The sequence below is a fragment of the Diadema antillarum genome, unplaced genomic scaffold, assembly GCF_040938485.1.
Source record: "Diadema antillarum isolate AM-2024a unplaced genomic scaffold, OU_Dant_1.0 seq00000243_RagTag, whole genome shotgun sequence".
Lineage (NCBI taxonomy): Eukaryota > Metazoa > Echinodermata > Echinoidea > Diadematoida > Diadematidae > Diadema > Diadema antillarum.
The window spans coordinates 1426175-1570353 of NW_027271287.1; the positions used below are offsets into that span (position 1 = coordinate 1426175).

At 38.0% G+C, this 144179-nt stretch overlaps 1 protein-coding gene and 1 long non-coding RNA gene across 2 annotated transcripts; both read right to left on the bottom strand.

The window, feature by feature from the left end:
* Positions 1 to 6159: 6159 nt before the first annotated feature.
* LOC139729470 (27 kDa primary mesenchyme-specific spicule protein-like) lies at positions 6160 to 7338 on the bottom strand. Its single transcript, XM_071640393.1, has one exon. It carries the CDS (start codon positions 7238 to 7240, stop codon positions 6521 to 6523), a length of 720 nt encoding a protein of 239 aa, XP_071496494.1. The 5' UTR covers positions 7241 to 7338; the 3' UTR covers positions 6160 to 6520.
* A 16760-nt stretch (positions 7339 to 24098) lies between these two features.
* Positions 24099 to 99252, bottom strand: LOC139729471 (uncharacterized). The gene is made up of 3 exons (XR_011710871.1): positions 98793 to 99252; positions 26771 to 26870; positions 24099 to 25467 (listed from the first exon to the last, which is right to left on the bottom strand). It is a non-coding gene; the product is annotated as an uncharacterized lncRNA (long non-coding RNA).
* Positions 99253 to 144179: the final 44927 nt, after the last annotated feature.

Below are 144179 nucleotides of genomic sequence, written 5' to 3' on the forward strand. Positions count from 1 at the left end.
TCAAAATGTATTTCGGAAAACAAGATTCCCTTTCTCATGCATTCCATTCCAAACTTTTCAAGGCGAGGAATTGAATTCCCTATTATATACAAACAAAAGTAGATAAAGCCAACCCAAATCCAGTCATCAAGATGATTGATATCCATTGTCGGTGAAACAATGCATCCCAAAAAATTTCAGGCAACTGCAGGGAGGGGGTGAACAACAGGTGACAACAGATACGGCCATTGTTTTAGAAAGTTTGCCCCCTCACTTGCGTCAGCAAAGTCGGGTTGACGCAGCCACCGTGACTGTTCACTTTTTTAGTCCCTGACTCACTCGGTATGGCCCATGATGACGGCGCGCGTTACCAGCATCCCTGGCACGTGACGATCTGGTTACCGGAGCTAGCTTCATTGAGGTCCCCTCACAGGCATTGTATGAGCTACTTTAATGTTCACGCACACCGTTATTTTTGTGAGATTATGGCAGTAAATTTACACAAATTCGATTATGCTCAATTCAGTTTACTAGTAATTTCATCTCTGCACTTTTTTTCAAGGAAATCGTACATTAAAATGACAACACGTATATCTGACAACAAAAAAGGAAAAGAAAAGCAGTATTACATTCATAGTATAATAATCACAACAATCTTTAATGTTTAAACGTAACGAAAATGTGATCAAAGTAATCGACGATACATTTTTTTTTCTAGGTAAAGAGGAAGGAAAAAAACAGAATGCAGGAGTCTGCCATCCTATGGTGATGGTAGCCTCAAGGAGTAATTAAGAAACATGATAATACACTAACATACAAAATGGGCAATTTCCCATTGAACTATCTTGTGCCAGGTTTGTGGCGTACACAAAGGGAAGCTAATGGAGAAAGAAAGAAAAAGAAAAAGCAACAAAGAAAAAGCAAATGAATGAATGGAGAGATAATTATCTATGATTGAGAATAGTTGACATTCCAGTAACCTCCTATTTATTTATCATATTAACATGTATTTTTTCATGGTATTCTTTTCAATTTGGGATGCATGCAACTATTTTCTTTCTAGAAGGAGACGCTTGTCTTACACGTGGTGCGTTCTACATGAATGTATCGATCTACTGGGTCATCTGCTTGTGGTTGTGTGAATGTGCTGCTAAATAATCAAGATTTGTGTTCCTGATGCTATCTATATAGCTGATCAAAGGGATGACTGTGCTGCTCATATGCCTTTGTTTATTATTTACTGCCATATAGCCTTGTTATCCATCTCAATATATCTAGAATCAGTATCATAAGCAAGTATCTACTTTGGTGACGAAATTTTGGATCTTTTATTTGCCATACAGTTGTTCAATGCATCAAATTCTTTGGTTTTTATAAATTCAGTTGAGCATAATTGTCGTGAACAGAAAAGTACTAAAATAGGATAAATTTCATTACTTGAGTACTCATAATCTATCACTGACCTAGTACCTCGTAAACACGCTATAATCAGAACGTGTAGTAAACGTTTGCATTTGATTATTTTGGAAATACTCTTTTAAAATCATTTTTCAAATTTTCAGAACACAGTATAAACAGTGGAACGTAATCATATTGAATCAAACTACCTCGCTGTTTAACTATCTTGTTGACGCGGTAGTTTGTTTGTTTGTTTCTTTCTTTTTCCTGACGTTTTGATAGGAAGGCGGGAACCGAAATCTTCAAAAAATATGAAAATGTGCAACATAAATGTTATGTGTATGGTCACTTCATTATCTACATGCATCTATTCAATTTTCACACTTTATTGTAGTATTTATATCAGTGAAACTCTGCAAATTATCTGTGAACGAAATGGGATAATCTCTTTTAAGTCAATGTTATATAACCGCAATGTTTGTATTCAATGCTTCAAATACTAAGTAATCATCTGATCATTGTCTTCAATTTAGTCGTCTTGGGAAGAAACACATGACTTGTAGAAAACAAAGTGAGAAAAAGGAGATATCCTGGCATTGATTTATTATTTTTGCCTCATCTACAGGTGAAATTTAGTAAGCGAGTACTGATACATATCTACATCTTCAGATTTTCAAGTAAAGTAATCATTTATTATAAAAAAGAAAAAAACCTGACCCTGCTATTTATGGCTACATATTAACTTTCACTCGCTACATCGAAACGTTCGTGCAGCTCTGCGGGTCCCATGTGACCTAACGGGATGCCGTGACGCACATCAGCCAGATGCTTCCCGAGACCTAATCATCCGATTCCTGTTGAGAAGGCGGGGCAGGTCAACAGGACTCAGTCTGGCGTGTGTTAAAGGGAGATGGGAACGGCCATGAAAAAGTTCCTACTGCATATTTTTTCTCTCTTTTTTTGCACATTAATTTCCACATTATTGAACGCGTTTGAAATCGCGCTAATTTTTGGTGACACTGTGAAATTTTCGTTTATATCGAATAGTAGTGAAACACATCCGAACGTGAATATGCAACAAATGCTTGCTATGTACAGTCTCTTTTTTACAGTCCCATCCATCATCCCCCCAAAAAAAAGACACACACACACACACACACACACACACACACACAGAGACAGACAGACAGACAGACAGAAGACAGAGACGGATACAGTGAAAGCGAGATATTTCTTTCCATATCTTTATATTGAAGTGAAATGACACCTGCTATTAAGGTGTTATTATCTAAACATTCAGCTTTATATAGTTGTTGGATTTTCTTTAATTATGCAACTGTATTTACATTTCTTTTGCGCCCTTGTCTTATAAGGCAATGTAAATTGCGCATATTTAGATACATGAAATTCCACATGCCTGTTACCAATGAATAGACATTACTTTTGCTTAAAACAAAGGCAACTTTCCTTCGTCGAAGCTGCGAGGGGTCGTGCAGTTGATCGGTTTTGCAAAAAAAAAAAAAAGAAGAATAGGCAGAGTAAAATACAACAATGTTATAAACTTGACAGCCATTATTAGTAATAAAAGAAAATGAAAACTGTGTCATTTACTTTTTGATAGAGGTTATATCATGATGTTATCAAGATTCGACTTTCCTGTTATTCATAATATATTTGTTTTTACAAAACATGCAGGGGAATGAAACTATCTCTGCTCTCCAAAGTGCGAACGGCTTTATTATCGTCCCAGTTTCCTTCGCAATGGGTCAAACGTTACCAGTGTCTGTAAGTGTTACGGCTTGCACCTGTTCGCAGGGGAGCTAGCCGCTAAATCCTTTTCGAAAACAAAGCAAACGAGTACTTTCCTCTTCTTTAATTAAACGTCTTTACGCTACAGTCATCTCTTTAACTCGAAGTGAGACAATAGCCCCAACTCTCATCCGGTACAATCGTACAATTCACAACATTATCTTTTTCTTCCGTTTAAAATATCTTCCTTTATTGCAATACTTTATTGATTTTTGTATAAATATGGAGCTCTATATGTATATGTATTTTCTTTTACTGTAATTGTATTTTTGTTGGAAATGAATATAAATGGAATAAAGTTAAATGAAATAGATGAAATGGAGTAGTTTTCCTAGCCACGAATGTCGTATTCATTCAGCAGGACTTTAATAATCAAATACACCAACACGACAGCTTACTTCGTGACCCGGAGTTATAAAAATTTAGATGGGACACAGGTATGATGACGGGTTTTTGTCGCCCTTTTGATTTAATTATGCCAAGAACTTTGTAAGGATAAATACGGAAACATGTACACGTCTTTGTATATATCTAGATATATACAGTCAACCACGCCTTTGTCGACATGTCACAAGTAAGAAATAAAAATGGCCGAGCCGAAGAAAAAAAAAAATACCCGGATGGATAGAAACATTCGATTGTTTAAGTCAAAAGTCACATAAATCGAAAGATTTCTCTCTAGATTATTTCATTGATATTAGGTTGAATGTGTATGCATGTATAAGAATTTTGACGTCCATTTTCAGCTCTTTTGACCGTCCAAAAATTTGGATCTCTCATGATAGCGATCTGAAAGATGTTCTATCGCTAAACAATGCAGTAAATATTCAAAAACTTCGAAATCGTTACTGCGCATATAATAGCAAAAGAAAAGAAGGAACTGTCGGTACAATAAGGATATCAGTATATCCTATATTTTCTTTCATAAAAATGTTATATTTATTGTACTTCATTTCATTATACTTTTTCTTATTGTTGTCTTTATAAAATGAATTGAAAAGAAACACATACCTTTAGCTTTCGGTATGAAATAGCAAACCTAAAACTACTTGTTTACGGAGTAAATTCTTTGAAATATTTTGCCCAATGATAAAAATATCTGAACGAAAGAACATAACGTTGAGGAACTCATTTAAAAAGCAAAGCTTGCATGTATGAAATTTTAGGTTAAAAAAACTAAACAACAAAGCTCTATAAAAGCAGATATTAGATAGAGTTGCTATGAATTGAAAATGAAAAACTTAATCAGGAAACAGTTGCGATATATGTCTGAATGTGCAATAAGAGGACAAAGGAAACTGTTAGCCGCGTAAGGAGAACACTGAGAGCGTGACATAGGGTGTCTTTTGATTTTAGGCAGATTCAATATTGTTTATCTTCATAAACAGTAATATCTTATTACAAATGATACGAGGATATCCACATCAAAGTTTTGATGAAAGAAAAAAGTATAGATCTAAAGGGACATGTTCAGATAGTGATGATGCAAGGCACATCATGGACATTATCTAAGGTTTGCCAGCATCGAAATCGCAGCCGCATGTACGTAGTAGTTGCAGAACTCTTTAGACATGTTAGATATCGGTATCGATATACCGCCTAGTATCGGTTTTAGAAACGAGTGTAGCCGATCAAGAATATATCGGCGTTCAAAGCGATCGTTCGCCGATCGGCGTACGTCGACAAAAGCTCATCGTTGCTCTCTGCTATGGAAAGTTTTGAAGAATCTTTTCGACTTAAAAAGCTGTTTTATTAGCCACATAGATGTTTAAAAATGGTATGTTCTTTCTTATCTTACTGAAAGTGTCAATTTTCAACTGCTAAGCTTTCCGGAATGGTCATCTTACTTCCTTTAAATGCGATTTTACTTAAATACGTCAAAAATATATCATCTATCTATCTATATCAATATGTACATGCACGTGTTTGTGTGTGTTTTGCTTCACTTTTTCCCAACTTCACCTTATGATATTATTGTTAGAATGTGCGATACGATTTCTGTTATAATCCTCAGAGTCTGCACTTATTCGTCGTGAAAACGCAGTTATCGATAGATTGTCCGGCTCATTATCGTGATCACTTGTTGTTGGTTTGTTTTTCCTTATGTCTGATTGTTTTTTTTTGTCAATTAAACTCGTAACGTGCAAGTGGGAGGGGTGGAAACATCATATGGAAGATGTAGTGTGTATTTTCTCTTCTTATGTCTTCTTGTTGAGAAATTTCAATGTCTAAACTGTCGTGTAAACTGTTGTGTATTCATTGTTGATTACATTATAAATGTGCCTGTGAGTGTCGTTGGTATTGGCAAATGTTGCCCACTGTTTTCCTTTGATCACGGTCACACTCACAAACCATTATCTTCTTCGTCGTCGCCGTTGTGTTCGACATTGCAGTCGATGTCAACATCCGCACCATAATCTCAGTCATCGTAGAACTGTGAAGTTATAATCAATCAAAGTATCAGTTTTATCGTTCAATCATCAGCAATTAACCCAAATATAAATCACTGAAAACATCATCAGCAGCACTGATACTACCATCTAACCATCACAAGTAGTCATATATATATGTATATATATATATATGTGTGTGTGTGTGTGTGTGTGTGTGTCTATGTGTGTGTTTGTGTGTGTGTGTGTGTGTGTGTGTGCATAAATTCACATGCATATATATGTATAATCTACAAACATATGAACAGATACTACGTATATGTAAATATATATACATATATGTATATATATGTATATATGTATATATATATGTATATATATGTATATATATATATGTATATATATATATATATATATATATATATATATATATATATTGTACATGCACATACACAAGCATGCATGCAAGCAAGACATAAGTGTAAACACCACAAAGTGAGAAACAAACTCATGTTATTACAATGAATTCTTTTTACTGGAAATTACATTATTTCAAAATGTCATATCATACATCCATTTTTTTTTCTTCAACGTGTATCATAAAAGTCCACTGTCTATTTGTCCCAATGAAAAAAAAAAAAACTTGTTTGAAAGTCACAAAGATATATGCACCTGTAGTTCAAACATAACTTCCGTCCAAACAAAGCGATTGTGAGAATTTGTTCATCATTACGGTACTCGTGATGTAGCTTGCAATGTCCCTGAATTTCTGGCTGAAACAATGCGTAATGTTACCGATGGCGAGTCCTTTTGACAGTTACATGTTGCGGCAAATCTTCTTGTAATTTATAACAGCATCAGTTGACAGATAATTCCGCCATCTTGGATTTGGCTACAAATATTTATTTCTCTGAAAGCTAGAAAGTTAGTTTTGTTCAGACGATCTACGGGCCTCCGACGTCCGTCCTGATGAGCAGTCCGTTGTCACCGAATTCGACGTGGTTCTGCATGATTGCGTGCGGTGCACTCAGGAGCATCCCTGGGGTCATGGCCGGGGTGTTTCCGTTGCCCTGGAGAGGTGGGTTAACCGGCATTGAGCACATGAAGTACATGGGCTCGTCGCAACGTCGTACGAACCACTGTCCCATGCGGTTCATGCCGGCGCAGTAGGAGTGCTGCTGGTCCAAAAGCTGGAGGTTAGGTTCACCAGGCGCCCAGTTGACGAACGACATCGGTTGTTGCGTCGTGCTGTATCCAGCCGGCCACTTCCAGCCCTCGTACCTCTCCAGTTGCTGGTTCCAGTAGTTACGCAAGCCAGTCCAGAACGGAATGTCAATAGCGTTTGGCGTTGACGACAAGCTCTTGAGGTGGGAGATGACGGCGTTTGATGACGGCAAGTCCGGGATCGTCATGACGCCACCGAGGACGGCGACGCCGCAAGGAGCATTCTGTTCGCACATGAGCTCGGCATCGGACCATTTCATGGCCCTCGGAATCATTTTGAAACATTGCTGACCGAGCAGGAACCATCCTCCTTTACATTTTGCCGAGTATGGTGTGTTGGGTGCGTTGGGTGCGTTGGGTGCAGTGGGTGCATTGGGTGCGTTTTGGACCTGACTGTGACACAGAGCAGGTAAAACCAGCAAAAACGCCAACAACTTCATGACTGTTTTTCGTGCCGATAACTTTCTGCTTGGCACAATAACGTGGGTCTGAACACGCCAAAAGTTTTGGAGACAGTCTCTTCAACGTGTGTTATCTATCCGAGCCACCCAGCTATGAATGGTCATAGCGTAAGTAGCGAAAGGGCGATGATTTTTGCACACGGCACCCAAAGCAAGTGATCCGCCCAGCGAGCAAAATATGGGCGTGGATATCCAAATGGGGGAAGTGCGCATTGAGTGACTAAACTTTGATGAAAGTGCGCACACGGAAACGAACCACGAGACAGGGGCTAACGCTAATCAAGACTGCGCAGCGTTCGTATGACAACAAATACGTAAATCCTCTAATTTTTAATGAGAAGAAAACAAGAAAACTTAAATCAAGACAATATTATGTGTTAGGTCACGAAATCTGACCTCCTTTATTAAGAGAGCAAAATAAAAAACAAAACAAGCAAACACGTGAACATCGCCTCAAATCATCACCAACATACGAGAAAAAAAAAGTTATTCGAAGACCTGAACGCACTCAGTCGATGAATAAGCAATAATCAGAGACATTATTGTATACCAGTATAAAAGAAATTACATTCTCTCGTGTAATGAATAGATGAATTAGTCATCTTTGTGTTCGCTCTTTTGGTGATCACGAAACATAGGACAAATTCTCGCCGATTAAGATTCTCGTCGCCATTGTGCCATAAGCAGCGTGTTCATAATTTTGCTTTGATTATTCAAATTTATGCATACATGATTATGACTCTCATTGATAGTCAACTGCAGCTTTATCTCTCGAAGGTGATCATTGTTACAGTGTGTCAAGGAGAACGCAACTGCGACGACAGTACGCAGATATTTTGAGAGGTCTGAGTCAGTTCACCAGGCTTCTGCAGAGTTGTTCACAATGCTTTTACATGTATTACATGGCGTCCATCCGAAATCTTTACTTTGATACGTAATAATTAATCATAGCCAGTGTTTGCCAAGCTCTGCAGTGAATGCTGCGGTTCAATGACTGATGCCACAGAAACATATTAACATGTACGACCGTGGGAGGAATAGCGATGCATCCTGAATTGTATGTACGTGTATGAGATATATATATATATATATATATATATATATATATATATATATATATATATATATATATCGTAGTTGTTCCGCGTATTGGCAGTACTAGAAATAGCAATAATAAAGTCACAACAGAGGAATGCAGGGAATGCATTAATAGCCAATCTTGATTTAATGAATTATCCGAATTTTCGAGGAACCTTCCTCTTCTTCAGGGATGTATTCGCACTGTCATCCCTGAAGAAGAGGAAGGTTCCTCGAAAATTCGGATAATTCATTAAATCAAGATTGGCTATTAATGCATTCCCTGCATTCCTCTGTTGTGACTTTATTATTGCTATATATATATATATATATATATATATATATATATATAATATATTACTGTGCCGTTGGTTCACGTGACAGAAAATTACGCCACTGACTCACTAATTAATGTGAAGCTAGGAGCATTCTTCAGGATTACGGGGAAACCAGCCATTTCCACACGTCTTTCACGAATGTGACACTCTCAACTTTAAATGAAGTGATGGACCCATACGCAATATACATTAAAGTGGCGTAATGTGCGTTTATAAACGAATGTCATGCTACGGCTTCTTATGGAAACAGTGTCCAAAACCACTCAAACATGAACACAGACTTGTGAATCTATACATCAACCAGAAGGCTAGATTTGACTTAATGCGCCAGGGGTTATGCGAACGAACTTCTGCATCCATCTTGGCACATTGGTATGGGGTATAGACCCGAATCTGTCGGGAGGTTCCTTTTGCTAGTCATTTTGGGGGATATATTCTTGTGGGGGTCCCAGTGCGGTGACTTCCTGCCGCTTTAATTGAATTTCCCCCGACTGAGGTAAACGGAACAATGACTCAGGCTTTCAGGGTTAAGAAATGGATTTAAGAATAGCAACGACATATAAATAGTTTTCATCATTTTTCTCTCCTCAAGAAGAGGCAAGGGAAGGTGCGCCGGCGGCATTTGCGATCCAATCTCCCCCGCATCGTCCCGCGTACGCGAACTAGGGTGTGCCCATAATTAGCTCGTTCACCAGTGAGCAGACTACGTAATCTTTCGCTTGGGATTGACATTCTTAACCGGGATATTTGGGTACAGATTTTAAACTGACACCCACTTTAAAGGCAGTAGTCTTCTGTTTGAAGCTTTCACTCATATTTACGGCGGTAAACAACAGGAGGTTTGTTTTGGTTCGTTTTTCAAATTTTATACCAGAATTGAACATTTTTCAGCATCCACCATTTTGGGAAATGGAAGCCAGTCGGGAAGAAAAAATCGATGATGCGTGTTATTGCATTTTGATTTCTGTTTCGTTTGTTTGTTTTGTTTTTTCACTCACTTAATTCGAGTTGCTGATAGTGCTTTCATAAATGAGACATGGAATTCGTGAAACATTAGTTTTCATCATGACGGTTAATATCAACCATAATTGTATACTGCCTTTTTTTAATGTGAGAATCTCTACTTAGATAATCTTGCCGAACTTAGTAGAACATCGCTATACCCGTGATTACGTAATCCTTTAAAGTTTAGGATGTGAATTCCCCTGGTAATTCTCCATTGTACCATTGACAAGTCAGGGGCACTCAAGGTACATGGGAGGTACAGGTCACGTAAAACTTTGGCCAGGTCATACGACAAGACTTACAAGGCAAGACACAAATTGACTGTTAAAGCCTCTTAGTTCGAGAAAATAAAAAAGTCTACGTGTAGTTGCAACTGTACATGTACTATACTTTTGTAATATTATTATCATTTGCATTTGTATCACCTTCTTGTACAAATCGATTATGCTACTTTGGAATTATTTTGCTTTATTTGGATATGGAAACCAATGAATTAAATGAAATAAATGAAATTATTTAGACATACAAATTCTGAGAAATAACAGACCTCAACTTTTAGAAAAACGGCTGGATTAATAAATTAATAGCCAAATAAATACAGTATAATGACCTAATTTATCAAGTTAAAGTGATAATGGAAATTAAAACAAAGAACAACAAGAAGTGTGACAAGACTATTAGTCACAATCGTAATGATGTGGTGTTACTCATCCAGGGAACCCTTTATAGTTTACCCTGCCATTATAGCTACACCCAGCTTCGCTAGGCACTTATTTACACACCTGGGAAAAGAGAGATACGGGAGTGATGCATGTCTTGCCCAATGCTCTTTGCAACGTGCGGCGTACTTCAAACATGATTTCCTTCATCTCCTGTATGATAATAAAAGGCGTGTTACGCAATACACCACTACCCACAGCTTGATAACGCACACACACAAACACACACACACATACACACACACACAAATAGTTGTGATTGTCTCTGTGTGTATCTAAAAACATATACCTATTGATATTGTAAATGCACATAGAAATCAAATCTTTGTCACCTCTTCAACGCACTTGTCACTCTTTATCCTCTGGTTATCTTTTTTTTAAAAAAATCTATTCAATTTATTTTCCCATTTCCAAGAGAAAAATTACATACAATCCCAAACACAACATGATTAACTGAAAGCAAAATATTCAAATATTTACATCTGTACTTCACTAGTTATGACAGGTAGCAAAATTTCAATCAAGTTGCTTAGATAAGGTTGAATAGGTCTAAATTAAACAACGTTGTCTAATATTCTTGGCTGAGCGATACAAGGCCACATACACGAAGTGAATCACGCAATGAATCATATTTACCTTTCAAAGAGTTCCAAAACTATTTCACATCGAATCGTTTTATCTCCAAAAAGGTCTTAAGAGGGGTATCTGTTCCCTTTTGTTAACACTTGATACTATGGATCAAGCGGTTTTGAGATCCGATGGCAATCTGTTAACGAAACTGAGCCAACTATACAACTCTTAAGATTAATAGATAACGCTAATGCTCCATCATCGCTTGGGCAAGCGCAGTCACACAGCAGGGAAGTTAGTACCATAATAATCATTATTATCATCTTTATTATGATTGTTATCATTATTACCATAATAATAATAATAATAATAATAATAATAATAATAATAATAATAATAACAATAATAATAATAATGATAATAACAATAATAATAATAATAATTATTATCATCATCATTATTATTATCATTGGTAGTTGTAGAAGTAGTAGTAGCAGTAGCAGTAGTAGTATAGGCGTAGCAGTAGTATCATCATTATCATTAACATTATTATTATTATTTTCATCATCATTGTCATTCTATTCAATTTAATGTATATACATATTACACAAAACAAACATTAAAATACCAGTAAATATTGGTCCATTTAATCTGCATGCTGTTGTTTTCTCATCTCTGTTTTTTTTTTTTTTTTTTGGTTCATGTTCCGACTCTCCTCTCTCCTGACGGGATTAAATTCCATCCATTGCCTATTAATATCATTGTACTACACTGTACTTCGTTTGTATCTGTTCTGTGTACAATAGTCCCGGACAGCAGTATACATGTCAGGAGTGTCTGGTATGAAATGTGTACGTATACAGTCGTTCAAAATGATGCGCAACTAGAGGACAGGAAATCACTTCAGCACAGATAAATCACGTGGCAGCCACCATCATAAGCGGTCTGTGACTCAATTATAAGCCCCATTTATGACGTTAAGAAACATTAAATCATATCCTTGACTATGATTACAGGAGTCAAGGCTTCTGCAGGTTCGAAAATATCGATGGCTTAAAAGTCACTTCAAGATTTCGTTTTTTTTTTTTCTGTTTTTTTATCCACACGCACGCACGTCGGCACGCTCGGTTAAAGGAGAACTCAAAGAAGCAAATTAAACCAATTAAGTCTGAATAGATTTGTTAGTCAACTTTTTAAACACGATGCAATAATTATGATGTATCTATATACATATGCTGTGTGTTTAGCTCCTTGGTGTTTCCAAATCATATCCAAAAAAAAAAAAAAAAAAAAAAAATAATCCAATCCAATCCAATCCAATCCAATCCAAAAACACTGCTTCTGTCAAACATGTACTGTAAGTACTTGTAAACCTGTGCTAAGTTTAAGTTGTGTGTGTGTGTGTGTGTGTGTGTGTGTGTGTGTGTGTGTGTGTTGTTGTTGTTGTTGTTTTCAACAGCGGCTATCGACCTTTGTTGTGAATGATAACAATTAAAAAAAACTAAAGAAGAAAACAAAAGTAAAAAAGACTATGAATTCATAATTTCATAATTATCAGTATTCCTCTTTCATTTCATTACACACAGATTATTTACTTATTCTGTTTTCTTTTTTTCCAGCGAATAATCACAGTCTGTCGCTTTAACGTAGTGTAATAACAGTCTTGTACATTTATTTATGTCTATTTACGAAGCTCCATGGGAAATTGTTGCATGAAAAAAAAAACGGCAATTATGTTAAATATTGTCCAACCACAATCAAATTCTGTTTCCATCAAACAGACTTGTATATCTGTTTTTCATTTGGTAAGATCTATGATTTATGAAAAATTACCAGAGGTTCATCTTTCTGCAAAGTGACTGCAGTCGTCGTTCCAGCGCAGTTTGTACTTTACAGCAGAGTCGTAAATAACGTAGTTGGATATAGCGCCATCTGTCGACTGAACGACGTGCTGTCCCTTTGTTCGGTATGTTTTATTTTCTAGGGAGTGCATCTTATGTCATTCTTACTGTGACACTAGCTCAGAGCCTGTCAACAAGGAACAGTGCATAGATTTTCCGTCTGTAGATTAGGCCTACTATCTCATCTATCACCTCTATTAATAGACAAGTTATTGATTGGTGAAGACACTACTGATTCTTCAATTCAATTCTATTCAATTCATATATTTCATTCTCATTTTTCTTCCAACAAAACATAGAGTAAATCAGAAAATCCATCATAAGCATATATACATTACAAAGTGCGAAGGATAAACAATAGTCAACAAACTAATTGAAATAAATTATGTATACCTACGGGAAAATACAAAGTTATGTTTTGAGGAGAAAAAAAAAAGAGAACTGAGAGGTCCACTAAAAAGCAGTGCTTGTAGATTGTGGACCACTCAATTGCATCATTCTTATGATGCAATGATAAAAAAAGAATCTTATACTTTGCTTCGGCCTTTGTGATGATTAATGTCATTGCAGTCTGAAGTTATGAGCCTTTATATTTCATTTATGTTATGTAGCTTTCTCTGTGTGTGTGTGTTTTTTTATTATTTATTTATTTATTTATTTTTTTTTGGGGGGGGGGGGAAGGGGGTTCAACGTGTCGTTCTCTATTTGAAATAGCGCCACCTGCCGACCTCTACGAACTAGTGCACTCAAGTTTCGTCCTCGCTAGAGGACGCTGGAGGGCGAGATTAAGTCGGCATCAGAGGAAAGCGCTTGCCACTGTAGGATTCCACTGTGGCACCCTGCTTTTTAGGGAGCTTTAGATCTGCGAAGCGAACGCTAAGACGACGCTAATTAGGCAAGAAAATGGTGTTCTCCACATGCGCAATACAACTGTTTCCATCGTCAACCTGGGAGGCTGCGTCGTCTTACCGTTCGCGCCGCAGATCTAAAGCCAGCTTATGATTCGATTTTAAGATTAAATTAATGAGAGCCTGTCTTCCCTATTTCAATGATAAGAGCTTAAAAATTGTACTTTAAAGGGGACATTATAGTGTGGTGCCCAGTCTCGTTGACTCACAAAAACAATACCTTGGTGAGAGGTCCAAACTCACTCGCTGGGAAGGGGGCAAGGACTGATTACCCCATGTGGTTTAACCCAAGCAGAATATAGGATGACAACTACACACTCAGCCACAGGTGACAACCAGGGGCATTGTGTCATGTATAACATGAAGCTCCACAGTCGCTCCATAATGTCATTCACACCGTATTTTAAAGGAATTATGAAGTTTGGGTTGAGACCTGGCTTTAAGTTTCTAACTTTTGTTCGATGAGATAATGAGAGACCCCTTCTGAAATAACTTTTGAGTATGTAATTCCGAGATGAATTCAACGTTTATTTGGTGAAAATTGGTTGTGAAATGGCTGAGATATAAAAAAAAAAAGCAATCCTAATGAAAGGTTGGACCCACCTTTTATAAGGATCGCTTTGTTATACTTTGTTTTTGGATGTCTCAGCCATTTCAAAACCCATTTTCATCACATGAACTTTGAATTCCTCTTAGAATGGTATGCTCCGTAACATTTCATAATGGTTTCTTAGTATCTCGCAAAAAAATATATAAGCTCAATCCTTATCTCCACCAATACTGTACCATCCTTTTAATGGCGAAAACGGCTGATGGTCACAACATCATCTTGGAATGGTCAGTCTCTTTCACTTACGTGTTATCTGCAAAGTCCAGTACGGTCTTGATGAAGAAAGCATGCCCACGAATAAAATGAAAAAAAAATCCTTTTGTCCGAATGCATTAATGTCTATAAATTAATGTAATTCCTCTCGTTCTCCTCCCGCCCCCATATTTCATTAAGGTGTGGTCAACAACTTCTGATCCTCAAAACATCTGCGCAATTATCCTTCCATTGCAATTGACTGATATAGTGTGCTATTTCATAACTACTTTCCTAAAAAATGAAGACTACTGTAGAATTTGTTACACTGCACGCTGAGGAAACAACAAACAGCAATAATAATAGTAATAACAACAAAAGCAAAAATCAACCCCAAATAATAAAGACAAAATGCATGTTAACTTTGACAAATCGTTCCCATAAAAGAAAATCTTCCAGCAGGGGTTCCATTTATATAGGTCACGTGATTTTCCATCGGGCCCAATGGGACTTCTTTTGGGACGTTTAAAAATTCAGAGTAAATATGTATTGGTCATTAGGGTCCCACCTGCGGGGAATACATATCGTGGTCATTATAGTGCACATCAGCTGCTGATATCATTGTGTACAATGACCATTACAAGCGTAAAAACGACCATTTGTATTCCTCAATTTGCATCCAAGACAGGGAAACACTTATACACGTCAGGAAGGGATATTTCAAGTTTACCAGGCAGAAATATCCATCCCTACTTAGCTGATTCAAGTAGGGTCCCTAATTGCAGGTGTTTTCCGAGAAGAGGAGAGAAAAAGATCCAAGGCGCATGATTGCACTCTATAATGACGCATCCACCTTCTTTCAGAGGTCCCACTGTGTCAATTGCGCTACACCGCGTGGGTGATCGGCGAACTGATTTCCCGCCCTCTCCGTCTATTGCTTGTGAAAGTCTCCACAACGTCGATCACTCCTGCGACGAAAAAAACAAAAAAAAAAAAAACACTCTGTGAAATACTAGTAATGACGAATGCGCGCTACCAGAACACGTCGGACTGTGACGTCATAATGAAGTGTAAGGGGCATGAAGGTAGTATTCGTACTCCATTCTAAAAGTCGAGAAAAATGAAATTGAGTTCTCTTTCTCTTTTATAATACTTTGTGGCAAAAGTGCCGTGGAAATGTCAATGACTGAGAAGAAAAGAAAAAGTCTTGATATGGTATTGTATGTAATTGAATATGAAACGGGTCAATCATCCAATTATCATAAAACCCTGAATTCATCATAGCCCCCAAACTAATAAAACATCATTGGCCAGATGTGTAGAATTCTCTCCCACTAAATCTAAAACACTTTATCATTGAATATAGTTTTTAAAAGAAAACTAAAAGATATCCTTATTTATCAATATTCTCCCGATCTCTTTTATTCAAGTTATAAGTTTTTGTTTTTACTTACTCTAAATAAAGAGTTTAAGGTGATGATTTAATGTTTTACACACAATATGAACATATACACAGAAAGTGTGGTTTATTTAACATACTTTTACAGATCGACATCATCACATCATAACGCACACCTCACAGCACTATACACCCTTTAGACTGCTATTCATTACAATAATATATACTGAATCAAGACATTATCAATTTGATTATTATGACGTACTTTAAACTCTTCTTATGAAGATGTTTCCCTGCACTTCCAAATTCACACATATTCTGCAATATCAATTCGATGTGTTCCTTGTTGCATAGTGTGCCTTCAATTTGACATTGTTTTGTATTTTCTTCTCCTACGTTTTCTTTCTACGATCGTACCCTACAATGTGTACTATTGCTTTGGAACAATTCATATGATGATATGGCATATTGTCAGATTTTGTTATATGGTATTGAAAACAGAAGGCAGAAATAAACTGTACTGAACTAAACTGAACTGAATGTGTACGTGTTTGCCATGATTATCTTTTTAACGTCTTTTACCTCTTAAAGGGATCGTATAGTTTGGGTTGAGACCTAATTTCAAGTTTCTAACATTTTTGATGAGATAATGAGAAACCTCTTGTGAAATATGAAAGAGCATGTAATTCCATGAGGAATTCAACGTTTATTTGATGAAAATTGGTTTTGAAATGGCTGAGATATCCAAAACAGAGCGATTCTAATAAAGTGTGGGACCCACCTTTCATTACGATTGCTTTGTTTTACTTTGTTTTTGGATGTTTCAGTCATTCCAAACCCGATTTCCATCCAATTGAATTTGAATTCCTCTTAAAATGGTATGCTCTGTACTATTTCATAAGTGTTTTCTTGGTATCTCGCAAAAAGTTAAAAGCCCAATTCTCATCTCTACCAACACTGTACCATCCGTTTAAACCCGAATATGAAAGAGACGAGTTTTCTTTGACATCATTCACATAATTTTCTGCTCGTATAGATCGTGTTCAAATCTATCAAAAGCATGCAGCACTTGACGAAATGGTGGTAATTAGCATATTATTTTTTTTTTAACGTTATATCATTGCTGGAATTTTGTGAGAATACAAAGTTTTCTGCATCGCGCTATATGGAGCGAAATATATTTAGGTACAAAGAAGGAACTGGTTTTGTTCACACAGTGTGTATTTACTTTGTCTCGCATGCATATCAATTTTCATACCTTTTATGGCCATCGAGTTCATCCATCTCTCTGGACAAGATAACAGCTTAAAACGGAGGAAAACAAAAATCAGATTACCATATGGTTGAAAGTTTTCTCGCGTTCCCTTTTCAAAGAGGGTTTTATTTTGTTCAAACAATGAAATCAATAGTTTGGTTGATGTATGGACATAACTGTTAATAGCCCATAATTATAAGAAAGATATTGAATATGTTTTATGCATTAACAGTCCAGAGTCAAGAAGAATGGTATGCCTCTACAATGTCATACCTGAAGTTTTTTGTTGTTTTTTGTTTGCAAGTGTGGAAAATGTTGCGTTGAAATAAGCGCTTCTTATTTAGTTGTGTGAATTTATTGTTTTTTCTTACCTTGTCAATACACCAAGGTTCAAGGATGTGTTGTAAAAGTCAAAATCTCCATCCATACTTTGTTGTTAGAGACTGAAGGCTGTTTCGGGTCATCACAAATATAGATATGAATTAATAAAACATTATGTACTGCCGTTTGCGTATAGCGACTATCACTGTCCATCAACAATAAACTCGTAAATAGACGACCCACGTACCAGCACCATATATAGCGCTCTTGTATTGTCTGATTGTTATACATTTGCTGGTGTTGTTGACGCTGTTGTTGTTGTTGTTGTGGATTAAAAATAAAATGGTTTCCTGTTTGGTAGTGGAAACATGTGAGCTTTGTTTGGCGATGTGTTGTAAGGTTTTTGCTTTACCTTTTATGCTTGTTACAAATCTTCATATTTAAAAATACGTTTTTGTTTGTTTTTCCTTTCTGTATCTTCTTAAAATCCTAGACTAACACTTCCCCCTTTTGTGTATTTAAATCCGAGACGTTGCAAACAATTACTGTAAGCTTCGAAACACATCGCATGTCCACCTTTCACAATATGTAAAATACATAGCTTTAACACATACATTTATATATATATATATATATATATATATATATATATATATATATATATATATATATATAATTTATCATATCATATAGTTTACCATAAATGAAGGGGTCGGTGGAATATAATGCTAACCCACACAATGGTCATTTTGAGAGAATGTTTGGAAAGTCCATACATTGTACATTAATAAAACATGAATGCATGCATTTTTAACCATCTTACTGGTTGAATTCAAATCTGATATTTGTATGGAGGTTAGAGTGAAGGATAAGGATTATGAAAATGTATGTAACTCAATTTTGACAAAAGTGTGGGTTAGCACTATATTGCACCGACCCCTTCAAATATGACTAAATGTATGTTTGTATGTATGTATATAAATGTATACATATGTGGGTTTATATATGTGTATAGTATAATAGCTATATATATATATATATATATATATATATATATATACTTTATGTATATATATATATATATATATATATATATATATATATACTTTATGTATATATGTATAAACGGTATAAACGGATGCACATAATCACAATAAGAGACAACAACAACAGCAACTTTGTGATTTGCCTGTGGCTGGACTTACTCCTCCCAGTCGTTAACGACTCACATTGACGTGTTCGATTTGTGATTACTAGGCATGTAGAGGCAACAAGCGTACATCCACCGACACCAAGCCACCACCACGGCGTACCGCGTGCTTCAAATCATATTTCTCGCCTGACTTCTCCGCCGAGCGGCGGAGGCATCTCCGCACACTCGCCAGGAAGCATCGAGCGTGTCTTTACGCTAAATTAACTCCTACAATACATGCCCTAATTTCGTTATCATGTCGTTAGCCTCGGAGGGTATTTTCCATCAACCAGGTAAATTATTTTTCCTCTCTAGGAGAAGGAGCGGGAGGAGGGGGGAAAAAAAGAAAGGAGGCGGGAAGAAGAGAAAGGTTGGGGGAAAAACTTAGAGAATGACCATGTTTTGTGAAGTGATTTCAAATCAAACGGGCGTACCGCTCTAGCGGGTACGTCGCATTGCTGTGAGGGCGCCAATTAATTAACTCAGACTTTGATTCTATTTAGTAGAGATGGGGGAAAAATTATTTCAAGGTTTTGAGAATGGGGGGAAGTGCAAATCCTAAAAGGGTCATCTGGAAATGTTCATCAGCCTCCCATGCACGGACGTCGCCATTTCCCATTCTGTTCTTCATCTTTAACGGGAGGTAAAATATGGTCCACTGAGGAAGACTTGGCTCCGAATCAGACCACTCCAAGGATGTCGTCGCCTCTGGACGCAATTCCGGTTTTAGTATTCACACCTCATCCTCTTGGCCCAGTGATAGAAAGAAGCAGACGCCATCAACGCGAAGAGACACTGATCGGCCGAGGAATGCTATGAATAAAGTCGTAAAGTGTTGTAACTCTCCACGAAAAGCACCGTTATGAAATTTCCATCCGTACTGACATTTAGCAATTTGAATAACACATCGAAAAATAATCACTTCGTATTCTGAAATGTCGAATGTCGGACAATCAAATTTTGTCGCAATAAATGTAGGGTCTACTCCTGCATGTCCTGTGAGCATGGGTATGCATTGCTTTCATTACTATGAATTCGGTCCCCATTCTATAGAACACCACTAAATTATACATTCTTCAAGACTAAAATGCACTCCGCAAATGATCATTTACTCTTGCGTATAGCCATTTTTTCTTTTGCATTTTCGTGACTCATTTAAAATTTGCTCGAAGTCGTTTCGATTAAGCGGATTAAAAATTGATTACTTTTTTTTAATATTATATCATCACACTAAATCGATCCCGTTATACAACCATTTACTTGTTATTGAACCGCTCTGGTTTGTAGCTTCTGATCGAGCTGTTTTCCTTGACTCATCAATTCTTCGCTTGTTTGTTTTTTAGTGGAATTAATTCTGCTTTCATAGATCTCATAACGAACACGACGCTAGACAAACGTCTCCAACATTTCTTTGAAAATGTAATTGGCTATTCGGTGACTATAACGTCACAAAAAAGATTGAGAATATAATGAGTTCTATAAGACCGAACAGCGATTGAAGAGATCCTTTAGAATATTCACTGTATTCATATATTAGAAAACAACTTCTCTTTTGTTCAAGATATATATTGTTCAACTAAATGCCACACTTCTTGATTACTTTTGGAATGATTCAAAGTACACCACTTGCCTAGACTACACATCCGCGAATCCTAAAAATAATAATGTGCTTCGTGTTAAATACATAAAAATAGTATAGCTGGTTTGACATTTATAATCTATTCTTCATCAATGCTGTGCAATGATCAATGTATGTTAAGCATACTGGTATGCGTTGGAGAGGATTTTTTATTTTACCGTGAACGATTTCTGCGTGAAATATGGTAAGAAGACTTTAACCTGGAAAGTATCAATCAAGGTGAATAAAGGCCACGGACAACCTTGTCAGATTAGGGGTTACCTGTCGTTCATATTCATAGCATCTCGCTTGACTTCAACAAAATAACGTGAGAAATCTCAGTCAGTATTGTTTCATAATCTTTATGCTTTCTATGGGAAGAGCGTCCCACCACCAGGTGAATCCGTTATTATAAGGAAATCTGTGTTACTCACATGAATGTGAATTATACTTTCGTGGCGAGTACTTTAGTATGATACCGCAAGCGACCGAAAGGATGACACAAAAATTTAATTCACACCATGTTTTAAAAGATATTATTTTTGGTTTTAAAGAAAAGAGAAAACGATGCTCTAAATTGTGTTGTGATTTTGATTAAGCAACAACTTTTTGTACAAAAGTTAAAAAACAAAATCCCTAGGTTTAACTCTATGAAGAAAAAATAATTGAATATTATGCAGATGAGAGATATATTTATTCTGTATCGGGTACTTTCAACAAGTTCAGTTTAAAGAGGCAGTCACTACAACATTTGTTTGTGTAAATGTTTACGAGAGAAATGTTAAGAAAAAAAAGACTATGGTTGAATGTTTTGAATTTGCATTATGTTGACCTGGAGAAAATAAAATAGTCCATGGAGGGCTAAAAGTTTGGAAAAAAAAATGTTTAAGTTGGTCAAGTAGAGTATAGACTCAGACGTACCGACCAGCAGGATTTCCATTGTATAGGCACGAAGTAAATAAGTTAGGCATTTTTTTTTTAATTCACCTGTTTTCACGGGAATTATAATGTTGATCGAAGCCACATCATGCTGCTTAAAGTTACAAATTGGATGCAATTTTTTTTCTTTGTGTATTTGTGTGATGTGTGTATATACATAAACTATCTGTCTTTCTCTTAGATTGCATGTCGGAAGAGGAATTTTCATGATAATTAGTGGAAAACTTGTGAGGTCATGATACCATTTCCCCATCTATTTTGCCTTGTGCTCTCTTCTTACAACATCTTCTTTATGAAAAACACGCGAGACCTTGAAATTCCGTAACTCGCCTATGTTCATTCCGATTTTGCGGAAACTCCTACCGTTTGTTCGGTTGAATGTAAGCTTCATCTCATCATAACCTTGTTTGGACTAGCTATATAATATAGGTGAGCCATTTCATGCATTAATCCTACGGAAACTTTTGTGCGTGGGAGGGTGTATAGTGAAAATGTGTGGGAGTGAAACCTCATCGTGAGAGAAAGAAGGACGCAACTCCAATATCACCTGCTACGTATATATATATATATATACAGTTAACAACAAAATTATTCGTACTGTTGAGAAATAATTAGTTTTGAGCAGATTTCTTACAAGTGAATGATGGAGTGATGGTGATTGGGTGTTAACTCTTTACTCTTATTCGTCCTCTATAAATTGACATTAATTCCAGTTTCACCTCATTTGTATGATAATAGAGATGTTGAGATATAACACCCAATCACTATCACTCCATCCTTTACTTGTAAGAAATCTGCTCAAAACTAAAAATTTCCCAGGGGTATGAATAATTTTGTTGTTAATTGTAGATATATATATATATATATATATATATATATATATATATTATACACAACAAATTATGTGTCTATGATAAATTGTCTTGGTGATTGTTGTGGACAAACTTTTCAGCAAAACAGAAAAGAAGGATTAAAACAGACAAAAGCAAAGTAACAAAAGTCAAATAGAAGACACTCACTTAGAATTGCTATATCAATTCGGTTAGACAAATTATCTGATATCGTAACATCATTATCGTGACGCATAGCGTCTTAGTGTACCAATTGGATTATTAACTTATTATTGCCTCATGTTTTATGTTGAGCATCAACACAGTGAAATTACCGTGCCCCATTTTTCATGCCTCATGAAATGAAAAAAAAAAAAAACTGGCTAACTTTTTGAGCGATAATATATACTTGTCATTCAAAGGTCAATTTGTCAGTCTATAATGCAGACAAAGTCAACAATTTGCTCTTCCATTGGCTCTTACAGATGAGTGAACTCAGACACGACAACGATAACGACGAATATCCTGTCCCCGTTCACTCGCACTCGCTTTCAACCAGGACATCATACAAGTACAACCAATAACAGCACTCATCTTTAATCAAATACTAGACACTTATTTATTCCCAGTATTTTTCTTCATAAACAGCAACAGTCTGTACAGAATATGTAACTGCAAAAAGGAAAAAAAAAGAAAAAAAGTGTGATGTCAGAGGCGGGTTGGAGTCGAAATTGGACGTATAGCAAGCCGTGGATAAAAGGAAACATTCTCGATGATTATGCGGAAAAGTCACAAATGACCAACGACAAATTAAGATGACCTGCTTCATATTTACGTTCTGGCATAAATATCTTTTACGACAATTTACTGCTACTAGAGCGTGTAAAACGGAAAACTCGTAAGTAATCCATAAAATCATAAGTCATCCAGTAACAGTGGTCGACGAGTTAACTATATCCCTTGCTCTATCATATCTATGCTGCATGTTCATGTGAACTACAGCATTGGTGTGATACTTTTGTTCAAATGTTCTCGAAATCATTCTATTTCAAATGTATCAAAATAATATCACTCAACATGGAGATTACTGAACTCAAGCGGATCCAGACATGGCAGTGGCTAGTATTAATCACGAGTACTGATCATAGTATAATGATTGCAGACAATTCTTCTACACTGTTCGAATTAATTCTGGTTAACCAATCTTCAACTGAAAGGGGCCAAATGTCTTTCGGTACGCGACAGAAATACACAATGTACTGCCATGGCATCTCCTTTTACGGTGACAAATAGTACGAAAATCGGTAGTGTTTTACCATTCCATTGGTTTGGCAAAAGCGGAACTCTGAATACGAATGCTTTTCAAAGTAATGCCAATTATGATTATGATAGTAATGATGATTATGATAATAACGATAATAATAATGATAATAGCAATAATAGTTAATTTTAGCGCTTTTAATAGAACCTCGTGTTGCTTTAAGCGCTTAATACCGACACTTCCATTTCATGTAGATTTTACGCAATACAATCTCTTTCACTTTATGATGTCGTAGAATTTTTACCAATGAATTGTGATTTTAACGGAAAGAATTATCAAAAACAATAAGTAAGTTGTACTATACGTGCACCAACTAACCGGAACGCAGAATACGTTTCTTCTTCTTCTTCTTTTGTTCAAGAGGTTGTTGCTATTTGGCAACATTCCAAATATCAGGCTTGGACTTTCTCTCTCTCTCTCTCTCTCTCTCTCTCTCTCTCTATCTATCTCTCTGTCTTTTATTTCTGTTTGTCATGTGCCTTCAAAACAGTTTGATCAGTTCGATCTTTCTCCGTTTCACTTTACCAGGCATCAGCAGCCTTTTAATGATATTGATGCACGCTGACGTTTTCGCCAGTCGGCACAAAACATGAAATAGTTATGTACATCCGTGACGAGCGATTTGATCGACAACCAGCAATCGCATTTTGGCGCATATTCAGACAGAGTCATTTCCATTGTCTTTCACAAATGATGCGTGTAGAATTCTATCTCGAAAAATTACCAAACCGTGGCTTATTAATCAGCTAAGTGTCACATCATGATCGAAAGCACTTTTTTTCCTACTACCTACTCTAGATGAAAACATTTTTAACATCACGAGCGAAGCAAATTGTAAAATCAATAATGCATCTCCATAATATCATCACTACCGCCTGAACGAAATATGAAAAATTTAAATCATCAAAATCTCTTCATAAGGCAAAACGTTCTGACGCAGAGTCTGAATTCTATTTGAGAGAAAACAAAGGTGTTATCATTTGATGTCCTCGAGAAGATTTTCAAAAAGTTCTTTACACCACGAATCAAATCCAAAGTACATTATTGACTGTTGATATACTTGATAGTTGTGACAAATTTCTACAGTGGAAATCCTGTTCCAAAGACTCGTATTTTCCGATGCGTGAAGGCTTAGGAGCAAACGCCAAAGCGCCAGTAGCTAAGAATATCATATTTTGTCACACTAAAGACGCCTTTGTATTTACGGCAGGGATATAGAAGCACTTGCCAGTGTTTATCGCGAAAGAAGTTTTTACGAAAAATCTACGTCTGCATGATTTGCAAAGAAATGAATATTGATAACAGAATAACGTCGATTATGTAAAAACCACAGAAATCTACCGTCATAATTTTTCTCTCAATCGTATTCGAAAGAAGTTTTGCAGGAGGAAAAATTAGAAATCCAGACTGCTTCGTTAACACGGAAAGCACACTAGTCTACGACTTAAAATTGATAAATTCTCGATCATTTGATATTGATCTGTAAATGTATTTACACGTACAAAATCAAAGATAAAATATCGGTATCTTGCGATGATGTTTCTGTATTTCCGAGGAAACGAAAAAACAAATTGGAACTGAGACCCATAATCACTATCTTATAGTTCGAGTTTATAACCCTTTTGGAAGAGGCATTCCACTTCAGTTGCTCTTTTCTTCTCTTCTTTCTTTAAATAAATCGATAACCCAAGATAAGGGCACACTGTTTGATATTTTATTTTTGTATACTTATCCCTAACATGGTATCGGTGGCTAATTACGTAACGTAATATTGTGATGAAATTAAATCACTACGAGTTGTTTGTTGTTTGTTTTTGTTGGTTTAAGGTATTGTCTTTTTTTTTTAGAAACTTATGACCTTTTTCAGATAGAATTTGCAGGACTCCTGAAGTTCCCGGCTATATCGTAGCTCCAGAGCTTCTTTTGCAGTTGAGCATGTATGGAGCAAATCTGCCCATACACCGCCCTCTTGTTTGCCGTACGTTCTGGCCTGGTAATCCGTCACCATTATCTGCATTGGAAGACAGTGATTGATAGATAGATAGATAGATAGATAGATAGATAGATAGATAGATAGATAGATAGATAGATAGATAGATAGATAGATAGAGATAGATTGGTGTATATATAGATAGAAATAGAGAGATAGATTGATAGATAGATAGAAATAGATAAGTAGATAGATAAATGGATAGAGATAGAGATAGATAAAGATGATTTTATTTGAGATTATGAACAAGGCAATGCATAATTTTAGCGATAGCATTCTTACAGATAATTCTGAAATACTGCATATATGTTTACTTTACGTAATAGTTCATCGCACACAATCTAATGTTACGCAGATTCTAATTGAAATGACTGTCTATGAAGTATTTCATTTCGACCTGCTTTCGCTAGATGTGAGGCTCATGATCAATATAATTTTCAGTTCTGCACGAAAATCGCTCTGAAGGAAATTAAAATGTTTCTTGTATCAGTGGTTTATCTCAATGTCAAGAACAATCTATAAACAGCAGCTCAAATTGCAAATCCTAAAAGCGACCGTATGAAATGAATAAATGATAGCTCCAATCCAACCACACAAACAATGTTTTCCAGAGGTAAAGATAGCAAAGTTGAAATGGTGTGTCTTCTCTTCGGCTGACAACAACAATAACAACAGACAAACAAACGGAAATAAAAACAAACAAAATAAAACACATCATCATACTTATATCGACTGAAGTAGTGCAGTATTGCAATGAATAACAAACCATATCCGTGTGTGATCATTAAATGCTTTCCCAGGTATCCGTTATGAGTGATCACTCACATAATTGGCAAGTGTTGATCGTATCAACTCTCGAATGATTAGTTTCACTCTGGCCGGTTTTCATCTTTCAAAGCTTTTTGATAATTGTCCTCATTTTTCATGGAGGGAATATTACGGTGAAAAGAAAATAAGTCGACCATAATGCGTGCTGATCCCTGCAATTCATGCTCCTTGAAAATGATACTAAATTGCCAACAACTCATTATCTTAATGACCATCCATCATTGGGCATGTCTATCTTTTGAATTCGATCACTTATATCATCGTTTTTGATGATGCTAATGATTGCTCTATTTCTTTTAGTAGATGTAATCATAATGAGATATGTCATTTTGGCAACTGGAATTAGCAAATGAAACGTAGTTCAAATGACCACAACATTTCAAATTTTGAAAACTCTCGAGATGCGCACTAAACAACAACAGCAGCAACAACAACACCAAAATAAACAATGTTCTGAATCTTGCAGAAGTTCCAATATTTCAAAGATTGCCCTTACCTGAGAGCTGTTTTAATTCAAATCCCCGTGGACTCGATGCTGCAAAGTCAGGCGCTTGTTGAGATTCCTGCCGTAAATCTTCGTGTATTCTTCCAAGCAACTATTGATGAAAGTAGAAAGAAAAGCAGATAGATTAATTGATAGACAGACAGATATACCGACACATGAAGATAGACAGAGACAAAGAGAGAAAACACGGAAAAAATGAGATTTTAGGAGTTCGGTAATAATCACTGAAATGCAACACAGTCTTTCCTTTTTATTTCATCCGAACAGAATGATTTTACTAAATTAAAAGATATGACGCAAGGATCAAAAATATTGTTTGTGTGTCACGACGAGTCTCAACTTCAAATTGTCGTACTCTTCCACTCTCTCGCGTCTTTTCCAACATGAAAAAACCCCAAATTTGTGTTTATGAAAATATGTATTCCTTTTTAACAATCTTTCATTTAGCTCCTCCTGTAATTCTTTGAATACTTTAAGTCGCCGGTAAAATTATTTTACAACGCTCGTCGTCGCAAGGCATTCCAGAATTTCATGAAAACTACTTCGTTATCGTAATGGGAACTTCAATCTTTGAACACACCTCCGCAATTCATCTCTCTCTCTCTCCATCCCTCTCTCTCTCATCTCTCTCTCTCTCTCTTTCTTCTCTCCCTTTCTGCAATCATATTAATAACTCCTTCCTGTATGGCTCTACACCGTTATTACAAATCTATCATGACAAAACGAATATTTAGTAAAGATGTCGCAGCTCCCACACATTTTTTTGTAAGAGCTCATTTCCCAAGACCTGTCAAAAAACCTTCAAGCAATTAGTTAATGAATAAATGATGCGGCGGCTTCTGTCTCTCTTGAGGCGAGGTATCACTGCGTTTGGGCCGTTTTTTCTTCTTTCTATTCTCAAATGCAGTAGATGACATGTGTCTAGTTTCCCGACACTTTCAGAGAGATAGACCCTGGGAAAAAATTAACGTAAGCTATAAAAATTAACGCTCCCAAAATTCTTGTATTGTTAGCGTAAGAATGGTGCTCTGCTATACGTAGGGGATAATAAAAAAAATAAAAAGATAATAATAATGATAATAATAATAATGATAATAATAATGATAGTAATAATAATAATGCTAATAATAATAATAATGATAATAATAATAATAATAATAATAATAATAATAATAATAATAATAATAATAATAAATCAACCTGACCCTTCTATTATGGCCAGGTGCTTGCAGTTTAAACAAGAAGAAAACAAAGGTGAACAAGAAAGCAGCAGACCTGTCATGATTAATGATTTTTCGATTTTTCCCCCAATATTGCACTAAAAAGAGTCGATGCTTTTGAAGGTAGAATTGTATTTTGAAGTTGTCACATGGGTCGCTTCCACCTTTCTGGCTGAGAGTTATTAACAGTATATAACAGGAATGATTGACTTGTCACGTGTTACAAGGAACCATGATATACTTGTCAATGAGTTTAGGAAAACAAGAGGGGGAGCGGTGACTGAAATGGGGACCTGCTGGGTGACCCAAGTCTCTGCCGCCTCTCGTTTTACCGTGCAACAACGGTCTTCCTTCTTTTTAACCAAACTTTACCACGTGTTTCACGGAGTTCATTCCAATCAGAGATAATGAATTGTAGTAAACTAACCCCAGGCTGAAATGAAAAGTTGTTAGTTAGAACCCGCTGGCAGTGATGATGATAAGCAGGGCCATTTGTCTCACCACCCGGAACTGGCCCGGTCTGTTCTTTAGATTTTTTTTTTTGCTATTTAGAGATATGGGTTGATTTTGACATAAAATGGTATAGTTAATCTAAACAAGGCGTTCTTTTCATTCGTTCAAGATGACGAGCTGTTTATGCATTATTATATTTTTTCTTCCCTCTTTCTCTGAAATTTGATGGAGTGTAACATGGGGGGGGGGGGACTCTTGATTCAAGATTCTGTGCTCGGCCTTTTTGATTGATGTGCACTTCACAAGTAATCAATAATTCGTGTATACGTAAGATGATCATCGCTTATGTTTAAACTTCCATTTTTCCCTTATTGTTTTGAGAGGGTAGAAGAAGTGGACTCAAGTGAACCCATGACCAATCATTGATCATCATTAAAAATAATGATTTACTCCAGAGAAATAGACGGGGAGATCACAGGCAGTGACCCCACGGTCTAAATGAGAAGGGTGCCGTTGACCCTCGGTCTTAGATTTTCTGAATTCAGATAATCATCTTATACGCTGCTTGGATAACCTAATGATAACACCGTCTTCTTTTGTCAAGGGTAGCCTCTTCAGTATTGCCACTGCTCTACCAGAGGGCCCTGTTTATATTCGTTGCCCAGGTTACCAATTTGTACACCTGAGTCGAGAGGGACATGGTGGTAAAAACATCTTGTCCAAGGACATAGGCACTATATGACGGGATTCGAACTCAGGTCCTCCGATTGAAAGTCAGGAGTCTTATCCACTATGCCAAAGTGCCCACGCGCTGCATGATACTTATGCCTTTTCCTCTTTTCCCGTCTCTCTCTTGACCTTAATGGATGTAAATATACTTTCTTCGTTTGTATGATAACATGGTTTCCTTTTCTTTTCCTGTTTTTTAGGGAGAGAGGCATTTCACTACCCAAAATTTCGAGTATGTATTGATATGCATGTGTACCTGTGTGTAGTATGTGCTTGTGTGAATGGCATATGTGTGTATAAATGCGATTAGATCCGACCAGAATGATTGAGGCTTTTAATTTGATAAATTGCCATTTCATACCTCGCCCTTGACAGACACAAACGAATTAATATAGAATGCGCATGGAGATGAGAAAATAACGAACAGTATTAAAAAATGATATTCTACCTCATCCAACGATAATTTTCGAATTGGTTTTTTTTTTTGTTTGTTTAATAACTGACGACAACAGTCCACATTTATCCCATAAGACATTTCATATTCATGATACACATGCCCATTACACCGATTGATGCCCATTGGGGTATCTGTCCAAATAACAGTAATGTCATCTGCATTTCGTAACATTTATAGCTTTTTTGTGCGACAGGTCTTCACAAAGTTTACAGAGTACAGTAGTACAAATTGTCAGTGGACATACTCGAGAGGAAATACTCAACAAGTGTGCCAAAAGTGGTATTCACTGTGAAACATAAAGTTTTTCTTTTTTTATTTTTCGAATGATTGAAAAGAAATTAAAGCAAAACCTTGCCAAAAACAATCCACATAAAAGTGATAACCGAGAAAATTTAAAGTTTTTACCGGTCGTGGTAAGGATGGAGGAAGTGACGACTTGAAGAAACTTCGTACTCACAGGAAAACAAACAATCTAAACAGAGGCCAAAATGCATGAAGCTCACACACATATCAAGCTGCCCTTTCTGTATCTCTGATCCGAGGTTCCAGATCTTAATCTCATTGAGCTCTTCAGACACCTTTCGTTCTTTTATTTTTGCCTTTCTCCAATGTCTTGCCTCCGCTTCATTTGAATGACGTTATGCATACACACGGAAAGGTTAATTCACTCTCAGTACGTTGGTGTTTAAGAATAGAACAGGTTGAGGCATCTTTTTTACCACTCCTTTTTTTTTCTCTCTCAGTAAAGTTAAAGGGAAAATCCAGTCCAAATATAAGTTAATCTGATAAGAAAGAGTAAAATCTTACGAGTTCAACGGTATTATTTTGATCGGTTGAAAAATAAGGTAGTTATGACATTTTGAAATTTCGCTAATTTTTCGGGAAACAGTTCTCAAACGGTCAATATGAATATGCAAATGGCAAAGTGAGCATGTCACCCAATCACAACTTGCCACATAGTTTGTACATGAAATTTTTAAATTTCCAGTTTTTCATTCTAACGCAATTATGCCCGAGGCTCAAATCCTCGTATATCTTACTGATCACTATTCTGAAGTTATTCAACCAGGAATAACATCATGTTTCAGGTTTCAATGACAGAACATTGAATTTTCGTCATTTTTTTTTACACGATCAATCGAAAATTGTGAGGTTATGACATGGTTACCTCACTCATTAACATATTCATATCCACTGTACGAGAACTGTTTTGCAGAAATTAGCAAAACTTTAGAATGTCACAACTTCCTTATTTTTCATCCGATTTCAGTAAAATTTTTACCGTTGAACTCGTACGATTTTACATTTTGTTTATACGACTAACTTATATTTGGATTGGATTTCCCCTTTAACAAAACATCACCAAAAACAATGGTTGGGATGCCATCTCAGCAAACTCTTTTATGTGGAGAGGGTCTACTGATGAAATACCAGTCACGCACGTGACCTAAAATCTTCGCCTCAGTGAATCGAAATGCAGCGATATTACCCATCTTTAAGGCGACACTCGAGTCTTATAGATGCGTGCGAGATCTGGGGATGTCCTTTCCCCAGATGTTCCAGCAGACAGAGTAAGGGACCTGAAATAAGTGTTGTAAGAGGGTAACACACTGTAGTCTTATTGTGTATTTGCGGAAAGGCTGGGAGGAGTAGGTTAATGAATCAGTTTATAATTAGAGTGTAATGATTTTTCTTTGCTAGCACACTGAACAATGCAAAAATACACCGGAGAGGAGGTATAATAAAATCGAAGCATTTGCCATCGCCACTGATCGTGGGCAGCCAACTTGCATTGTGTGATTCAAACTCTTACTGATCCGCCGTTAAAACAGCTTTGCCTTTGGAAATACTTGGGTGAGTTCATGTCATGAATAAAATCGTTTGTGGTGGTACTGTGGCTCGGAGTAATGCGGTTGCAGTTCGTTATTCCGAAGGATCGTAATTCCAAAGATTAAATAAGGTTCGTTATTCCGAAGATTCGTCAATCCGAAAACGGTATGAAGTTCGTAATTCCTATGGTTCGTTATTTCGCACCGTTTTTCCACTCTCAAATTAACGAACTATATTTCATTTTTGGACCCATATTATTTAAAACGAACCTTCGGAATAACGAACTTAATATATACTTTCAAACCTACGGATTAACACCACAAACGTCCTATTTACGAAGCAACTTTCTTTTTCGGGTTAACGAACATCTAGGAATAAACAAACTTTGAAAAATGCCACGATAGTTTGGATTAGCGAACCCTATTTCATTTCCGGATTTAAAAAGAAACCCTTTAGGTATACTGAATTTGTGTGTTTCGGTATAACGAACCCTCGGAATGACGAACCTTATTTCTTTAGGATTAACTAATCTGAACCTTCGGGATCATGAACCTTGGGAATAATGAACCATCAGAATAACGAACATCACCCGAGGATACAGATCTGGATTCTTGCACACAGGAAGTCCTGGTTTCGAATCCTGCCCTCTTACATCCTTGGACAAAAACGTGTAACCACTGATGTCGCTCAAGATCACAGTGTCAAGATTTTACTTCGTGTATCTTTGAGGTAATTCCACTTTTTACTTGGTTTCTGCTCACTTGAGACACATCTAAAGCATCAACACGCCACTTTAGAATAAATTTATGAAAACTGCTCACATGGGAACAAAATCTAACATTAAGCTCAGAGAACTTTCTCTTTCTTTTTCATATAAAGATAATGTTCTGATTCTTCTGCGATCTTTGAATAACCGTGCAATTTTAGGATCCATCAAACTCTCTTAAAGAATGATAACCGTGCCTCCCTGATCATTTTGCGTTAATTGCTTTATGAATACGATTCAATTCATGATTTCAATCATGAATTGAGTCACGGTCTTTAATTACAGTGATATTTGGTCTTATTACACCTCTGAGGGGCATTAAAGCAGGTCGGGGAGCCAGCGACGATTAAATGACCCAAAACATGTTCGTTTTAACCAAGAATATTTCAGTCTTCAACCAGTCGACAGATCAAAGTAATCGTGAGCGACGGATGGAGCAAACACGGACTCAAACTTAACAGTTCTCCCCGCGCCTACGAACACGCACACGAAAATGGTGAGTAATTTCAGGTAACTATTGCATTTATGAGGAAGGGATCACTATTCATTGTGTCGCCGTAATAACGTGTGCGCCGCCACGTAGTAGAAAATCTAATGCGCGCTTTGAGAACGATGAACCGTGGCTCCAAATAACGTTGCATTGGTATGCATTACCTCATACGAGACACCGAACGCAGTTTATTTCTCTCGGGTCGTTTATAGTAAGCAAAGTGGGTTTCGATATCTGCGTCCCTTTTTTTCATTTGTATACTCACCATTATGAATGGAGCAACCCTTAGAATTTATGTGTTCGAAAGAAAAAGCAAGCTATGAAAGAGCTCTTTAATAATTGAATTTTGTGTAATACTCCTGGGGAAAGGGGTTGGAGGGGGTAAAGCTGAAACTATCACTGAAATTCGAATCGAAGGTGACTGTTCAGCTTGCACTTTCTCTGTCATTTTACCCTCAGAGTTTCCCTATCTTTAACCATCTCCGGCTATCAAAGACGACACACACATTGATATATAATATCTATTATGAATATTATATATGCGGTATTATCTTTGTTTTGTTTGTTTCTCTCCTTCTTTTTGTTTGAACTCTATCTCCCTTTCTACCTCATTCGCCTTCACTTTCTCATACTTGCGCTGAGAATTCGACAGCCCGAAACAATCAACATGTCGTGCATGAATCTTCTCCCTGTCATTAAATTTCACTGAGAGTCGTGGACCGTTTTCTTTGTCCGGGGCGCATATTGATTTTCATGTCTGTACGAATACGAAATAGATAAATAAATAAGTACAAAAATATTATATAAAGATATATTTGTCAGGGCTCTCTCCATTTCATATTTGTATTTGGCTGCGGCCACGAGAGTATTTCGAGATATTGGCGATTCTGATGACGATGCTATTTTCTGTTTTGTTTTTGTTTTTGTTTTTCTTTTGCAATGTCGATGCTGTTTATTGTTTTCGGTTTTGCTTTTACGTGGGAGAGACATTTGAGCGAAATGATATGTTCACTCCCAAAGAAAAAAAAAAACTTTACGGAGAGGATAAACTCTGATATTTTCCATGTTAGGGGGCAGTGTCCTGTAGATTTTGTAAACAATAATTGCAGAAAGTTAATTAGCATGTGTGTATTCGTAAGTGTGAATGTATTACTGTTATTACTGTGTATCTAATCAGGGAGGTGCTAGAGAAGGAGAGACAACTACTGCTCTCCTTTGAAGTCATGCGCGGCACCGCCGAGAAGTTATGCGTTCAGCTACATGTGTTACCCGTGTGCTTTGACAAAAGAGAGCATCAATAATCGGGACTAGCGCTCTCACATCTAGAAATACTTGCCCCTACTGCAATTCGCTCTCTCTTTCAATGTGATTTCAACAATGAATTTGTGTACCTTGAATTGGAGCAGCGAATCAAAATGCAGTGTAAAACTGACAATTTTAACAGCACATAGTTTAAAAGCACGATGGAACACGCTTTAGTGGAGTACTTTATTTGAAAGATCAAAATATACCAGATTAAAAGATAGAAAACTGACATGTGGAGATGTGCGCATTATAGAAAAATATAATTTTTTTTTAAGACGACCTAATTTTCATTTCATTTCGATTTGCGCATTACGAAGAAACTAGAAATACATATTGAATTCTTTCCTAAACTATTCTAAATCAATTCGAGTATTTCATTTAAAATTTTACAATGAAATAAAGCTTGTAATTCAACGAAAGGTGAAATGCGCTCTTCGTCTCCGAACTTCGTCTTGCAACTAGAGCGGTGCCGAGCATGACTTCAAAGCGTAGTGGAATGCTAGACATCCCATTGTAACACCTTGAACCCAAACTTGTATTTGCATGAATTACGAAGAGTTGCCACTCCATCTCTGTAACACCTTCCTGATCTAATGATGATCATATTTGTATGCTTATCCTTTTCCAAGAGGTGCTCACATTTGAACTAAGGCACAATAACTTGTCTGAAAACGCTCCTAGCACAAATTGTATGTCTATATCCAGGGCTCGACACTAACGGTGGCCCGGTGGCCCGGGGCCACCAAAAATGAAAGTCGGGCCACCAAATTTCATAAAAGGGCAAATTTGGTGGCCCGCCTCGGTTTTTCATTTGTTTTTCATTGTTTTTTTTTTTTTTTCGGGACACCAAATTTTTCTCTCGGGCCACCAAAAATTTGAAATTTAGGATTTTGGTGGCCCCGTCGGGCCACCAAACAAATAAGTTAGTGTCGAGCCATGCTATATCTATAGCTTTATCTATATCTATATCTATATCTATCTGTATATATATATATATATATATATATATATATATACATATATAAATCATATATATATATATATGTATATATATATATATATAATCATATATATATATATATATATATATATATATTTATAGAGTATTTGTAGAGCATAAACGCAAACACCTACACATACAAACATACTTACACACAACGTATGAAATTAAAACTACACATACTACTACACAATAAATGTTTCTGCGATCTAGTCGACGCGGTGATGAAGGGCACATAGACTCCTAATAGGATTTGAATTTCACCGCTTCGTTTCTGACATTTGAGGGCGTTGTCACCTTCGGACATTTTTTATTCTCCTAGATCGTTGTAGAAATTACCGACAATCGTGTTCGTATATGGTTGAAATTTTGAATATAGAGGCAATCCACACCTTCAGTTTTAGTCAGTCTTGATTCTACAATTATATCATATAGCATGATATTCATACATGGTCTGCAGGGCGTTTTTGATCGCTTCGATAGAATATTTGCTCCACTTTCGGTGAAGAAATTGGCAGAACTTCTTCTTTTTTTCCCCCGAGGCTACACTCATGCTTGATTCTTCACGTTTGTAGATTTACAGTCATTTGAATCGTGAAACTCAAGTGCACGGTAAGGCATTAACGAAGGAACGACAAATAATATTGTGTCGTCGGGCCCATGCATGGCACAACGTGATTGCGCGATGATGTATGATAACGTTGATAAAAATATGCAGGACACAGTCAAAGCAGAAAATAGAATGGATAAAGATGTTGTCTTCCATACACATATACATATTCTGGTCAAAAAGTCAGATCACACTTTGAAATGAAGGCGATGCTTCAATATAAAGTATGACTTTTTTTCTGAGAGAGAGAATAATTCGTCACATGCTACAAAAGCCGATAACCGCAGAAGATATATTTCAAGACGATTATCTAATTTCGCATTCACTTACACAATATAGGGGGGTCTCTGCTAATTGCGTTCAGCTCGTATAGTGGGGATTTACAAAGTAAGATTGAATAGTTTAAGTATACATGCTTATTAGAAGACGTATGCTTTGCGCGCGTGTCTGTTAGTGTGTCTTTGTGTGTGTGTGTGTGTGTGTGTGTGTGTGTGTGTGCGTGTGTGTGTGTGTGTGTGTGTGTGTGTGTGTGTGTGTGTGTGTTTCCTAACACCGATGTGGACGTAAACATAATGTCTGTCATGCATCCGGCCTATTGCATTAAACCATTAAAGCAGGGTCCCGGGTTCAAAGCAATCTACTTGAAATGGCAAATCATAAATGAGATAAGGCATATGCTAACGGAATAGTGATTGCCTTAGAGGAACACTGCAATCTTGTTTCCGAATGGTGGCGCCGTTTCGGGAGAAACTCGAACATGATCATACGTCACCCAGCTTCCATTTAGCTGGTGCGTGCTTGCACACTACACATGTAATAACATATGCTTCTATGATAGTAAACTACCATGGTCTAGAGCATGCCAATTTGTCCACTTCATATCCTTGTGTTTTTTTTTTCATTTATTTTTGTCAATTTGTTCACTATGATATATATTATACATACATGTATATATATATATATATATATATATATATATATATATATGTATACTAGTATATATATGTATATACATATATATATATGCATATATATACTAGTATATATATGTATATACATATATATATATATATATACATATGTATATATATGTATATATATATATACATATATATACGTATATATATATATACATATAAATAAATGTATATATATATATATATATAGGCCCTATCGAATATTCATTATAGGACAAGTCCATCTTCATGTATATATGGGTTGAGTGAATGCTGCACTGAGTTTGAGGAAAATTTGACAATCCGTTCAAAGGTTATGAACTGTTTAAGTATTTGCGCAGTCACGTGCTGCTGGATGAGACGACTACTACAGTTTATGATGTCACATGCGTAGAACGATATAAGGATAATATTAAGAAAATTTCACAAAATTGTTTCTTTTTTTTGAAAAAAAAAGTGCACATTTAATCGGCTTGTCGTTGACGTATGTTTAGGGTAATGTTATTCGCCCAGCCTTCTGAAAGAGAGACGTCTAGCATTCTTTTACCATGCGAGGAAAGCGAAATATGTTGAATTTTCCTTTTGTTTCTTTATATCGGTGTACACATGAGACATCACAATCTACGGTAGTCTTCTCATGCAGCAGTGACTGTGCAGATACTCTAAAAATTCATAACTTTTGAACAGATTGTCTGATTTTTTCCAAACCTCCACTGATGTGTTCTACTAATATTGCTGCATTCATCAGTCCACACGTATATGAAGATGGACTTGTCCTTTAAAGCTCGCAGTCATACATTTTTGTATCTCTGCACCTCTATTTCCATGTTTATTTCAAAAGAAAACGAAAATGTTACTCTCATCTCAGGAAGTCCCTGGTCCCTCCTCAGAGGTTACGACGTAGGAAACATCTCTCATACATGTCATAATAATGAGCCGATGAACATCGGTAAACCAATGGTACCACAAGAAAGGGAAAGGGGGGAAGGGGATGGCGGATTCCAGGGAACAATCACGCCTTTGACGAGCCGAACTGGAGGTCGCTCGCTTTTTTTTTTTTTCATTTCAGTAGAGTGCGTGCAATGCTCATGTCGCTCCGTTTGGAGTTTGCGCCATCGAAGCCACGCGGCGTCCAATGGATTTGGCGCCAATCTGAGCACGGTCGAAATGCGTGATAGTCATGTCCTTAAAGATACCAGCGGGGAGAGCTTGAACGCATCATTGGCATCACGCATGCTAATGGATAAGATTGTTACTCTCACTGCTATCTATCATTTTTCACAATAAGGTATGCGGCACCACTTAGAGAAACTTCATTCATATCGGTGCACATACTACTACCCTTGATCTTTGGGGTATTAAAGATCAGCTTCAGAAAGTTCATTCATCTCAGACGCCAAAGTAGAGCGGTACGTGGAACCTAGACATTGCACGAAGACCAATGTTTCTGAACCTGCCATCTTCTGTTAAGGAGCAACAGCGAAAGCGATAAAAAAAGGGTTAAACATGCATTCAAGAATACAGTAGAGGAAATATCAAACTCGTGTCATGGATAAAAGTGACAACTAAACCTGAGAGAGAACAAGCTCTGAGATTTTCTTACGGCAAGAAGCATCATTGCGATTGAACTAAGAATTCATCCATTCATCTCGATCACTTTACCGGCACTTATTTTACATTCACACACGGGCAAGCAGCACATTGCAGGGATTTGCAGTGGGTGTATGAAGTATTTAAGGCGAACTTGACTTGCAACAACAGCTTCCCTTTTCCGGTCTTCCGATTACAAGGAACCGAAATGCAGAGATGAAGTAGTCAAAAGTTGATGATGGTCAACGTGAAACTGTTGTGCCTGCCAGGGCTACATGGCCGGCCAAGTGTATATGATATCGACTATATGCTAAAGAAGAATTATAGGAATTAACGTAGACACCAAAGAATTGCGACATCTGTCTGTAGTTGTATGCATTTTGCCATGAACTAGTCTGATCTTCCGTTTTTGCAGGTGTATTTCATAAGATCGTATACTTGAGAAACCTTCACCACATTGTTTCACATTAGGAACCGATACCATGACAGCAACAACAACATCAACAGCAACAACCGAAAAAGACGAAAAACAAAATATTCACCCGCCCGCCCCCCCCCCCAAAAAAAAAATGAGAAGAAGAATTGGCAGTCCACACTGTGATCTAGGGATGATGTGAACACACAAAAGCTCTGTGTTAAACCACAGCTTATGACAGTAACTGTTTTGTGTGGAGTGTGTTTGTATGGTGTTACGTGGAAAAGCATGTACAGTGAGTTGCTCTTCCGCCTTGTCGCCATTCATAACGGATGGAAGCGGAGATTCTTTTTGATGTTTTTTTTCTCTCCCTGAATGGACGAAAGGATCACTGCGTTGCTGATGAAACAGCCATGTTCCGCCCTCATTGTAAAAGCATCTATATGATACAGCCCAGTTGCAACGTGTCGGCCTTCGAGTTACAAATCAAGGATCTTGATCCTCCCACGCTCACGCGGTTGGAGAACAGAGGCACGTGTTCAATGTTCCAGCCACGCTTTAGCCAACACCTTGACTGTTTGCTTTCGTGCGCAGCATACCGGCCAGGGCCACTAACAGGTGTCAGCGTCTATTCACTACGTGTAACTCAGACGAACGAGAGACCGAAGAACACCACGAACTAAATGGGAATGGGAGGGGGGGAGAGAGAAACCCTCTGATACCAGACCATCTGAAACACACATGTAAGTAGAAATGACCCCTTCATTCCTTCTCTTCCCCTCTTAAGAGAGGAATACATGAATCACCAAACACTCACAAGCGTGACTGCGCTTCCGCCGCACTGTTCTCTCAGTACATAATCGCATAGATTCTTTTCTTCCTCCTGCACCCCCACACATTTCCCGACATCGTAAGGGGTCGATTCCATCATGCCGGCCGGTTCACGTGTGTTTCATTTTGTAAAAAGTTCTCTCGCTTTACATCGCCCATTGGCGGGTCAAAAAAGAAATTTAAAGCAAAATCTGAATAAAGATCAAAATAACTCAAAAAGTTTAGCACAAAGGAAGATGGCTATTTTAGTTAGAAAGGCGCAGAGAGATCCCCGCCATTATTATTGTTCGGGTATTACATCAGGTAACCCAAGTTGTACGCTTTGGTGATGAGGGTGATCGCCTATAAGACCAAACAAACAAACAACAAACAGACAAACAAACAAACAAACATACAAACGGACGAACGAACGAACGAACGAACAAGCAAACAAACAAATAAAGACACAATCACCCTTTAAAACACACAAATCTTATTGAAACGGTGAGCTCACCTTGATAGGTTCAATAGACTACTTTTAAGAGGGAGTCAAAAGCCTATAGTCATGAGTGAAAGGCTGACAAGGGGGGGGGGGGGGGGGGTCGTTCTATATCCAAGTCTCAATTTGATTCGCGAGTGCAGTTTCTGACACCAGGGGGCAGTAAGTGGTCTTGCAGCATCGGTTCTGACAGTCCCTGCTCATGGCACACCTGCTGGTTCACTGTCTCTGATGACCCAGAGACATGCCCCCCACCCCCCACCCCCACCCCCCCCCCCACCCAACATCACCACCACCAACACCACCATCACCACCATTGCTACCACCAGCATTACCGTCACCGTCACCACTGTCATCACGCTGAAAAGTGTGGGCCTTCATGAGATGCATACAACCTCTTTATCACCACACCAAGTTCAGGGCACTTTAACGCCTACGCCCATGTTTCATTCAGATCCTTGTTGGTATGCCTACGTAGGCGAAATAATCATCGATGGCTTAAGAAATCAGATGTAGTCTTCAATCTTGTGGTTATTCCCCCGGTATCCTTCATAATCATATACGCAGAGATACCGGAGGCATAAGAGCAACGTAGAGAGGTTAGTTTGTCTACAAGGCTAGGAAAAAAAAAACACAACACACACACATTTAGTTGGCGGTAGGGTATTGATTTAGATATAGTATCACTGTCTCACTTACCCGTTAGAGTTTGATAGTTTTTATCCAAAAATTTAAACATTCCATTCTTCCTCTGCCACTTTGAAACCAATTTTTGCTAACAAGGTCAATGCATATTTTTTTAATGTACTCTCGCAATTCATAATCATAAAGATATAGCTTTCAATATCAGCTTAAGTTTACACTGCCAGTTTGCCTGCTATATTATGTTCAAAATGAGTTTCTGATGGCACGGTCATTGGCACTTCCACTGTTTGTGCATAACCAACCAAATGCCATTTGCCTTTATTTCAGAAATCACAAGTCTGCTTTTGTGTCTTCATGTTCACTATAAACGCTGGTCTTAAAACCCTAAATACCATCCATCTTTTTATTGCTCTGCAAGCCCCCTCCCATCAAAGAAAGTGGAATGTAATGATAGTAATGGAAATACTCGTTGGGTTACCTTCAACGCGTAATTGCCTTTCTAGGCTGCAATATTGAATAATCGCCATTTCTTATCGTAGTGATTAGTCTTATTTTCGAATCTCGATAATCAGTCCCGCCTCTTCGATTTTGCCTTCTGCTCCCTCCTTGATGAATCATTCTGCTTGACGGCGAATATGAACATTTCATCTTCGGCTTTTGTTTGTTTGATTTTTATCTTGCGCACGCAAGGAAACTTAATGCTTCATAAATTTTCTAGGAATGTCGAGTGGACAGTGTGAGAGGAAAAGAAGGACAATAATGAACCCTGATTCCGTCTTATCTTATCGAAGCGGCGCTGGAAAGAAAGAAAAAAAGAGAATCTTCCTGAAGCGCATGCAGCAACGCCATGTTGCTTCCACTCTGCCCAGACACAATTGGCTTCTCCGAATAGATTCCTACATGATTGTCTCTCGTTGCCAGCGTATAAGTCTAATTGAAAATCCATTACCGGACACTCCTTGCCTATCTTCATGTACTGCTATATTTGGACACCAACGTCTCCTCGCTCGGGTATGATTAAAACAGTAATCGCTAGACGCGCAGGCATCGCCTTTGTGATTTTCTCTCAGTGGGATTATGTCTTTAGTAGTCTCTCCTCCTCCTCCTCCTCCTCCTCCTTCTCCTCCCACTTGTCTTCCCCGGTCTCCCTCGTGCCGAAGTTAACGGGGGAAATGGAGACTGCGCATCCTTCTTAAACCATGTTGAATCTGACCTCGGCATTGACCATACCCATGTTGTCTTCTTTGAGGCGGGAAAAAAAGACGTCCACAAATTTAGAACGTGTGATTTTGAGAGCTCATATCATGAGTTCAATGCTGTCTCCTATTAAGCTAACGAAAAAAAAAGAAGAAACGGTAAATCGATTCAATTTCGTAACATTAACAAGGAACACAGACGGAGCGCTCGGGACTAATTCCCAGATGAACGGCATGACGAAATTGAAAACGACAAAATGGGAAGCGGCTCCGCTGCTGGAATTCGAGTCTCGGCGGGGACAGGCCTGGTCCTGTACCAATTACGGATGAACCTGACAGCATATGAAGAGCTTGCTTCCAAAAAGGCGCTAAATCCATTGAAAAATGATGATTCTAGCGCCTTTTGGAAGCAAGCTCTTCATATATAGCTTCGAAAAAAAAAGCTGAAACTTGCGCGTGAGTTTGAACATTTATTAAATCAATGACGCAAAGGATCAAATTTTTGTAACTCTTCGGATAGAAAAACCCATAATGTATAGTGGCAGCAATTTAGAAACCTGATCAGGATCTTTATGAACTCCACAATCTGGACTCCACATGCGACACAATGCATTCAAACTGTCAATCGATCACACACAGGGTCAACTTGCACAATTCCCCCAACAGAATGTACGCTATAGATTGTTTGATATCATGCCAGGAAAATTTGAAATATGACCAGCGGTGCCACAACAACGCAATTCAGACTATTACAGGCTAGCCGAGCTCTGTGATGTTAAAGCACAGTTCTTCATCTCACTATCTCTCACTCCAATATTCTATGCTACCGTCAGGAGAAGAATTAGATTGCAGGATTGCCCTTTTTTTAAGACCCCAAAGCGTTTTCGAAGTGTTCTTTTAAGAACCGGGCTGCAGATCCTTCCATTAACCTGTCCCTCAGACTGTCCCCTGCCGCGTCCCGAATGATCTTCGAGGCTACTAACCCTCGAAAATTACCCGTTCGTCGCCCAGGACAATCAGCCTTCAAGCCATCTCCAAACCCAGATACCGCGATCGAGTATATCAATTATTGATACTAGCTCCTAACCTTACCTCTGCGCGTCCCAAAATGTTAGTAGAAAATGATCTTTATTTCGAGGACGGAGTAATCTACATCTTGGATATGCTCCTTCTCAGACACAGTGGGATGAAAAGAAGTGACACTGATATAGGTTCGTTCGATATTCAATTTGACAATCACTTTGTAGTTGGTTTTTAAGGGTAAGGAAAGAAAGAGAAGCGGCAACCACAAGTAACAAATGGAAACGTGCCCGCGTGTCTCGTTCGTTGTTATTTGTATGTATGCCTATGTGTTCGTGTTTGTCAGTAATTAATTTTCGACTTATTTAACCACGAGACTTGGTGGGCTGCTTCTTCGCGTGTCTTTGTATGGCATGGTTGTTCTAGAGGTGTGATACTGATGAATGCTAGCTGCCTGATAAGCTGTGCTTTAATGTTCTTCGTGTGTGTGTCAGCCATTTTTATCCTCAGGCATATTTCTTTGTCTCCGGCCTTTTGTCATCATCCTTGTCTATTCATCATTCATTTTTTTTTGGTCATCTCTTCTTATTGTCACGTGCCATTAATACACGTCCAGTGGCGTTGCTGTCATTCACATTGCAATCATTCCTGCCTCTAATATACATATACCACCAAGTAGTCGACACGAGAAGCCAAAATTTATGCACGTCCGCTTATATGGCCATTACTATATGGAAAATTTATTGACCTTTCGTGGTATGTACATTACTTTCAGTTAGCTGGTATTCTACAACGCAGCGTTAAAAAGAGGTTGAGATAGAGAAAGAGAAAGAGAGAGAGAGAGAGAGAGAGAGAGAGAGACAGACAGACAGGCAGAGGAAAAAGTGAAAAGGAAAACAAAGCATATTTCCTCACATTGGAAATAAATTATTAACTTCGATATGGTTGCCATATGCACTGTTCTACCAGTAATGTTTTTCTAAAAAGTGTAACCTGCTTTTTGAAGACCGTAACATGAGAGTGACACGCGAGGTGCCAACTCGGCACCTTTATTAGATTTGACTAGCGATGTGTGGCAAGTTGGTAGCAGAGGAGTGGTGTGAACGGAAACAAAGTTACCGACTATCTGGGGGTGTCTATATATCTTGCTGTGTGAGTGTGTGTGTGTAGGGGGTGTGCGTGTGAGAGTGTGTGTGCGTGCATATATATGTGCGTGTGGGCGAATAGCACTTACACACACAATATTAATTCGAAAAATTTTTACACGTATTTTTTGATTGTCTGTCTGCGCACATACACTGGATGGAGCCTGTTTTTTGTTTGTTTGTTTGTTCTTGCTCAACTAAATTCAGATTTTATTTTTTATAGTTCTTCCGTTTCAAGTGGTCAGTTTTTCGCAATAATGAAATCTGTGTGTATGTTTTTTTTTTAGGAAATAGGTAGTGAAATGTGTTTGTCTTGAGCAAGCTATCGTGTTCCCAGTTTTTGCACACTTCGCGAGACATGTGCGCTTAAGAAAAAAAAACCGGATTTCGTTTGTTTTTTTTAATCAAAATTAATGAGTCATGATGTAAGATTTGGCTTATCACTGTAGAGTGTGTGTGTATAATGTTGTTATTGTAAAAATGTTTCCTGTTTTGTGAAAATGAATTCTTTGGCAAATTTTAAAAACATTCGAATAAAGAATCATTACAAAAAAAGTGAGTGCGAGCTCTTTGTGTATCGGTGTAGATTAAAAGTGAATCTAATATTGCACATTGCTAGTGAAAGAAACAGCATATAGTATGCAAGGACTTCTGAGAAGTGAAATTGGAGGCTAATATACCAGTACTGGTATACGTTTTCTTTTACGTGTGAAGCAAGCGATTTGAACCTCTGGAAAATGAAAGTGAAAAATTTCACTAAGGACTGTCCTTTTGTCTAAGGATGGGATGGACAGCTATAAAAATTGTGAAACTGGAGCTTTAAGTTGTCGTAAATCTAATTCAATCCAGTCGTACAAGGTACGCAGGTATCGAGACGATTGGCACTGGCCAATTTTGATAAAATTTTTCTTTTCCTATTCTAGGCACGAACGCCATGAAACAAAACGTGCGAAATATGAGAGTGCTCAATTTTCTCTTTATACACGTACAATTTTGTTTTAAATAAGTTTTAAAGCTACCTGCTTATTACATGAATCCCGATAGAGAACCGGAGAGAATAATTATAGGACAGAAAATAGAAATCAAGACAAAAAAAAGGAAGTTTACGTAAAGACTGCAGGGACCTCACCTCACCCCGGATTTCATCCACAATTGCATTTGAGCTAATATCCGAAGAAGATTACCATATCTTTACACAAGGGAACGAGCGAGGAATAATGCTTGATTCAGAGTCCCATGTTACATGTAAGCCAGAGATTCAGGCAGTGACATTAGCGTGATCATTACTAGGCTTTGCATGAGGTTAGCTATTTTATAAACGGGGGGAATGTTCTTTAAATTATCTCCTTCTATCTTAATATCCATTACTGTATAAAACTAAAAAAGCTCTCGAAGAGACATCAGTCGAACAGCTCATTTTCACCCATATTATTGGGATTTCCGTCCTATGTTACATTTCTTTACTCTCACTCCATTAACGGTTATTAACATGGTGTTTGTGATGTACAAAAGAGTGATGACGATGCTAAGTAATCTGACTCTCTATTGTGGAGTTATTGTGCTGAAAATGGACCTATTTCCCAATGACAAAAGAATCCTTCAAAAACCTCAACCTCAACAACAACAACCCCCCAAAAAACCGAACATCAATCCAGACGAAAATTTAGTCATCTGTTTCTTGTGTCAATATCAACTTTACCTGAAATTTCCATCCAAATCTTTTGCTAAACAAACAAACAAATATAGATACATACATCCAAACAGACAAACCAACGCCGGCAAAAAATATAATGACAGTAAGTAATAGGTAATAATAAGTAATAAGGTCGAAGAAAAGACTAAACATGATTAAGTAAGTGACTAAGAACGATGAGACGCCACGCACAGTTCCTGTCGTGTCTGTTGTGTGTGTTCATCGAACGCAAAGCTCGAAGTTCGCAGCATAAACACATTTTCGAGTGAACTTCTGATACAGAAATGCTCGAGGGACGTCGTATTGTGTTTGCTGGTCAAAAGATCGCGAACCTTTTCACCTTTAGGAGACACGCGCTCAATACAGACTCTCATTGCCGTGACCCGTGCCTCCACAAAAGGCACATTTTTTCTCTAAATAGCACGCACTGGTCGCTGCAGTTTCCAGCATCACCGCGGATGAGAAAACAAGAACATCGCGAAGATTTCACCTATGGTGTTAGACAAAGGGGACAGCGGTAGAAAATTGCAGTGCTTCGCCAAATACCAGGTGGTCATCATGAAGTTCTCAGCAACAATATCGTCCACACGGTGGAAGAAACAAGTAGATATGCAACCTAACGACTTACGGAGACTGGCTCAAAAGGAAGTGAAGTACCCAAGTCGAAGAGATACGGTTCTAATATTATAAAGGAGTCTGAAAACAATAGAAAAAAAGGCGTGAGGTAGACAAACAAAGAAGTACACGTAGTGTACATACTCACACAGAGACACACATACATATTGTGTATGTATGCTCCACAATTTGTATGTATATTATATATATATATATATATATATTTACTGTAATAATGTGTGTATGTATGTATATATGCATATACATACGTGTCTACTAATATCAAATATAAATAAATTATATGAGTACATAATGGTATATTTTCAAATATCCCGTACATTATGTATATCAATATAATTAGTACAGTTCTTTCTTTGTGATGTTTTCGGTTAAGTATGTACGAAGCAAATCAGTGACGGTACTCAATAATTATAAACGTAACTAACGTAACTAATAAAAGTAACTAATAAGGATTTGTCATAACACAAGGTACCTTCGGAACAGTGTAACACACCCGGAGCGATAGCTGCAATGAGCGTGTATTTAATTCTTCGAAGGTACTGGGTGCAGGTAATCATACTAATGCCACAATAAAATGGTGTGAATACTTTCTTTTCAGATTCTTGTCTTTTGATTAGTCCCACAAAACAGCTCTTGTATTTCTTCAGTCAAGAGAACTTCAAATGTGGTCATTTTCGCAAGTAAAGAAAACGATGAAATCTCGGCCGGTCACAACTGCCAAGTGAAAGTGCTAATGACCGGTCATTATACCTGTTCCAGGCAAAATCACATGTTAGGCAAAAAATAAATGCTTATTCACTCTCAACCAATCATCTTATTAGGAGTCGCTTCATCGTAAATATTCAAAGGGCGGTTTATTGTCCTCTTTTCACTGTTTTCCTCTGAAAACTATGCATCGAATAAGGTGTTACGCGCGGTCAAAGTACGTATATGAAGCATGCCTGCAAAAATGAACTCATGGGGAAAAAAGAAAAGAAAGAAAAAAAATGAAGCGTTAACTTAGCGTCTTACGTCTTTTATCAATTTTACCCGCAACCGAACACGTGCTCTTTTACAACGTGTCCTTTTCCCTGATGGACAATGGCGTCCAACACGAACGATGATTGGGGGGGGGGGGGGGGATGGGGAGTTGGTAGAAGAATTGTGACGAGAGGAAAGAGATGGCCGAAGAGAGAGAGACGGAGCTCAGGAGTATAAATCTGTCTAGAAAATAAGAAATAAGACAAAAGGAATAGAAAAATATAATATATAATTATGTATAAAGAGAGGAAGATAAAAGGGGGAAGGAAATAACGAAGGTGGGAAAGAGGGAACGAGAAGTGATGAAAATCAATGGCGTGGATCTTCTCTTCACACGAACGGTTCAGTGGAATTAATCATTTTCTTTTTTACTATTGGGAGATGGTCAGTATAATGAGAGCTAGTTTGATCATTTTACTCGGTTTCTCTCTCTCTCTCCCTCCCTCTCTCTCTTTCTGATTCTATCACCCTCTCTTTTTCTCTCTCTCTCTCTCTCTCTTGCGCTCACTTTTGAAACAACACCGTCATATTAGATCCGCGCCACCCTGAGGAATCGAATGCAAATGGAGAAATATCGTTTTGGATAATTGGAAAGGTTCATGTCAATATTTTACGAATAGCAGCTGCGTTGGGAAAATTCTTATTTTCTCTTCCGGCGGGAAAACCCTCCCGATTTTTCGAAGTCTTATGCGTTTGTAATTTGAAGGCTGCGCTTTCTTTATGCGTTTTCAATCGCATGACATTATCATTCCGGCATATTCATTCGTCCTTTTTATATTTTGAATTGATCCTTGCACAAAGAACAGAACCAAGGTCCATTAATCATATCAAAGCGGAGGCCTTGTAGATTGAAGATGCTTTAAAGAAAGTGTCGGGGCGACATTTTGTCACATGTCAAGGTATATGCCCTCACGTGACAGAATACTTCGGTTGTGCTCCATTATGGGACGTAATATATCATTCAGTAGATAGAGAACATGATTGTTGATGAGGGTAAACTGATAAACTAAAAAAAGAGAAAGCCGTTGATTTACGGTACCTCTCTGGCGAACTTTGTCTCGTTTACGAGTTTCTTTACGTTTTTTTTTTTCCTCAATAGTAATCCTAATGGTTCAACCATTGTCACTATAAAGATGATAAAGAATGCGATAAATCCTTAAGTATAAACCGCCGAGCGAGTTATTCAATCGGCAAAGGCCGGATAAAGCGAAGTTTCTAAATGTGAAGGAATATGCAGAAACAATACGGCGAATTAAACTGTCAACATTAAAGAGAAATTAAGTATGATGTTTGTAAATCCTTCATACAATTTTCTGGGTAGATATAGAATTGAGCAGATATTGGCGTATATCGAGGAATGAATGTTTGGGTGTGCATGTTGATGTGTGTTTTGTTTTAAATGCGAATACCTGTATGCATGTTGGTGTTTGGAGTACTGACGTGAATGGTTTGAAGAAAGTGCGGGGGGGGGGGTCATTTAAATCCTGAAAAGTACCGCAAATATGATCCCAGTAGCACTGCATATTTTAGCCTATTTGTCAAAGGCGCAAGTTATGGTGGATAATGAAATTACTGTCATTCGAAAGAGGTCAGGCGATGACTGCGCTCATCTTTCATTACTCTGGCAGGAGGGCCGGCAATGAATTAAAATGTACGCGGTATTATTGGACTGATAACGCCATTGAGCCATATCAAATCGAACCAATAACAAGCCATTATGTATGCGAGATAAGACCAATTTATCATATCGTGTCAGCTACACAAGATATTTGCTATGCACGCGCTTGAAAATATCAGCCGTATACAGGGCACCTTTTCCGAGTTCTTCAGACCAGAGCTCAAAAAAGGTCACCACAGATGCGACTGGATTTTTTTTCCGCTTTGGACAACAATGCCACAAAGACACTAATACTGATCCAAAATGAAGAAGTTCTACTGGATAGAAGTGAGAAAAGAAGAAAAAAAAATGTTACAGAGAGATCAAGGTTGACGTATGAAGAATAAGCAGGCACTAGCCATTACACACACACGGGCGAAGGTCCATTTTCTTCGTTAGATATAGAACAAAAGCTGGAATTAAAAACAAAAAGCGGGAAGAAATTCATACAGAGCAAGTTAAGACAGCAGACGACGCGTATGGCCGGCCAAACTTGGAAGTAGCAAGGACTGGAAAGACGGGAAAGGACACTTCGCCCTTAATGTTACAAATGAGAGGAAAGTGGGAAACCAAATGAGGTGGATACACACACACGCGAAAGCCGCTTGTGAAAGTAGCAGTAACCGTACCGTACGGAGTGACATCTTCGTTAAAGGGAAAATGTATCAGGTGGTAAGATTAATTCCGAGTGCAGAAATCAGTGTTCGTAGAATATCGGAGTAACGTTATTATATTACTGTACGTCGTAGAAAACGAATGGAAAGTAGTGAGCGACGCTAATCTAAGTGCAACCGAACTCTACTTGTAGACCACGCGTTCTGACGTAACATGTGCTCACCGTATAAAATAATGGTCAATGCACTTGTCAAAAAGTTTACGTTTTGTGGGAAGGCGTGTTGATAACTGATGATGCAGATTTTATTGTTGTTGATGTTGCTATTGTTATCTGTGTTCTGCTCAAAGATGCAATGATATCATCTAAAATAGCACTGTCCATTCAAATTGCCTTTTGTAACCTGACAGTGTGACGAATGGATTAGGTCGATTTTGAATGAATTTCATGATAACTAAAAACTTTTCAAGACCGAATCTAACCTTAATGATCAATACTGTGATATAGGAAATCAATGTCTCATCTCATTCGCACTGTTACACGTCGTTGTTATTTTCTTCTAGGTTATGTTCTAGGCGGAGTATTTTCTCTCCGTTCACGAGGCATGTCATTTATACTACTTGAAGATGATTTTAGAGGAATATGTAATCAAATCGAAACCATGCTTGTTACAAAATGATCCATATCATGCGCTTAATTTCCTTGCCAGGATATAGCGTTTTAATGCCATTTTAGGTTTTAATCTCATATATAATTATATATACATATTTATACCAATTTCTCAATCACCTTCGATTCGAAGTGATCGGAAACTAAATAGAAATAACACATTTTTATAAGAATTCTTTTCCTCTTTCTCTCTCTCTCTCTTTAGATCTTATAATCTGTGTATCCAGATCTGTATATAAAACGCCCTTCTCTCCCCTTCTCTTTGAAATATATATATAATTATATATATGATATATGTGACCGTGCATCACAAAACGAACAAAAAGTCGCACCCCTTGATTTGACCTAAGGACGCAAAACAGGTGAAACGGTTCAACCAAGTCCATCTAGAGTTTTTCATAATTATATTCTGAAAAAGCTATTCTTCTTGTACATCATTCCTAAGTTTGGGATCATAAAATGGATGGGAAAGTGTGTTTTCAGCAATCTTTCTACAACCTTTTTTTTTTGTAGAGTTGTGAGATCAAGTATGTCTCAGAGGCCTCTTTTCATTTCTTGAAAATCCTTTGCACACTCTTCACTTTCAACTCTTTACTTTAGAAAGGATAATGCTACTGCTTTGATAGTTGGCGTTCATCATGAAGAGAATGTGTTAATCGAGCATGCTCACTTTCAACTTAATCGGACAATCCCTTCATTGTTTTTGCTCCAGTGGTTTACATCCTGTTTTCTGTCCCATTCATCGCACAGCTAGCACGGCTTGGTAAAGATTAAGCGCTTGAATACACCCTGTATACTTTTGAGCCCCTTTTCTCGGTTCACACTTTTCCAGAACGTGTGCTTTCTTTCCAATATTTAGATAGGTTAGGAGAGTCCATTTGAATTGAGTCATACATCATTTTAAAGCTTAGAGTCTGCTCTTTCAGAATCTACCCTTAACTAAAAATCCATATTTGGCGACTTTTTGTTGGTTTTGTGATGCAGGGTCACATTATATATAATACGTACAAAACAAGTTGAACTATTCCGCTCTATACTTGTTTTCGTCATGCAGCGAGTAATCTCAGAAAGGATTTATGAACAAGAGGGATTCCTTATTCAATACTCACAGCAGGAAGGTAAACGAAAAGACATACATTGTGGAGTGGGTATTATAAGAAGGAGTTATTTTCTCTGTCACCAGAAGGAATTTTCAGCATTGTGTTCAGCGACGTGAACCAAATCAGTTTGATGCATCAATGTCTTTCGACAGTTACGTCATGCACGATGAAAATAGAAACCCAGGGATGTTCGTATTGATAGTCCAGTATATTATAATAAAAATATACCTTTAATGCTAGTGAGCGTAGACTTTGTCTAGTACTTCTTTTTACAGGGTATTTGTTTTCACCTCATACCTCCGGAGTAGATCAATAATAGCTTTCGCAAGCAAATCATGATAAAGGCACTTATGGGGGGGGGGGCATCTGAATGACTACATTATGTGCATTATCATGTTTATGCATTCACACATAATTATATATTATCATGAAGGTGTCAAAATCTTGTCTGTCTCCGAAGTAATGTTAAAGCCGAAATATATAGGCCTATACGTATTCACATATATTATATTTTCAGATGAACGTGAACATTTATAAATATATGATTTTCTTATTTGGGAGGCCAAGACTAGTGCCATGGAACTTCAGCTTCAAGCGTAGGAACGATGAAAAACAATCAAATAATGCAATACTCAAGAACACCCACATACAAACACACACTCATAGCATTTGCACAAACAAAAGGATACTGAGAGAAAAGGGGAACTCAGAAGGAAGCAATATTACTTAGATGACATGTCTCCCTAACCCACGTTTTTTAAGTGCTTAATGGCTTCTCCGTGACCTTCAGATGCCCTCATTTTCCTTTTCTAATATTTCTGCGAAATGTCGTTGTTATTCGAAGACAAATTTGCCAAAACAACAATATTTTCATTTGACAAAATGACATTTCTGCTTTTCTTAATGCCATCAGGTAGAAGAGAAACAAGCACATGAATCATTTCAAAACGTTTTATTAAAGTCATCGTACTTTAAATGAGTATATGCAAGAAACACACTTTGACATACCGATCAACCAGGTATGCAACATGTTTCACCTTTTTTATGTTGCTGCTGTTGTTGTTGTTGTCAGGAGATCAAAGGCATCATGACATTTAAGTAGGAATTCATCTTTGTGTGCACATTCTTTAGTCTGGAAAGGAGACGAGAACGACGAGGGGTATAGGAGAAAAGCCGCAGCTGTCCTCAAGTGGGTGCAGAATGTCGCGTTTTTCTCGCCAGCTCAAGTGCCCAGCGCAGCGAGGATTCTCGATTTCGTCCGTTGGTCATTGACACGACCTGTCTCGTGGCGTTGGTTCGTGGTGCATTAACCGCCCGGTTCATGACAATGCCATAGTCGAAATAACGAGACCATAGTCAAACTTGCCTTAGCAGCCACATGTCCATAGCGGCCACCTGGTTTGTACGGCCACTGAAAAAATCCCCCGAGAGAAAAAGCCAATTTAAGACCCTGTGATAGCAGCCATCTTTCTAAACGCGGTCGGGGCGGCCACATCAATTTTGTTTCCCACGGTAGATTTTGACCTGTGTATAGCGGCCACAGTCCCAGTGCCGGCCATGCATTCAGGCATGGTAATAAACTCATGAAAAGTTTGCTTACTGTATTTTATGCACACTCATTTGGAATAACCATGGAGCTAGTGTAGCTACACGGCCTCAACTGTCTCACCTACCATTGCTCCATGGACCAACTCAATCAATAACGGCATTGTTCAATACATACAGCACGTACACACTATCGTATACGCATACATGTACATATAAGCACTTGTATATGATATATGATAACTGTACATGTATGCGATACACACGACATCTAGAATATAACCTGTTTATAACGGCCACTCTTTTCATCTCCCTTGCGCGGCCGATATAGACAGGTTGGACTGTACCAAATCTCAATTATACTGTGACAATGTATGTCATGCAGTACACAATAATAGCTGACAAAGATAGTCTATTCCGAGGTAAACCCTATGAATGCAGAACTTTACTTCAGATGAAAGGCACAAAAATGCAGTTACCATGACAACCGCTGTCGGACAGCCGATGGCGGACAATATCTAGCTATCGGCTGCGAGCAATTAAAACTATTGCTATGGAAGCTACAGTTATGCAACATGTGTGTTATGCAACACACACACGCACACACACACACAAGCACGCACCACCCACAACTACAACAACGATGATGTTTGTGAGTGATTTCGTTGACAATGATGGTAAAAAGTGCACTCTCCGTAATGATGTACAATCGACACCTTACATGCGCACATAGTAGCGTATGATGTAGAACTACAACAACAACCACAAAACACCAAGTACAAAACAAAAGAAAAAATAAAGGAGTGTCGGTATGAACACTAGAGGAGGGATATGATTGCTACTAAACGACAACACCGCACGAGCAAATCGATGTCGACAAGCTGAATAATTACTCCTCCGATCTGCTGTATGGGATGTGACAGTTTCATTAAGACGATTTTCCCACTGTCCCCAGGACACTTTGTCGCGGGGTCTGTTCATGAATTATAGATCATGTTTGACGCAGCTCAAACTGGGGACTCGATGCAGTAGAGATGACTTTACTTCATAAATTCACAATGGCACATTAGAGTGAATACTACCGGAGAAAGTTTTGTTCTTCCCCACCCCCCGCGAGAAAGAAAAGAAAGGAATTTATTGACCCTATTAATGCAACATTTCGTTTGATTGCAAAATGTCAATTTTAGCTCGATCGGAACGGAATTTTTAAAATGTTGTTTTTTCGTGATGACGAAGCAAACACGCGTACACGAAATAAATGCAGTCGTTGATTCACTTCATTCATCAGGGAAAGTGCGTTTAGCTGTCACCTCCAATTTTTTCCTTCGGAATAAAGAGAACCAGTACGTGCAAGACCAATTCTTTCGAAGTTTGAGGGTGCGCAATGTTACCACGGCATAAAAGCTGAAACACACTAAAAACTTCTGCATTAAAGCATCCATCTTTCAATATAAGCTTTAACGAAGAGGACTAAAAGGGTAAGGAAAAAAGACTTACCTTCATTCGAATTGTATTTGTAGAAATGGATAAACGTGAATATAATGTTTCCATTTCCATTCTAAAATTCTCCCTGAGGTGCCATACCATTGACATATGGTTCAGGTGGGGGGGGGGGGGTTGATATAGGCCTAAGTACTACATCATGGTACGTGGAATAAGATCACATGTGTCACGTTATCCATGTGGCATCCTTTACCTGTCGAACACTGTCTGTTTTCCTCTCAGTGCAAAATATGACACAAAACACGGAATCTCTGATGACCCAAACAAAGCTTCTTCAGGCATCGGAGAGCGGGTGACTGCCCACTGGAATAAAATACCGCCCTCATGGTTCCCACAACACAGAAAAAAAAGGTCGTGAAGGGGGAGGAAAGACGTCTTACAACACGTACCAATTCTTTTGAAATCACGTTGAGACAATGAATATAAAGGCTGATCTATAGTTTGACTACACCTCGATGGGGGGGGGGGGGGTGGTGAGTAGAGTCTTATATGAAAAGCAACAAAGGATACTGCGTGCTCAGATTTTCTGAGAAACATACAGACAAAAGATAGAAAGAAATAAAGTTTGCTTTTAATCTGCCTGCTGCACGAAAATGAAATGCTCGAATCTCGTTCAAGCCCCAGGTTGCATTCACGCTCCAGGAATAAAAGATTATACGCAAAAGGCGTACTACACAAACTGTAATATTCCACTGTTAGGTAACCTATAGAAAAAAAAAACACTTAGAAATCATCACACAATGTTCAAAAGAAAAGGCTCTGATATCATGTCTGCATTGTAACCAAAAGTGCTGCCAGACAATGCTATAGGAGGCAATCCATATGCGCTTATTCTTTCTGAACAGTGTACGATGACGAAACACTGATGGGGTATTGGACATTACAATTTTCGCCTGTTTCATTATTTGCAGTGAACCTTTCGAATATCATGATTTCTCTTGACTCACCGGCTCACATCCAACTTTGTCTATATAAAGCCCGCTAAACGCATGATGGTGCATGTATGACGTGAGGTTATCCTGAGATTAAATTGTCAGGCAGTTACAACAAAAAATGGGAAAAGCAATTTACATTGAAGTACGACGTTGTCATGTTGTTGTCATGTTGCTGTTCTCTCCTCCTCCTCCTCCTCCTCCTTCTTCTTCTTGTTCTTCTCTCATTCTCTCCTTCTCTCTCGCTTATAAATCATTCGTTGGTCTGTCATGTATCACTAGAAAATATACCCACAAAGTCATCTCGCATTCTACGAAAGTGCCTTTGTCCGAAGTCACTGGCAATCCCAATCAGAGTCCTTGTACTGTTTAATCACTTTAACTGGGTCAAGGCTCAGACGAAAAGAAGCCGCCTGTCCAGCCAACCCATTACTCCATGTCACCCAATAACACACACAAAAAAACCCAGAAAACACAAATTGGCTGAAGATCGACCTAGCTATGTTGGGCTCCACAACGCTATAGCAACCCGTACTCCGTCCTGGAGAGATCTTGGATGATGATATCGGTTTTCTATTTATGCCAACGTGTGGTATTTGAAGCCGAACATAATTTCATTTATGACCGCTTTCCCCGTGTCAAGCTGCTATTAGGCGCCCTATTTCACCTAACGGAGTTTGCTTTTGTCATTTAGATCTTCGCGGAAGCGGATATAACAATCGTGCCGAAGCAAAAGAGCAATTACGGCAATTTCTGCCAGGTCTCAAAGGCACCTGTAATGATTGACGTTTCAACGGAAGCTTGCCGGGGAGCGCGCGGCCACCACTCGTGGCACTCAACCCGGAGAACACGGCAGCACTCAGACATCTGGGTGGTTAATAAGTAGGCGTGTCCAGACACGGTTCTCATTAGAAATAGACTGGCATTCATGGCAACACTCTTCTTATAGAAAAGAGCAATTACCTTTGAGTGAGAAAAATTAATGCTTTATTACTGAAAACTAGTCCCCAAAGCAGGCCTACATGGGCCTTTGAAATGTACGATTTAGCTTTGGATTTTTTTTCTTCAATTCAGAAGATTTTTCGCACTTCGCGGATTGTTTATTTCATTTTGATCACTTCAATTTTCATTGCAGTGTATGATTACTACACGGTCCCGAAATTACTGTATTATATACTCTTTTCATTTCACATTCTTTTGTTAACCTTATTCGCTGTTACCAAAGAAAGTGATATGTAGGTCCAATATGTTTTTGTCAAAAAATGAAGTAAAATTTGATTTGAATTGAATTAAATTGAACTGAATCTATGGGGCGAGCCAAAAAACCAATTAGCAAGATTGAAAGAAGCAAGTAAGAAGAGTTAAGGAAGAAGAGACAAGTTAGACGACAGACGGAACACAAACTGATACTTCTGTCACAAGAGAACACCACTAAACTAACTCTTTAACGACTGTATCATTGTCAGACTGTTTAATCATCATATCTAACCTCTCCCTATATTTTAATGACGTCTTCGTGGCGTTGCCACAATTCGCTAATCCACCTGAACCCCCCAGTTAGCTGAGAACCTCAAAATTTTCGTATAATATGTAATAAACCAAATTAGCATGTGGTATAGAAGTCACCCAAGCTACTGTTTCAGTTCTCGCAACGTAAACTGAAACGGAAAACCCCTAAAATCAATCAGTGCTACATTGCATGTTCGATGTGTTGATACAGCCCCTGAACGCGATTCAAAAATGTCTGTTGTCTTAACGCCGAATTTTAAAAATAACAATCATTATGATGAGGTACAATACTAAAACGTGTCTTGTAACATAAAAAGCCGTCCTTTATAGTTATCAAAATAAAGTGAGAACTTTACTTGCTTTGTTAAAAAGAAAAAATTGTCATGATGTACGTGTCAATGTCTGCTGAATACACATCGGCTTTGGTAGTCGCGGTTTTACTGAAATACATAATTTTGTGGAAGAAAGGAAAGGTTAGCGGAGAGAAAAAAAAAACAACAACAACACTGCCACTCTTCTTACAGAAGCGCGCTTCTTCATACAGAATTTCAACAGAAGACCAAGCCCATATACAATCAGCCGTGCGACGGCAGATGAAAAACAAAATAGCTTTTGGACGTCAGATACGATACAGCTAAATTTCTATGAATGTTAACTTCTAGCAACATTACAATGTCTCCTATTTCTGTGGGTAAACCCATTTTATTGTTTAATTTGTCTCTTCTTTCCCATTTTCTCTCTCTCTTCCTCAATCTATCTTCTATTCTCCTCCCATACTCCATATCTCTAGAGTGAATTGGTGTAATGGCGCATGAGATTTGAATAAGATATCCTTAAGACTTGCATTTGTCACTGGCATTTTTCTCCCTGACTACTCCACAACAATGGCGAGCTATCTGAGTCTCTTTGCAATTTTTTTTTTTTTTGCCGTGCAGCGGAATCACATTTTGTCATGATTCAGAGATTCATTGTTTAAGCCAGATATAGACGCAAAAATGTAACGCTGAATGCCTGCCGTGTACGTATGATCATCAATCAAATCACAGACTTTATGTTGGACAAGCATTTCACTTAAAAACGGGTATCCTGGTCGCCGATTTGAAAGTGATTAAATATCAAGAAATGTTCAAGAAAATAGAAGCATCCTAGGATTTTGTTTATTTTCTTTCTTTTCTTGTTTTGCTTCTGGCAGCAGGAATTATGCATTGACTCTTTTTATAGGGCATAACGAGATACGAATGTCCACACTATTATCATCCTCTGAATGTCATTTTGGCTTGAAGCGAAATGTCAGATCGAACGCTAAGCCACTCTGAACCCAAAGATCGATAGGTGCTGCAAAGTTGTCCAGTGGCATTTCCCAGGTCGTGAATCGGTCAATACGACTGGCTACTTGAAGTGCTTTTGTCATCGATGCTAAAGCTGACGATCTTTACTCACCGCATGCATTCCTGCTGCTCACACTTAACAGACGTTAGCAATGCCACACGTTTTGTTCTATACTATTTCCGCCAAAAAAAAAAGAGTACGAAGAATAAGAAGAAAAAAAAGGCACGTTACATTGCTTTGACTTCATGACACAATTTTGCTGAAGTAGCGGTGAACTTCTTGTTACGTCGGGACTAAAATAGAAAATGACTAAATGTACCCACATGCACGACATGTGCCATGATATTTATTGACATACTTATGTACGCACATTATTAGGACACCCGCCCACACAATCATGTCACCGTTAATGAAATCACTTGTATTGTGTGTTGACGTGCAGCAATACCTCTCGCCATCATCTTGAGTGCGACAGCGTGAGGGTCAGGTGTGTTACTATTGAGAACACACGGATCTCTGCTAAAAGTGTCATTAATCTTATTGCCTTTATCAAATCAAAGCTGCGCATTCCTAGTCATGAGGACATTCGAGTACAACCCATGGGACATACCATTAACTATAATGAAGTAGGACAGACATCTACTTCTACACAATTACCACAACACACATGCACACACACACATACACACACTCACTCACTCACAGCTGCATACCATAACACAATCACACGCAACTACCCACGCACACAACTTGGGTAAGCTAAAATTAAATTGGAATGGTACCCCCACTCAAAAGGAAAATGTCTTACTCTATTTGGCTTTTGATCGACCTTCAGGAAAGGTTACCGTCACCTAAGTAGAGAGGAGGAGTGATGAGTTCGAACACAGACGTCAATCTGCCCTTTAACCGATCGGCATTGCCCCTCATTAATATGTTTCTTTAATAGAAAACATCAATTCCTTCAATAATCAGCGTGGTCATTTATTCAGCTCAAGGATGCAAAGTCATTAAAATGTTGGAGCCACAATGTAAGGCGGCCCTACGGGACAAACACTAACAAGGCGACTCGTTATTTGAGCAAAGAAAGGGATTGACATTTATCGTCCTTGCGTGCATTTTGAATAAGATTGCGATGGTTTCTATTAAAGGACTAATGACCTGGTAGTGGAAATATTCTATGTGTAGAATAGAAACAAGTCGCAGAACATCAGCGGTCTCATTCTACACATCTTAATGTCACAGATTGTGTTAGTGTCGTAGAGATTAGGCGTTGATTGCGTAAGAAAATGGAGGGTATCTTTTGTTTTGTTTTGCTTTGTTTTGTTTTGTTTTGTTTTGTTTTGTTTGCGGACGCGCGGAAAGAGGACGCGAGGCGATCTCGCGGGAACATCCTCGGTTATGGAAACGAAGCAGCAGGGGAGGATACACCGACTTGTCAATGAAATTGGGAGTTCTTGTTCCTTCCAAACAATTTCCAGTGCTGTCGCTTATTGCCGGCAAATGCAAAATCGTGAAATTCCATGACAAGTTTATCTCGCGGCGAGGGAACAATATGCCCGGAGAGCGCGGCCGATTTCCTTCCGAGTGTAAGGTTCCTCATCCTCCATTTTCCGCGGCCTCAAAGTTTATCGCTTGAGGAGACGGTCCGCGTTTCAAGAGTAAAGGACAAGGGAGGGCTCCAATTCGACTGTTCGCGTCCGGTTATCCGTCCACAGTGACTTCTTTGGGACACCAACTGCACGCGATTTGAAGAAGATCGGGATCAGTAACGCAATTCTGTGGTAATCAATCCTACTGGCCTTTTTAGTCGCAACGAACGGAGAAAAGAGGAAGGGGGGGGGGGAAGGAGTGGGGCTGGGTTGGCAAGGCTTAACATTGCCAGCAAAATGGCGCTGTCAAATCGGATGCAATAGTTTGATTGGATCAGAATAGGACTGCCGTCTACATGATTTCAATTAATTTTCCCACGGTAACGAATCATAATGTTGTCTTAGAGTGTCATGTTTACGCCAGTATCCGCGGAGGAAATCAGCAAATATCAACTGGCTACTGTAGTCGAGGCAAGTCCGCGGAATCGATATTGAATTCAGAGAATCTCTGTCGTAAGAATAAAAAAAGGCGTTACAGACAAGACATATTTGTTTAGTCATATTGTAAATGACGTAAGTTGGTTAGCACCGTGGACAGGAAATAGCGGACGCGATGCGATTGTATGCGCGAATATTTATTTACGTCATTGCGAGGTGATAGCGTCCAAACAAAGTGCCACATGGTTTAGCAATCAGCCGTGTGCTCGCCTATGGTCAAAGTGTCACAAAGAGCTACTTATTTTTACATCTTAGCCCTCCGAGACCCTGCGGCAGAGTCTGTGCCGAATAACCCTCTAAATGCTTGGCACGGCGATTAAAGAGCTGCCGTAGGCCCGCCGCGTTAATTTTTCATTATGGGCGGGAAAGCTGACGGTAGGAGCCAAAATGCGCATTTGCAAAGGGAACTGTGTGACGAAGAACTAGGACCAGGTGACAGGTTGAATCTAGTTGTTCCTGTTATCATTACCCATCTAATCTCGTCTTTATGCAACCGGCAGCCCTTTGAAATTTTAGTGATTGCAAAGCCGTACAGCTCATCTCCTTTTCACAAACTGTGTATATCATAATTATTCCCCCGATACCAGGGATTGCTGATCATTTTGGACCTCCTCTCGCCGCGTAGCTTTCTTATTTAGCAGCCCAAGAATACATGGCTCTCTTTCTTCTGAAGCGAAGAGATGCATAGAAGTTAAATGGAAGAAGGTGGAAAGACCAAACAAACATTACGTCAAAATCTTCGTGGTTACATCAGAGCAAAGTATGCATTGACGCGCTCCCATTCTAAGGATTCTTTGGCATCATTGACGTTCTAGAATCAAATAACCGTAAGAAAAGAATGAAAACACGTAGGTTATCACGCTGAGGGAAAATATATTGCACAACACTTCACGTCTCAGTACTACTGGAGTCAGACATGCAAGTAAAACTCTTCACAGCGTAGTATACACCCCTTTTTTGTCAATCAGCTTGCCAGGGGCGGAATGCAAATTTCTCGTGACGTCATGTTATACAGATCTTTGCTATATCATGAGCACTTCAGAAAAATATCGGTGTTGAAAGATCGTCAATAATTTGAAGCAGTTGAAGATATTTCCTTGTATAAGTGGACATACACCCAAGACAATTCAACTTAGCGGTGGTTTACGCAATCACCTTCCAAGGAACAGGCACCTGTTTCAGGCTAATGCAGTATACCCCCCATTCCACATTTCCCCCACAGCTTCGTGAATTTGGATGTCCTGAAAAACAAAAGATACTTTTCCGGTCACCATTATTCCATTTCATTGTTAAAGGTTAAGCTTACACCTTTCCATACGCCCGCAGAAATTGTCGATTTGTGCTCTAAGGAAGGACATGAATGCTTAAGAAATGCATAAAATAACGCTGTGATTATACACGATTTACACGAATGCGAAATATTGGTCGAAAAGGTACGGTGATAGTATTGCAACCTCTATAAACATATCGGTTGCTACGGAATGGTTTTATAATTTTGTCTTGATAGTAGACAAAACTGGCCAAAACAGTATCCATCGATCTACACCGTGCGAGGGTGAATCGCACGCAGCTGTTGGGAATTAAGACTGTAAGGGAACTATCGATCATCACGTTACGTTATATCTTCCTACTACTGAAAGGGGAGTGCTTTTCAGGAACAAAGAGTAGTAGGCTTGTAGGCAAAGATTGAAATTATTTTACTCTTCTGATCTCAAAAATGCTCCAAAACGACTCATCATCTTGGCAAAATTGCGTAAGCCAGACAAATTTCTTGGTAGACCCTTTCGATGCATTACAAGCAACATTCCAAATGGTGGTGGATGAATTTCAAACCCTTCTGAGAACTACTTTTTGCCCTTTAAGCAGAAGGCAATATGTCATTACACATTTCAGACACAGCTATTGAGACGTGAAAAGAGGTTATTAACCTTTGCTAAGGTCGAGATACAAAGAAAAAAAATATGGTTGTCAATTTCAACACTGCATTATGAACGGCACCGCACAAGAATAGACCATTCTTATACAAGTGTATTATTAAAACGTGCACACCCACGCAAGTACACTAATTACATAGACCCATATTCTTTTTCAGCACTTTAAAATCTAAAGAATGAAATCAACTACATTCTCAATGTGTCTACGACCTTACATATGAGTATTTATGTATGATGTTCTAACAATAATACGAAAGCCCTCGTATGAAGTGACTAAAAGTTCGAAGAGTGAATTATTTTGAGGCACCACGAGGATCTTGGCCTGAAACAGAAATAACAAAACAATGAAATGCCAAAGTTGATGACATCCAAAACCGACTGATATTTTTTTTTCAGAGAATCTATTGAAATCGAAGACAAAAAAAAAGCTTAAAAGCTCATAACTGGCAGCAAAACTATGTCACTACTGTGATGCAACAACATAAAAACATAAAAAAGTGTGCTTCTATTTTTTCACTATCAAATGGGGGGGGGGGGTAGAGAGCTATGAATAAGGCTGTCGAGCACTTTCCTACAGCTGCAAACTTTAGTTGAAATAATTATTACTTCTGCGGCCTAAACTGAGAAATTTGGTGGTCAGACAGTTCTTAGCGAAGAGCGTTAGAAAGAAGGACAAGACGTGCACAAGGCAAGACTCACTGTACTTCATGTTATTCATAATGATGGTGATACAAAGTGGACACAGTAATCTTATAATCAATTACGATAATGACAAGGATAATTATGGTCTTCTTTATCCACTTAGTTACGATCTAGTAGAGGGCCATGGGAATATCATTGCCCGTGAGTAAGGTTTCCATAATGCTTTTGGTTCAATAAGGACAGTGTTCCTAAAGTCCAAAAATAGACGTCTGGCCGGACGTGAGCCAAACATTTTCAGGTTGAAAATCCCGAACCTCATCCGTTATACCATGACACTCCCTCAAACTGCAAGAATGTGCCATAACTGCATGAGAACAAACCTCAAAGGCCAGTATTCATAATCCATACAGTTAATTCAACATGAACCTCTCTGTATTCCCAAAACTGTTAATATTCAGCGGACTTCATTGGTGGCAGGAAACTCACTAACTTCATATCTACGTAAGATGTTAGAAGTGTTTCTATCAGGCCGTAGTCATAATACGCATTTCACGAGGTGTATATCGGTTTCCTGTACCGTGTACGCCGCTATTTTATTTATTTATTCATTTATTTATTTATTTATTTATTTTTGCTTCTGATTTTTAGAGCCGGCTACCATCACATTGCTAAACATGCAATTAATTTTCTGGAAAGAACTCAAGTCTTTAGGTTACACCCTGCCTGGACTATGTTCCACATGAACACTGGTATTTGATTCGGTGGGTATAGATGATACTATACGTAATCATAGTCCAAGTAGCAAGAAGTTTACGAGAGAATTCTACTTGGATTCTACCCGAACAGAACCTAGGATGCTGTGAGATTCCAGATGACTTAGAGGGAACATACAAAGTAATCCCAATTTAGCTACTTGTTATGCATATCTACACCAGAAAGCCGACGAATGATACTGACAACACGTGGTTAGCCCACACGTGACAAACCATAATCAGTGAACCGTGTCAGCTCAGTATATAATGTGCCATACCAAGAAGTAGACAGAGAAAAATAAGAAAATAAATGAAGAAAGGAGGAAAAGAAGAAGAAGAAGAAGCTACTCGGCAACTAGTTGGAAGTTTGATCTCGAATGTGACGTACGCTGCAGGAATGCTATACGTCATAGACTAGGCAAAAGCAACAAACAAACAAACAAACAACCGAAAACTGTAGGCAATGCTTGACAGTGTGGATTCCATCCTTTGACATTATCTTGTGTGGATAAAACATAAATAGAGCGTTCTCCATTACAGTAAAGTTGTAGAATGAACATTTTATTAAGAGCCACAGATGTGGCACAAGGTCTTTTAGTTGATTTTTGTATGTTATAATGCAGTAAGTTCTCAAACCCTAATCTTTCAGGCAATAGGCTTATAAATATAGAATATGCATGTCTATCTCTATGCCTTTAAATTCCCTGTGCTATATGTTTCACTGGTTGTTTTTCTTCGCTTATCTATTTCTGTTGTTTGCACGCTGCTAATGGAAACCCTAGAGGAGAAGGCACTCGTTTCGAGGTGATGCCCCACCATTAATGTTTCGTTTTATTATCATGTGTACACTGATGCTCCCACTGATTAAATTGCAAGTCACTTACAGAAAAACCTCTGGAGAATGTCGATTTATCAGTTTCTGTATTGTACCTCACGTAAGGATGCCATTGTTGTAAGGGCGTCTACGCCCACAGCGGACCTCTTGTCTACGCAGCAGACGAAGGCAGATTGAAAAATGACAGGAAATTCATTTAGCGCCACTTAAGGAAAAGTTCACACAGAAAAGGAAGGATTTAAAAAAAGGGTCAACTGGCAGAGGGTAATGTAGGTTCATCTGCGCTCCGGGTTACATGTTTGAGAAGCATTCTTCTAACTTTGTCGGAGACCTTTTCAGGGGCGCTGACATGTACGCAAAAATGATTGCTGTTTGATAACAAGTGTAATGACTAGTCCTAGCTTTTCTGATGTGATTTTGTTATGTTGTTGTCTTTTTTTTCTTCCCCCTATCCCAAAGCCCTGCTAATCCCGCTCACGGTAAGCTGGCTGCTTTCCGTTTCTACCGCGATGTTGATCAGTTGCGTGTATAGAGTTGGGAGGGGGTGGCGGGAAAGCAAGTGGAGATAGTATTGCGCTGAATTACGAACTCTAGTTTCTTTATATTGTTTTCTCTCTTTTTTTTTTACTCCATCTCGATCATATACTCATGAAAATGTTGACAGGCGATTTAAATAAAAAGCTCCCCCAGTGAGACATGACTTTTACAATCATAGTCTGGCAAAATGTCACTCGTATATAGAGAGCCCCCCGGGTCACGCATTTGAATCCTCGTGATCGGTATAGAATTTAATACATAATATTCATTGCATGTTTCTTGATAACTCATTCAAAATTCAGTAGCGGTTGGATTGCTAATGTCTCGGATACCACAGCGGTAATGTGAGTCGGGCAAAGTCACGGCATTTGCCTCATGTCTTCATAACTGTCGTGTTGCAGTGCTTTTTATTTTATATCTTAGAATATTTGGTTCAGTCTAAGTATATAAGCATCATAATGAATGAACAGAGATATGAATATGCGTGATGAATTCGGCTTGGCGAGGAAGCCAGTGAAGCCTGAGAGGAAATAGAGATAGAGATATACAGAAAAAGAGACAGAGAAAGAGAGAGAGAAATATAAACATATATATATCTATATATATATGTATATATATATATATCGTAATATATATATGTATACATAGGATAGATAGATGAAGAGAGACACTCAAAGAAAGAGATAGAGATGGATATATACAGATAGAGAGAAAAGGAGAGAGACAAAGAAAGATGAATATATAAGATAGATAGCATATATTAGGATAGATAAATGAAGAAAGAGAGAGAGAGATAGAGAGATACATTAACTCTTTGGGATATATGCTTCTGTGCTTCTGTTTAAAGTCGACAGGATACATCTAGCTGCATCGTTTTACATTCTTGCGGGGCAAAGTTGGCGAGTATGACGATTAGAATTAAACAAGAGTAAAATGTCTGTACAGGGTTCGGCCTTATATAGTGAGCACGCCACTAGAACTTTTACATGTCAGCATACTGACAGTGAAATATTAAGTGTGTATTTGCCCATCGAAAATAAATTGTTAGATAAACAAAAATGAGGGAAACACATTCTATGCTATTATGACGCATATTGACGGTGCTATGAGAAGAAATGGTATTATGTCATTCCTTATAATTTTTCATTATAAATATATGTCACGTCGTATCCTATTTGTGTCGGGTAGCCCTATGCCATGACATTGAACATACACGCAAGAAAATAAATATATGGATGTCACCGCGACGTAAAAGTCAAACATGCCGAGTGCTGGTGTTTGCTCCGGTTTTTATTCAGGTTAATAATCACAAAAACGTTATAAGAAGGGACACAAAGGACGATGTTTATGATGCGGCAAATAATTTGACGTCGTAATTGCCCTCTCTGACGCGCCAGCCGTGGGAATATGCCAGCTTGCTCAAAAAAATGGAGAGAGAGAGGGAGATCTTGCGGGTAAAGTCGAAGGAAAAAACACATAAAAAGTAGCTGATGATATATTTTAGGCCACAAAATATAGTAATTCATTATTATGGAATCATGAATGATTCATGAAGTGAAATTGTGTCCATCTCAGGCCATTCAAAATCAGTCAAAGTGGGTAGATAAACACAAACTTAATGCATTCAAAGATCAATGCCCACGTGCGTTTTTTTTTCTCTAAACTTCCGTATGTGTGTGTTTTTTATCACCCAATATTTGAAGTATAACCAAACATATTGAATGTTTTCAGTGCAGCCTTAATGGACCAATTAGTCGATGACAGTATAAATTACTCCCCGACCTACGGGCTGCGCTCGGCTGCATGTATCTGCTTTAAGAAGCAACAGAAAAAATATCATTCATGCTAGGATACGAAATTATTTCCCAGTACACGCAACAACGCTAACACAAACGAAAACATCCAAAACAAGTTTTCTGGTGGGCATTAAAGTACAACGGGAAGGTACGGCGATGTCTTATTGATAATAGTTTATCTGGAATTGGTTCCTTCCGGCGAATTTGAGAGGAGGTTACATACGCTCGACTTCGGACTGTACTTAATAGGCATGCACGTCACTTGGCGGGATTAAAACCATTGTCCTCCAAATGCATGGCACGGCCTAATCATATAGTTTCTTGTCAGTTATGATTAATAACAGTCACATGAATTACCATGCTGTGCCATTCTTGCGGTATAGAGGCTTTTCTCTGTCGACCAAGTTTGCATCCGATTTTGTGATTGTTACTTTTAAGCCAGAACGAGTTTCATAATCTTTTGACAGCTGCATATACATAATATGTTTAATTGCTTGCTGTTTGACACGTATTTTTTTTTGAACAGTACATAAATCATGTCTGTCAGTGTGTTTCTCCATTAGTTTTCATACGATGCTTACTCAAACTCTAGGCTAAAATGATTCTTTTGATGTTGTTTTAGCCACGTATCTAAGAACATTGCGCACTGAGACTGTTTAATTTGGGGTCCATCTCAATTTTGGTACTGTATGTGAATACTTATCATTTTCATTATGATTTCAAACTTTGTTTCCTGAATCACTGACCCATCACAACTTTCGAACACGATATCTTACGGCGGGCCATCAGAAGAGAAACAAAAGCTGTTCGCGTTCACAGCTCAAGTGCAGTAACAGGACAGACTACGCACTGACGAACGGAAGAATAAACGGACACGCATGCATGTACACACCTGGACATGACGTGAAGATTGATGCAGTTTCACTGTGGGTAAATCCTACATAAGACAGCCACAGAAATTTCTGTTTACTATCTCAGCATCAACTATAATGAAACTTTGGCGATGCAGGATTTGCGCGGATCGATCCTGTAAGCAACTCCCTATCTGGGCGAATCGCCGAGAAAATACCTGGCGCGATAAAATGACACACGCTACAGCACTTTACATCAATCATCAAAACGCATTGTTTTCGGAGCAATTAAAGCAAATCTGTCAGGGCGTAAAGCTTTTTCATCAAAACAGTCGAATACAAGAGGGACAGTGTGAGATAGTTTCTGCATGGAAAGCCTTGACGATCATAGGAAAGATCCAGATATGGTGATGCAACGCGAACAGTGGTCTTGAATTGGTGGAAAAGCCCCCCCCCCCCACAACACGCACACACACACACGCACGCACACACGCAGACACACTCGGACACGCGAAATAATCAGTTGACAATCTCCTTTTGGATGCATGCAACGTGTGCGTGTGGTGCGCGCATGCGCGTGCAATATGTACCCGTTCATTATATGTTTTATTTGCATCCCAACTTCGAAGTTGATATTAGACTAAGGCAGGTAAGCGATTCTTTACATCTTGTAAGTTCCAAAGGAGCCATCATAACATTCTACGTGTGCCACGTCATGTAAAAGCATTGAAATTCTTATCATTTGTTACTGTTTCACTCATTCCAATTTGTTGCATTCTTCTCATCTTCATATAAATTTTTTAAGCAGAAAATCACCAAAGGGGATTAAAAAAAGTCAGTGCATTTTTTTCATTTTTTATTTTTTGCACAACATCATATATGTCGGAAATGTATGTTTGAGAAATAATGATGAGATTATTATGTTTCAACTTCGCAACATGTCATCAAAATTTGATGCGAAAACATGTCTAACCATGACGCAAATCATGGTTTGAATTGTCTGTGAAATTGATATGATTTATGAATGTTGATTTTGTCTGATGGAGTAAAATTGCGATCTCCTTTGCAGTGTTTCTTTCCCTCTCACATCGATCGGGTGTGATTTTTTTTTATCACCAAAAGATAGATTTCCACTTGGTGAAGAATAAGAAAGACAGATTAACAATGAGATTTCAGTTTGATGTAATCGTGGCCCACTCTTCTTGATGGCATATTGAAAGACCATCGCTTTTTCAAATAATGCTCCTTAGAATATAATATGTCGCAAACTATCCTTCAACCTCAATGTAATTTGCAACGATTATCACTGTTGTAAAGCTTTTAAAATTATTATCTCTCTATCATCATTGTTATATTGTATGCCCGTGAGGTGCATGGCTTTGTCAGCTAGTAGAATTGATGTGTCCTAAAATCATTGACTGCGTTTAGGTAATATTATTGAAAGAACACGGCATGGGGTGTGTTTGTCATCTTTTGGCATTCGAGGGTAATTTTGTTTCAGCGGTAGGCGTCAAGGCTCCATGACAATCTTCAACTTTTTTGAGAAGTAATTGACATTTTTGAGAGATATTGAATTGTACCGTCTCGAATGCAAACAGAAGCAAATTGTACTCCGCGCCTACTACAATATTCATGGTTCTGCATATGCCATTCTTTTTTCCCCTTTTCAAGCCATGAATAATCCAAACTTTGCCGTTCCCATGACAACCGCATCGCGTGATATTAAGTCTCAATTATCATCTAGATTTACTACCATATCCTCATGGATTCTCTTTCCTTCTCAGTACGAGATATTCAGGACTCATTTTCTCCTCCGTTGCACGAGATTATTTTGTATAAAGGACACCAAAGTAAACTAGATTTACCAACAACAACAACAACAAACATCCACGAGAGTGGTTCGTCATTTGAATTTCTTCAATACTAGTTATGTTACCTTTATTTTCCTTGCAAATATTCTCCTGATTGTTAGCTGATAGTTTGATTTTTATCATTTGCGTCTTCCCTCCACTATGTCAAAGATGTCCAATTGCAATGTAAAGGTAGTAATTTGCAATTCTTGCATCGTATCTCAATAACCCCTTAAGTTTTGTTCTGTTTATAATGGCATCAGCACTGCTGCGTGACCTCGGAAGCACTGGCGTCCACTAGATTACAAGAACTCCGGTTTCTTGAGAAATTGATACAAACTTTCTTTTGGATTCGTCGCTAATAGATGCAAATTCTTGGTTGATAAAACATTACTTTGTCAAGAATAACTTTTTTTTTTCGTTCTGATCTCGGTTGTTCATAATACATGCATCATGATACAAAGATGAACCGTTTCAGATTCTGATGTAACGGCTCCTCGACATTCTGCTTATTTTGAAACATACCGGCAGTTGGAAATATGTTAAATTGAAAAGGTTTCCCATTTCATTTCACTTTCGACCCGAAAGTCGAAATAGATGCCCGCAAATCACACAAACAAGCATCTTTATCTTCCCTTTTTGTTTAAGCTAAAGAGAGCTTGCGCGCGCAGAGTGCACCGATGGCAATGAACTCGGTCGAGTACGCGTTTTAACGTGTGTTGTACTCGTGGTATGAATGGAGTTGACGGGTTGGGTTTTTTTTTTTCTTCATTATTTTGTATTCTTTCTTCGGTCACAGACACTCGAGAAGCTCTCCGAACCCGCGGTGCGCAGCTGCTCTTCTCGCGTACCGTGTACTCTTATATCATCACGGAATTTAGCGATCGGGCGATATGTCGGAGTATGATATTTGGCGCTGTACTCGTCTTCAACAATCCGAAAGCGGATCAATCACGACTCAACTTGTCCGGCTGCTTAAAGCTCAAAGTGTTTTTTTGGCTCTAAGCAAAGAAAATATCTCCGTCAGATTTCTGATTGATCGCCGGAACTTATTCAGCGGGCGTGTTTAATCAGCCCCCTCTCCCCTAGAGCTTGATGAGGCAAAATTGTTTGTTTCCGTTATGAATTAGCTAGAAAATAAAGTCACAGCCAAAATCTACCATTACGATACAAAGTTCTTGATGGATGATCATATCTTCTTTAATTAGTAGTTATCAATTGCGTTGCGTTGAACGTACAAAAAGATAAATCACAACAAAAGAAGCCAAAAGTTGGAAACAGCTGAGCCGAGGAAATCGCGTTTGGAATCAAATTGTCAGAACAAGTGAAAATCAACGACTTTCCCGTTTTTCGGCATGACTTTTTACGATGGCAAACATATTATATGAATCAGTATCGACGTTGTGAGGTTCGTGGGTGAAAGGTTGTGATAATGAATAACAGTCCTGTACCCAGTGATGCGTATAGCGTCTAATTGTATTGATGCAAGGAACACCACAATAGGTATACATTAATTGTGTGTTCGGAAATCATATAATCAATTCTACTGAGAGAACAATATACCCCAAAACAACGTAATCGCAAGTCACAAATGATGCCATAAAGTTGCCTAAGGCAGCTGTACTAAGCTGCGAGCACACGCCAAAACTATGGAAGGTACAGTTACAAAGGGGGTTCATATTAACTGCTTTACAAAAATACTCAGTGTGCATGGGTATGTTATGTGACGATCGCACCAAGAGTTGTCATAATCCTGATAAATGTAGCTTCCTTGTTTGTTCCGTGAAAATATCTCTCCATTTTCTTTATGCTTTGCCTACGTTATATGGTCTATGAAATTTATAATAAAACAGCCTTCATGATATTGTGTGGCACTTACAGATGGCCTTAACAACACGACCAATCCTGTAGTTATTCATATGTGTTGGTATCCTTACATGAGCGTATGTGTCTGTGTTTACCTGCGCTTTCAGGATAGTGGGCATGTTAGAAGGTAACGAGAGAGAAATACAGAAATACAGAAATACAGACATACAGACATTCACGCAGACAGCCGAAGAAAGAGAAAATGACACCAACAAAACCGCGGAAGCAAACGAATGGACGTATGAACCAGAAGGAGAAGACAGCCAGAAAGAAAAAAAAAGAAGAAAGTATATGAATTTTGACAGGTTTTTCGAACAGATTAAGAGGCTTTCTGCCACGATTTTGACAGGTTATTTTCTTTGACTCAGTATAACACAGCGTTGCAAGTCACCCACTTAGCCTCTTCGGAAGTGGGAAACGAACTTTTTTCCCCTACCTATCAGCATTTTGTGACTCTTCGTCAGTCCCCTCTGTGTGGTAAACTGACTTCCAAGTCTCCTTTAGACCTCGTATTCTCCTCGCAATGCTCACGGCTGTAAAGCGGCAATTGGATTTTGTCACACTCAATCGAAATTTGTCATTAAACTGCCGGCAGCGACCCCCCTTTTCAAGACGGCCAATGCCGATCATTATAAGATTAGCACCTTAATTCAAATCGAATAAGCGGCATCTGAGAAAATTTGCGAGAAATCACGGTTTCTTTTTTTCTCTCTTTTTTTTTTTGAAAGGTGAACTCAAGCAAGAAGTGATTTTGCAATGTATTTCCTTTTTATTTTGTGAGAGGAACCTTTTGCAGAGAGGATAAATACGTAATTGTTATCTTAAGCATTTTTGCGTATGTGTATCATCTGTCACTACCATGATTATAATCATAAGAATAAAGTGTTGTAATAATATAAGAACAAATATTTATAAAACATTTTGGTCATTGAACAAACGTAAGAGATCTTTACAGCAAAGAGGTGAAGATATATGCTCTTTTTTATGTTTGTTGAAAATGTTCGTTGTGACATGGTTGTTAAAAAATTACATCAACAGTTGCGATCTTACAAATGCATTTCTACAGAGAGAGAGAGAGAGAGACAGTTGATTAAAAAAAAAAATCAAAGCACATCTTGCTTATTCACATTGTTGCTTTTTTTCTCATCTTTGCTATAGCCTAGACATGGAATAAAGAAAGAAAAAATTGTTAGGTCAAAATATTGGATTTCCCCAAAGAATACGTTGGAAAGATAATACAGCTCTCCGGCAGTTTCTGCATACGTAATTACGACTGCTAAAATAGAAGAAGACAAAGTAACAATGATAAGAATAGTGTCCCTCGAAAGGGAAATAGGGAAGCTGGATAAAACGCCCATATTTGTTGTTGTCGTTGTTGGTGGCGGTGGTGGGTTTCTTTTTCAGTTAATTGAATCAAACATAAAACTCAAATTGGGATATGTGGAGCTAAAAGGTTTCATTTTCCGGATATGGCTATAAGAGACTTCTGTCACCACGTTGCAGGTGACGAAATGATTCAAATGAAATTAAGTCGGTTCACTGAATGTCCTTTCCTTTTTTTTCGCCGCATCACTAGTGGAAAATCGATTGGCGATGAAGCTTGAAAGAAAATCGCGTCACAAAGCTCAGGCCATAATTGGAATAATATTTTTCTCTGTTATCCCCCCCCCCCCCCCCCCCCGCACCTCTCATTCTTTACAATGTCCACTTTTTTCACTCCGCCTATCAAATTAAATGAACATTGAGATGATTTGAGTTATGAAGGGACCTACTGTATCGCCACAAAGAATGGGGCTTTGCACTCGCAACCAGTATAGATTGTATCCCCTTCTTTCTTGTCTGCGTTTGGAAAGATGTAATATTTATTTACTTCTATCTTCCCATCTTAGTGACAAAAATACCTCCTGATAAGATACAAGCTCCTTCATCGCCATTCCTCAAGTGCGATCTCTCTTCTCTCTCTCTATCTCTCCCTCTCTCTGTATCTCCTTGTACGTATCCATGAATGTATGTATATGTATATATATTTGTATGTATCTGTCTATACGCCAATGAAACCATCTTGTGGTGATGTCGCTTTTTCATTGTTTTATTCGATAAAAGGAAAAGTTAAATAACTATTATACTTCGAAGTGCAATGCAATATTGAACGAAAATGTCTGGAATCACCGTCAAACTCCCATTGCGTTCACTGTTTTTTTCCTAATGTTGAAGATTTGTTTAGGTGGGGTGGTTGTGTTCTATTGTATGAGTTGATGTGGATTCGTATACCGTCCAAAAGTGTCAAGCTGGCTATTGAACCCATATTCTTATGGTTTCGAGACGGCAAAACCTATTTTGTACAAAACAGGTCCTTTGTCATCTTTGTGTTTCAAAAGGGACACACAGTCAATGTGTCTCAAAGCTAAAACAAAGTTGTCTGTGTACACATGTTTTTGTGTATGTATGTGCGCGTGTGTGTGTGTGCGTTAGAGGTCAAAGATTGGGCAAACCTCATTAAATGAAGACAGGTTCTTCGGGCTGATGCATGGACATGGTTCCCACCCATTAAATTGTACTCGCACTGTCTGTTGGGTTATCTTTCCGGTTTCTGAGTCAGAAACTAGAGTAGTGAATTGATGAAGAACATCGAAGATACTTTCCATTCACTACTTCTCTGCTGACTGAAATGGTAGGCAAAGAAGGCAACACAAGGAAAGACCAAAAAGAAATCAACTTGTATCATAATGAGCACGTCGAAAATGAATGCCTTTCTTTACAACACTGCGGAAATCGAACACATCCAAATGCACACACATACACACAATATCATGTATGGTTTCATATAATAAACGTCCTGTACTCACAAAAAAAGGCAAGAAATTTGTTTTTATTTGTTTGCGTTACTCTGCGAACAGAGAGCGATTCTATCAATCACAGAAAGCCAAAAGAGCGATGTCCTTTAATAATGAACCATGTCGTGATAGCATTAGCGGTGCATTATTCTGATTTACCTATCTGTAACTGCCAAAACGTGACCTAAGCGATACTACAATTCTCTCTCATGGCTGCCACCAAAAGCAAGATTTGTTTTGAGACGCCTGGAAGAGTGGCGGAACTGAAATTCGATCACAGGCCTATGAAACTGGCAGCTTATAAACCATAACAGATGCGAGTGCGAAGCATTTCTCTCGATCAAAGGAGCAGTTTCCCGGGGTTTATCAAATAAGATGGACTTCTGGCAGCAGATTTGAGTTCACCTTTATTGACGAATACAGAAACGTAAAGCCTTGGTCACTTACGTCTAGCGTTTTACTGAAACAGTCTAGAAAAATCATTTTGCAAAACAGAGCCTTGCAGGGTCAAGGTAACACTTTGTAGCTATAGCTAGAATAGAAGGCATAGTCGATCGATTAAACACTTGACTATAAAGAGATTTTGCTTGAATGAAAGAGAAAGCAGCGATGAAAATCTCCATTTCTTAAGGTGCAATTCATAATTTTTATTTACCATCACGATTCATAGTGGCTGTTATATAAAATATGGTATGGTTATACGTTTCGAGGGTTGCATGAAGACGAAAAAAGAATTGTATCATCAAAGTATGGGAAAATAAAAACGAATAACACATTGTGATGTCGAAATTTGTACCAGAATTGCGCATTCGATGTTTCTTCATGCGGGCTATTTTTTTCTTGTACAAATTCACTTTTGTTTGCCCATTTAACCTCGCAATGTTGCAAATTCATTCAATTATTTCTGTATATAGTCTGTAGTTTAGTTCCTAGACATTTCATTAACTTAAGATTTCAACAAAACGACGAAAGGATCATCTGAAAAGAACGCTTCGGTTTTGATCATTAATTGTGACGCACATGAGCACCGCATGATAGTTCATTACTTTCATCCCACGCTGTGAACATAATATTTATGTATTTGAATCCAGAAACGCATTTTCCGTACTTTTTCCTTCTCTTCAAGTCATCTTGATATGTGGTTATTGTCTTTTTTAAGCTTTTGAATAGAAGAGACAGGATATGCTCCAAATCAAGGAATGAGACCTTGCATTCATTTATACAGAGAAGATGAGCACAGCAAGTAATAATACGTAATTTCAACGGTTACAGCTCGTTATTCCGAAGGCTCTTTATTCCTAAGATTCGTTATTCCGAAGGTCCATTGTTCCGAATTTCATTTTCGGATTAACCAATCTTCGGAATAACGAACCTTCGGAATAACGCCACAAATTTTCGGATTAACGAACCCTTTTTCATTTTCGGATTAACGAACCTCTAGGTATAGGGAATTTGCGTATTTCGGATTAACGACCCTTCGGAATAACGAACCTTCGGAATAGCGAACCTTCGGAATAACGAACAGGACCCCATTTGGTTAGTGACCCTGAACCCCGACAATCGAGCAGCGAAGGCTCAGTGCGGGAAAAGTCACAGGTCATCCCGATTCCCGAGTCCCGGATTTTTACAACCAAACACGTTTTCCTCTCAGTGTCAGGGCAATACAAAACTCCATTTCCAACAGAGTGAACCGAAAATGGGTGTAGGTGTTCCCGAAGAATTCCCAGGGAAGAAAAGAAATATAGTAATAGTGTAACTAGGTGTTGCTACTTTTTTTCTTCTGAAGATTAACACTGATTAAAGGAAATTCATTTCACGAAGTCTTCTTTCTCATCCTCATTGCTTTGTATTTCCTTCCTGTCTATTATGATAGGCATATATATTTATATGAATATATGTATATCCATACGCACTGTTACATAACATACATGGACATACATAATGTACGGGTATATTAGTACAGTGTTGATACACCCATGTCTGTGTGCGAGATTTTGCAACATAATGTACCGCGGTATAGGAATGAATGGTATGGCAACCGTGTTGTAGCAGCAATGTTTTTTTTGTTTTGTTGTTGTTGTTTTAAACCAGTACGAAAATCAATGCCACCAAGAGCTATCGCCAGCCATCACGAAGACCATTGTTCTTCGCAGTCTGTATCTCCCAATCATTATTTTGGTTGCCATGGCAAAGTCCATTGTTTCTTTTTATGATATCATTGTTTCTTTTTATGATATCATTCGTGCATATACTTTATATTGTATTTGAAAAAAAAATCCTCTATTAGACGAGTGTAAGAAAAATTGGAAAAAAAATTGTATCACTTTGGATTATGTCAACTTTTTATTTGGCTTTCCTTTTGATGATGGAAATAAATACACTATTGAAATTGAAATTGAAATTGAAATCATAGATAGATAGATAGATAGATAGATAGGTAGGTAGATAGATAGACAGATAGATGGAGGGATGGATGGATAGAGGTAGTTAGATAGACTGGGTTTATTGCCATCAAAATATACGGGTAAAAAGTCCGATTATGCTTTGTAACATTTGATGAATGCTTTGGTGTAAAAGTGTCTAGTGGCGTGTGAGCAAGCGAGAGTGTGACTGCGTGAGTGTGCGTGTGAGCGTGTGCCGCCCCTTTGATCATACTGCGACAAAAACACCCACACAATGTATGACTACCTCGTGTAGTGTTAATTACCATTAAACTCTCATCAGCGTATGTGTGTGTGTGTGTGTGTGTGTGTGTGTGTGTGTGTGTGTGTGTGTGTGTGTGTGTGTGTGAGTGACGAAAAATGATCGTTCTCATTAAGGTTCAATCACCTTGCTTGGATTAGAATGCCGGCACGAATGTCTCCCACTGATGACATGACCTTGCTTAGCGATGTACCATATTAACTTTGCCAGTGGCAGCAACAACTCACATAGCTCAAGCCACTATGATAAGTATAGACTTTGGTTGATCTTTAGGTCAAAAACAATCACTTAAAATTCTTCTTAATACAGTCATTCACTCAGTGAAATTCTAAACAAGAGACCAGTCAATTTTATTCATCTGAATATTTTGCTCAGGTGCATGGCTAATCTGGTAGCGGAAAGGAAAACCACCATTGAATACAATTTATAGATTTTCACCTAGGAATGCATAGGGTTCTATAGGCCTAATGTACAAATGCCGTCACCAGGAGGTTATGTATACTGAAAGGAATTGATCAAAAATTCAGAGTTCTCTTTATTTCCCAAGCTGCGTATATATTTCCCATTTTACGCAGACAAATTATGGATTCGTTCATATCTTGATCCGATGCGGTATTTCAAGAAAGAACTAAGCATCATCAGTATCTTTTACATCACTAGTTGTCTCATGCGGCTATAGAGTATCTTGTCTAACTGTTTCGTTGCCTGTTTTTTTTTTTTTTCTCTCTACCGTTTTCTTTTTCTGTCTATCTTGCGAAAGACTTTGAAGTGTATTTCCTACCATAAACGTCACATAGCGAAAGAAACCCTCTTCTAATAAAGTGTGATCTAAAATACTCTCCAATTAACACCTTATTAATCATTTGCAAACAAAGAGTAAGAATGTTCTATTTCACTAGTAGCCAAAATACTGTTTGCGCTTTCTGATATCTCTTTTTCATTTCATTTTTCATTTAATTTTCCATTTATTCATTTATTTGACAGTTTTTAAGAGGAGTTTTAAGAAAACTTGCCATATTTTTGTCGTTTATGAGTGAATTTACTGACACAATTTATGACAATTTAATATCCGCCTATTGTCACTATCAGACCCAGGTATCAGTTGGTTTCTCTGGCCTGTAACAACTTGGACAACTTTTATCATCTATAGATCTAGATTCACACCCCTAGAATCAATTACACAAACACACGCACATTCTAACGGAAAATATCGTTAAAACCGTACGAAATAACCATACTTTGCAATGCCATAATTGTATGATAAATCATACAATGTTAATGGAATTGTTGCAAATTGATGTAATTGAAAAACAATGCCACACAGAGAATATATCAAATGAAATCAAATCAGATCAATCAAATGAAACCACTTTTATTCGTTTTGGAAGTATTTTTTTTTTTTTGGGGGGGGGGAGTGAGAGAGTATACTGCTTGACAAGACAGTGTACTGTATTATGTTGTTACAACTTGGACTTTCAGATATTGAGGTATTTAGGTTCAGGGTACAAGTGTGTCAGAATTATCATCTCACTATCAGCTGTTTCAATTTGTTGCCCCTCCCTCGTCAAACAAAGAATAAGAAGACTGACGAGGAAATTATGACACGATATTTTCTATAGCCCTGTCATTCCTCTTTTATAATTCGCATCATGTTTTTCTTTCATACTTTGATGAGCTATAAAGTTGAGGTATAGACTCTCGGTTTTGGAATCCAATTCCACCCAAACCTTGTTCAAGTTGGAATTAGAAAGCAAGGTAAATTGAAAAAAAAAATGAATGGTAGAGAATTTATTGAAATTAAAGTTAGCAATTTCAATTTTTCACGTGCTTTCGCTGAAAAGGGATATTACAAGCAACATATAAGCAAATGATATGAGATGACAGCGAAGATTATGACACGGCGTCACAAGTTTCCCATTAACCAATGATAGCAATGAAATTTCACTAGATTCCCTTCTCTGCCATCTAGTCGGGAAGAACCAAAATGAAAAAAAAATGAAAGAGTATGATCCGAGTTGCAGTTGCAAATTAAACTTGAACGCAAAAATATATGATTTTTTTTTCTATTTCTCCGCATATACATACCAATGTGTGAGTCGCGTGTAGATAAAATTTTTACCTATTTAACATTGTTAATGGGTCTTGTCACTGACCAGTAAAACTGGTCAGTGACAAAATCTAACATTTCATAGCGTTCCTATCAACGTGATTACAATCTAATTGTTATGAAATGTACCTCATTCTACATTAAACGCGCCTTTTGTTATTGACTGCAACTGGATACAATGTGGAATTTCACCTTAAAGTTTCATCTTGTTTGTCACTGAAATTCGTAACACACAGTAAATAACGCTTAGAATGTGTAACTGCAGCGTATTTCTCTCATAGTAAGAACCAATCAATCCCCATTCTATCAATAAGACGAAACCAAATTCAAGGCCCAAGTTTCTTTATGCAAACTTGTCATGTATATACGTACACCAATGCAATAGTAATCTCATGACAAAATGGTACCCCCTTGTCTTCATCAGGAAAAAGCAAAGTTTCAACCTTTTTGAAGTATATCCTCCCAAATTGGAAAAGGTATGTACGTGAAGTAAACATGGCGTTTATGTATCAATTCAATTTGTTCAAAATGCTCTAAAAACAACGACATTGCATCGGCTCTAATGAGAACATTGATGCTGCAATCAAAGCAGCTTGAGTTTCATGCTGGGGAAACAAGGTGCCTCTTTTTTTCTCTCCTTTATCACCAAAAAAAAAAAAGAGAGAAAATTATCGGTCTGTTGTTTTTTTTTCAATTACTCTATGCTTGTCTGCAGACAACCTTTGGAGGAAGTCCTAAGGATTATTAGAAACTGTGCAGTCAATATATCTTTTCTACAAAATATTGGACTGGCATTTCAGGTTGATGCATTTACTGTCGTAAAGAGGGAAAAACTCTGTCCTGGTAGATTGTTACCTGTTTTTATTCTTGCCACGAAATGGAATAAACTGGTAAATCCTAGTCAGCCAAGAATTACTTGCATGTAAACATCGACAAAAGGACGAAAAGGCAGAACCGGCTACCATGCCATATCTGCGGATCTTTTCGATATTTTATCGTCTTATATAGACGGTAATTTGCATTATTAACACAAAACATAACAATTCAATCGCAGCCACTGCCTCTACTAGGGAAGTCAAATTTATGGAGAACATAAGGATTTTGCTGCTGGGCATATTTTTCCCCATAAGAAAATAGTGAAAACGATAAAAGAATTTGTAAAAAAAAAAGGTGAGATAGAGGAGGGAATGAAAATAAGACAGGCATAATTCATGACGGGATTTAGTTTGTCAAACCACCCTTTTCGACGATCCGTAGAAACAAAGAAGCGTCAAAAACGATGCCTATTTCTTTTATCTTGCTTTGTTTTTTTTTCCTGCAAGTGGAATTAGAGGCGAATGCTAAGACTGCAGCTTTTCTTCAAAGTAAAAAAAAAAATGCCTTCGCATGTCCGACAAGGCTGTTGACACGCGCAGCAGTGTCGACTCGAGTGCAAGTGTTGGACACGCACTCAAACAGTTACGATTGTTTCTCTGTACAAAGTAAAGTAGGGCGACATCTGGGCGGGCAAAATAAGAGGCCACCGCTAAAATTTAGTTTTTATTGTATGACAACCAGCATTAGGATGAACTACAACAACGACCGAAACAAAAAAAAAAATCTCTGCGAAAGGTTATCCTCGAGAGAAACTCGGAGCAACATTTACTCTCTGTCATGCATACACATACATGAAATATATTCACACATATACGTATGTACGCATATGTATATGTATATATATATATATATATATATATATATATATATATATATATATATATATAATATAGGGAAGAGGCAATATCTCGGACAACTAGGTCATTCATAATCATGCTTTTACCCAAAAATAACTCCCAAATAAAAAATAAGAGTATCACGAAGAGAGGATGATTATTTCTCGGGTGACAACAATTTCGACCTATATCATTTCGACATGACACGGCCTGTTTCAATACTCTATCTATGTCTGTCTCATTCTCCACTCTCACACAATATTATTCTCGTCGAATGAAATGTCAATCTATAACATCACACCTCTAGAATATGCTCCTTCTAAAATCAGGTGGGGGATCAATATGCGCGAGCGTAAATCAAATGGGCCTAATTCATTTTTCCGCCTTTGATTGCTCGTGTGCACATCCCGCTACAAACTTTAGTAACCATGCGCGCCTGGAAATAAATGAAATATTTCTATGCGGGCATGATTCCCAGGAAATGTCACGCGAACCCAATCAACTCACTCTTCTTTTCCTAGAACTTCTCTCACCCGGTATAAGTAATCCTTAGCATCAATCGAGACATACTCGCCGCTCAGCAACCGCATGAATATTTCAATATAGCACATTGTTTGGTGCATCAATTGAGATGTTGCACGAGCGCGCTTAATCTACGCCACAAGCAGTTGGATGAATGTATTGGAATCAGCATATTTTAGTTGGAATAAAATTGAAAGTGGGATATGAGTGAGACACGATGTAGATTCTTATGATTGCTTTGCTCATGCCTGAATCAGTCTGTACGAAATGTCGTCAGCTGCAGTGCGCGTTTCCATCATACAAGGTTACATTGATGAGAAAGCTGAAGTATATAATGAACACATTCTCACTATATATCGCTTCAGTAAAAGGATTTCAAAGTACACGCACTTACTTCTTGTATAGCTCTAACCACTAGAAAATCAATTTCTACCTGTTTATGGCAGCGATTTTACTTTCTAAAAGAGCTGCAGACAACACTTTGTGTGTTTGTGTGTGTGCGGTGTTTGTTTGTTAAATGCACAGTAATTTGATCAGTATTATAAATAGTCCATTCCCGGTAAGAGGTTTAAGTTTAGATAAAAGTTGTGTCGTAAAACATGCAGGATAAAGTATCTCAGTGAGTAAAAAAACAACAACAAACAAACATTGAGAAAGAGCCATGCAATCAGGAAGATGACGAGGAAGAATAAAGATAATATTCAGCTTTGCATCACTGCTTTTAACACCTGTATGCACTTTGGGATCTTTTGCCACATAAAAAAATGCATGTGAGTTTGTGAAAGTAAATCTTCCTGTAAACGTTGAAAGTTAACCTCACATTCTCACATTGCTCATATTTTTCCTCAACTGCGAGGAGATTAGTCGCCCCTAGTGTTAAACTTCTAGCACTACTTATAGTTTAAGGACAAGTTCTCCATAATGTGTATATGTGAATTGAGTGAATGCTGCAAACATCAGTAGAACACATCAGTGAAAGTTTGAGGAAACTCGGACGATCCATTCAAAAGTTAGCAATTTTTAACGTTTCTGCGCAGTCACTGCTGGATGTAAGACTACAACTGATAATCATGTCACATGCGTAGAAAGATAATACAAGGAAAATATAAAGAAAATTCTACGAAATTCAATTAAAAATAAAAGAATATTCCCTACATTCCCTCGATTTGTTACTGACGCATATTAAGGGTAATAATCATCCCCCTGCCTTCTGAACAACTGAAAGAGGCAAATCAAGTGCTGTTTCATTTCGCGAGAAAAGTGACAGTATAAATGTTAAAAATTCTTTATATTTTATATGTACATCATATATGTATTATATATCATTTCAAATCATACGTTTTGTCAATACCGCGATGGCGATACCGATACATGTACTTCAAATATTCATTACTTATGAACGGATTATCCAACTTTCCTCAAACTTTCACTGATATGTTCCACTAATGATGCTATATTCTCTCAATCCTTATGCAGATTAAGGTAAACTTGTCCTTAATAATCGTCATCATATTTCTTTGAAAAAGCCAGGGACTTACGCATAAACTGATTCTTATCTCAAGCCTCGAAGACGTTTTCTCATTTGATTAGATTTACGATGAATATGAGGAGTTCCATCCTTCAAGTTCTACACCAACAAATTACAACTGTTCTTCCAAGAAAATTATAGGGATTAGTCTCCTATGGCAGGGCTTCACACTAACTTTTATTTTTGGTGGCCCAAAGGCAAACATCCCACCTTTTTTTTTGCCTATGGGCTTGCTTTTTTTTTCTTTTTTTTTTCTTCTTCATGTCATACTGATTAATGTATCCTAACATTAGAGCAACGTAACACTTCGTTCGATCTCAAGGTTGCGAATTATAACCGCAATTTGGACCGGCGAAAAAAGAACATTCACATATTTCGCGAAATGTGCATTCTTACCGATCTTTTGCCTCGTGTGAGCCCCCTCCCCGCCCCCCTTTCCTCCGACTAACCTTCAATTTAGACTTTCGTCGCGAAAATCGATATCGGTATCAAGCAGTGTGAAATCCACCTAGGATCCAAAAGATCTAAGAAAGCCACACGCGGCGGCGTCCCCGCCAAAGGTGATAAAGGACTCGTGCAAAGAACCAGACAAAGAAAGCGTTCTCGCTTTTATTATCATTTTATGTTAAATTGAATAACGGCTGGGGTTTTGGCTGATTGGTGGACAGGTTTGTGCTTGCGTCTCTCATCGCGACGGCTCTATACCAGTCTACCACCATTGACGAACACGTAAAATCGTGCTGAAGACTGCGATACCGAAATTACGGCGTCGGAATGGTGAATAGAGTTTCCCCGCTGGCATTGAACTTCATTTTTTTTTTTTTACCCACAGCCTTTTCATTCGTGGAAGCGGAAGAAGGGGGAGATATTCTGCCAAGCATTAGCCCCTCTATACCGTGGAGCACGAATGAGAATACACTTGCAGCAAACACGTAACAAAATGGGGGAAAAATCGCTATATGGGCAGATGGATGATGACCAAAATGGATTACGCAAAAGGCCAGTCTATCGGTCTGCAAAAACGGTTTGTGATATTCGGCAGACAATACGAGATAACTGTGTAAAAGCTTATGGAGTTAGCAGAACAATGATGCATCTCCCTCGCTCTCTTCCTTTCTCTATCGCGCCCCACCCCCTGCCTCTCTTTTTCTACGTAATGGGATGAACTTGCTTCGCTGCTCCTAGTGAATGCATAGTTAATTCTAATTGGCAATCCAGACTAGACGTTCACCATAACATAACCTTATACATACTAATTATGTTGGCAATAAAAAGCCAGAGAGATAATCACATTATATAGAAACCCTTTGATGTACGTCATAATCACTTGAAATCCGCAAGAAATTAAACGAATTCTTGTTGGAGCTATTCCAAGTATGTCAATGGCTCCTTAAATCGAACGCTTTCAAAGAAACCTCCTCCTCTTTATCTCTCTCTTTCCTTCCTTCGTTCAAAACTGTTCTGATTTTTGGCATAACTAAAACTTGAAGAGCACCGAGCGAAGATCATTGCAGAAAAAGTGGTTTCGCCTTTCTCTGAATTTCCGACGAAGTACGAAATTTCCTAAGTGCAGTCCATGCATTCTTACTTGAATTGTAATGTTTGGAATTCTTGTTCTGTCCTCTGAAGAATTTAAGGCTTTATTTTACGTCAATATACGTTTCACACTGCATTTGCATAACGTGAATCACGCAAATATTCTTGAGGATGTAAAGAAAATAATTTGAGTATAGATAGAGTTTTCAGGAGTTCTGGAGTTTAGCTCAGAGTTCTTGATTGGTTTATTAGTTTCTGAAGCTAAACAAGTTCATTAACAGTTCCACCTCAGACTGCAAAAAAAAAAAAGCGAAATAAAAGCTGCAACCAAAACAAACATTGGAACAAACACTGAAATGAAAGAGAAAATAAGGGAAGTCACATTAATTGTCCCGCGTTAAAATGCTGTTCAAAGATATGTTTCTACACAGTGACGTTTTACCCACTAATGATACTCATGGTCCAGATGATATGTTTGCCCGGATATGCTTGGTTGATATTACCTTTACAGCAATAATATGATTCAAAAGTCTTCCATGAATATAATGAGACCATATTACTATGTCCCACTTTATTTCACTTTTTATTATAATTATTACTACCATTCTAATCATCCTCCACATCATTTATCATCATGGTTACAATTATCTGAGGGTTTTTCTTATTTTGTTGAACAATCGACAAGATGTTGCTTAACAGAACAGATCCATGAAGATCAATTCAGTATGATCAACACAACCAACACGAAATACCACTGTGCTTTAATGCATGGTCATAAGTATAACAGTGACTTCAATAGCTTCGAGGCATCGACGTTGGACACATCACCGTTTGTCCAGTCATAATACAACTTTTCTTCTCCTTGATGTGAAGTGCAGTCCACCTTCTGGTGTGGTTACAGCTCGTTATTCCGAAGGTTCGTTATTCCGAAGGCTCTTTATTCCTAAGTTTCGTTATTCCGAAGGTTCATTGTTCCGAATTTCGTTTTCGAATTAACCAATCTTCGGAGTAACGAACCTTCGGAATAACGCCACAAATTTTCGGATTTATAGAACCCCTTTTCACTTTCGGATTAACGAACCTCGAGGTATAGGGAATTTGCGTGTTTCGGATTGACGACCCTTCGGAATAACGAACCTTCGGAATAGCGAACCTTCGGAGTAACGAACAGCACCCGTATTACGTCCTTCGGCTGGTCAGTGTTGTGTATATACCTTTTCAGATGAGAAAGTCGGGTTTGTTTGGGATAAAGTACTTAAGCAACAGATCAGCGATTCAAAGCGACACCTAATCGAAAAATCAAATCATCTTATCTGCGCGTGACAACTGACTCCTGCCCTATCTACACGCTCAACTTGACACCTTGATATCACAATCCAGGTCATGTGGTTATGTCCGTATTATACAGAAGACACATCTCAATCCTTATGATTTTTTTCTTGAAAGGAAAAAAAATAACAACAATATGTTTGGTAATTGATATAGTAATAAGGGTATAATCAATATTTCCCCTCGAAGACATGAAGGAAAAAAAAGTAGTTTTCTTTCAAAAGGGTGAAAAGTCGACTCCATCTCTTGGATATCGAAAGAAAAGGGAGGTTCGCGCTGTCCTGGTAATGTGTCCATTACGTGATGACCTTTGGACATCCGGCTGGCCTACATATTATTGAAAAGCGGTATCACCAATCTGAATACATCAAAAGAACGCACTGTCTTCTGTCGCGGGAGGGAGGCGGACAATGGCGAACAATCCATAATGACGAAGGATGATGGTAAACTGTGACGCCCTTTTACGTCCGCATAAAAGTTGAAAGCTGAAACCGCCTTTTGTCCTGGCTATGCTCCAGGAGCACATACTGCCAGTGCCCTTGCACTTTCCCAGGATCTAGCATCGTTGAAGACTAGTTGATACTGATGATGAGCGGACAATTTGTCAGCAGCGAAACGTGCCAAAATGAGTGCAGCATAAAGGCGTATCTCCGCAAAGGGGTGATATTTGACTACGAAACTGTATGGTGGCCGTTTGGATAGTTATCGATTCGGCCCATTGTGCGACCATCACAGCAAAAAAGATGGGATCGAGGCGTGTGGATTCCGTTTTGTCACAAATGGACAGATGGCCGCTGTGTTGGCGGATTTTCACACTTAAGCTTGTGTGTATACAAGTACCTGTTTGTGTGTGTGTTTGTGCGTGTGCGTGGCTGTGTCTCGGCGTATATATGCGTCACATTGGAGCTTAAGTCATTTTATTTTCCCTTTTCAAAATCAAAAGTATGTTTATATATTAGTTTGCATTACATTGTTTTTTGGCAATTATTGTATTTGAAAGAATCTATATGATATTGGAAATTACAATCGAATTTAATCACATTAAAATGAATAGACGTATGATCCACAGACAGGTCCTATTCCTGGAGAAAAGGGATTCGTGCCTGCCTGTTCGAACCAGTCTTTCTCTTTCATGAATATTCAGGCTTCATCGATTGGAAACTTTGTTACCAGGAGATCATCATTCTGCACTGTCCAAGCCCAAAACGAAAAATTAGAGTAGGGAGAGTGGACGTTTTTTCAAAAGGTCAGGTTGCACAATTTCACTGTAGTTTCAAAACCCTTCTGCTATATACAATTCTTAAATAAAAACTGATTGCTTCATGGCTTTTGTTGATATTTGTGACGATTTGTGTGTGTGTGTGTGTGTGTGTGTGTGTGTGTGTGTGTGTGTATGTGTGTGTGTGTGTGTGTGTGCATTACCATTTTTTGTAAGAGTACCAGGAAGCCTGCTCGAGGTCTGCTCAACAACCAATGCATGAAATTGGATTCGAGAACTGAAATGTAGCATCAAGGAACAGGTGACTCTAATAGTTCGTTACTGTGACCTTGTTGGGAGAAAGAGATAGATAGAAAGAGAGAGGGGTATATCTATCACATAGATTCATTCGCAAAACGGCCTATTGTTTGGGTGCCATCGGCCATTTCTGGGAGCGAATAAAAGTGGTGCAATGTATAATTTTTATTTTGAACCAAAGTTCTATAAATCTGAAGAAGTGTCTTACGCGAAAAAAAAAAAACAGTCATGAGAGATTGTGTGTCATTCATGGCGAAATGCTCTAAGAATATTGTCACTTCGAGGATCTGCTCAATATTTGTTTTGATGCCACTACCAACTCATTCAACGATCGCGCTCCGATCAAATTCAGAGAACAACATTGCTTTAAAAGAGACAATACATTTCTTACTATTCAATGGTACAGGGCTACTGATGTCTAAGATAATCCCACGGGAAAGACAGATAAAACATTACTTTATCATACAGATTTCAGGGATAGAAATTTATCACAGCTTGATGTATGTCCAAGTATGCATACGTTGCAAATGACGGAAACTGAAGACATCATTACTGGCAATGAGGATATCCACGGAATAGACACCATTTTCGCCAGTGTTAATTAAGTACGTTGGTCGCTGCTGGCATTCGGGGCAAGGAAACACAGAATCTTATTCACGCTTCATTTTGTGAAGTGAATTCACTCGAGGTAACACGGTAACCTTGGATCTTGCTGGTGAAATAATAAGTCTGTTTGTTTGTTTTCCTTTTGTTTTCTATGCGATCATTAAATGAGTGCACATGTGTTGTTGACCCACGCTAACCAGGGTCAGGATGTAACAAGGTGTAAAACCATCAGAACGTGTTTGCGCACGTGTTTTGTCATATTCCAAGACGTTTTGGGCAATATATTCCTGCAGCAGGAGGTGCGAAAGTATAGAAACTAAGATGAATGACAGATTACTCACAGTAGCTTGTGAAGCATGGCATTGAAGGGGTTGCGAGTGAAAAAAAGAAGGAAAGACAGAAGTTGAGTGAATGTAAAGCGAATAAAACGAAAATATAAATGGACGAGAAAATCTATTTCCTATTTCCTAATTTTGGTGTGGAAAAAACGTGATGATCTCTGTTCTCGCAACAGGGTGAGAAGAATCTGTCCAGTCATAACCCACACAGTAACAGTTTTATGTCTGGCCGTAGTCATAGCCAAACGGCTGCCATCAATTCACTTCGGGAGGGGGGGGGGGGGGAACAGACCAAAAAAATGGAAACCTGGGGAAAAACGAGAACAGACCTGATCTGAATCGCAATAATGGGGTTATTATCAGCCGTATTGGGTGACACTGACGGACCTCCTCCGTGGAACGACCGGGAGAGTAATTGGTTCTTTGGTTAGGACACGTCAGAATGATAGATGGAATATTACTCCTGCCTACGCAGAGAGAAAGGAAAAATGCTACATCTTTTTCCTTCTCTTTTCTCTCTCTCTCGTCAAATGCAAAACGTTTAAACTCTTCTAGCCACGGATTTTTAGATCTTCTTTGAAATTAAAGTCCATGCCAGGAAAACAGTCCAATATATATGATTATATATTAACTGGAGCAGTTTCCTCACTGTGACAAGATCAAGTTACCTCTCTGATATTTAGACATTTAAATCTAATTAACTTACCTTCGTGGCCAAAACCCTAGTCTTTTCGATGGTAAATATGCATTAATATTGATTCCATATCCTGCCAGTTTTTTCCGGTACATAAATATCAAAGATTACCTTCATTGCATCTTTTAAAAATATGATTTTACTTCATATTTTACTTGATTTTATTTCATATTCTGGATAGCAATGCATCAGAGTCAAAGTATATTTTTCTTATGAAAACGTATCCTGTCTGGATTTTGAAAGAAACGACAGAAAATAAAAATATAAGATATGTGCACAGATACCCCGGTTTACTTCTTCAACCGTAACCATAGTAACGGGGTATTTCTCGACATCTCTACAAACGTCCATTGCACAGCTCCCTACTTTCCCTCGAAATTCGTGGTTCGTTTCATCCACACTCTCGGTGAATTTAGAAAAAAATATCGAAAGATATGAACTAAAATCTGTTCATATCTACTGTTTGCATTCCCTCTCGTTCTCTCTCTCCCATTTTTTCTCTCTCTCTGACTTCTTCTCCCTCTCTTTCTCTTTCGTGTCGTCTGCTTTTCTGACCATATTCAATGTATCATAACGGAAATGTTTCTAAAGAGTTGATTAATTCATCACTGTGACTGCAAACGCAACTGATGAAAACGACATATGTATAGGTCCGCATTTTATTCTGTTTCTTAATAAAGCCCTTTTGCCGGAGTCCACGTCAATGGCGAAATCATATTCAATTCAGTCGACAAAATAGCCATTGCTGGAAAAGACGAGTTGCATGATACAAATTGAACTTGTGGTGAAAACATCACAGCGAACGAATACAGAATATCACTTCCTAAACTTAATATGTCGCCGATATTTTTTTTTTTCAGAATGAATATGTTGGTGATGCTCCTTTGATATTTTCCCCATTACTTTACATCTGTCAGTTGAGGCTGTCGCGTTTCTTGACCATCATCTCGCCAAGCTCGACAACTCACTCTTGGAGAAAATGAGGGGGATTGATTGTCAAACTCGTGCAACATAGAAACTTCTGGCTTCCACGTACCTATACCAAACAACCACACGTTGGTGCAATCTTTAAACTCAGCACGCACAAGCACCCACAAACCCACACTATCACTTGGACATAGCATATTGCCTCTGAATCAGATACTCAAATATGCACCACCCGCTGAGTTCTGACATTCAACAAGACAAGCCATGCAGTCTCTCCATTTTTCCAGATTCCATTTTCCAGATTCCAAGGAAAATCTCTCATCTGATCTACTCACCTATCAATGTCCATATTCTTCTACATTTTTTTTTTCTCTAAGTCTACTCTTGTCTTTGTCCAATGTGCGAAACTGATTTTCAGAATCTAAAACACTAACGGAATGCAACTAACTCCGAGTTCAAGGAAATTAATTTCCTGTTAGCCAACACATTTCCTTGATTGCATTGTACGAGCTTGGTTTTCCTTGCTCGCTATCTCTCCCTCTCTCTCTCTTTTCTTCCTTATGTTCTTATCACAACTCCTTTACGCCCACCAGGTGGTGATCTGACGTAGGTACAAACGTAGCTTCCCGTTAATTTGGTGTCATTTTATGAAAAATTTTGCTCCAATCCCGGATGGTTCCCTCTCTTTCCAGCTTTTGCTTTTGCACTTTGCAGCAAGCAGCGAAAAAAATGACAACAACAAACAAACAAGAAGTGATGTGTCAGTAACTGAGCAACAGGTGCATTGCTATACACCCTCGTTCGTCCGTTGAAGTAGATTTTCTGCAGAGATTCGAACTCCTGGTTAATTCGAGAAGAATGCACGTCTAAACTTTTACAGGGCCGGCGCACTGTTTTCAAAAGTGTGGGGGCCCACTTCCGGGTTTCATGAGCTAACAAGCAAAAAAAAAATAGAAGAAATAGATAAAAAAGGTCCTCAGTGCATCTCTCCCCGTCCACTTCCGGGTTTCTTCAGCTGACAAGCAAAAAAAAAAAAGGTCAGCTCATTCTCTCCCCTCCCATTTTAGTGGCACTTACGTACTTCCGGGTTGAAAAAAGTGTAGTGATGACACCTTTGTATGGTGCACAAAAAGTGTGGGGGGAGCCCCCGACGGCTGTGCCCCCCTGTTTTAAATGTGTGCAGTTGCGTATTGTACGTCCAATCATGTACCACACTGGTATAATAAGGAAACAAAAAAGGTGAAAATTAAATGACCTTTGACTTATTTATACTTTTGGATTTGAGTCCGTCGCACGTCCCTGTCATTCTCTCCGTCGAAATAGATATAGCCAATGAAGCTGATTGGGCGATTTCAAAATCGATATCATTTCCGATATAATCCGGCAGGATTTCTCTATTGGGAATGATTTCTATCGGCCGTCCCGATAATGACTCTGTATCGATTGCTTGATTCGATACGACGGCATTCCGCGAGGACGAAAATAGCCCATGCGTGATTCAGAATGCTCTATCTGGCGTGTCACGTGCCCGCATCGCCTGCTTTGAACCCGTGAACACGTACATAGCATACAATAGATCCTTCTACCACTGGTCTGAATGGCATGAGATCTCGATGGCAATCACTTTAGCCGCCAATTATCGACAAACACATAAGGTAGAATAGACCTAATGCAAATCCAAGGTGAAGTATTACGTATGAGATATCTTAAATAATACGTGTGTGTGTATGTGTGTGTGTGCGTGTGTGTGTGTGCGTGTGTGTGTGTGTGTGTCTTTGACTTCTCGCTCACCTAAGCTGTCAATCATGACAGTCATTGCTAGCCAATATTCAGCAATACACTTCCCTCTATCGCGCTATACACAATTATCGTATTTTCTTTTCTAATTCTCATCACCTTCTCAACTCTATTATTTTCTTTCTTATTTCTAAGAATAGTAGATAGGTCGGCAAAGTTCTTTCTTCTGCGTGCTCTCGTGGTACCCCACCCAAATTTTTGCCAAGGGAAATAACAGAACATATTTGTTCTCTTTGTGTTTCTTATAAAATCCCCTACAAACAAGATGACGACTGATTTGATCTCCAGCTATACGTGTAATGCATGCATCTACGTGTTCCTTCTTTCTTCTTCTGGTTTCTTTAGTAATCGTCTTCGAATTAACATATTGCATAATAACAAATACATCTTTCATGAACTGCAGTCTCTGAAAGTTACAGTGTAGTTCGATGAAATTTGGAAAAGTCGATTTTAAGAAATTAATCCTTAAAAGTCATCCAGACAGTCACATGTAAAATATGGACCTTTCTAGTGATAAAGGGAGTCTTTGTTAGATATGAACTGAGTGTAACAGTGGAAACTGACATATCTATGATCAGAAATTTCTATTTTATTTTGTAATCCGTCAGTTCGATCACTAGATACAGTTTGCGGTCATCTTGACACAAACCCTTAACTGGGGCGGGGGGGGGGGGGAGGGGTACAGGGGGTGCGAAGGAACTCCCCATTATACCCCTCTCCAGCTGACGAGCAGGGTCCGCTTGAACAAAGTTCATATTTTTATGCAACAGTGAAATGATAATTTGTTTGTGTATTTTAACCAATAAAAAATGACAACATCACAGTAACGTGCTTCACACAAAATCGGAAGTCTGCTAATCTCGAAACACTCCCATAGACTCCTAGACTTCAAGGTTTTTCATGTGCAGATTTTTTTTCTTTTTTTTCAATGAAATCACCTTGGCATGAATCTTTCGTAAATACAAGATCTGCGTTTCAATAGCAATGAAGCGGGGCGGCAAGTCACATTGTAATACAAAATGATGTATCAATACATGTGTGTTTGTATGTATGTACATAATACAGAGAGATAAATAGCGGTAAAAAACAAACAAACAAACAAACAAACAAACAAACAAACAAACAAACAAACTTCTGTCCGAACCTTCGCATCGATGCGCCCCAGATGATGATCAAAGGAGAGTTCATGCTAATTTGATGAAAACCTAGGATCATCATTCTGTGGTGTTTTTTTTTCTAGTTTGCATTTTCTTCTCACGCAACTGTAGTAACGCGCCATTCTTTCTATCTCTCCGTAAAAAAATAGTTGCAAAGTCCAACGTGACCTTTTTTTTCTCTCTCTCTCTCTCTCCTCCTTGTTTTATCCACGAGAAGATTCAGAAGTTTGAAGGCATTCCCCTGATTTGAGTTAGTGGAACTCATATTCTTTTTTTCGTGTCATTTCTTACTAGCAATTGTAGACTGCGACCAGATATTGAAAGTATTGAGGGATTTCAAGTAATAGGGTAACTGACCTGGATTAACATTTAGCATCCCATTTTGCAAAGGGACCTCAAGAAAGATCCACGTGACCCAAATAAAGACATTATCTAAGTCTTCATAAAACCTTTCAAAAATTTTGTTTCCCCATTTACACTAATATCCTCAGACGATATGTATATATATATATATATATATATATATATATATATATATGTGTGTGTGTGTGTGTGTGTGTGTGTGTGTGTGTGTGTGTGTGTGTGTGTATGTGTGTGTGTGTGTGTGTGTGTGTGTTTACTGCAGACTGTCCTGAAAAACTGCCGACTTCCATTTCCGCTTTGCTACATTATTTCGTTAATGTTGGGGATCTGACTTTTATAGAACTTCCTCTTGCTGTCACATTTCTTTCCAAAGTTTTGATGACACAAACCGCGTGGGCAACTAAATCATCCTTCTCGGTCATTTGCGGACATTCTGCTCCCTCGCTCCGCCCTCCAATCTTCCAGTTACACTTCCCTGATATTATATATGCATTAAAGTGGTAACTATCTGCTTATGACGTCATCAAAAGCCAATCAAGTTGGTGCCTGCACATAGTTACTGATACATTCCAAAATACACTTACCACGCTAAAATTATCGAGTAATTGGGCTTCTACAAAGACTGAAAAACGAGCTTGGTTTAGTCGGAGAAACTGAAAAAAAAATACAATCACACAACATATAGGAACTAATAAAAGAGAATATAACACGCTTCTCTGTGGAACAAAAGTTCAGTTTAAAGCCTATTTTGATGTTCATAGCAACATTTTCTTAATCCAACGCGGGAACTGTGCGAATATGTCATACTGAGATGAGGAATGTGCGGTCGCATGAAAAAGTATTCTTTGTTCTATAATAAATGGGAGCAGATACTCTTGGACTTGCCGCCGTCGCAGTATTTCGAAATCGTGCCTCCGTGAAAACGATCACAGAACTATTTCACTCTCTGTTGGATCAGATAGAGCATGAATAATTCATGTATTCTTTCACGTGTTAATATCCCATTAGATCTCAATCGATCATATGATTGTGAGGTAACGTGCAAGCCAAGCGGCTGCCCTTTATTTCACTGGAAAGTTCTCATTGGTGTAGCAGCAAATCATCATTGGTGTAGGAGTTTCAAGCGGTTTTTTTTTCTTAATTTCCTCGTGCACATATTATTCCATAGTGTGTATTTCTACGGCGAAGTATGTATTTCACCCCATACACTCGTTATGGTCTCCCTTGATCATCACCTTTCACTGACCACCGTTGTTTGTTAAGAACCCCATGGGGTACCGACTGCTTTAAATGGGATGCACATTCGCTTTAAATAAGAGAATGACTAGATAAATGCTTACATAGATAAATACATAGATTTCCAACAGAAAAAATAAAGATGAACTAACTTAGGTAAGAAACATATAGCCAAGAAATCAAAATTAAGGTTAAGGTTAAGCTTATTTAGGGAGTTTGAACTTTTTTCACTTTCCTACTCTATGGTCTTTCTAAAGTGTACATTTTTTCTCTCTCAGTCTTCATATTCTTGGTCATATCTTAACGTAGACAATTTTGCTTGACTATAGGCGTTATCCACGGTTTTGGTCAAGTTTTACGCAATAGCATTTCAGCTTTTAAAACAACGACAATAGAAAAACCGGATGCAAACTGTCTCTCTTCTGGTTTGATATCCATTTGAATATCAGCATGATGAAGTACGTTTGATGGCGTCCTGTTTCATTTTGTTGTGATACATGTTGGTTTACAAGTTGGTAAACCATGGACATACTTCCTCATGCATCAGTGCTCATGGAGCTGACAACCGTAGGGGGAAAACTCATGGAGTGTATGGACGATGTTTCACTCACGCCTAATTGCATTTTGGTGATTTAGCGATAGTTGAAGTGTTTATGACTGTGTTTACTGTGGTTCTCAAACTCCCATTCCTCCTTACTATCTCCTCCTTTCTCTTTCTTTATACTAACTTTCCCACTTCTCCCTCCTCTCCTATACATCTCAATCTTTCTCTCTCGCTCCCTATCCCTTTCCGCAACCTCCTAAATGGCTGCGGGGAAAACCCCTCTTTTTATTCTTAGTACAACATGCGGCGACCTTTTCTTATCTTAACTTTGGTGCATGTTCCTGTGATGTCACAAGAAAGTGAATGCCTTTAAGATATAAAGTCCTGCCGATTTCGCGCGGCGTCAAACAAAAGAGAGCATTGCGTCTCACAAGTTAAAGCCGCAGGTTGGAGTGATTGGCATATAGAGAAATTCAGGATAAGGAATTGGTTTTCTCTCTCTCTAACTCTAAAGAGTTCATTGTCCTTAGATGATGATGGTAACAGAGTTGCCAACTCCAATTTCTCCCATCCTGTCGCTAAAATACGACAGCGTGCTCCCCCTTCAAGCCTTGGGTGAAAGACACGAGTATAATATGTCTTTCCGCGACTGTCTGCATGCGGTTTGGATAGGACAGCGTTACGAAATTGACCAGGCAGTTGGAAAGTACTTGGTCTTTGGTTTGCGATTCATGTATGCATGAGGAGGGTCATGAAACAATTCTTTGTGCAGTCTCCTCGTGAGCCCACACGTTGATGCGCCTTTTCTTTTTATCTTAATACCACCCTGTATAAATATATCCCCCTTTTGCGTCATTCTCATCTATTCATTTGCCACTTGCTTCGATCATCTCGTTAGCACTGTCAGTGCACGCATCGATAATTAAATCAACAACTAAACATGGATCCATGAATGGTCCAGAATAGTGTGGTCTCTTGTTTTGAGGGCAAATTGGTTCTATATTGCGTGCAATATCGTACACGCCACACTTTATCGTCCAATTATGATATTCAATAGTTCTAAGACGACACATTGCAGTGCCCTTTACAGATCTCCCAAGGAATACAAGGTGGCAATCGTGGTCATCGTAATGAAGGGCCAGTTATGTGCCTCTTGATAATGTTAGACGTGGGATCGATTCATGGCTTCAACGTTGCTCCTGATTTTGTTTGCATAATTGAATCAACTTGGATCAACAAAACTTGGCGTGGGCTAATACAGTGATTTGGTGCGATTTGCGATAGTTGTAGAAAATTTGAATTGATAGAAAGATCGCAAATGCCGGAAACAGGGCATCAAAATCTCGCCTACTGTTGATGGAATAATTCAACTTGTTTAATTTGCTGTCTTCTGAATACTTAACGATCTTGTGAGTTTTATAATCATACAATTACAACACTCTTGGGTACGTCGCCTGGATACAAAGGCGGCCTGGATTTGTCAGAAACCTCAGTTTGTGATGTACCATTGCGATGGCGTATAGGTACATGAAAAAAAAATTAATGCAAACTAAGTAAAATATGGTGTTTTCTATTGTAACAGCCAACAGCCAACACGCCTCCTCCAAACATTGCGACGTTCTAGGCATTTTTTTTTTTTTGGTTTAAGAGAAATGGTTCAACGTACGGTGTAATCATTCCGTGCACTGTTTATTTATCTGCCTCCTCACCAAAATCCGTGGATTTCGTCGGTGAACGACGTCCCTAAAATTTTCGGATTTGTTAGTCTGTCATCCATTGCGATTAAGATTCCGGTAGATCTTTTAAAAGTAAGTGCCAACATACACTCTTTTTTTATGGATATCACTCTATTGTACATTGTTGTCAACCGTGACAGATAATTAGATATAATATGAATAACAATGGTTGTTAAAGTTAACAATTCCGCATCTGACATAAAACAGAAACAGTAACAGAGCAATGTCTGTTTCTGGTCAAAAGGTAATTGTTCCTATAACCTGAAAAAAAAAAAAAACCCTTTCGAGATAGGTCGCGCATGCGCATCTTTCAAGGATGATAAATGAAAATGACAAGAAAAATATTAGATGAAATTTGATCTTTCAGGCTCTCCTATGCACATACCTTTTTCTTTCTTCCTTTTTTTTTCAGGTCACTAGCTGGTGCGTGACACCAAACAAAGAGTCTTTGTCTGGCTAAAGGAAGGAATAAAACTTGTTTGGAGAGACGGAAGCTGGGTATTGTAGAGCTATACACTGGTCTTACAGAGCGACCTTAGTTTTGTGTCCAAGGCAGGCCGGAACTTAGCAACCCCACTGCCTCCTGACTACCAACATCATGTAAAATTCAGGGCGCCAAATATTATTTCAGGGCTCCAAAAGCAGCTCTTTTTAACGCAGCAAATATATATATTGTATCATTAATTTGTTACATATCGTTGTGAAAAAAAAAATACTTGCAACGGATTTTTGTGTTTTTAGTGGGAATGTTCATTCAGTTCTGAGTGACATCAATATTTAAAACACCTGACCCATTTGAAAGGGAACATTTGATCAAGTTCAAATCCTTCGTCACGAGTTTGCTTTCAGATATATGATCATTTTACAACCGATTCGAGTATCTCTGTCTCACAACATCGATAACATTATAACCTCGTCCAAAAAGTCAGACAGAAGCAAAAAAAAAAAAAAAAGAGAGAAAGCAACAATAACGACGGATCAAGACACACCAATACAGTGCACTCCCGTTATAACGAACAGGGTTATAACGAAATTCCGGTTACAACGAAGTAAAGATTCAGGTCGCACCGTTATCCACTGTATGTATTTTTCATCGCTTATTGATTTGTTCGGTTATAACGAAATTTCGATAATTGTTATAACGAAAAAAAAAAACTGCCGGTCCCGAGGTTTCGTTATAACGGTATCAAACTGTAAAAAATTAAAACATGAACTAAAGAAATAAAACAAGGAGGTGAAGCAACTGGAATAAAGAGTAAATATACATGGTTCCACAGCACACGGCAGACCTAGCAGATCACCGTTCAGCTTAATTATATTGAAGTAGATTTACGGGTGCACATCTCATGACGAAGCAAGTCAGAGCAAAAAGGTCATTTATATGAAGAAGATAAACTAATAAAAAGTCGCATCTCGCAACTCTACAGGTTCCTGTTTTACAATGCCTTCCAATTTCGGCTTACACCATCTCCTCACTGTACTTGCTATGATTGAAAAGTCAAACCATAGACAAATCATCTTCTTTTTTTTTTTTTTTTTTGCTTTTTCTTTAAAAAAGAAAGAATGTTTTTTCTGCTTTGCCTTTCTGATGTTAAACAAAAATACAACCAGATTCTAACACCCAAATGCGTGGGTAGTTTTATCTAAGACTTCACATCGGCTACCCAGTTACCAAAAGGGGTCTTATCGGTGTACAGTTGTATTACAATCGTAGGATTGTGGTTTGGTAACGAGGGAGCTAGTGTCATTTTTAGTACATGATGGTGGCAGAAGTTGAATGGACTTTGATTTTACCATCCCATCTCTCTTTAATCTGTTTTCAAATTTGCAGTTCACGGAAGCCCCTTCTCGAACTTGTCCATTATTTTTGATGCAGTTTCTCTTCCGTCAATCTAGGCTAGAATTTTACGTGGTGTAAATTCCACTCCAAATCATGAGAGACAAGCTTTTGATTCCTACATAAAAGTGAAAACATGGATAAATGAAAAAAAAACAGAGTTCATCTACAAACGAATCCAGATGTTTTATCTAAAATCGCAAGAGACTTCTATTTCCAAAGGCATTATAACAAGCAAACAAGTTCCTGCAGCTTAAAGGGTAAAATTTGTGAAGATGGTAGAACACTTTTTAAGTGAATCCTGTACCTTCTTGACAAAATTCCACTTTTTTTTTTGCTCTCTTGTTATACTCCTAATTATAGACACACTTCATCAGAATAGAACTAACAAGTAAATTGGAGAAGTTTTTTATCAAGTACGTCCAGATATAGACAGAATGCACTTATATCTAGTTGCATAGCCGTGGAACATCTTGAACTATTTTAATCATTTTCTCACCCGTTTGACAAAACTTGTATCCGACAATGGTGATGGGAAATCTCTCTTGCTGTGTAGAGTCCACCGCGACCTCTGCTGGCTACTTCCCCCGGGCCATCTGGGCGAGGCGATCACTAACACCGCGCTTGTCAAAAATACGGAGACGGCAAAAATCCAAGTGTAGCCTCGCATATTGCTTTAAACAAAAGAAAAAAATAAAAAAAGCTCGAATTTCCTCTTTTATCCTCGTCACAGACTGCTTTATCGTCCAATAACCAGTTCCTTTATATTAGTGCGTGACTTCTGGGCTAAAATAAAGGTGTCTGTTGCGTTGAAAGAGGTGTGTTTGGCTCCAAGCTCCGTGAAAGCTTCCGACGGCGCCACTTTCTGTCTAGTTTGTGTTCTCTTCCGTGTTTCAATTTGATCTGTTGGTAGTGGTGGCGCGAAACGCGCGTCGACGCACACAGAACCGTCTGCTAGTGATCAGTGCTACAGCGTAAGCTGACCGGGGTGGTGAGCGAGCATGGAACATCACAAGGGAAATTCTTAATAGAATGTCAGTTGCCGACGGTTTCTTTCATCGAGTCTTTCTCAGCGTTGTCATTCGTGGAAACAAAGCGTATAGGCAGAGGAGCGTTGTGGAGAAGGAACACTCAGCATGGCGTTGTGAGATAATAGACTTTCAAACTCAACGGCAACTTGGAATAAATGAACAGAAAAGGTTTCAAAGATGAAATGCGACTTTGTGTTGGCACAAAATGTAAAATTTAAAGCAGTTTTTCTTTCTTCCGGATTCTTTTCTTGTACGGCACTCAAGCAAACTTAATGGTCGGGGATTTCTGTGTAAGTGCTTTCACCTGAAAACCTATCCCTAGAATGACGAGAATTTACGTCTGTTTTTCTATTTTACATAGCCCCTTGCAAGCTCATTATCATCATTGTTCTAACAGGGCATTGCCTTGTCTTTCAATAAGGCTGACTGCTGTCACTTTTGTTTCATCTTTTCGCATCTTAGCTACGTCGCGATCAACCGTGTCGTCATGGTAACACCGCATGACGTCACAAATAGGGGCGGAGACTGACAAAACGTAGCGAGCACCAGCGAGTAAAGTTTGAAAGGTGTGGGTGGCTGGGAGAGAGAGAGAGAGAGAGAGAGAGAGAGAGAGAGTCGATTCCGTGCATGCAAAACTTGTGCAGTGGTAATACATTGGAGATGGGCTTCCGTGATGGAAAAAAAAAGTCAGTCATGAGATGTAGGCCTATACATGCTTAACCCGTTGAGGACGAGTCCTGAGTATTTTCGAGCAAGTGTCTGTGGGAAATGCGTGTTATAGCAAAATCAGTCGGTCCTCAATGGGTTAATCAGGAGGGCACACAGCAATCATCTTTGCTTATTAAAGCCTGTTCGTTTCTACTCTTAAATTCATTTGATGGTGACAATGATGATGATGACGATGATAATGATGATGATGATGATGATGTTGATGACATCTGCATAACTGCAGTGTGTAGTATTTGATAATGAAGCCAAGTTCTGCAATGCGCATAGAGCAAAACATTTTCTCACATCATAGTTCTTTCTCCCGAGTGAACAAGACACATTACTCAATGACAAGGGCTCAGGGACATAACTCTTTACTGCAAATATATAAATAAATAAATAAATAAATAAATAAAAAATGAATAAATAAATAAAAAATGAATAAATAAATAAGTAAATAGATAAATAAATATAACTAAGTAAATAAATAAATAAGAAAAAATAAAAATTCCTGGAACCAAACTTCGTCTTAGATGCAATTGAATTAAATAGTATGAGAGGAATCAAATTATGCGCCACACAATAGTTTTCTCCTACTAATATAGCCTTGTGCAGTCTTTGATTTCTTTTTGATGCCTTGCTGGTATGATCTAATTACCACCACCTTTACTCAACCCACGTTGAATACTCCCAGTTTCAGATTTAAAAAAAAAAGTGTTACATTTCCTGATATTTTCATCCTATCAGATCAGTTTCATTTCCAAGTATAGTGTGTATAACTTTCCAATGGCTTGTGGGAGAAATAGGATAAGAAACTACGAACGTGATCTTGACTAACATATCAAGAGATATCATTGTGCCAAGGCAACATACTTCATTGGGTTGTAATTTGTCCTTTTTTATCTAAAATATAAATAGATCATAATCTTACTCGCAGAAGAGATGGTAGAAGGAAGAATACGTAGGAGAAGCTACTAATCAAAAACTGATTAAAATTGAAAACGTTGTTTGATGACGTAGGCACATGTAATTTTTGCTTCATGGAGCGAGGGATCCTACGCATCATGCATCCTGTTTAGACGAACCACAGTAGTGACTTTGGAGAAGCGGTTTGTGATAGTTTCTTGTAATCCTGAAAGATGGCAACACAGCAATAAGTCGGTTTTAGATTGAGATGCATATACCAGAAATCACTGTAAAAGATTTTTTTTTCTATTTAAATCACTCATATTTTCGTGGGTGAGTGCAAGAACACCTGAGTAACTTCATTCCAACTTCCGGTTAGCTGGCTCTTTCTTCAAGCAGGAATATTTTGAAAGAGTCCTGTATACTCATTGTCGTGAAGGGGAGGGGGGGCAGGTGGAGGGTGCCACGCAGTTTCTAGAATAAATGTAAAGGCCAATATAATAATACTTGGGCATCGTTAGTGATTGTGATTGATTTAGAGACGTTTAAGTTTTCGGAAAATTTATTGCAAAGTTGTCTAGAAAAAAAAATCTCCGAAAACGAATTTCATGTATATGACGACAATTATGTGCATTGTACCCAAATAAGTTTTGTTGTATTGCCATCTGGGTACTGAACACAAGAATCAAATTTGTCACTTGTCGACAATCTAAGACACCATACTCAAAATATATGTGATATTAATACATAGATCTATATCATAATTATTAAATGATTTCATTTATAAACATGCATTCAAGAATCTACAGGTAAGTGTTCAAATCAATGAATTCTTCCGTCAAGTTGTTTTATTGCAACACATTGACAAATTTCTTCCCATCGATATACACTGGTTATTCAGTGTTTTGATAGTAACCGCAATAACAATATTGGATATACAGTTTGTATACCCATGATTTCTTATCATAGCTACTATTATACTACAGGACTCTAATAATTAGTGATTATTTATATCGATAAAGGGGAATTGTCACTCAGTTGTACCACTTGTGTGTGTTGTTTTGCCAATTAATTTAGAGGAATGTCTCCCGACCGATTACATCGACGTGCTTATGGTAAGATTTGCCTCAAAAGGAAAGATTTAATCTATTTTGTTAGACGCAGTTGTGGGGTGTTGTGATCGAGGCACATAGAAAGGATGTACGGTATCTTCAAGAGTGACGTACAAAACCGACAGATATCGCCTGCATATTCAATCATAGCTTGACAAACGCCCCCTTTTTTCCTGTCCTTGCCCGAGAAATGTGTAGGCCTATACAACGGTTCTGTATTTGAGGAACTTCCGTCCTTCACTCATTCTTTGCAACAGATTACGGTAGTCTGTCTGCGCACTTGAACTTTCATAAGACTCCATCACACCCCTAAATTTGTCAGCCGTGTCGTTTCAAGCAGACGGCTACCGGAGACAGCTGAATTTACCTGTCAGCCAATCCAAACTAATCAATGTCAACCTTAAAAGGTCCTTGCTTCAAGTCATGTGATCTTGAAAGAGAAAGGAGAAAGGAGAAAATTCTTCAACGCCATGAAACAGCCTAGTTTTTCTTACAAGTCCTATTAGCTTCTTGTCGACCTTAATAACTATTATTTCACTTGCAAGATTCGCGTTTCCTTCTGTTGGTTTTTCAGGGTGTCATGCCGGCATGTTCAAGAACATATCGAGAACCCTTCCTAATAAAATCCCAGTGTCCATGAAATATCAGCTAATATCCTATACTCGGAATAAATCTTAACTCCTACCGTTCCTCCGTTGTGTCTCCTGCTAATTTCTAACTTCTACTGTAAAAAAAAAAGTAACACTGAAAAGACAATATCCATATTGTTATTTATAAACATGTTGTACCGTCTTTCGCCACGAGTATAGAAATGAAAGAGGTATTACTATTATCATTAGTAGTTGTAGTAGTAGTAGCAGCAGCAGCAGTAGTAGTAGTGTAGCCTAGTAGTAGTAAAGATAGGCAAAGCAGGAGAGTTGCAAAAGGTGTCGAAGAAACAATGGCTACCCTAGAAGTGATACCATCAGTATTAATCGTATTGCAAAAGTATAGATGGTCGTTGCGGTATAACTCGAAGTAAAAACTCTCATTGATAGAAATTGCACTTTTGTAGTCTCGTTATTTTTTTGCTGCATTGAAATAGTTTTCGGGGTCCAAAAAAAAAAAGTGACTTCGCAGCAGGATCAGATGTTTTCATAAAATGTTTACAAGATAGCATTTTATGTTCTAATAATTTATACATATATATGAAACATGATTTTACATAAATAAAGATGAGTTAAGATAAATTATCTTTGTTGAGGAAATGGTCCATAGTGTCATGGAGGCTAACTGCATGACGCCTCAGGTAGTGCAATAAATCAAACGGATGAAAGATAAGGAAATTTAATCTAATCAAATATACAATAGGAATTCAAAGTTATGTCCTCTATTCAGGCTGGCAGCAGAGGAACATAACACTTGCTTGCATGCGACAGATACGTCCTTAATCCCAATTTTGTACACAATTGATGAAAATTCTTATCAATGGATGTTTGGAAGAACATACGAATCGGCAAGGTGGAAAATGTTCAGTACTACATGAGACAGGAATGATCAACAAGGTTAATGCCCAGCGATGTGTCGGTTTATGTGCGACATACATGCACATTAGTTTGGGTTCGTCATCATCACGCTGTCTGCCTATATGTGGAGGGAAGAAGACTGGTTGTGTTAATTAACGACCTTTTCGTTCTAATTGTGACATTCATTGGTCATGTAGGTCACCTTGTTGCGTTTATCTTTTTCTCTTTTGAATGTGCACGTGCTTTTTTGCTGTTCTGCTTCCGTCTGGTTGTCATGTTAACTTTCGAAAGCATGTGCTTCCGCTGTCCTCTTTCGAACTCTCTATTATCTCAACTCTTCAGAGCACGTGATCGTTCAAAAGATACCCATTCAAATTCTGCAACCACGCGCTCGTCTGCGTGACAGTTTTTGTTCTAAAACACTGACTTCGTGAAAAATTGCATCAGAAGATTTCACCTCACAATTTTCACCCTCGCTCTCACCGACTTTTTCCCTTTTCTTCCTTAATAAATTACGAAATTTCAGATGAGATGAACCCAGGCAATATTTTGCTTGCAATTTTACAAACATTGTCACGTGAAAGTTCGTGTAAAATTTTATAAGAAAAACAAATCTTTGTTCTCCTTCTCCAATTTTGCTTCACTTCATTTGTTTTTATTGGTCTATGTGTAGAGAGCTGAAATGAATTCAACCTTGTTGATTGCTCCGGACTTCACATGTTTTCCCACATGATATAGAAAAGAAAATACCCAACAAAAATATATATCAGCTTTGATCAGAGCAAACATTAATTGTAACTCCCCTAAACGATGGCTAATGCTCTTGGAGGATTCTCCTTTATTTTCAGTCAAACCTTTGCGATGAGTCTGCGCCTACAGCTAAACATCTGACAAAGCTTTTAGATTGTCAATTGAGTACAATCAGAGTAAAACTTACTTTGAAATATGTTCATATCTTACGAAGATGCACCTTGATTGCTCGTTTTATACAGACTGCTGCGTGGGCTCATTCAGTGCTGTTCTTGAGGATTTGTCATTTGAGTATTGTTCTGTAGATCCTCGCTTTTAATAACTATCACACATATACACACACGCACACGCACACACACACACACATACACACACACACACACAGGGTGATGCACATATGTATATGTAGAAGCGTGTGTGAAAAACTTATAGTTCACTAAAAATCAGCTATGAAATTTAGATGCAGTTACTACAAATCGATTGCAACTCAACTTTCTTGCAACGGCCCATTAAACTTTGATATCCCGTCATTTCGTCCGTATTTGACACGAATTGAGCACATTATCGAATACCAATATTTCACAAAATTTCCCAAAGCAATGATAACAATTTCAAAGACATTACGCGAATCTGATGCAGTGACCTATATATTATATGGCTATTGAGGATTGTCTTTTGAATATCCGTACACCAATATTCACTTAATTTTATTCGTAGCATAAGTTGAAGAAAGCGTTCATAACTTCTTGCGTTACATTGTGTATAAAATTGTCACATTGATGATAATCTAAGCAAACAGTGGAAAGGGGCCGTGTAAGCGTACTTTGTTGAAATATTGACCTTTCAAAAATATTTTGTAACTCTATCTTGTAAAATAACAATGGGAGATGAGCTGATAACATGCTAAGAGATGGCCATTTTGAATGAATTTTGAATTGAAAATGAAAAAACTGCAGCAGCAGCAGCAACAACAACAACAACAACGGCAAACACATTATTTGAGCGTTTGTACTCAAATATACCACAACCAACACGAATGTTACTATTCATGCCATTTATCATCATGTTTAGGTTTGATTTTCAATTCAATTCAATTCAATTCATTTCGGTTCAATTCAATTCGGTTTTATTGCAAATCAAAAGAAAGCATTACAGTAAGTCCTCAGACTTATTGTGCCATGCGTACAGAGTAAAAATACATGTATGACTACAGAGCATTCACAGTTCAAGAAAATTAAAATGTAAAAACCCAATGTATTCTATCATACCACCATGACCACTGTCATGTTCTTACAGTCCCGTAATTAAACACTGCACTTACAGTAGGTTAAAACTGGATACATTTGGGCTCTATAGTGTTTTTCTAATCTGTTGTAAACCCTAAAGGAATGAAGGCACTTGATTTACCCAGAAGACTACGCGGAATGGCAATTACATTGACGTCTGTTGAGCAGTATAGTACTGGAGATCCCATGACCCTTCCAAAAATAAACAAAAAACAAGCAATCAAACAAACAAACAACAAACGGGGACATTCTAAGTTTCTAATGTAATTGTTTATGAAATGCTGTTGAGATTCAAATATTGCAATACAAGCAGGCAAACTCTCTCTTCCTCTTTGATAATCAATCATATTTTTTTTTGTTCTTTTGTGAAATGTTATAAAAATTATGCTTTCTATAAAAGTGTGTCATTCGTAAGTTCTCCTTGAAGGTTGTTCTGCTGATGCATTATTCATCAGTGATTGAATATGATTTCCATGAAGCTGAATAGGATTCTAAACCAGTCTTTCGGATTCTACATGAGGCGAGTGGATTAATACACATCAGTATCGCTTTCTCTATACTTACAGGACATTGGTTTGCTTTTTTGAAGGCCTTTTTATCAATATCACACTTGTACCTTGCTTCTATCTCTTGAGTTGTCTCTGTCTCATCTCTAGAATAAAAAAAAAAATACTTCTAGTACCGCGCGCCTGCTGAGCACATTCACTTGCACCAGCACTTACCACACTCACAACACTCACCTATCGTCGGCCTCATGCCAAAAGGGCCTTAACACCATAGACTTTGTACACTATTAGTGCCCTTTTGGCATGAGGCCGACGCTATACTCTCTTGTATCTAAACAATTTTATTTTGTTATCGCAATGTGATATCAGAGTAGCTCATAATCTGGCTTTTGTTTTCTTTTGTCTTCGATAAGTGCACGCGATGTATGTATTGCCCAATTTTGTTTTGTTTTTTCTTTCAAGACTGTCGTACCTTCAAGCTATATGCTTATTTGACGACAGTCTTCTGCATTCACATTCCAAAGACATGTACCATAATTCAGTTAGATCATTTGTTTCATTATCCTAAGTATCTCCAAATCGACGTGCTTCCTTTTTCTTTTCTTCAACCTGTTAACAGCTTATTGTACGCGTAAATTTCAATTATGTTCGGATGCACAAACTGTATGCCTAATTGTGTTGGGAAAAGAAATGACTGTATACCATTTGTAACATGCAGAAAATTCCGAATATATTGAATTGACTTGACTTGACCTGAAATGAACTGAAATGAATTGAAATGAATTGAATTGAATTCTGCTCTTTCATAATCATACCAAAACACGCATATCCACATACTCATCCATTCACGCATTCTGTCTCTCTATCCAATTACGAGTGTAGATATTAGTTTTTTAAATAGATCTCTTCTCCCTGAACGCACATTTTCACATAAACTCTTCCTAGACGCACACCTTACAACATGCACTCTCTACCGCATAGTTGTTGTTTTTTCTGGTGTTGGCTGAGAATATTCCACTTTCCATTTTGAAATCTCTCACAAAATAGGATACTATACAATCAACTTGTTTCTATAGTAATGAAAATCCTTCCTTGGTGCACAGCGACTATCATTGGCAAGGAAAAAATGCAACTTGATTGTGATTTTGTCATATTTGGTTTCCTGAAGGAAGTTTTCAAATCATTACTGGATGTCGGCATCTTTTTTATTGTTTTGAGTCTTATCGATATCTTTGCATATATATACCTCGAGAAAATATAACAGCCATGAAACTTTCACTGCCATTATCAATGGCTCTATTTTGTATGACCATTTCGCTGCTCACACAGCAACCATTCCAATCCCCAAATTGCTTCCTTGCCCGCAATGTACGAACCTACATCCCCAAATTGAATAAGAATATGTCAAAATTATCTCCCCGAGGTCGTTTGGGAGTTTTTTTTTCTTTGTGGAGCATATGAAATACTACGACTCGCATCCTGATTCTTGGCATACAGGACAACGTGATAATATGTGGCAACGAATTACGTTTCCATCGCAATTTCAGCACACTGATGATGATTCTTGTGGAGTAAGATAAGGCACCTTCGTTGCCATGGCGACTACGTTAAAATTGATTAAGCATTACCCATTGGCAATCTAGAGTAAATGTAGTAAGACATAGCAAGTTATTTGAATCGCACAATGATATATTTGTAATCACCTTCACACTTCTACGAATCCTGCATTAGTCATGAAATCGTTGAGCGTTCTATGATCATCTACATCTATCCAAAAACAAAAATAAGCATAATCTGAGACAAAAAGGTTTAAACAACTATAAAATCCGAAACTACACGCCACAAATGATAGGGCAGTCTTTATTCATGTCGCAGGAGTACCCTCGCTTTCACGAATATCTGAGTTCTAGCTTGCTGAAGGGGAGAGTGTTAATGGGGAATACTACATTCAATGCATTCCATTTACAGACCAATAAAACATACTGCAGCAATGTCTGACATGAGACGCTGCAATCGAATCTGTGCAAGATGATAAAGCAAAGTCAAGACTCTTGCAAATTACTTGTGTTATGGTTGCTGGCCCAATTGGACTAGCTCTTTTGTAAATTCGTGTTCTGATTTCAGTCCTGCTGTGATTGTTTCGTCATGCCCAAGTTTGCAAACAATTAACTCAGATATTTAAATGTATTAATATTAATCGATATATGATAATTGTCCACGATTTTCCTTTCTCTGTAGGGGGAATATCTGGATATTATGATGTTACTATAGATCAATCAGTGACATTTCCCACCAAGAAAGGACACTCCCTAAATAGTCATTCACATCTGTCAAATACCATTGTTTAAACAAATTTCTGTCATATAATCGGCGGTGACTGGATTTTTTTTGCAGTTGTTGATTTCTACACTTTTTACTATGAAAATAAAGATGATAATTTTATATATATATATAGGGGTTAAAACGATTCGACATTTACAACCTTGGTCATTTCAAATCATCGTATTTTGTAGACCTGACTCTATCAGCATTTCTCTATGTATCTATTCATCTCCTTATTGTAGGCACATAGTCTGAGATTCAGTTCATATGTGAACGTAAAATGCAAACTAGTGATTTAGTTAATTGAGAACTTTCTAACTTTGTGCAGCATGCGTACGCACCGTTCATCGGTGACGTAAATACCCTGTCCAGCAAATAAAAATCCTTAAAAGTTGATATGAGGTGTTAAGGTTGTCTATGCTTTTGTAAGATTTTGTTGAAATTGGCTTTTGTAGAAAGGGCTCAGGTGTGGTTATGGAAAATCGTATTTCGACTTGTTTTTTCCCCCCTTAATTTCATTTGTGTCGCTATGACCATGTAATGACAGCGATCGACATTGCGGGTCGTAAACAGCCATAGGTGGTCACCTTGTGTCTACTCTCGGCCTGCCTTTTCCACTTCTCTGTTCGAAAAAAAAAATGAAAAATAGCATCAAATTTCTTCGAATCTTTGTTAAAGCGAGTGACCTAGAATGGCTTCGGTCGAGACAATGGAAACGTGAAATGAGAAAACTGAAATATGATAGCACTCGGATACTGCTCAGATGACTTTATGTAGATCTCATCAAAACAAAAAGTCACGTCTGTTCGGATGACGAACGAGGAGGCTTCTGAAATAATGTTTGTACCACATGGTGAAAAAAACTCCGCTTGCATGATGATTAATTTCGCAGTTAAATCTAATCATTCGATAAGACTATACTGCATTCTCTTTTCACAACAAGACCCCTGTGAAATCCCCCAAAAATTCTAATAGCCGTAATCTCTTCACCGCCTTCAATAATGTCATGATTCGAAATCAATTAAAATCAATTGGTTTGAAGACGTTAAAAGTGGTTAAGGCTTTTAAGAAGCACGTCGGTTGCACTGTACATCTGCTACAGCAGTGGCGTTATGCTTCTTTGTTTTGATCTCTTTAGATATGTGTGAAGGAAAGTAGCTTACTTGGCAAAGATTGTAAAACTTCACAAGATGACATGCTTGCCGGATACTTGTCTTTGTGATGTCCAGGATCAGAAGAAAATCGCATTTTTAGTATTCATAGTTTAAATCTAGGTCTTAGGAATGTAAGGGTGATTTTCTTTATTCTGAAGGTTTGTCAATACGAACACGACACAAAAGTTCGTCATTCCGAATGCTCGTTACTCCAAAACATACAATTTCGGTATACCTAGATGTTCGTTAATCCGAAAAGAAAATAGGGTTCATTAATCAAAACATTATGTCCTTATCATGCTTATTCAAAAGGTTCGTTAATCCGAAAATGAAATACGTGTAGTCAATTCGAAATCATCAATACCAAAATGAATTTATGAATATCAATATTTTGATTGATTGATCAATAAATAAATACATCAGAATTGATTACTTAAAACTTCGTAGGCAGGTAGGAGATCCAGAAAGGGCACACGGATGAACTCGGTCTAGACTAACCGTTATTATTCATATCATATTATGTTATCACAAAATACAGTCTTAAAGAAGGAATTCATTAAGGTTTTCAAAGAGTTCACTTAAAAAACAAAGTTACACTTTTACACTAGTCTGCCACATCCAGCAACGGGAGGACATGGAGGAGTTAGTTTAACACTAGGCCTTTAAAACAAATCAAATTTAAAAAAAAAAGACAAGAGGCTAAATTACTAGTAAACTACAGATTGTCATTGATGCATTCTTTGGCATTTTTTTTTCTTTTCTTGGCTGTTAACCAAACCTATAAGCCATGAACACAGGATTATCAAAAGAAAACAAGAGCAATGTCGCCTAGCGAAAGACATGTTGTCCGTGTTCAATTACTGTATCATAAAAATAGCGTTTAAACTTTAACTATATATAGTTAATTCAGGAATTCCAGTTTTGAATAATGCACAAGTTCATACTAAGTGTAATCAATCACGAGCATAATAAGAACTGTCAGTGCAAGCGATAGATAGCACACCTGTACACACACTTTATATCTCTCTCTCTCCTTCCACATCTGTTGGATCCTCTTATGTCTGTTCTTCTCAAGGAAAAAAATGGCAGCATGTAGCCTACTGACCACCATCGCAACTCGGAAGATGACATCGTTCGTAGTGTCGCTGGTGCATGCTGCTTGAATCTGTGGAGACGAGATAATCTTCGTCACTTCGTCACTTCGTGATCAGTTTTGCAAGAATAAAGCAGGCTATGCAGTCAGGCTATTCATTCACCGTGAATTACAAAATTTAGCATCCAACAATGACAAGACATGATCCGTTTTCAACTGAGATGAACTACTTGAATATGTGAAATGATGTTCATGATGAAAGAATACATTTAAACGTGATGAACAGATGGAGATTGATGTGACTGGCAGGCATATTGGATAGGTAATCAGAATAGTGATGACGTCACGGTTATGTGTTTTAAATCTACTTGAGCAGCTTCCATCGCATTCTTCTTCTATTCCCTTTAAGCTCCTCTATTACAGGTTAGGCCTACAAAGTAGATGACGGCAGGTTAAATATGCAGACAGTGTGACTGTAGTGCCCTTATTTAGCCGGAATTCAGTTCTCAAATATATATATATATATATATATATATATATATATATATATATATATATATGTGTGTGTGTGTGTGTGTGTGTGTGTGTGTGTGTGTGTGTGTGTGTGAGTGTGTGTGTGTGTGTGTGTAATTGTGGTGTGTTTATAACAGCTTTAAATGATTGGGCGACGTTTACCAAACTATCTTTTAACATATTTTTAAAGAAGTTAGGGGCCTACTGTAAAGTGTCTCAATTAAGAGAAAATTGATAAAGAGCATTCGGTATTTTTTTCTTTCACTTTTTGAGGCCATGTCATTACATGCGACGAAGGAATGCTAAGTAAGTTGATGACTAGCTGTCAATGCAAGCTGTATATGGCATTATGTTGCTGTAAATTTTCGTGTTCTTCTTTTGCAACTATTATGTCATTTTTGTGCATTTCTTTAGTGTCGCATCGTATTTGTAGCAGTGAGCGTTTGCTTTCGTAGGAGGCGGAGTGTATATATTTTTACATCAAGACTTTGCGAAATTATAGTGAGAAACACAGACCACAAGAACACAATAACGTATACAGCTGTCAGCTGTCCACTTCCATCCATTGATGTTATAATTTCCTCCTATTCGAAATGGAGATTGTTGGAGATAATGTCCCTCTTTGTTTGTTTTGTTTGTTTGTTTGCGTTTTTGCGTTGTTTTGTTTGTTTGTTTGTTTGCGTTTTGTTTGTCATTGGCTAGTTTGTTTGCTATCTTGCTTGTTAGTAAAAAGGAATGGTATCAGAAAAAATGTCAAAATGCCTACTTTGTATGATAAGGCATCCGTCAGGGTATGCTTTTGTGCGTTCAAGACTGCGGCATACTCTGACATCCGATCTGATCTTGACAAGACGATCATGCTTCTAGGCCATCATTTGCATCCAATGTACATTTCTTTATTTTTACGTATTTGCAGTAACAAGCGTTTTCTCTTCAGGTAGATAAATACATTTGAGTAGTAATCCGAAAATATCAATTCCAAAATTAAGTCGAAGCTGGAAGCCTGACTGAATTAGGATTCATAGATCTTTCCCAATATACAAAGATATTAATATATATCCCGACCGTCTTTAGTTCATCATCCCGTCGCAGAGGAAGGAGCGATCGAGCAGTTTCTTCATTGCACTTGTCAGTTTATCGATTAGAAAGGTGGATGAGGCATGGGGTTCCGATGAGAAGAAGTTTTCAATGATGTTTTCTTTGATCTCTTTCCCAACTGTTCTGTCTGTGCTATCTACTTCTTTTATGAACAAATAGAAGACAACATAACAGGAGACTGTCATGTCGGAGGCATTAAGATTTATTTTTCTGCATATTTACAGCAACTCTGATGCTAAAACAATTTTCTAATCTCGCTCCGCAGATTAAAGGTCTATGGCAAAAATAACGTTTATGAAATCGCTTGCCAATCAATTCTCGCTTTTTATGACTATGCAATATTCAACTCGGTTTCCCTTAGCTTTTAACAAAAATTTCTTCTTCAATCTTTGTATTTGACATGTATAACATTTGATATTTTAATCTCATGAGTGTATCCAAATTTAGGATAAGACGTCTTTCCCTGCGCGGTTGTTTCCATAATCAGTACCTCAATGTTAGACTCTTATTCCAGATTTTCACTCTATCTGCTGGCATTTTACTCACACACTATAGTGGAAAGGAAGTGAGTAAAGTCAATTAAGGTATCTAAGAAAAGATAAAACCATAATAAATCATTATATTGATCACGTGGAGGGGTTGCTCTACTCAACACACACAAAAAATAACGCGCGCACGCACGCACATACACGCACACGCACACACACACACACACACACACACACACACACACACTATTGGCAACCAAAAAAAATGTATAGGGCCTACTTTGATTTAATAAAGATCTTAAAACCCCGGATTTCCGCTGAGTTGTTTATAGATCCTTACCACGAGCAGTAAGACAGGCCCCGTCATGCGCCATTCCTTTTTGAGGCGACCAGCCATTCACAATCATTTCAGATAATGTTCAGCCCCTGCGATCTATAATAGCGCGAATTATCACAAAATAATTACACCTTCTTGGTTTTCCGATTTGATACATCTCGAAAACACATTTACGTATTTTCCATGTGTTCATAGTTTGATCGAACATGTCTACATAATTCAGATTCAAACAGAGTTCGAATTGATATCACAGAAGCCAAAGAAGGGCAAGGTAAGTGAGTGATGAAATATTGAGAGTAAGTACGATAACCGATATACTTAGAAAATAGGTTAAAATTGTCACATATTTCTCACAAGTTTCACGCTACAAAGGCACGTTCGTGAAGCACGGTAATATTTAGCTTTGAGTCTTAATATATCATGCAATTATCGACACAATAGTATTCGTTTCAAGAGGATGTATCCGGACTGTGCGTATGTTTTTTATTGTTCAATTTTGATGCACTTATCATCTGGAAAATATGTGAAGATGAGTGAGCAATTAGAAAGGGGCTTCATATTAACGATGTGAGCGTGGGCTGCGGATGGAGAAAACATCAGAGTAACACATTGCACACACGTTGCTATAATTGCCTTCATCATCTTGTACGGCGCTTTTAGTATAGATCAAAATGCTTAAGAACCAATAGGATTACGGACATCTTAATTCTTCCTGAACATCTTTAAATGCGATAATTATGGTCATTATGATGCGAGCTGTATTCATAGGCATATCAAACAGTGATTGTGAGGAATACAATTAAAGAAAAATAAAATTGTTATTTCTCTCGCTTATCTCCCCGTACATCATATTCATCTCTCTTTCTATCTATCTATCTATAAAGTCTGTTCATCTATCCAACTATATGTATTTATCTTTCTATGGTTTCTATTATTTCATATACATATTTGTAAATCTCTTTCTATGAATTCTTTTTTCCTTTTCTCCTCAGTTTATAGCATGCTGATATGTATACCTCCATGTTTCAAAACCTTCTAAAGCGTTTAAAAGGAAATCTCTGGCAGAAGATTGACGTAAATATTGGTTGGCGGATATGACGTAGTTGTATGTAGGCATTCTTATGATATGCTGTACGGTCGTCATTTTTTTTTTACATTGTTAAGTGTTTACTCAGTGTATTTACACGTTTTCGACGTTGATATCTTCCAGCACCTGGCCTTTCCTGCCCCTGCCCTGTCCTGCAAATGAATTCCTGTAATGATTAGCAGATTTTCCAAGTTTACTGAAAGGAAATTCACTTGTTGTAACTTGCCGGGTATGTTTGTCAACGTTTACGTGGGGTTAAAACAATAACTTGTTTAGCACTGCTCACAATTCAACTACTGAAAAAAAAGAAGAAAATTAACAAAGTGGAGCCACGACTCTACGAATTTAATTTCGCCATCCTTTTGGATTGACAAGGATTTGACTACGGCTTAAGTTCCTTCTCTGTATAGCGCTACCCTCTGGAGCACTTTACCCATCTCTCTTCGTACAGCACAAATTCCAGTAACCTTCAAAACTTATTTAATTCAACAGTATGTTTTTGTATTAAACAGTATGTTTAATAGTTTGCACTTCATATCATTTGAAGTATTTTGTACTTATTGTTATCTTTTTGTTTTACATCACTTTGATTGTCAAAGATGCTTTCAGTTGTAAAGCGTCTAGACATTATTATCACTGGCAGCATGTGATGATGATGAAGTATCATTTGTATAGCGCCATTTATCTGTAGAAACATTCAAAGGCGCCCGGCTACCACAATGTGTCACACATGATTATCTGTTATTTAAGTAGGCCTATAATTATGTATCACCATTATTGTTATTGAAGAGGAATCCTCTGCGCCCTTGTATGCTCATTACTCTTACGTGCCAATCGAGGTTAAAGTTGATATGGGTTCTAATTCAATTTGACACATTCTTCTGATTCTCCTTCCTTGTGCGGCGTTATGTAGAAAGGACGTTGTGTAGAAATGTAATGATCGTGTCGCCTATATTTTGTGACCCTTTTTATACGAAAACACACTTAAGATACTGTTTTCAACCTTCATCATCCCCAGAAACGTCGACATGAATCTTACGCATGACGTGAGATGCTTTGCCGGCATTTGTTGCTATGATTAGCGGGTGGCGAAAATACCATGAGATGTCTACAGAATTAAGCATGAGGAGTCAATGCGTGACGATGTGAGCGCTTATTGTGGGTACGTGAATATTATCTACATGGGAGTGAGGGGGGGGGAGTGAACTTCTGATTTTTCATTCTGCTTTTCTGGGATAAGTTCAGACAAAGTTAGAGATTTCATATAAAATCACGCAGAACCTCCCACTGAACAAACTGAAGGTCCCATCTATAGTGGACACAGCATTCACGTTGTTTGTGAAGGGAAAGACCTCTGTCTACAAAACTTGTTTTTTCAACGCTTGATTCCTCTGGGTAGGCCTGAACCCAAATTGATCGGTTCAGATGTGTTATTCACCATACCAACTAGTCTCAAATCGATTTTACTTTGAAGGGATGAAAGTGCACTGATAATAGGCAAGGACAATACGATTCTTAAACGCTTCTGTTACTTTGATACTACAGAATATTCGTGGAAAATCACAATCCTTTATAAGTGGTTCCCCTAATTCCTGCACAAATGGATTTTGATCAGCTGCATAGTTTGGTTTCTCTTTCCCCTCCTTTTTCGTCTTGTTTATCTTCTTCTGCTCTGCTTTCTTCTTTCCCTTCTAACCTTACCTCATTCTTCTCCTTCTTCTTCTTCTTCTCTTCTCAAATTATGTCTTCTCCTCCTCCTTCTTCTACTCCTTCCTTCTACTCCGAAGGGTGCTGTGCAGACTCTTGTACAAAATATTATTTGCCTGAGGGTGTATGAATGTGTGTGTGTGTGTGTGTGTGTGTGTGTGTGTGTGTGTGTTGTATGTGCATTAAGCTTGGTTGATTGTGGGAAAAAAACATTCTTGGGGATTTCTCTTATGGCATTTGATAATTCTTTGAGTTCAAAAGTTACTCCGGAATTCGATTCTCCTTATGAAATTGGCATACTACTATTGTTTGTTCGATGTCGACACAAGTCACAATCGCCTTCCTGGCCTAAACAGACCAAATTACGCAAACTATCACAGTAATTGTGAAAGCATGCCAAACTATCTTTCCATTCGAGAGTCATAATGAATACAGTGTAAGCACCAAAAAATCTGAAATTCGACAACCATAGACAAGTACTCTTAGCATGCTGCTATATCGTCTCGATCATATATTATCAACTACTTGTAGACTGATGTAATGTATCTTTCATGCAGAGATCAAACATCGTTATTTTTTTATATGAATCTAAAATATTGTATTTTACTTAACTTGAACGAGAATTCACTCCACAACTTAAAAAGATGATTTGGGCAGACAAAAAAGATTGACGGAATCGTATGCATTTTGTGTTAGGCGCCAGTGAGCAAATCGCGCAGTATTCATTTTGGTTATACTGCGCAGTGACACACACACACACACACACACACACTCACCCACACACGCACACACACACACACACACACACACACACACACACACACACACCACACACACACACACACACAGACACACATACACACTCAATAATAAAAACAACAACGAAATCCACCCCCTCAAGAATTTGGTCAAAACTATGTGGATTTTGTTGCAGGTCGATAAGGTGAATAGAAAGTGTAGTCAAGGTTCCTGCATGTCAGTTTCATGTCCGTGCTGTCATGTTCATTGCCATCCATGTTTTCAGAAATGACTGCAATGAACACTTGTGACAAGGCAGCCCCCGAGGAGCCCTTGTCTGTTTTTTAGTTATCTGATTTATCTGATCTCTTTTATTCTATTTCCTTTTTTTGTGCCAAGATCAAGTGAAATAAAGGCATTTCGTAATTCAAGATGGCAGATCATATCAACATATTCTAGGACATGGGCTGTCGGCAGAATTTCAGCAATGGTTACCATATATAGACAATGTTGTGCTTTCGTCAAGCTGCCGTACGTGGTTACTCTACGGGAATCACTGACAGACAGACTTTCAGACAGACATACAGACACATGTTCACACGCGCGCGCATGCATTTATATAATTTGCAAACAATTAACAAAGATATTAATAAAAAAATGTAAAATGCAGTTTGGTGATCTTATGTGTTTTTTTAGCATCTTCAATGTCGAATATCTCAAGTTAATAAAACTGGATATATTCTATTGTGTTTGCTCACGTTTTCTTTTTGCATTTATACTCTTTATCTACAAATATACATCCTGTTATGTATTCAAATTCTTTGATTGGGATTAATTCTGTCATCCATATTCCATATACTGACAATATTGTTCGTTCTCATACTTGCGTCTTAATGGTGATGGTCTTATGACGACAATTCACATTTCAGACACACCATTTAGTATCATTATTTATGTATAATTACGCAGCACCGACCTGTAGTTGATGACGTAGTGTTGAAGAAGATTTTCAGTAATTTCTGAAAAGCGTCAACGCGTGACGGAAGAGATAGGTGTTCGTGAAAGCCTCGGGATGGAATCGACGAGCCCGACTTTAGCCGGAAATCACCGGAGGTTGCAACAAGATATCAAAACCTGCTTCTTTCCATGCTCTGTTGATGGAATGTTATCTATAAACAAGAAAGAAGAACGGAACTCGGCCTAAGTGACTTTATCAGGAGAATGGACTCGTCAAGGCCCCATCAGTGATCACAAGACCGCTTCAAGAATATCAGACAGACAGGCCACAACTTTTATTAAGATCTCTTTGTTTCACCTCGATTTTGGATATCTCAGTCATTTCAAAACCGATTTTCATTAAATAAACTTTCAATCCCTTTTAGAATTGTATGCGCTTTAACATCCCATAGAGTGGTTTCTCAATATCTCGCGAAACGTTAAAAGCTGAATCTTCACTTTGACCAGTACTGTACAGTCCCTTTAAAGGTAGAGTGCTCCATTTCGGAGAAAAGAGGTGGGTTGTCACTGATGATGTCGATTTCCTGGAAAACCTCTCTCATCTGGAGTCAGAGCATGTGTCTTACCTGCTAGATGCGTTCTATTTAAATTCTACCTGCGGGTATACTGTGTGACCTGTGTACCAGTCGCGTGGGTACTGACAACTCAGTGAAGGAATTCCTCTGAAGGAATGGCAGAAGTCCCACAGAATGTCATTATCTTGGCTGCATATGACAGGGACTGCGAGGTACCTGCATGGGAGTTGCCTGCGAGGTGCTGCCACTAAGGGCCTCCTACTGGCGTTCTGCGTGGACCTCTCTCCGGGCATCCCCGCGACTCACCCGGAAAAGGTTTTGGTCATGCTCAAAACTTTGCTGCGGTTAAATGGGACTTGCGTGAGCACCTCCGGGCAACTACAGGCGAGATACGCGCTAGGTACTGTCAGGTGAGGACCAACTGCGGAGAGCGCCGGGTATACATAGCAAATTTGTTTCCCCGCAAGTCAAGCCGCAAAACTTTCCCAGATACGGCATGACAAGACCTTGAGTTTGCTCAAAACTTGTTCCGACTGAGTCGTGGGGGTTCGCTCGCAGACGTACACGCAGAACACCTGTACGAGACCCTTACCGGCAGTACCTCTCAAGCAACTCCAACGCAGGTACTTCTCAGTACCTGTAAGTCGCTCGTAACAGAAAATGGATCGGTTTCAAAGCTCCCAGGCAGGTCACACGGAATACAGGCAAGTAGAAAATAAGTAGCACGCGTCTAGTTGGTAAGAAACAAGTGCAAAACTCGCAAACATTCTTGTCCGCCCGGGGAAATTCTCCTGCGTGCTGGAAAATCTCTCCTCGCAACAAGCCCGAGTAGCTTGCCCGGAAAGGTGTGACACGGCCTTAAGTCTGTGCTGGTATCAGGTGAAATTGGTATATATTCCCAAGAAACATCGGTAAGGCACACAGTCACTCATTCTACAATGATGAAATCGGTTCTATGTCACGTGTATCAACTGCCCTTTAAGACAACAGTTGACGTCTTTCTTAACATACTAACAATATTTGGGTAAGAATCGCCTGTACGAGAAGGCGGTATTGAAGACAACGCATTGACCACAGCATTTCAGCATTACCAATATCATTATTGTTATACGTTAATACAGTCCTTCCTCTTCTTCTTCATCATAATCATCATCATCATCATCGTCATCATCGGCATCATCATTATCATTGCTTTGGTTTAACAAACATATTAGGATATTTACTGAACTTACCAAAGTCAGGCGCTGTGTGGAATATGTGTAGTGACTGATAACGTCATAAAAGGAGATATTTAGAGGACAAGAAAATGTGATTTGAAAGGGTGTCCAAAAAACTCAGAATTCAGCTGGAATTTTGCCCATATGAGTTTTTCGTAGCAAAAAAAAAAGAAAAAGAAGAAGAAGAAGAAGAAGAAGAAGAAGAAGAAGAAGAAGAAGAAGAAAATGGTTATGTTGATTACTAAGTTCGGAGAGGTGGCGTATGGTTGCGTCATGTTTTCTTGATTAAAATCTTGATTACACCCAGTCTTTCTTCCTATCTTCATCCATCCCTCAGCCGATGTGTGCAGAGTACGTATTGTGCATGCATACATCGATATGTTGCAAAACCAGTGATAAAAGGTCGAATTATGCGGAAACAAATCACAACTTTGTCTTACTTGATATCATGACGTGTATAGTATTTTGTTCTATATTCATTTGATATCTCTTTCATCAAATACCAAATTATTTGTTTTTATTATTAGTTTGTTTATCAACGAATACTTATCTTTAGTATAATTATTGTTGCTAACATTTACTTTGAAAAGTAATACAGAAAAGTAATACAGAAAAGTATCTGCTATAAAAAAAAACCGAATTTATGTCTGTAATATACACTGTAAGTGTAGGGATATTCATTTTACTGCATGGATACTATGAGGTAAGGGGGAAATAGAAAAAAAAACCGGACTCTGATAAGTCTATTGTGCATTGTTAAACCTTATGAAAATGTCAGTAACCCTTATATTATCACAAACTTGGCAGGCCAATGAAAGAGCGATCCGTACTCTGTGGATTGAGCAGGAGCGAACATTTCAAATGTCATTTGAGATGAGCATTCTGCTTATTTTTTTTTCTTTCTCTTCGTTATAAGACTGGTAGTTTTATGTTCAGCGTCTGTTTAATAGGCAATCCCAGAGGTAATCTTAGTTTAGAACAAAATGATAATTCATATTTTCCCCCATCGATTTGATTAGCGCCCGTGCGTGCAGTTTTCATTGCAGACTAAGTACTGCGGAAGATAGTGTCATCACTTTGGTGGCAAATCGTTACTGGTGCGTCTCCTTGTTGCGGAGTTATCGTAAGTCACGATCTGTCTTTCTGCTCAAGTTCAGACAAAACCCGCCTCGAGAAGACAGATATTGAAGTTGATGACTACACATACATATCTGCTCTCCACGACAACAAAAGAGACCCCACTCTAAAGTGGTCTTTCCACATTCCTCGAATCTTTCTAAGAGCCGTCACTGTTTTTATAAACATCATCATTTTTATGAATGTTGATGTTTAAGTAGAATTCACTGTCTTTATGACTGCCAACCAAAGGGAAACTAATCAGAAACGTATAATCTGAATGAAACTGAGAGGAAAAATGGGCTTCCATGAGGATTCGTGCCCGAGACCTCATTGCTTGTGGGCATAAGCTGTTACAAATATGAAATAAACGCAAATATCAGATTAATAATATTTGTAAGAAGGCCACTCTTTATTTGCTGTCATCATAAATGATACGATCTAAAAATGTAGCGTACGAGCAATGTCATGTTTTGTGTCGCTTATTAGATGATTAAATCGTTATGGTTGCTTTTTAGATGTAGACCTATAAATGATAAGTGAAATTCTTTAAAGAGGAGATATTGCATGATGAAAAGGCTGCGTTTTGTAGACACAAAATTTCTTACCGGGAATACTGTGATTGGTCGACGGGGTTTTTTTCCCGATATTTGGCGTAAATGTTCAAAGAAGCACTGCAGTTCCCTGACAACATGTCGCCTTTTCCCGGATGATGTTGAGAATGATTTTTTACATAGGAATGACTTTGGTGCTATAGAGACTTCCGTGTGTCCAGAATGAAGCTGATTGAATTATAATGCATTCTAGACGTTTCAGTGTATTGCCGCCGCTGTCCACACTGCATTACATTTTGTTTTAAGATGATGTAACTGCTCTGTGTAATGAGAGCGGAAGTGAAAGCGGAATATCTAAAGAGGCAAAAGAATGACTGTTTCAGACTACAGAGACTTGATGCCATCCGACAATAATCGTGTAAACACTGCCAGAGACATAAGATGAGTAAGGGTTTCAAGCTACAGGTGAGACGACTCTGCGATTTCACTTAAGTTAATTTCATTTCCACCGGATCGTCCGCGAAAGGGTACAATATCCAGAAACCGATTCTAATCCATTTATTTCCCGAATAGTTTTTCGCAGTCTCCCGTGTTCTGTTGACACTGTTTCTATGTACTAATTTCATACAGTGGGCATTCTGGGTTGTGCACAAACACGTTCCAGTGGGTGATGACAATAATCATTAACATAGTTCCAACAACAACAGTAAGAAAGAGGGGCAGACGCATTTTAAATGTTGTTTACAGAGAAATATTTCTAGTTTAATCAAGTAACAGCACCAACCTTCAACGAAATGCTGCTGTTTCAGATATAATTCTACTCTGCTCTAAAGAATAAAGTAGAAGACTTTTTTTTTGCCAGTGCGCAAAGAAACATTATGGAGCTTGAAAATGTACGCCGGCTGAAGCAGTGCTTAACACATGTCCTGTAATATAGTGTTAAATTGCCGATGGTATAAGCAAAGTCATCTTTTCCGTAGGTGTCATTCATGGCCGGCGCCACGTTTTCAAAAGTGTGTGTGTGTGTGTGGAAGGGGGGGGGGGCACTTCCGGGTTTCATAATCATAAACAAGCAAAAAAAAAAAAAAAAAAAAAAAAAGGTCTTCAGCGCAACATCGGGTGCCACTTCCGGGTTTCTTCAGCTGAAAAAAACAAAACAAAACAAAACAAAAAAGCCTTACCGCGCTCAAAAGGTATCATTCTATTATTTTCTACTGCCAGTTTCGGTGTAAAAAAAAATGCGGGGGAGGACAAAGTGGTGACATCCTATGTATTCCAATGTGCGGATGCAAAAAAGTGGGGCCCAGAGCCCCCCTTAACCCCCTCCCCCCCAATGCGTCACTCTCTGTTTGAAAACGTCTTAGTCGATGTTGTGAGTGTTGTTTTGTCGTAGATAGACATCACACTTGTGGCTGTGAAGATATGATGTCTCGGTTTTTTTTTTTTTTGGGGGGGGGGTTGTTCTGTTTCGGATTTGTTTTTGGAAAGAAAAGATATGAAACACAAATGAGAGAAAATAAACATTTTTCGTGTGACTACATGTAGTTTCCTTACAAGTGACTACCACTCCACGAAGTGTCCGTTATTTGGAAGCCACGCCGTATTCCCATTGGGCTGTTTTTATCTTGGCGGTTAATGGCTTTTTCTTATGAATTATACGCCTTTCTCCCTTTACGGCCTGTTGAACAGACCTGGCAAAGAGCGACACGGCTTGGGTCATGACCCGGAAAGTGACATAGATATCCACGCCGATCCATCAGTTTTAACTCTCTTGATATACCAACCAGATATAAAGATGCGATGGCTCTAACATCGGTGTGTGATGAATTCTATGAGCATCACAGCAAACAGGAGTTCGACTGAAACCTGCTTGAATTAGCCGGAGAGAGGAAGTCCTTGCAGTGCGTGCCGCGTTTATCAATTGATTGACACTTACAGTCAGGGAAGCTGCATTTCTCCTATGCGTGTATTTCATACTTGGTTAATAATACATTACTGGTGTTGCATGATAACCAGCCTGTTCTTACAGAAATAAATCTGGTTTTAAATACGCCAGCATTGATGTGACGATGAGAGTGGCTGGTAGAAACATGGAGATCAGCTTTATAGAGTAAAATAATACGAACTTTTGCCCTATGAATTATTGCTTTGTGTTGTCTGTTTGTTGTTACCTTTGATATAGCATCGTATTGGTTTGGGAAAGAATATCAAAACAAGAGGAAACATAACAGCAATTCCGCCATACATCTTGTGTGCACATCGTCCATGGTTATAAAATTGATTGGCTTTTATTACAAGATTCACCTATATGGGAAAGACGAATGTGGACCTTTACCTTTTTTTTTCTGAGACCTATTTGCTTTCGTTATTCCTCCGTCATGGATGTATGATAGGGCAGCAGTTCTGGATCTAAAATTCATTCTTCGGCGAATCCTCGAATAAGCGAAAGAAAGAAGTTTCATACTCTAGTAAAGAATAGATAGATAGATGTTGACAATCATCAAATTTGTTCTATTCACTGTTGTCCTAACATTCAGATTCCATGAATATTTCTTACGACTGGCGAAGATATATATATATATATATATATATATATATATATTTGCGAGTCTTTTATAACCTAGTTGTATAATGAGAGGATAACGAGTAGATATAGACCTACTTGAAAAAAAAGGACCCCAAAATTAAATCAACGAAAACCAAACACGACTATACCATTATTACATTTTTAAACTCATAATGCATTATTTTCTGTCAAATATCTATTTAGCTGTCTAATTTCTCTCTCTCTCTCTCTCTCTCTGTAGGGTATATATATATATATATATATATATATATATATATATATATATATATATATATATATAGGCGTACCTGTGTTTTGGTGCCTTGTCTGCAGACAAGGCACCAAAACACAGGTACGCCTAATATGCTCTGCTTTACAGCATTGAGCACTTTTCAATCCTCAACAAACTACATATATATATATATATATATATATATATATATATATATACATTATATATGTATTAGCAATATGATATATATATAGTATGTAAATGTATATATATAATATATTTCATATATATATATATATATATGTATATATATATATATATATATATATATATATATATATATATTCATAATGAAAGAGAGAGAGAGAGAGAGGGGGGGGGGGGGAGAAAAAGCGTGCAGGGAGGAGAGGATGATACATTATGAAATGGTACCTGCCAGTATCAGTACTGCAGACTCTATCTAAAAAAAATTAAAAAAAAGTGTTGTGACATTGTGCAGGTACAAATGATTTCAAGTTGGAAATATGTGTCATAGTGTATAACGTGAGAAGAAATACAGAGTGAACGGTTCCATGCAGTGACGTTAACAAGGGGTGAATAAACTTTCTGTTACGCCTAGAGTGCGGTTTTGTTATTTCCTCATTTTACTCCCCCTTTGTTCTTATTGTCTTTTAAACGCACTGTAAGATTGTGATCAACAGGTATCCTTTGAGGGGTATTTCTGTGAAATCCAATGATAGATTATGTACAATGTACACAGACACAGACATACACAGACACACGCACACACACACATACATGTATATATATATATATATATATATATATATATATATATATATATACATAATGCATAATATAACGTGAAATTGCCTTTGCCACGTAACTGATGGGTGCTGCTTTGTATACAAGTGATCGTGACAAAGGAAGAGCTAGCGGACGTTGCAGTCGTTCACTTATTATTGCCTTTAATGATACCGAGCTTTCGACCTTTTTACTAGTCTTCGCCAGACCTTCTGATATAAACATAACAAAAAGCAACCATATATATATATATATATATATATATATATATACATATATATATATCTATATATATACATATATATATATATATATATATATACATACATATACATCACATACATGTGTGTGTGTATAGATAGATAGATAGATAGATAGATAGATAGATAGATTTTCTTTTGCGGTTAACGAAAACCAACATGAGTATGAAAAACAACAACATCATTCTGCAATGTTTAGATATCTCAGTTCCTGCTCAGTTCTTTGTGGACAAATGTCACTCGCACTTCAATATCCATGCCAGATAAAGGAAATATTTATATAATATTGACTGGCCCTGAGGGAGGTACCAGAAAATATTGCCCAAACTGAAAGCATATTGCCCGAGTCGAAGACGAGGGCAATATGTTTTCAGTGCGGGCAATATGTATCTGGTACCTCCCGAAAGAAAGGCCAGTCAATACCATAATTATTACCTACCCCCCTAGGTAAATTAAGAAAATGTGTAAATACGGCTATACACTATATATAATAGAGATCAAGCCACATTTGACTACCTGTAGACCATCAACATGTTGAATAATTGCAAAATTGTTCATCAATGTATATCATTCAATGTTGAATGTATATCATTCAACATCTTTCCTATTTCATTTTCACAAGAAGACAATGAGGAGAGAGAGGAGGAGGATGAGGAGAAGGGTATAATGAAAGTAAAAGTTTGAAGAAATGAATATTGGTATTCTGTTGCTTTTTAAGGTTTTTTGTTGTCGTTTTCCCTAGTAGAAAATACGGTGATATGATAGAAAATTTGATTATTTGTTTTATTTTCTCCTCATTTCCATTTAGTAATGAAAAAGAAAGAAGAACAAAAAATATTTGTATATACTAACCTTTTATACTGATTGTGAATATTGTATATCAGTGCTGCCTATACACAGCAATGACTTTATACTTCTCCGTGTATATCCTTTCTTCATTGATTAGATAAGTTAAGCCTTCACAGACCCACTCTTAATTGCACCAAAAAAACAAAAAAAAAAAAACAATGAGGAGAAGGAGGAGATGAAGGTAAATTGGATTTAGCTTTTACCTTACCTGTTATACTTACAATTGTATTATGAAATAGGTCTATAGTGACAGTAAACTTAAAGCAGGTTATTTGCTGCGTGACATCATTTCACACCTTTTCTTCTTTGAATTATTTCCACTTTGTAATAAACAAGGAAGAGGAGAATGAAGAAAGAAAAATCCTTTTATTTGTTAAAATGACTGAAACCTGTGTTAAAGCTGACTTTAAAGTTTAATACATTTTGTTTTTGTATGTGTGTGAAAATTCTCCAAGCATAATACGCATAATATGAAGGTTTTTTTTTTCTTTTTCCCTTTTCATTTCCATTTTCTAGTCAAGACAAAGTAATACATACAGTACGCATTTATTCATAATATCTATTCCACAATGTATGTCCATGTTGACATCAAGTTCTTTATTTTTCGTGTGGAATGCTGATTCTCATGTATGACCTTCAGATCAAACCCAGTATTGAAAAAAAAAATAATCAGATGATAAGGAAGAAAGGGAATAGGAAAACGATCTACATAAACCCCATTTGTTTGTTTGTGTAATGGATAAAGTTGATCACAAATTAAGATATATATGTATTTGTTGTACGAGCCCCCCTTTTCCAGTACCAACCAGGTTTAAATACATGTTTGTATTTGTAATACATGTAGTTTCTCGGTAATCAGAATTATCATTTTATGTTTTGTTTTTGGTAACAGTTCCAGGGAAAGTTAACTCATATAATCATTTTTATATATAATTATACTTAACAAAGATAAAATGTTTGTTAGTATAATGTAATACGATAAGATTGATTTAAAGCTCTGCTACACGAAGCTGTCTCAGTAATTTGTCTTATGTTGTGTTTGTTACTTGTACACCGCCGGAAAATATGCATCCGTTTAACACTAAAGAAGTAATGATTGACAAAATTTGTTACATTTCTGGAATGTTGTTATTATGAACTTTGCGGTAGCTGGAGGGGGGGGGGGAGGGACACGGATCACCTGTTTTGGGACACCGTCGCCCAGCAACCTTCGTTGCTGTACTACTTGGGCTTGTTTATAGGTGCTGTTTATACTCATGGATAGTTATGGCAATTTGTTGTATCATATCAGGTGATGTTGGCCCCTTGACTGCCGTTGGTCGTCTTAATGTATTAGTTATTTAAAATTCAAAGCCATAACATATTTAAAATAACTGGAGATCGGGAGGCGTTCTGTTGTCAGAACGTTATTTTTATGCAAGAGTGTAATGACGTAATAATTGTGCAAGCATTTTTCCCAGGTGACAACACGCCTTTATTTTTTCATCTATTCTCGGCTTTGCTTTTGCCTTCTTATGCACACACACACACCTGTAGACACATGTATACCCACGAATGTTATAAGTTAATTGCATAGCCGTTTTGTTCAGTTCGTCAAGATTTGTTGTCTAGATTCTCTTTTCATTCCCCCTCTCACTCACTTTTTTCTTTCTCTCTCTCTCTCTCTCTCCCTCCCTCCCTCGCTCTTTTATCTAGGGTACTCACTCAGTGAGACAGATTGGGCTATCTATTATTTTATGTATTTACACATTGTGTACTCGTATTTTGGGCAATTTTGTTTGTACACTGTATTTGCATATCAGTTTGATGAAAATTTTAACAACAATGGAATTGCATTTTTGTGTGTATGTGTTTTTGCATTACTTTGATATAATTGTTCGTACTGATTATAAATCCCAATGGTATAAGAATTAGTTATTTTGGATAGGCGATCCGACTACCAAAAAAACCCACAACAATAACTGGTTCCTTATTTTGTCATTAAGTGGTCGAGAAGTTTAATATGCTCGTGGACGCTGCCTAGTACTTTGCCTACTCTGCCTAGTCTTTGTTTGTTAAATAAGTTCATGTTAGGTATTGTATACGAGCCCATGGCCTTGTGTACCATCCGCAACGATGTTGATTCTGTGTCATCTGTGTTCATGTTCGTTTCCTTGTTTTGTCTGTGTTTCATGTTTCTCTGTACGCATTTCGGTTTCCTTTCTTCTTTTAGGTCTGCATACCCCCACGTAGCTGCTGAGTTAGGACCAGGCGGGAGGCCAGTTATTAATTCCCGAATGTTTTATATTCTAACCCATGGCTGACACAATAAACTTTGCTTTTAATTCTTTGAATAATGATGAATTCTATAACACAGTAAGGCACTCTGAATCTGATCATGCAAATATGATCTCCAGTTTATATGAAGATTACATATCCGATAAATACAATACCTCAGCACAAGAATTTGAATATAGATTTGACTCAAATGATCCAGTCCAGAGTCCATCGTGTGTTTATTTGACCGAAAATCAGTATAAAAATCGGATCACGAATACAGTTGATGAAACATTTTTGTTAGCTCACTTTAACATACGCAGTATCAATAAAAATTTTGATAAGTTGCGCTTACTCTTAGAAAACCCAGATCATAAATCTTGCTCCATCATAGGGCTAACAGAAACATGGTTGAACTCTAATATCAGTCATTTATTTTCTTTACCCGGATTCGAATTTGTATTTAGAAATAGAAATGAGAGAGTTGGTGGAGGAGTTGGTTTGTACATCTCGAAAAAATTTAAATATATTATACATGAGGAGATTAGTGTTATGAGTGATGTTCTCGAATCCCTTTTTATTGAATTGATAAATCCACATGGAAAAAACATTATGATTGGTGTAATTTACAGGCCCCCTCGGTCAAATTTGAATGATTTTTTGACAGTTTTGCAGGATTTAGTACAAAATCCCATGATATCTATTAAAGATACATTTCTGATGGGCGATTTTAATATCGATCTCATGAAATGTAACTCCCAAAACAGTTCAAAAGAATTTATAGAAACATTAATGTCTGCTTCGTTTTTACCATTAATTTCCAAGCCTACCCGTGTCACCAGCCAATCGGCTACCCTCATAGACAACATTTTTTGTAATGTTCTTCCACTTCCTGAGTCTGGTATCGTCCTCTCAGACATCACTGACCATTTTCCTATATTTGCTCAGGTTCCAATTAAACTGAATAAACAAAATAATTATTATAAGCGTCGTAAGATTACTGCAGATAATCTTACAAGTCTCCAAAACAGTTTAAAAGAACTCGATTGGTCTTCTGTATACAACACTACCGATGTCAATTTGTCTTATGATTATTTCATATCTACTCTTACCTCCGAAATCGATAACCATATTCCCCTGCGTAACATAAAAAATAGATATAAGCAAATTCCAAGACTCCCGTGGATAAGCCAGTCTATATTACGATCTATAAATAGGAAAAATAATTTGTTTTATAAATATAGATGTAATCCCACTGCAAAAAATAAGAAAAAATATGTTTCATACAAAAACACACTCACCAAATTATTGCGTACGCAGAAGAAACTTTTTTATGTTAATCAGATAAGCAAATATAAAAATGACATTAAAAACACATGGAAAACATTAAAGAATGCTATGAATACACCTAACAATTCATCTAATATTTCTGAAGTTCGGTGGGGCAATGACTCCAGCAACACTCCCGCTGGCATGGCTGAAATTTTTAATGACTTCTTTTCTTCAATTGGAAAAAATCTTTCTCAAAATATTCCTCTTTCTAGTAAATCTTTTAGTGATTTTTTAGATACACCTAACTCTAAAACTATATTTTTTGACCCAACATATAAAGAAGAAATAATAAAGATTGTTGCCAATTTGAAAGAAGGTAAAAGTCCTGGCCATGACGGAATTGACAACCATTTGATAAAAAACATAATTCCTCAAATAGTGGATCCCTTAGTACATATTATCAACTCATCGCTTGCAACTGGCCATGTGCCAAATAGCATGAAAATTGCGAAAGTAATTCCTATTTATAAGAAAGGGGAGAAGGATGATGTCAATAACTATAGACCCATATCTTTATTATCTTCTATTTCTAAGATTCTTGAAAGAATAGTCTACATCAGGACAGTACGTTTTCTTAAAACCTGCGACATATTTTCAAACTTTCAATTTGGATTCAGGGAAAATCACAGCACAACACACGCACTACTTGCCCTCATCGACAAAGTCACACACGCACTCGACACACTTTCACACACAATAGGTATCTTCTTGGACTTCTCCAAGGCCTTTGACACGATTAACCACGGAATACTTCTCGCCAAACTGTCTCATTATGGAATACGTGGAAAGGCCTTGGAGTGGTTCACGAGTTACCTATCAGAAAGATCCCAATTTGTACATGTCAACGGCTTTGACTCTCAAAGTAAAACAATTGCATGTGGTGTTCCACAAGGGAGTTTATTAGGCCCATTGTTATTCATTGTTTATATTAATGATTTTCATAGATCCTCGGAGAAACTATCATTCATATTATTCGCGGATGACTCTAATCTTTTTTTTTCCCACCCTGACCCAAATATCTTAATAAGAACAGTCAATGAAGAATTGATAAAGGTTATACAATGGATATACGCAAACAAATTGTCATTAAATATTAAAAAAACAAAAGTTATGCTTTTTAGTAATTCTTTAGATAGCCTCCCAGGCAATATAACATTTGATACTACTCCCTTAGAAGAAGTTTCTTCTTTTAAATTTCTTGGTGTTTGCGTTGATAACAAGCTTTCATGGAGGAATCATATTGATAACATATGTAAAATTATTTCACGTAACATTGGCGTAATGAATAGATTGAAATATTATCTTCCTTCATCTGCATTATTAACTCTTTATTCTAGTTTGATACTCCCTTATTTAAACTACGGGATTCTTGCTTGGGGTAATACATATCAGATGTTACTTGATAAACTTCTTTTATTGCAAAAGAAAGCGCTTAGAATTGTTTTTAATTTACATACCCGAGAACATACAGATGCTTTGTTTTCTGACCATAAAATATTAAAAGTAAATGATTTGTATGTGTTTCAACTTGGTCAGTTTATGTTTAAGTACAATAGTACCTTTTTACCTAAAATATTCCACGATTTATTTCATCGAAACAGTCATGTTCATAACTATCCCACGCGACGATCCGACGAATTCCATCTTCCGTTAATGAGAACCGCACATGCCCAAAATACATTTCTTTATACCGGACCCAGACTTTGGAATAATTTAGATAATAGTTTAAAAGATTCCCCCAAATTTGTCACATTTAAATATAAACTCAGAAAACATTTACTTTCTACTTATAATCTTAGATAATTTAAATTGCTATAATTTATGTTTGAGCTTTCACCTGTCCTGATGTCGCAGCACTTGGCGTGTTCTGTGTGCAGACCTCTCTTCTTTCTTCTCTCCTTTTCCTTTCCCGTCTATTGTTCTTCGTAGACTTGTATATTGTTACCGTCTTCTCTCCTCTCGGTACTGTCTCGCGTCCAACAGTGTATATGCGTGTGGGTAAATGAATGTGTGTACGAATGTATTGTCCTTGTCATATTTCCCCGGTACACGTGGTTCAATGAACAGTGTCCGGGCACTATAGCATTGGTATTCTATATTTTTTTCCCGACCTGTGTATCTCAAAATAACTACATGTATATTGTTATAGAATAGTATATCATTCACTCATTATTTATCTAGCGATCCACGTCCGACAAGCTTTGCTTTTTAGTGGATCACTATTTTCCATGATCGAATTTATTTTCCGCTCGCCCACGTAGTATTTGTACAGTGTTCCTCTTTATTATTGTACATATATGTTGTTCTATAATTTGTCTCGAATATTACATGAATCTTTTGCAAGCGTTTGAACAATATCATTTAATGACATGTATACATTGTACTATGTTTTTGATTTTCGTTGATTGGAAATAAACTATGATTGAATTGAATTGAATTGAATTGAAAACTCCAACTTCAAAGATGCATGTAGTTGTAACAGGTAAACTTCAAACTTCTGAACGTTCTTACACTTTATTTTTACTTCTCTGTTTAAAGTTTGAGAGTTGTAAAACTGATGGTCACTGTGCAATTACTGATCACAAATGGACTAGTCATTGCCTAGTGCTGCTGTAAGTGGTCGACCTTTGTATGAGTTGATTTATCAGCGTTCTTCTGTGGTGCGTGTAACTGACACCCTGGACGTCCTGGAATGTTTTCTTTTCGTGGTCGATCGGAGGTGGGAAGAGAGATTCCACTCTTTCTCTTCCCACCTCCCCAAACCGGAAGATTGCATTGTTTGCACATACTGTTACTGTTACGCAGCGACGTGGCGAAAAGCATATTGACTGCTGACCTTTAACCCTGCAAAATAACAACTCCTGACCTTTAACCCTGCCAAATAACAACCGGAATTGCCTCGCAAAACTCCCTCGTATAGGTAATAATGTAATATATCTCGCCTGGAAAAAAAAAATCGTGTAATATGTATACACGTATACATGTATGTATACACGTATACACACATGCATACATACGGTGAGTTGGCTCAGTCGGTAGTCGGTAGCGTGTCTGCCTCACGATCCTAAGGACCCGGGTTCGAACCCGAGTCTGGACTGAGCAATGTTGTATGTAAATATACCGTCCCCTCTAGCAAGAGGCAAAACCCTCTGTCCCTCGGATAGGACATAAAATGGAGGTCCAGTGTATGAGAGAGTCACAACTCATGCACGTAAAAAATCCCGCTTCATTCATTCATCGCAAAGAGCAGGGTGTTTAACCCGGTGAAGTGGTCCCCCCTCACATCCACCTGGACCCCATGGAAGACCAGCTTACCGTAGCTGAATGTTGGCTATCCAGCCATCTTCTCAGATGAAAATGAACAAACAAACAAGCAAAAAACATACATCGATCTATCAGCCTCAAAATTAATATTTCTAGAGAATCTCAACACCACTGGTCGATCTTATTTGGGATTCTTGAAAAAACTATTCTGGTGTTCCTTTTATGAGGTTTTGCTCAGGTCACAAAGTAGGAACTGTATGTACGATCACGACCAAATAGGGGGAATGGCGTCGGCATGAAGTCGTGCCTTAATTTTTTTTTTTTTTGGATAAATTGCGCAGAATTTCACTGATATAATACCGTGCTGATAACCCGAAGAGTGAAATGACTCGTTATTGCTCTCCGTGGCTGCTTGAAAACGAAACAATGGCACCGTTAGCGCAGGGCGTTGGCACCCTTGAATAAAGGAGCTTGTTTGAAGCTCCTTGGTTGACTCCAGGGCATCTACACCTATCATTGAGCGAGTAGAATGAACTTGCGAGTCGTGCATTGTCATTGCAGCACACATAACCAGCATTTCGTTCATTTGCTATGATCACACGTACGTAAGTGAGTGTGTGTGTGTGTGTGTGTGTGTGTGTGTGTGTGTGTGTGTGTGTGTGTGTGCATTTATGCATTGGCTGTTAATTGAATTGAAGTGATCGACAATATGCCAATTTCTCTTATACTAGACCGACAAAATGAGAAGAAAACGCGTAACTACGTCTGCTATACGTAGTAGTTAGAAATGGTTGCGAAAAGGATAGCCACGAAGTATCATTTCTGGCAATGTTTCTCCCACACATTTTTCTTCCATTTTTTATCGATGAGTTCTGACAAATAATCTGGACTGCTGTCACAGTATAATTTGATGTATTTAAAAAAAATAATAAAATCCGTAGGCTACATCACTATTTTGAGTGCAATACAAGTGCATAATCTCTACCACTCAAATTTCTTTCTTAATATTAACTGTAAAGTTTGAGATTTTTATTCCATATGTGTGGTTTCCTGGTCTTACTATAAAGAATAACTGGACACAAGTGGAAAAGAAAGAGCCACAACTACACCGAGTGTACAGTCTTCTAGCTTAAAGGGTATGGTCGGTACTTTTCGATTTCCTCATTAACCTCAACAATTGACGGCCACTTCAAACAAACAGACCATTAGTAAGGCCGGTGTCCCTGAAACTCTCGTTGCGAAACGGAAACACCTGCAACCATGTTGAAGCTTTTTTATGTACACTCTCATCGCTAACGTTTATTCTAGTAGTGTTAGGTGATATATGGGGATACATTTCATTATGCGTAACGGTATGTTCATAAAAAGAAAAAGAAATGAATTGAATGGAAAAGATTGTGAAATTGTGCAGGCCACTAAAGACTGTCCTGGTTTTTTATCATCAGCTAAAGATCACACACACTTCATGAGCATGGATATAAAAGTCAGGAAACCAACAAAGTACGCGAGTAAACACTTCAATTTCGAAAGTCATTATCTGGGAGATTCAACTAGAACGTATATCAAAACTTACGTTTTGTATCAAGCACGGCCAGAGTCAGGGAAAACAGCTAGGTCCGCAAGTGAACAAATTCAATTCCACAAGTCTTCATCCTGGAGATTCAACCATCAAAATCTAAGTTTTATGTTACCATCTGAATTAACCGTCTTTGGGGAAAAAACAGACACATGACATTACTTAACTTTATTCTGTGCAAGGGGTATAAACAAGAAAATTCCTCCCATTACTTTCAGGCATAGAAGGTTACCAAGAATGAGGTCACGTTTATTTTGAAATCGTGTCACGGCACTGATCGGCAACAGGATCATAAATTAATTTGCTTAAAGTCGTAATTTGTTTCTTTTCTTCATTTTTTTGAAGAAATCAAGAGGATGTCCCGTTCCTTATTATCAGGCACCCTGAAGTAATTATGTGCTATTTGTTTTGTTAACACCCTCCTTCATGCACTATGGTTTGAGGTGACACTATACAGTACACCTGTAGGCATGTTGAATGTCCATGGAAAACTCATCTACTCAAACCAATGTTGATTAGACTGGAATATTAATCAAGGGAACAAGAGTACTGTTACACTACACATCTATGACACGCATGCATACATGTATGTGTGTGTGTGTGTGTGTGTGTGTGTGTTTGCGCGTGAATGCGTGTGTGTGTGGGAGGTCTTTTGTTTTTCTCTTCGTTTTCTTTTAGGTGTGCGTACGAGTAAGTTTGTATATAAATCTAAGTTCCATGTCATCATTTTCGCTTTATGTTTCGCTTCATGATCATCAATGGCTTTAATGGTCATCAATGATGATCATTGATGATGGTCATTGATGGTCATTCATGGTCATTCATGGTCATTCATGGTCATTGATGATCATCAATGATCATCAATGGCTTTGATCAATGTCATCAAAGTGTTGTAGAAAGGGCGGCGAGACGCTCGAAAATTTGTGTGAAGAAATAAACCGTTGGTGAATACAGCATGAACTTTGTTGCAGCTTTGTTACTTATCTTTTTATCTTGCCAACACGTGGACTACCTTATCAACATATATATATATATATATATATATATATATATTCGACGATACAGTGACTGTCATTATTTTTGTTTTCTCTCTTAACTCTCTGCACGCTAAATTTTACATCATCACCCACCACCTCTTTTCTGGCGAGAGGGCAAATGTGGTGAGTATGATATGCTCAAGAGATTTATACTATAGGGTATAAAGTCAGGAACAATAGAGCGGACGAGAGAGGCGGCTAATGCGTTTCAACAGCTCCATCGTCTCAGAATTGTGAAAACTTACCCCACCCCCTCAAAGGACTCTGCATCATTAACGATCAGCATGGGATCTTTATGAAGACATGATTGCATTCTAAATAGTGTCAGCCTCCTAATGTGCTATCGTTTAAGATCCTGGAATATTTTGTTTGTTCCATTGAAAAAAAAAAAAAAAGTTTGAAATGTGCTGAATGAGAACGTTTCCCAATACAGCTGGTACTCATACAATCAAGAATGATCCACACTCACTCAAAAGGTTTGGAAAATTGAATACGTTTATTTTCATCCTCTTTTACCAGATTAGAAGTTCCAAGCCTGCCGGATCGGAACGTATAGGCCCTATCACGTGACCTGAGATTTCAAACTGATATCAGACTTCCTTTAACAGGCAGGATATATCAAATTCATAAGATATGAAATGTATTTGTGTTGGGCGATCTATTACATATGCAGCCCTAACTTATCTATGAGTAAGTGTTTCAACATTATAGACCGGCACGAGGAACAAACAGCAAAAAAATAAGGCACAGTTGTATTTTGAAACTGAAATGACGCAATTATTTCTGGCTATAACGAGCTGTTTGTAATTCTTTTTGCATTTCTCGTCGTGGGGCAGGGGTGTGTGTGTGTGTGTGTGGGAGGGGGGGGGGGAGGTTGCGGGCACGAGTGTAACATGACCGGCCGAGTTAAACATGTTTGTGAAAATGTAGTACCAAGAAGTTTTTTGTCTCTTTTGATTGTAGCGTTTTGGAGGCCAGTCATGATCAGTATGACGTCGCTTTGAACCTTGGCAATAACCATTCGTAGATTATTTGCATGCCCTATGTCAAATTATTATGGAAGTCCAATCTTGTGCCGAACTGGAGATTTTTTTTTTTCAGTTGTGAACCGGCAACATACACGAAGATTTGCTCACCAAAGTTGTGCAAGGCAGTTGATAAAAAAGCACGCCGCCATTCATCGGAAAACGTGTACACACACAAAAAAAAAACACACACACACACACACACCAACACTCATGAATGATAAGTGCTGATAAAAAAATTATGATAATCCGTCAAACCCAAGATATCTTCCATCAAAGTCATATTCAATGTTATCAATTCACACCAATTACAAGATTTGATCCATAGCTATGCATAATCATACATAGTATTATTATATTTTCCACGTATTTCACGCAATTTATTGCTCAAGAACATGAATGAGCACATGAGTGAGTGAACATGAGTGAGCAAGAACATGAGTGAGCACAAGTATGAAAAGATGCGAATTACGAAACATCGCTGAGATGAAATCAAGAAAATGTACGTGCCACCAAACAAACAAAACACGGAAGTGATGCAAATGGTGGACGGAGGATTCTTTTTCTAACACGAGCTAAAGACGCGTGTCTTCACGCTTAGATTCACATTATAATTCGACTCCGAGAAACCATGCTCAGGTGTGTTATCTCGAGAAGATTCTCGTGTCCAAGCACAAACACATTCAGTGAAAAAAAAAGAAGTCATTACTTCCCCCGCTTTTTCAAAGCGAGGCGTAAGTTATCATATTGATTTATTTTTGCCTGCTCAATTAGGTGTTGATATTAAATTGAATTCTACGACTGCGCAATTATGAATGGTCCACCGTCTGTGTTTCCGGCTTTCGTTTTAAAAGGAGCGCAGTTCGGACAAATAAGAAAGAAACACCGGAGAAAAGGATTGGTTCCCTACACGCTTTGTCCGAACGCTGTTAGCTTATCCTCAAGTCGTAGAGGTACATTGTATGTTCATTTTTGTTGCTTATTTAAATTGAATAACCTAGATAGAGACACTGTGAATTCAGTTTTTTTTTTTCTGATGCTCATATGTTTAACGTCTGTATCTGCTGAGTTGTCAATTTTAAAGGTTATAAAATTGAATGTAGTAACTTTTTTTTCGAATCTCAAGCAAATGAATAAACTTCTCGAAATATTATGCTGTCAGTAATTGAAGTATGTGTAGCTTTGGTATATAAATGATATCCTTGTGTATCCGTCATTTTGCAGAAGAAAATTGTTAGTAATAGTGTTGCATCACACAAAACAAAAATATCTACTGATAATTTCTTCCAGTTTTATTCATTCAGGTTCTGGCAGAAAAGATTCTTAACGACCACACAACATACTGCAGTAATTATGGCACATCGCAATGTGCCCCACATTAGGCTGAAAAGTGACAAAATAGCCAATCTCGTGACCTATTTCTCTGGGAAAAGGAGCCATGGATGAAGTATAGGGCCTCTTCAATCATCAGGAATTCTATAAGAAGCCTCATGTTAGCTTTCCACACTGATTCATAACATAAAGCACCACAAAAGTGTTATATCATGTTTCCTGTCGTTATAGATCGATTGAACATTTCAAAGGATTGGGCTATTTAAGAAATCTATTTCTACAGACGTGGAGAAATGTATGTTGAAAATACTAAAATGTCACAACGAATTGTACCCTCATCACCATTGCATATTAATGCCGCAATTTTTTTTTTCGCCATGCACTTTGTCTCAATGTAGGTTCGACGAAATCGATGCCAGTACTATAGAGATATGGGAGACGCTTAGTTAATGACTAATGAATTATTTAGTAGATCTCATTGAGGGCTTTTATACCAATTTACAAGAATGAAGAAAGCAACCCTACGCTATACAAGCTCTGAGGATTTTATTTCAATTATGCATTGTGTTTATACAGCAAAGTTAATATTGTAAAAGTTGGATTGCACGTGTAGATCAAGGTGATTATTCACGAACATCAGTGCAGTCTATGAACGTAAATGTAGGGGTTTGTAGATAATGAAGATTTCTTTAAAAAGAGAGAGAAGTATTGAGCTTCGCTTGTTCGCGATCCACAACAAGTACATGATAGAGTCTCAGAACACTAAATGGTATTTTAAACTGAGCTTATATGGTTAAAGTGAACACAATAGGTACAGAAAAGGGGAAAGGAAAAACAAAAATTATTGATTAATTATGTGTCAAAGGTGCATTGAAAAAAAAAAGAAACAAGCAAAAAAAAAAAGCCACGTACTTTAACAACACCCTTTTACCTTGTTTAAGTACATCGAGATCTAACCGATACAATACATGCACGGCATGTTTTCTTCGTCTTTTCTTTTCATAGAAAGTTATCAATTTGTGATTAAAACTAAAAATGGGTAATGATACATACCAAGATACTTACCAGTAAAATGGAATGACCTTTATTGGTTATCTGACATTTCTTCATTTTTTTTCTCTTTCTTTCTTTTTTTATTTTGGCAACGCTGGCAGCTGCATTCCCAGTGAATTTACCCACTTTTTGCACCATTCTTTTTGCTAGGTTCAATCGCAGCGAACTAAAGACTAGCTAGAAATTGCAGATTTATCATAATTTCTGTACCAAGTGGCTTTAGAAGGTATACGCAAACTTTCCTTGTTTGATCTTAACATGAGTGATCATGGAATCGAGGCATCAGTAATTTGATCTTCGAATTAAAAACATAAGGTATTCCTCTCATTTTATACATCCTAGTTCTAGTCGATTAGTGCTGCTCTCATGGCTGATATTTCTCGGCTTTAGATGCGAGTGTGTCTTTTTGATTCCCTTCAGCATCCATGAGACTGTTTCAAAAGAAGTCACAGTACGCCCGTTACTGTGACCAGTTTGATCACCAGGAAACCATAATCCGCTGAATTTCCATGTAATTTGCTCGCTCTGGTTGTTCAAGGCTCACGCGTTATTATGAGTATCGGGTTTCTGTATGCCCAGAGGATATCACACAAATCAAAACAGACAGTGGATGTTCGTTCTTGTTTTCCCGCCTTTTTGATATCATTTTTTTTATACCCATCAGAAAACATTCGAATCATGACTGTTCGTCTTCCAGATGTTTTTCCTAGACTTAAAGAATTTTTGAATATTCACGATATTATTTCCAACACACAAGTGGTGTCCGAAAAAGATATAGCACTTCTCATGCAATTCTTATTGTCATTCAAAAAGTTGCAAAGGCTTTAGACAAATTCCACCATACAGTATGCGTTCTCCTAGACCTCGATCTCCAAGGACTTCGAAACTATCGATCACAACATACTTCTTCACAAATTGTATCATAGCGGTATACGTAGGAAGGCCTCGGAGTGGTTCAGGAGCTATATATACCTTTAAGAACCATAAACAATTTGTTACGATTAATGACCGCTGCTCTTCTTAAAAAGATGTAGTCTGCGGTGTCCCACAGGGTATAGCTTACTTGGCCAATTGTTATTCATTCTTTATATCAACGACGTTCAAAATTCCACTTCTTTCAGTTGTGTTGTTCGCAGATTACACTCACAATTAGAACCTGTTTGTTACGATTAATGACCGCTGCTCTTCTTAAAAAGATGTAGTCTGCGGTGTCCCACAGGGTATAGCTTACTTGGCCAATTGTTATTCATTCTTTATATCAACGACGTTCAAAATTCCACTTCTTTCAGTTGTGTTGTTCGCAGATTACACTCACATTTAAAACCTGACGTTTTGGTTCACACAGTCTGGTCTCTGAACACGACGATCTACTCTCTTGGATTAGAGCAAAATGAATCATCACTGAATCTTCAAAAGACAAAACTTGTGATTTTCAGCAAGTCATTAGATATAGTCTACCCACGGATATTACCTTAGATGGCACAATCCTGGAAATCGTACCCACTACGACATTTTAGGACTAATTATTGACAATAACCTCGTGTTTGCAGTACCATATCCCGAAATATGTAGGAGTTATTAATAAGTATTATTTTCCATCGTCCACCCTTCTTGTTTTGTATTCTACTTTGATTTCACTTTATTTGAAATATGGTATTTTGGCATGGGGTCACACTCATTCAACGTATCTTCATAGAAAACTTCTTCTCCAGGGGAAAAAAAAAACCCTTTGGGAATGATCATTTTGTAATATTTCTTGGAGATCTCTTATGTATGCAAAACATGTATCTTATATTGTGTTTTTTTTTTCTTTCCTCGTACTACGTTTTGTACACTGACACCCTCTGATGAAATTGAAATAAAATGAAATCTTCACTAAGAGCCAGCTTCAGTTAATTGAGAGTATGCCCTCGAAAAAGTGTCCATCAGATCGAATTTCAATAGTCTTAAAATGCAAAACCTACCTCTTGTGTGTGTGTGTGTGTGTGTGTGTGTGTGTGTGTGTGTGTGTGTGTGTGTGTGTGTGTGTGTGTGTGAAGGGGGGGGGGGGGTTCACCTTCGCCGCGCTCGGTCAATGAGCTCTTTAGCCTCCGTAACTGTTCGTTATTCCGAAGGTTTATTATTCGGAAACGCACAATTCCCTATTCGATAGTTGTTGTTTTTTTTAATGAAGTCGTGCGCACATATAAGCACACAAACAATTATTATTGATGTTTATAATTATTATGTATGAATGCGTTTGTGTGTGCCGGCCTGCCGGCAGAAAGAGTGAAATATATATAGAGAGCGATCAGCCGTTCATTCTGGGGGATCCGTTCTCTGCTCCTTTCTTTCTTTTTTTCGATTATTTATATCTTTCATATGGAAAGCGTCTTGCAGACGACACCTACATCAATTTTATAAGTGGATTATGTAAGCACATTGATAATGTTAATGATTAAAAGCCTTTGACTGGAGAAGAGTCCCGCAATATGGAGCACGCCTAGCCTACATAACGACGGGGTCACACACTTGGCCATCGTATCCCGCATATTCCCATCCGCGGTCTATTTCGATATTTTTGCATCATCGCTTTCTGAATTTCCATCAGCAATGCTAGGCGGCCCCTCCCAATTTGTCGGGAGGAATCTTCGGACCAAAAGGTTAATTGCCAATCGAGCGTTTGGGAGGCAAAAATTACTCTCAAGTTATCGAAAGTTTTGCCCGCGATGACGCGAAGCGTGACAACCGTTTCCAGTACATTATTCTAATGACATAACTTCGTGTTATTCTCACCTAAACAGAGATTTACTTTACCATTTTAGCGGAATTCCTTGATCTATTTTTGTCATGACTCCGTATTGTCATGATTGCCGGTTTCTTTACCTTGCCGTGATCTCCAAAGATGTGAAAGCGGTGGAGGGTCTGTCAGTTTAACAATTTTTGTTTTTCAAACTTTGTTATAGTCTTAAAGGACATACCATAAGAAGAAAAATCAAGATAATCTTGAAGAGAATGTTATTTTTTATGGCCATAAACTGTTTGTAGTACAGACACAGTATTTGATCAAGATCGCCCATCGTTCATCTGATCATATCTTTCGTGTGGATTGGAGATAAATCAACATCAACGTGTAGGTAAATAGCTACAAAGGGAAAATGGTACAAGGCAAGATGATGCTCAAGACTTTGATTATAATATGCATCTTGATATTTTTTTTCTATTTTTTTAATCTTTTGCCTAGAGTAAACTGACATATGCTATGTCTTGATTTACTGATCCCTGAACTGCAAATTCCCCATCTACGCACACATCACACACACACACACACACACACACACACACACACACACACACACACACACACACACACACACACACACTCACACACACTCACACACACACCCTCACAAACACACACACGCTGAGACACGCCCACACGCAGACAACACACACGTGATTATTGTGATTATTTAACTCCAGAATATTTGAAAAAACTGAACTGCAAATATTTTACATCAGTCGAATAACTTAGAGATCCGCCGGAAACAACTGAACAAAATAAATACATAACTTAATAAAAACGTTCAATGAAAAAAAAGCGAACGTGAAGTCCGGAAAAGATCATAGGGCATTTCAGGTTGAATGTGTATAAAGAATTCCTTATATGGTCAAACCTATTTTTTTTTCTTCTAAATCATCAATTTTGTAACTTCTCATAGGATTTTTTGCTTTGCTGATATTGGAAAATGGCGAAAAGAGGACTATGACTCGGACTATTGCTTTTAAGGGTTCAGAGGAACTTTTACAAAGAGCAAAAGGTGACTCAACATTTCCCCATCTACGCACACATCACACGCAAACACACATACACACACACACACACACCCACACCCTCACAAACACACAAACACACACACGCTGAGACACGCCCACACGCAAACAACACACGTGATTATTGTGATTATTTAACTCCAGAATATTTGAAAAAAGGACACAGGAGTATTAAATAAAACACATCCTATTTGCTTGGTCACATTGTCAAGGAAACTCATCTTAACCACGCCTCCAACAAAGAGCTGTATTTAAATGAACCTTCACTAACAGAGTGTGTGTGGGGGGGGGGGGGAGGAGGGAGGTGAATAGACATCAAGCCTTATCAAGCCGATACGTGTCACGCACTTTGCATCATGGGTGCATGGTTGTAACTCTGATAGCGGTCACAGAAATTGCAGATTCAGACTCCAACTGCAGACTCGTCGAAAGGTTATGGACGAGCATGACCTTTTCGGCAATCATGGCACACCCAAAGATGGGCGGTTCATCGTTTGCATTGAGATCCATGACTGAACTTGTTTTTGTTTCAAAACCGTCTCTTACTGGGTTTTTGTTTGCACACATTGCAGTTCACCATTCCGATTAAAAACAAACGGGAACTTTAAGTTCCTCTTGTGTCTTTTTTTAGCTCGTTTGTTGTTGTTTCGAGGCGATAGACTGAAATATCATGTGAACATTCTTTTGTATCTAAATGTCTAGCACAGAGCATGACTATTGTGAGCAAGTGCACCTCCATCAGCACAAGGGTTAAACGAAATGCCATCAAAGAAGAAGCTAGATATGCCTTCTCTCCAAGAATCTTTTGTGGCAAGACTTTGAAGACAAATTATTTCTTGTTGCGCTGAAATTTTGAACCATGCATACCTAATCATGTCGCACTGGAAGCCCGGAAATTTGATCGTTCACATCGGAACGAACGAGACCGATCGTCAGAGCCGAGTATTAGTTTGTCTTGTGTACAATGTGACTGAACTCTCCTTAATAATCAGCGTATTCCCATTGCATTCGTGTTTTGTTAGTCAGTGCACTTTAGATTGGCAACTCGTTACATGCAGCATTTGACTGAAATAGAGTCTTAACTTTCCTTCAAACTTTGTAACGATGAGCCAACATCCAAATAATTTTAACGGTTGTCATGTGCATGGAAAATCATTACTTACATGTATTTTCTATACTTCTCATGTGTAGACAATTCTGTACAATTCTTTTGAGTATTGTTATTTGCAATGAAAGTTTTGACTTTTCTTTTCTTTTCTAGACCTTAAAACATGCCAGAAATAAAACTTGTTGATCCCATACAGGAGAGAATGTAACAGGACGGCGCGGCGGTATTGATGAGAATGTTGCTCTCGGCATTGTTAGGTTACAGAGCGAAATTCTGTGTGAGTGAGTGCGTGTGTGTGCACGTGTGTGCGCGTGTGAGTGAGTGTGCGTGTGCTTTTAAAGACAAAGTTGCACGTAATGAGTGTTTTGAAGTGTACTTCTGACATGAAAGAATCCTAGGATACAGAATTCTATCATTCCTGGTGAGTAATGAAAAAGACATGGAATGCAGAATGCCTTGAATTAAACTTCCCTGCAAGTAGATCACCTTTTGTAGTCAAAGAAACATTCTTTTTTTTCTTCAGTTAGGCAGTGGTCTTTCAGTCCATTTTCCCTCGCACTTGTGAACTGATTTAGCGCGTTTGTCATGTTTGTTCTGGTAACTTATAAGGTCTTCTGTA

Bases quoted from the DNA above. Each gene is read 5' to 3' on its own strand.
- LOC139729470 (XM_071640393.1), bottom strand. From the start codon at position 7,240: ATGAAGTTGTTGGCGTTTTTGCTGGTTTTACCTGCTCTGTGTCACAGT.